The sequence below is a fragment of the Hylobates moloch genome, unplaced genomic scaffold, assembly GCF_009828535.3.
Source record: "Hylobates moloch isolate HMO894 unplaced genomic scaffold, HMol_V3 SCAFFOLD_17, whole genome shotgun sequence".
Classification (NCBI taxonomy): Eukaryota; Metazoa; Chordata; class Mammalia; order Primates; family Hylobatidae; genus Hylobates; species Hylobates moloch.
Window position 1 is genome coordinate 75,828,736 of NW_026652292.1, and position 104,643 is coordinate 75,933,378.

At 44.8% G+C, this 104,643-nt stretch overlaps 3 protein-coding genes and 1 long non-coding RNA gene across 9 annotated transcripts; 2 read left to right on the top strand and 2 right to left on the bottom strand.

Moving 5' to 3' along the window:
* Positions 1–4,183: 4,183 nt before the first annotated feature.
* On the bottom strand, positions 4,184–16,578 carry TMEM128 (transmembrane protein 128). Of its 2 annotated transcripts, none has more exons than XM_032135694.2 (5): positions 16,459–16,578; positions 14,557–14,698; positions 8,958–9,116; positions 6,468–6,576; positions 4,184–4,902 (listed from the first exon to the last, which is right to left on the bottom strand). In XM_032135694.2, exons 1-4 carry the CDS (start codon positions 16,553–16,555, stop codon positions 6,477–6,479), a joined length of 498 nt encoding a protein of 165 aa, XP_031991585.1. In that variant the 5' UTR covers positions 16,556–16,578; the 3' UTR covers positions 4,184–4,902; positions 6,468–6,476. The 2 variants fall into 2 exon arrangements, with proteins under 2 accessions (XP_031991585.1, XP_031991586.1); XM_032135695.2 differs by having other exon boundaries at positions 15,954–16,575.
* Positions 16,579–16,637: 59 nt separating this feature from the next.
* LOC131381684 (uncharacterized) lies at positions 16,638–29,752 on the top strand. The gene is made up of 3 exons (XR_009210567.1): positions 16,638–17,488; positions 18,385–18,461; positions 29,276–29,752. It is a non-coding gene; the product is annotated as an uncharacterized LOC131381684 (long non-coding RNA).
* On the bottom strand, positions 28,811–51,245 carry LYAR (Ly1 antibody reactive). Of its 3 annotated transcripts, none has more exons than XM_032135717.2 (10): positions 51,126–51,245; positions 47,936–47,989; positions 44,773–44,947; positions 42,936–43,050; positions 40,803–40,910; positions 40,608–40,691; positions 35,505–35,907; positions 34,698–34,784; positions 29,721–29,806; positions 28,811–29,201 (listed from the first exon to the last, which is right to left on the bottom strand). In XM_032135717.2, the coding sequence occupies exons 3-10, from the start codon at positions 44,892–44,894 to the stop codon at positions 29,067–29,069; spliced, it is 1,140 nt and encodes a 379-aa protein (XP_031991608.1). In that variant the 5' UTR covers positions 44,895–44,947; positions 47,936–47,989; positions 51,126–51,245; the 3' UTR covers positions 28,811–29,066. The 3 variants fall into 3 exon arrangements, with proteins under 3 accessions (XP_031991608.1, XP_031991609.1, XP_058286181.1); XM_032135718.2 differs by lacking the exon at positions 51,126–51,245 and adding an exon at positions 51,076–51,092; XM_058430198.1 differs by lacking the exon at positions 51,126–51,245 and adding an exon at positions 50,693–50,929.
* Positions 51,246–51,348: 103 nt separating this feature from the next.
* ZBTB49 (zinc finger and BTB domain containing 49) lies at positions 51,349–82,774 on the top strand. Of its 3 annotated transcripts, XM_032135743.2 has the most exons (8): positions 51,349–51,450; positions 61,008–61,178; positions 63,081–64,186; positions 67,196–67,242; positions 74,098–74,171; positions 76,685–76,767; positions 76,858–77,019; positions 81,634–82,774. In XM_032135743.2, exons 2-8 carry the CDS (start codon positions 61,027–61,029, stop codon positions 82,308–82,310), a joined length of 2,301 nt encoding a protein of 766 aa, XP_031991634.1. In that variant the 5' UTR covers positions 51,349–51,450; positions 61,008–61,026; the 3' UTR covers positions 82,311–82,774. The 3 variants fall into 3 exon arrangements, with proteins under 3 accessions (XP_031991634.1, XP_058286196.1, XP_058286197.1); XM_058430213.1 differs by lacking the exon at positions 51,349–51,450 and having other exon boundaries at positions 61,017–61,178; positions 63,062–64,186; positions 81,634–82,733; XM_058430214.1 differs by lacking the exon at positions 51,349–51,450 and having other exon boundaries at positions 61,145–61,178; positions 63,406–64,186; positions 81,634–82,733.
* Positions 82,775–104,643: the final 21,869 nt, after the last annotated feature.

The following is a 104,643-nucleotide window of genomic DNA, read 5'->3' on the forward strand; positions in this document are numbered from 1 at the left end:
TGGGTCAAATGGTATTTCTAGTTCTAGATCCTTGAGGAATTGCCACACTGTCTTCCACAATGGTTGAACTAGTTTACACTCCCACCAACAGTGTAAAAGCGTTCCTATTTCTCCACATCCTCTCCAGCACCTGTTGTTTCCTTTTTAATGATCACATGAGCTCCCTTCCTCCAGTGAAGATGACGGGATTTCACAAGGCCAGAGGCCCACTGGCACACTCAACTATCGGAGATAATAGAAGGTCCCAAGGGGCAATTAGCACATTTTACCCCCAGTCACCTTTGGTGGTAGCTATGTGATCCCAGTATTTTTAAGAACAAAAGAGTTAGTGTATTCATTTCTTTTTTTTTCTTTTTTTTTTTTTTTTTTTGAGACAGAGTCTTACTCTGTCACCCAGGCTGGAGTGCAGTGGCGTGATCTTGGCTCACTGCAACCTGTGCCTCCTGGGTTCCAGTGATTCTCCTGACTCAGTCTCCCGAGTAGCTGGGATTACAGACACACACCACCATGCCTGGCTAATTTTTTGTATTGTTAATAGAGATGGGGTTTCACCATGCTGGCCAGGCTGGTCTCGAACTCCTGACCTCGTGATCCACCCACCTTGGCCTCCCAAAGTGCTGGGATTACAGGCATGAGCCACCACGCACAGCCAAGTGGATGGGTGTAACAAAGTGCCACTAACTGGGTGGCTTCAAAACAATGAAAATTTATTCTCTCACAGTTTGGGAGGCCAGAAGTCCAAAATCTAGATGTCAGAAGAGCCAAGTTCCCTCTGAAGGCTCCAACGGGGGGTTCTCGCCAGCCTCTTCCAGTTTCTGCTGGTTGCTGGCAACCCTTAGCATTCCTTGGCTTGTGGCTGTATCACTCCAATCTTTGCCTCTGTTGTCACTTGACCATCTTTCCTTTGTATCTGTGTCTCTTTTCCTCTTCTTATAAAGATACCAGTCATAATGGGTTAAGGGCCCAACCTACTCCAGTATGACTTCATTGTAATTTACATCTTAATTAAATCTACAAAGACTCCATTTCCAAATAGGGCCACAATCAGAGGTACCAGGGGTTAAGATTTCAACAGATCTTCTGGTGAGCAAAAATTAAATCTATAACACACAAATGATAGTCAAGATATGGAATTAACCTATGCATCCACCAATGGATGAATGGACAAAGAAAATGTGTGTATGTACATGCATTGTATACATACACAACAGAATACTATTCAGCCTTAAAAAGAAGGAAATGGCCAGGCACAATGGCTCATGCTTGTAAACCCAACACTTTGGGAGGCCATGGTGGGTGGACCACTTGGGCCCAGGAGTTCAAGACCAGCTGGGCAACATGGCAAAACCTCAACTCTACAAAAAAAAAAAAAAACGGCCGCGCGGTGGTGTGCACCTGTAGTCCTAGCTACTTGGGAGGCTGAGGTAGGAGGATCATTTGAGCCTGGGAGGTCCAGGTTTCAGTGAGCTGAGATTGTGCCACTGCACTCCAGCCTCAGTGACAGAGCCAGACCCTGTCTCAAAAAAGAAAAAAAAAAGGAAATCCTGACATTTGCAACAATATGAACCTGGAAGATACTATGTTAAGTGACATAAGCCAAGCACAGAAAGACAAATGCCACATGATCTCATTTATACGTAGATCTAAAAAAGCTGAGGTCATATAGGTAGAGAGCAGAATAGTGGCTACCAGGGGCTGGGCAGCAGGCGGAATTGGGGGCTTGGGAGATGTTGGTCAAAGGGTACAAAATTTCAGTTAAGAAGAGTAAGTTCAAGAGATCTATTGTACAGCATAGTAACTATAGTCAATAACAATTTATAGCATTTAAAAAATTGTGGAGAGTAGATTTTAAGAAATCTCACCACAAAAAATAAGTATGCAAAGTAATGCATATATTAATGAACTCAGTCTAGCCATTCCACATGTACCCTTGGACTTCAAAACGTGGAAAAAATGAATTGAAAATATAAACTTTATGTCTCAACATAAGCTCCACCAAGTTCAAGACACTTCTGTAAGTCATGCTACAGCCATTTAGCCCATCCCTACGGAATTGAAGGTCTTGAGAATTTAACCATATTAATGCAGTCTTTTACACATTAACTGAAGATAAAAGGGTACCCTTTACAGATTAAGATTACAAAACAAAAAGAAGTTAGGAGGAGCCAAATCAGGACTGTAATGATTTCCCATCAAAATTCTCCCAAAATTGCCCTTGATGACAGGAATAACCAGAAGCATTGTCATGGTGGAGGAGGACTCTGTTGAAGTTTTCCCAAGAATTTTCTGCTAAAGCTTTGGCTTTCTCAAAACCCTCTCATAATAAGCAGATGTTACCATTCTTTGGTCCTCCTGAAAGTCAACAAGCAAAGTGCCTTGAGCCCCAAAATACTGTTGCTATGACTTGTGCTCTTGACTGGTCTGCTTTTGCTTTGACTGACCCACTTCCACTTCTTGGTAGCCATTGCTTTGATCGTGCTTTGTCTTCAGGATAGTACTACGAAATCCATGTTTCATATCCTGTTGCAACTTTCTGAACAAATGCTTCAGGATCTTGATCCCACTGTTTAAATTTCCACTGAAAGCTGTGTTGTTTGCAACTGATCTGGGCACAACAGTTTTGGCGCCCATCAAGTGGAAAGTTTGCTTTCAGTCAGAATTGTGTAACCTGCACCAATTGAGACGTCTATGACACTGTCTATTGTTAACTGCTGTTAATCATCAGTCCTCTTTGATTAGGGCATAAACAAGATGAATTTTTTCCTCAAAGATTTGTGTGTAGGGTCTCTCACTGAGGGCTTCCTCTTCAACATCATCTCATACCTTCTCAAAACAAGTTATTCATTTGTAAGCTATGGATTTCTTTGGGGCATTGTTCCCATAAACTTTTCATGAAGCATTAGTGATTTCACCATTTTTTCACCCAAGCTTCACAATAAATTGATGTTTGTTCTTGCTTCGATTTTAGCAGAATTCATGTTGCACTGATGTGGTCTCTTTTCAAACTGATGTCTTATCCTTCTTAGTGTCTCAAACTAGATCCTGTTCAGACATGTTATGACAAGTTAAAGACTGTCTCAAAAAGTCTTTAAGTAATAGGACAATCTTCATACCATCCTAATTGACCAGTTATTAGCTCTTGGGAAACTGGATTTTAACTAATTGGTTTAAACACATGCCAGCCTTAGATTTCTATCCATGCTGTAAACATACTCTTCAAGAAAAAAAAAAAAAGATATAAAATGTGTGAAGGCTGACACTGGGGCACTCTCCACCCAAGCTCCCTCCAGGGAGTGTGATCCAAATGCCCAACCTTCCAGGGCTGCAGCCTCAGTTGTGCCGGACCCTCACATCACTGCCTGATTCATCACTGCCTGACTCGGCTGCCTGATTCATCACTGCCTGACTCGGCTGCCTGATTGTGGCCTTTGCCTGGCCTTGCTCCCTATTTTAAATGACACTCTCACCACACCTTCACATACCCATGACCACAAACTGGGTTTGCTTCTGTCTACTCATCATGCCTGACTTTCCCCTATGCAAACATCATGACTGGATGTGATATTCCTGATCCTAGATTCTGCTTTCCCTTTCTTTCCCTCTCCATTACCATTTATTGAGTGGCCACCTACTGTGTGTCAGGCACTGTAATTGGTGTTTTACAAACATTGTTACTATTACCCACAACCCTACAAGACAGATATTGTTCCCACTTTACAGCTGAAAAAAGATTACAGGCTGACTACCCCTTCTCTGAAATGCTTGGGACCAGAAGTGTTTTGGATTTTGGAATATTTGCATTGTATTCCAAAACCCGAAATGCTCCAGTGAGCATTTCCTTTGAGTGTCACGTCAGACTTCGAAATTAGGGATACTAAACCTGTACTACTGAGGGTCTTGCAGCTAGTAAATGGCAGGGTATGATCTGAACCAGACACAAGTGGTGATTAATTCAGATCATTATTAGAAGTCACCTTACAGAGAAAACAATCAACATGAGGTACATTCTGTCACAATGCTTATGCTGTTTAGATTTAATGTAGACATATTTGCATTTGAAAGTGCAAATACTGTCTTTATAAAGTCTTTGAAGAACAGAGTTAGACCTTGTTATTTCTATAGTTAATTCAAAGTACTAATAGCTAAAAACCAGAAGTTATTCCAAAGTTTGCATGAACAAAACTCACAAGTTATAAAAATATTTTATTTAAATGGTACGGAAAAAAATATGTATACTTAAAAATGATTAAAACGTCACATCAGGAAACGCTAAAAACCCAGTAATTTACACAATGATAAAATCTAAAGTGATGGGAAAACATAAAATATTTTCATTTGGTCCTGTCACCTAACAAAACTATCAGAAATATGAGATTATAGTAATTACTAAAGCTGGTTAAAGGCACATGACAACATAATTCCTTTACACACATCCAGTCATTTTATATAAGGAACTGCTATCCCTTAAATGGAAGAGTGAACTATTTGTTTAAAATATTAAGAGTGCATCACGTACCTATAATGAAACCACTTTCTCCAAAGACTCAAACAGATTAACATTGCAAAGTAGTATTTCTGTATCACTGACTTCTGAAAATTTTAATAATTTAAGAATATGCAAGTGAAATATAATTTATTCTGATTTCAACAATAGTTATACAAAGCCACAATTTTCCCCAGGAAACCATTCACTTCATAGTTGCAAAAACACACTGTAGCTTTTCTGTTAGGGTCTGCCATGCTTTCAGCTAGCTGGATGTTTAACCATTCACTTCAACTTGACGTGTCCAGCCAGGCACGGTGGCATGGGCCTGTAGTCCCAACTACTTCGAAGGTTGAGGCAGGAGGATCCCTTGATCCCAGGAGTTCAAAGCCAGCCTGGGTACATAGAAGACCCTATCTCTTAAAAAAAAAAAAAAAGTATATGTCCTTAAATCTGAAAGAAAACCAGCATTTATGTACCAAGTAAAACATTCTATCTTAAGCTATTGCATTTAACACTAAAAAGTATCGTTCACTCTGTGATCTACAACATTGTCTGAGTCTCCATTACAGTTATAAATTCATGTCAGAGTAGGAGCTCCCAAACATCTGTAAAAACTCAAAATTCAAGAGTCAAAGAAGGTCCTGAGCACATGAGAAGGGGAGAGATGGGTGACAGGGTCAGGTGAGGAAGTGTTCTGAGATGTGTAGGATTCCTCTGGGCCCAAAGCCGCTTGTGGCACCACATGTGTACAGGAATGAAGGGTCTCCTGTGAGGGCTCCCAGTGGTTCCAAGACACAGCAAGATGCCTGAAGGAGGCTGGAGACATTGGCGTGGGCATGGAGGTGCTAGCAACTACTTTCAGACTGCTAACAATGAGACTATGTCCATTTCTTCTTTATACAGTTACCATTGACCTTCCTTTAAAATCCCACAGGGAGAACATGCTGTTTTTAGCAGAAATGTCAGTTTTCATTAACTCCTTGAAAATTTAGTGTATTAACTTTTATTTCCATGAGCTTCAGTTTCCACAGCTGTCAACTGCTGTATAAAGCAGGTTTCCTGCAAGTTCTGATGTAAGTGACCTGACAGGAGGCACTATCTTTGTCCTTCTCACCATCCCCCTAAGCATCTGGAGTGAGTATTCTCACTATACACTTATTTAATAACAGAGTTATCCGACACTCAGAATAACAGCCTCCACTGTGTAATGCAGCAGATCTCAGGATGGGGTGATCTCTAGGGAGGCAGAAATTCTATAAATAATACCAAACAAAAGCTGATTGTGTCATCCAACACATTTTTATGAGGAAGTCAGAATAATTAGAAGATGGCAGCATTTTTTTTCCCAATTGGGTAAAATTGTCCATTCTTCCTGTATTCCCATTTCTTAAGAATGATCTAGCCAACAGTCATTGAATATAAGCTGACACAAATTAATATAATTTCAACATAAAATGGTCTAATGTGTGAATTTAACTACATTGGAAGGTACAAATCCTGTCTTTATGAGGTCTTTGAAAGGCAGGGTACCTTCTCTAAAAAGTAGTCACTTAGAACCAACTTTTACAAAAGAAAGAGTCTCAGCCCCCAACCCCCGCCAGCCTGGGCAACATCAGCAGACTGTTTCTACAAAAAATTTTTTAAAAATTAGCCAAGCATGGTAGCACATGTTTGTAATACCAGCTACTTGGGAAGCTAAGGTGGGAGGATCGCTTGAGCCCCCAGGTGGTCAAGGCTGCAGTGAGCTGTGATCATGCCACTGTACTCCAGCTTGGACAACAGAGTGAGACGCTGTCTCAAAATAAAAAGGAGTCTATCTCAGAGTTCAACGAATGGATAATTCTAGTGTGGACAACTCTGGTGTAAACATGACTGAAAATAATTCATAAATAGTCTGTTACAGCTCCACCCACTGAAAATTGTCATAAAAGACATTTTTCAAACGAGTTCATTTTTAGAAAAACCATTCCAGATACCTTACCTTCGGAAATCATCCAAGGAGTGTGATAAACATTACAACCCCCATAAACTGGGTAAACAACAACAATGGAGTGAAAAACGACCACACATGCCATAAGGCAATGTTGAAGCTGAAAAGAACAAGACATAAACAGTTGACAACTCCAATATGCATCAATATATTTTATTCTAGAATCTAGATTTAAAGATTTCAATGTAGAAAAGTTCATCCAGTCAGCAACTTTCTCTATGTATCCTATTTCTCAGCTATGTGACTTAGCCAATGCTGGAAGGAACTCTAGATATACTTACACAAGTATCACAATTTCTTCAAGAAGGCCCTGGAACTGGAACCACTAAAGGTCTCCTAATAGGAGTTGACATGGCTTAATAGAAACTGAAGTCTCTTAGTTTCTGCACTTGAACAAGAATTTAAATGGCTACAGCCCATTTTTATGACATCACACACTAAACTATTATGCTAAAAAAGACCAAAGTATTTTCTCTTAAAAACAAAATGAAAACAATTATCACTTATAAGCTGCTATTATATCTTTCATCGAGAAAAACACTATTCCTGTCATCAAAGTAAAATTAAAACACTTTCTAAGTATAAAGATTTTTAATGACTGAAATTTCTAAGAACAGAATAGGGAAAACTATATTCAAATAAGTTCGGATGGTTATTGGTTTTAATATATAATATTTTGATAAATATGGGTATTAAATAACTATAATCACACTGTCTAAAAAATTAATATTTCTGGAGATGATCTTAGCCTTATGGGAAAAAGTAAAACAACATATCTGCACGCCCCCACATACAGGTTAACAATAACCACATCACACTGTCAAACAACCTTGAACTTCAACTACAGAAAATAAGTCATAGAAAGAATATGTATAAAGGTATACGGTTCTTCCAAAATAAAAATTCAATTAGGCCGGGGGTGGTGGTGCACGCCTGTAATCCAGCACTTTGGGAGGCCAACACAAGCAGATGACTTGAGGCCAAGAGTTTGAGACTGGCCTGAGCAGCATGGCGAAACCCCATCTCTACAAAAAATACAAAAATTAGCCAGATGTGGTGGCACATGCCTGTGGTCCCAACTACTCGGGAGGCTGAGTGAGGTAGGAGGATCACTTAAGCCTGGGAATTCGAGGCTGCAGTGAGCTGTGATCATGCCACTGCACTCCGGCCTGGGTGACACAGTGAGACCCTGTCTCCAAAAAAAAAAAAAAAAAAAATCCAATTGATATAAAGAAAGAAAAAACTAGAGAGCTACATACAACATAGGAAAAGTAGTTTTCTTTCTGGTTGGATCACAGGATATATTTCCTTTGTGTTTTTCTGTAATTTACAGATTTTTTTTTCTCAGTGAGCAAGTATTACTTTCGTAAACCCAAAAAACCCTGTATTTTTCATTGAGTATTTAATTAACTTATGAAGAAGGTTATTCGTTGTGGCATTGTTTGTTATATTTGTATAAATATAATAAAGTCCAACAACAGAAGACAGGTTAAATAAATCATGTTATGTCCATGCTGTGAAAACTGCAACTGTTTAAAAAAATGAGACACATCTATATGTACCATTATGGAAGAATCCCAAACTATAAGGATCCACTGAAAAACAAAAGGAAAAAAAGACGAACAACCACTTTGGAAAGCAGTTTGGCATGATTTGCTGAAGTCAAAGGTATGTACATCCAACAATTTTACCCCTTGGGGTACATATATATATATATATATACATATATACATATATACATACATCTCTACACCCAACAGAAATGTGTTCACTGTGCTACGAGAGCCATGTACAAGAATGCTCTTTATAGCATCCTTCATAGTAACCCCAAACTGAAAAAAATCTAAACACAATCAACAATGGAAAAGAAAACTGGGATTCAATTAAACAATGGAATGCTAAAGAGCAATGAAGATGAGTCAGTGTTCCTGGCGACAACATGAAACAACTGCACACAATGCTGCACACAGCCAGCTCAATGTGAAGGAATACACCCTGTACGAATCCATTTCTATAAAGCTCAAAAGCATAGCTGAGCAAAGCAAGTAGTTACCATGAAGGTCAGGGCAGTATTTACCTGTGGCAGGAAGGAAGGTGTATAACTGGGAGGGAGAATGAAGGGGGTTCCCAGTGTGCTGGCTCAGTTTACACCAATGCTCACTTCATGAGAATTCATTCTTTAATTCATTCATTTCAGTTTTTTCTACTTTTCTACATGTATTGTATGTCATAATAAAATAGATTTAAAAAGCAAAATGCAGAATATGTACAGAATGTCACCATCTGTGCTTTAAATAATTAGATCCATAAATAGAAGGAGAAAGAGACACTAATGAAAAGGGAACCAGAGAGCATGAATGACCAGGAGACTATTTTTCTGTTTTAACTTTTTTTCTTTCGAAGTTTGGACCAAGTTTATCACTATCTGATCAAATAAAAATTTGTTGTTCATTCCTGTTAGTCATTTCAAAGTTAACTTACCAAATTCCTGCTGCAATAAAGGAGGCAGTGGTAATGGGTATCAAGGCTGGATACTTGACATCATATTCTCCAATTCCACAATACCATTCCAGGTAGACTATGCAGTAAAATGCAACTGATAAACTGACAAGCAACAAGGCACTGCCACAGAGAAACCAGCTGTGGAGATAAAAACAGTAAGAGGTCTGACGCCACTTAATGAACCATCAGATTTCTTAAAAGTTTTTACTAATAGCTTAAAAATCTGCTTCTAAGAATATTAAGTGTTGCAGAGGGAGCCATACTTAAACAATCCACGCTTTCAGAAAGTCTCAATCAATGGGAGATGGGGGTGAGAAAAAGAGACACACAACTCAGGAAAGAATGAAAAGTACGACTTGAAATACATGCATTTATATATACACTCTCATCAGCCAACCAAGGGAAAATTCTGGTCATGACAATGCATTTTCTTTAAAAATATAAGGAAGAGGCCAGACGTAGTGGCTCACGCCTGTAATCCCAACACTTTGGGAGGCCGAGGCAGGTAGATCACCTGAGGTCAGGAGTTCAAGACCAGCCTGACCAACACGGAGAAATCCCGTCTCTACTAAAAATACAAAATTAGCCAGGTGTGGTGGCACATGCCTGTAATCCCATCTTCTTGGGAGGATGAGGCAGGAGAATAGCCTGAACCCGGGAGGCAGAGGTTGCAGTGAGCTGAGATGGCGCCATTGCACTCCAGCCTGGAGTGCCTGGGCAACAAGAGTGAAACTCTGTCTCAAAAAATAAAATAAATAAAAATAAAAATACAAGGAAGATAGTGGCTTTCTGGTTGTTTCTGAAGTTTTGAGTGTGACAGGGCTAAAGAAGTTTATCAGTGGGAAACTTCATTCCTCCAAGTTAAGTGGATTTTCTTGGAATACTGAAAGACAATTAGGAAGATCAATAATTCAAATTTTCTCTCATAAAAGATTTCTAAATGAAATCCTCCCATTTTCAAAATATCTTCTACTCAGCACCTCACCCTCAATGCCAATGCCTTTTACTCCCTTCCAATTCCACCTGTGACCTGATTCAGCCAGTGTGAGGCAACCTGGACAACCCCTTCCCTCCACCCCAGCTGTACGCGGGGACTGAAGTCCCTTTCCCATTCTCCCAGCTCAATCCAATACCCCATCATCATCTGCTGCTCTATGGGAAAAGCCTGACAGTCCTTGTGGAAGAGAGAGGGAGAACAGATGGCTACAACAGTTAAGTTACAAAGGCACAAAGTGAACTTCCAATAATGGCAAGGTTCCGGATTCCATCAAGTCTTTTTACGATGATGCAATTCTGAGATTCGGCGTTATGAGAGGCAGTAGAGCGAAGGGGTTAAGTCTGTATGGGTTTGAATCTTAACTTGAACAAGACTAGTTTTGTGACTCTAGGCAAATTACCTAACCTCCGTGTGTTTCAGAAATATTGACAGTACTTAACTCAGAATAGCTGTGAGAATTAAATCAAGTGGTCAGCAAAGTGCATCTCACAGCTCACTCTCAATCATAATCATTATTATTCCACTCATGCTATTTTTATTTTCATTTATTTATTTTTGAGACAGAGTCTCGTTCTGTCGCCCAGGCTGGAGTGCAGTACCGCTATCTCGGCTCACTGCAACCTCCATGCCTCAGGTTCACCAATTCTCCTGCCTCAGCCTCCTGAGTAGCTGGAATTACAGGCACTGGCCACTACGCCCAGCTAATTTTTGTATTTTTAGTAGAGATGGGGTTTCATCATGTCCATGTTGGCCAGGCTGATCTCGAACTCCTGACCTCAAGTGATCCACCTGTCTCAGCCTTCCAAAGTGCTGGTATTACAGGCGTCAGCCACCGTGCCCAGCCATCACTCAAGTTATATCTATCAGGAAAAAATTTCCATGTTCATCTTTAGGAGTCTTCAAAGACCTCTCTTCTGCTAGAGCATGTAGTCTCACTGGGGAGAGTATCACCCCCAAAGTGAAGAAAAAAATCTGGCTCTAATTGTATGTATAAAGCATAGATATGCATGCAGTATATAAGTGAATATATAGTCTATCTAATTCCACATTCCACAGGGATGATTAGGAAAAAAATGTCTAAAAAGACTCCTTAGGGGTAATGATAAAAGGCTGAAAAGCACATGTTGGTAACGGATATAAGAAAAAAAAAAAATTTTTTTTTTTTTTTTTTGAGACAGAGTTTGCTGTTGTCACCCAGACTGGAGTGCAATGGCACGATCTCGGCTCACTGCAACCTCCACCTCCCAACCCATCCTCCGGCCTCAGCCTCCTGAGTAGCTGAGATTACAGGCGCCCACCACCACGCCCAGCTAATTTTTGTATTTTTAGTAGAGATGGGGGTCTCACCATGTTGGCCAGGATGGTCTTGAACTCCTGACCTCAGGTGATTCACCCACCTCGGCCTCCCAAAGTGCTGGGATTATAGGCATGAACCACCGTGCCCAGCCTAAGAAAATTTTTTAAACTGCCTGAACAAAATATAATACTATCAGTCAGTGGTCCTTGGCCCTGGCTTTATATCACAGTCACCTTGTACCTTTCTAAGAGAAACTACATAGTCCCCAGTTTCCAAAATTCTGGGCCTGAGCATCTGAGATTTTAATTTTACCTTCTGCCTTTAACTCCACTGCTGATTTTGATGCACACAAGCAGAGTATTTTAAACTGTGATTTCTAAAGCATCACAGTGTTGTTTTGTTTTTAATACGGACCTGCTCTCCCATCTTTGAACAATATAAAGAACCTTAAGGCCTCAGGCTTCTAAACTTAGGCTAGAGCCAGAGGAAAAAGAAATCACCTCAAGCGTTAGAAGAATGAGCCATTTTAGCCATTTTCCAAAAGCAGAACTCAGCCGGCACTGTCTTTTGTGCAGCCCTCTCATTTCATGGCTGTTCAATACCCCCCAACCCCAGTTAATGAGTCCTTCCCAAGAAAACAATGCGACTCAAAATCCTCAGCCTTTGAGAACGCATTTATGCCTTTTTCTCTCTAAGATGACACCTTGTTGAGGACAGATCTACGACTTCTACTTTCTTTCCAACCCCCACAGCCCTGGTCCCAATGTCTGCGTCCTGGCTTTGCCACACAGCAGCTGTGTGGTCCTGGGCACTCCACTTCACTGCAGTTGCCCCCCAAATATCTTGTGTGTGATCATTTCTTACTCTGCCATTTCTTTAAACTACTAAAAATACCCAATATAAGGACACAAATAGAGAAGTTCTCTCACATCTCCTAAAACCTCAAAAAGGTCTCAGTCCTGAGGCTGACCTGGACTAGGTACCCCTCCTAGATGCTCCCATAATACCCTGTGCCTACACTTACAGAGCACATACCACCAGGCCTGGTAACTTGTCTGCTGCAGCCTAGAATAAGCTGTTGGAGAGCTAGAAATGCACCTTCCATGTGTTTGGCACCGACAGCCGAACACATCTCAGGCTCCATAAAGTATCTGATGAAGGAAAGAGCAGCTGCTATTGGTGGTGGTTAAAGTACCCATCCCCTCCAGCCAGGTGCAGTGGCTCACACCTGTAATCCCAGTACTTTAGGAAGTCAAGGTGGGAGGATCACTTGAGCCCAAAAGTTTGAGACCAGCCTAGGCAACATGAAGAGACCTCGTCTCTACAAAAAATAAACCAAATTAGCCAGGCATGGTGGTGTGCGCCTATAGTCCTAGCTACTTGGGAGGCTCAGGTGGGAGGATCACTTGAGCCTGGGAAGTCAAGGCAGTAAGCCATGATCGCACCACTACACTCCAGCCTGGGTGACAGAGTGCAGCGAGACCCTGTCTCAAAATAAAAATAAAAATAAAGTATTCATCCCTCTTTTCCCAGCCCAAGTTCTAAGAGAGATGACTGAGTCAAGCTGATGAAGATTAAATGTCTGTTATACTGATGCAGCTGTGGGAAGAATATGGCTTTTTTGAGTGGTGACAAAGCACTTCCTAATACTGGGTCTCTGACACCCAGAAACAGACAGGCTTACCCACAGGGTTCCAGGTCAAAATGAAAACCTAGAGACCTTTTCCTATGGGGGCTGCCCTGTGAAATGACACCATGGGAAGGCAGACCAGACTCTGCGCTTCCTACGGGCAGCCGACTTGCAGGAGAAGAAGGTGCTGAGCTACCTTCGTCCAGTTCTTCATCACACGTTCAATCAGTCACGCGACCTCCCACAAAGGAGTGAGTAACATGGAAGGGCAGAAGCTGGGAATGTTTAGGGAAAGTTTCTCCCCTAGAAAGTAGAGGACAGTTTACATAAACTTCCCTCTGCCTACTTTCCCCTGAGGGCTTGTTCCTTGTGGCTCAACAGTCTCCTCTGCCAGAAGTCACTGCTCCTCCTGAAGGCCCTTGAGGAGAAATCATGTGTCCTGCCATGAAACCAGGGGACCACAGTCCTGTCTGCATCTTCCTATCCCCACTGGTACTTCCAAATTATTACTCTTGACCCTAAGCACACCAGCCTTCCCAATGCCAGCTCTGATGCTCACCAACATACCTCTCCCTTGCGTTTATTATCCGAGGGTCTCCACATCACTCGCCAATGTGCAGTAAGGACCCTAGGATATGATTCCAACCCTCTCCTCCATGTCAACTCTGGAGACTATACTGAAAGGATCTCAGTCCCTGTGAATGAGGAACTATTGGACATCTGGCCTGGCCACAAAGCTCTCACTCCTCCCACTGCAGACCTTCACCTCCACTCTAACGCAGTCACACCCTGTAGTTACCTTGTCAGCTGTAACTACCCTCTGAAACCAATCCTGAGACCCAATTCTCACTGGCCACAGTTCTCAACCCTTCCTCCCTGTACTCTTGTACTTGGTCTTCATGAAGACCTTCACTTAGTCTTTCTCCCTCCTTTTTTCCCCAAATGGATTAGGTTCTTCTTAAATTTACTACCTTCCTCATCCTACAACACATTTATTTGCACACAAATAATTTCCAGTTCTCTTCCACTCTACTGTGTATGCCCAGAGCACACACCCTCTCATCGGTTTTATTTTTTCCAGCTTTACTGAAGTATAATTGACAAATTAAAATTTTATATATTCAAGGTATACAATGTGATGACTTGATATATACACACACACATATATACACACGTGTATATATGTGTGTGTATATATTCGTATATATTCACATTCATATATATTCATATTTATGAATATATATACATATATAAATATATATACGTGTATATATACACACACACACTCACACATTGTGAAATGATTACCACAATCAAGTTAATTATCACACTCATCACCTCACATAGTTACCACTGGTGAGGGAATAGGGGGAGGACACAAGATCTACTCTTAGAAAATTTCAAGTATACAATACAGCATTATTAACTATAGTCACCATACTGTATGTACATTAGATCCCCAGACCTTATTCATCTTCTAACTAAAAATATGTACCCTTTGACCCCCATCTCATATTCACCTTCGTATCACCAGCACCTCCAACACAGGGCCTGGCAGAGACTAGGTGCTTACTGTTTGAAGAATTCAACTAACAAAATATAACACGAAAAATCAGACATGGGTTTAATTTACGAAGCAATAAAGTTTTCTTACCTGCTAGTGTGGAAGTTTTCTTTAAGGGTTTTAAAGAAGTCAACATAATAGGTCACAACAATGGATGCCAAAATCCAGAATCCAGAATGGATATTAAGTCTTGGAAGAGGTTGCTCCTTTTTCTCAACAGCTGTGGAGGTTTCTGCAAATAAGGGAGATTTCAACTTACTAAGTTACCACAATTTTGCTAGGAAAAATTACACTTAATTTAAGCCAAATAAAATCATGTCCTAGACCTAAGAACCAGAGTCTCTCCCATGATAATAAATCCTTCTGTAAAACCCTTGAGATAGGTTTATATTTACAAAAAATAAGAGCCCACTATAAAATACGGTCAATACAGTCAATTTATTTCCTCTAAATATATTTTGAAATCAAATTTACACTTTTATCGTCTTTCGGAAATAACAATGTCACCTGGAAATGTAAGAATTTTAATATTATTTTTCACATTTCTTCTAGGAAAATAATTAGTCCTGTTAATTAGGAAAAATGCCAAAGGCAAACGTTAGCGCATGAACTGGACTTGTGGTCTTCCAAGAACACTTTTATAACTAAATTTTTTTTTTTTTTTGAGTTGGAGTCTTCCTCTGTCACCCAGGCTGGAATGGAATGGTTCGATCTCGGCTCACTGCAACCACCGCCTCCTGGGTTCAAGCAGCCTCTTGCCTCACCCTCCCGAGTAGCTGGGATTACAGGTGCCCGCCACCACGCCGGGCTAATTTTTGTATTTTTAGTACAGACGGGGTTTCACCATCTTGGCCAGGCTGGTCTATTTGGCCGGGCTGGTCTCGAACTCCTGACCTCGTGAACAGCCCGCCTCAGCCTCTCAAAGTGCTGGGATTACAGGCGTGAGCCACCGTGCCCAGCCTATAACTAAATATTTTAGTTACTTTAAACACAGCTCAAAAGTGGAAACGGCACACCAGAGCTCTAGCTCCAGCACAGCACTGTCTAGACAGGTGATGGACAAGTCATTTTTCCTGTCTGGAACGCAACCTGAAAGAATGGGTGGATGGGAGATGGGTCAGATGGATGATTTCTAGAAAGTTTTCCGGGGATCCTGACATGCCCTCTCTCTATGTTCACGTGAGAATCAATGGTCCACATCTGAGGTTCTGGGCCTTTAGATGACCATCGGAAACCCTAGGAAGCATGTTCATAATATTCTGGGATACCCTCAAAATGTATACATCGTCATGCCTGGGCATGATGTTATTCGTGTTCATTTTGAAAAGGTAATGGACACGGTTTTAAAACATATGAGATAAAAAATGAAGTATCTGTCTCCCATCCTTAACCTCAGATCTAATCCCCAGAAGCAACCACCACTTACAATTTCTACTGAATTCTTCCATACCCTATGCATCTACAGGTGAACATACATCACAAGTTACCTGTTTTGTACCCAAACGGCGGCATACCACAGTGTTCCGCACTTCCCTTTGAAAATCATCCCCATTGGTACATACAAGTCGATCTGGCGTGTCATGTATACATATATCCAAATTTACTTAACCAGCTTTCTGCTGACGGGCAAGACAGATATTTCTAGTCATTCGCTATTACAAGCAATCCTGAAGTGAAACACTGCGCACATTGTTGTACACTGCGGTACAGGCATGTTTCCGGTAAATTCTTAAGACTTAGAACCGGTGGGTATTTTAAATTTTAATCGCTATTTCCAAACAGGTGTCAAATCAGCTCTCCAGAGAATTCTGAAGCGCAGCTGAGATGACGATGCACAGCACTACGCAATTCTAAAGATCTTCCCTGACATTAAATATTCGACTTGCAAAGCCGAAACTCGGTCCCTCCAGACTGGGCCAGGGCTGCCGGAGGCCGGCCGTTTTCCAGCGCCTCGCCTCTGAGAACCTCGGGGCGGCTTGGTGCGCGCCTCACCCGGCCCGGCGTCACCCTCGCGTTCCAGCTGGGCCTCGGCGTCCGGCAGGAGGAGGAATCGCCGCCGGAGCTGCTGCCGGGCCCGCGAAGAGTCCATCTTGGTACCACCCCGAAATGAGACGGAAGTGACGTCAGACACAGCGCTTCCGGCGTCGGCTCCGGGTCTGGGCCTCCTGGCGTTTGGATTGGAGACTGTGTTCTCTTCGCTGTTTAGTTAGCGAGCAGCTAGGGTGGAGTCGGCCTCGAAGGTTCCGCTCTCCTGTCGGCAAGTGTGATTTGAATTTTAAAACACTGAGCTTTCCCGGTCGAAAGGTTCCCAAGTTTATTCCGACCTACGGAAGCGCAGGAGGACCATGATTACCGCTGCCGCTGGATGCGTCCAGGGCCGGGATGCGCGACCGTGAAACGCTGCGCTTCCGAAGCCCTCGCAGGCTCCCGGGTGCTAGAGCAGGAGACATACCCTCTGTCCAGCCCTCCACTCTCAGCCCCCAGTTTTTTCCTACTTTTGCTTTTCAGGAGTCGCCCAGCAAGACTTGAAAGGAGGAGAAAGGCCTGCTGGACAGGATGCTAGAGCCTGGCAGTGACCACTTGGGGGCCCCTGGGCATTAAATTTCTTGGGGCCCGTTTCCTTATTACACTTGGCTCTAGATATGTTGTGCGTTTCAGTGAGAAGCACCTGTATGTGCTTCATGTGAGCCTCCTCCTCGCCACTGGTGAAAAATCCTCCCAGCCTGAACCGAGGGAACTAAATTACTTTCCCAGCAAACTGCCGTTTTCCACACTACTCACACCCACCAACTCTGTGTTACGAGTTCACAACTTTTTCTACGTCAATAATCCCGCGTATTACTCCCCCAGGCCTTTCCTACCGAGTCATGTGCTGAGAAATGGTGGGCTTAGCCACGCAAACGTTTATTGAGCATCTACTATCTGCTAGGAGCTGTTAGGCACCATGCTAGCAGTGGAGATAAAGATGAGTAAGACATGGCCTTGCACGTGAGGAGCTCCTGGTCCAAAGAAAACTACAAAGGTATATTACAAGATAACTTTGTATTTATAAATGTATGAAAGCATTGCATCAATGCAGCCCACATTTTCTGAGCAGTTGTATGTGATAAAATGGTGAGGACAGAAGAATCTAGTAGAGGAAGCAGCTTCAATACAGTGCCATAATAAAAAACACTGTACATGTAAAGGTCAGTTTATTCTGCTGGAGTGTGGGAGAGCAGGGAGAGTGGTTTCAGGTGAGTTGAATACAGGGGTGGAGAGCCAGTGAGCTACATAAGAAGTAAAATTGGAATTAGTAGGCACTGTTTAATATCTTCGATGTGTTGGGGTGTTTGTAAAAGGAATGTAATAAGAAATATTCCAGAAAAGAGTGCCGGCTGCGCACGGTGGCTCACGCCGGTAATCCCAACACTTTGGGAGGCCGAGGCGGGCGGATCACAAGGTCAGGCGTTCGAGACCAGCCTGGCCAACATGGCGAAACCCCCGTCTCTACTAAAAATACAAAAGTTAGCCGGGAGTGGTGGCCCGCACCTGTAATCCCAGCTACTCTGGAGGCTGAGGCAAGAGAATCATTTGAACCTGGGAGAAGGAGGCTGCAGTGATCCTGCCACTGCACTCCAGCTTGGGCAACAGAGTGAGATTCCATCTCAAAAATAAAAATAAAAAAAAAATTTAAAAAAAAGAGAGACAGAGAAATACCAAATCTCTACTGATTTATCATTTCTTCAGCCTTTCTTCACCCTTCGGAGCACAGGATTTAACAGCTGAGTGGATCATATGGCCTTTCTAAACAATACCTCCTTTTTCCTGTTTTTTTTTTTTCTTTTTTTTTTTTTTCTTTCAAGACTCCTAAAGAACTGGATTCATTTATTCAAAGCCAACTGAAGTCTTTGCCCTCTCTTCTTCTCTCTCGTACAGGGTTAGAAGCCTTGTTAACAGGAAGTGAATTTGTCCCATCAAATACAATCTTCTGTTGATTGTCTCCTCGAAAAAGGGTAAGTGCAGGGCCTCCCTGGTAACTGAATACTCCCAAGAGCATCGCTGCTATCCCAGGTTCCCATACATGGTATGTTCAGGTCAGATCAGGTTTCTCCTTTTGTGGTTTCGGGGCCTTTGAATTTGGATCTGAAATCCTTCCAGAGTTTTTTTCTCTGCAATTTTAAATGGCACTACTTGCACACCATATTGATGATACTTAAAAGCAGGTTGGAAAAATTCCAGTATTTAATGACCACATCTTCATTTCTGAGGTCCATTAAAGAAGCCCTTTGGGCAGGTGCAGTGGCTCATGCCTGTAATCCCAGCACTTTGGGAGGCTGAGGCAGGTGGATCACCTCAGGTCAGGAGTTTGAGACCAGCCTGGCCAACATGGTGAAACCCCGTCTCTACTAAAAATACAAAAAAAAAATAAAAATTAGCTGGGCATGGTAGCAAGCGCCTGTAATCCCAGCTGCCTGGGAGGCTGAGGCAGGAGAATGGCTTGAACCCGGGAGGTGGAGGTTGCAGTGAGCCAGGACCACCCATTGCACTCCAGCCTGGGCAGCAAGAGTGAGACTCTGTCTCAAAAAAAAAAAAAAAAAAAAAAAAAGAAAAGAAAGAAAAGAAAAGAAACCCTTCAATGTGTGTACTGTGGCACCCTAATTATAGATAGATATGTGATACCAGATTTGCTACCAATTAAGAAATTTTCATTTTGAATGTGGATTACTTGTGGGGAACAAATGAATTTCATTGTGACCTTTACTGACCCCCCGCTTAGCAACATAGTTAAATCCAAAGTGTGTATAGACTGTTGAATCCTGCCTCCATCACTGTGGGTCCTTGGGCAAGTTATTTTATTGTTCTAAGTATCAGTTTGCTCATCTGTGAAACATCGGGTGTTGGAGTGAAGATACATGTATACAGGTTGTTTAGCTTAGTGCCTGGCATATATAGTTTGCCTCCAAACGGCAGTAGTTACTATTAGTAATTTGGCTTGCCAGGCCTTCAAGATCCGGCACCTATTCACCCCTTGATCAGTGTTCCCTTGTCCCTGGGTTCCAGTGACTCTTTATTCATGTCTCTCTTCCAAGAATTACCAAGCTTTATTGTTATTTTCCTTTTGCCTGTGTTTCCCCCAGTCAATTGGGAGAAACAACCATGTCTTGGTATCCCCCAGTACCTTGCAAACACCGAGCACACAGCAGGAACTCCATTACCCGTGCTTACTCTGGTCCTTGAGCACAGCTAACTGGTCTTCAATAAGGACATACATGTGTCTGCCCACCTCTGAGAAACCACTGCTGCTTTCTATAGTGGTCCTGCTCAGTTCCCAGAGACTGACCCCATCCTAGGGGAGGGCACAAGACCCAAAACAGACCTCTCATCCTCCAGGTCTTAGGCTGGGAGGTTGTTCACGGTTGGTTTGATATGGTGAGCTGTGAGGTCAGTTTGGGCTTGGGGCTGCTGTTCTGGAAATGGGAGCCCACGTGGGAAGGAAGCACTGAGAGGCAAGCTAAGAGGTCTTGGTAGCATTGTGCCGCCTCCCAGATCTAGCCAAGCTTTAGTTAACCCTGTTAAGGAACTGAGCTCTGGAGCTAGCTACCTGCCTGGCTGTCATTACCAGTCCTGTCCTTACTGACTCTTTGAACCTTGAGAAAGCATCTTATCCACTCTTTGCCTTAGTTTCCTCACTTGCAAAAGGGGGTTAAGAATAATTCCCACCTCACAGGATTGGGTAAAGATTAAAAGTATTAATACATGCAAAGTCCTTAGAGCAGCCCATAGAAAACTCAATAAATCTTAGCTGTTATTATCCATTGCTGAGACTTTACAGATGGTTAAATTTTCCCATTTTTTCAAATTAATTTTAATTTCAGTTCTTTTCTGTTACTTGCAACTCTGAGGCCAGACCAGTACCACCCTGTTCTCTCATTGTGCTGTGTAGCTGCCCCCTTGGTCCCCAGGTATTCTGTGAGTGCCTCCAGGAATGAGAATACATTAGAAAAGCACCTGGCATATGGAAAGTGCTCAGTAAATGTTAATATCTGTCATTTGGGATACTGTTCTTCATTCCAAGAAGAAAGCTAGTTTTAAAAGTTTTAAAAAGATACATGCACACATATGTTCACTGCAGCACTATTCAAAATAGCAAAGACATGGAACCAACCCAAATACACATCAATGATAGACTGGATAAAGAAAATGTGGTACATATACACCATGGAATACTATGCAGCCATCAAAAGGAACAAAGAATGTCCTTTGCAGGAACTTGGATGAAGCTGAAAGCCATTATCCTCAGCAAACTAATGCAGAAACAGAAAACCAAACACCACATGTTCTCACTTATAAGTGGGAGCTGAACCATGAGAACACATGGACACAGAGAGGGGAACAACACACACTGGGGCCTATTGGAGGGTGGCGGCGGGGTGGGGGAGAACATTAGGGAAAGGAGCTAATGCATGCTGGGCTTCATACTTAGGTGATGGGATGATCTGTGCAGCAAACCACATGGCACATGTTTACCTGTGTAACAAACCTGCACATCCTGCAGATGTACCCCAGAACTTATAAAAAAAATTAAAAAAAGAAAATCACAAACGTCAATGTACAAACATATGTTTGAACAGAGCGTATGAGGAAATCCCTCTGCCAACCTTAGAAAAATCAAAGTGTTGCCGGGAGCAGTGGCTCACGCTTGTAATCCCAGCACTTTGGGAGGCCAAGGCAGGTGGATCACCTGAGGTCAGGAGTTCGAGACCAGACTGACCAACATGGAGAACCCCATCTCTACTAAAAAGATAAAATTAGCCGGTCATGGTGGTGCATGCCTGTAATCCCTGCTACTCAGGAGTCTGAGGCAGAAGAACCACTTGTACCTGGGAGGCAGGGGTTGCGGCGAGCCAAGACCGCATCATTGCACTCCAGCCTGGGCAACAAGAGCAAAACTCTTTCTCAAAAAAAAAAAAAAGAAAGAAAAAAAACAAAAGAAAAGACAAAGGAGAGAAACTGTCAGCCTTTCAAGACTGGCAACAGTGAGCAGAGTGCCCAGCTGTGAGGGAAAGGACAACCATATCTAGAATCCCAGCCTGGGTGCTGTGATGCGGCGAGAAGCAGACCTGACATTCAGGAACCGACACAGCACCTGGCACAAAGAGCCCCCAAGATACAGTAGCTAGGCCGGGCACGGTGACTTACGCCTGTAATCCCAGCAATTTGGGAGGCCGAGGCAGGCAGATCACCTGAGGTCAGGAGTTCAAGACCAGCCTGGCCAACATGGCAAAACCCCGTCTCTACAAAACATACAAAAATTAGCTGGGCGTGGTGGTGTGCCCCTGTAGTCCCAGCTACTCGGGAGTCTGAGTCACAAGAATCACTTGAACCTGGGAGGCAGAGGTTGCAGTGAGCTGATATCGTGCCACTGTACTCCAGCCTGGGCGACAGTGAGACTGTCTCAAAAAAAAAAAAAAAAAAAAAAAAAGATACAGTAGCTGCCATCATTACAATTGTCTTGCAGTTACTGCCTCTCCCTGTAGACCCACAACTCTCAAACTCATTCACACAGTAGAGTGCCAGGCACACTTGTAGAACATCATGAAATCTGGATAAATTAAGCAAAAAATAGCCAAGTGCTATAAATGTTTATGCCAGCTCTCCTAGCATCTAAATTAGAATCTCATGGCCACAAATGCCAAAAGGCTTAAGAGGTGTTACGCAGGGACACTAAAACCGAGAAATTCTATGACCTTAACTTTTTTCTGAAACCTGCAAGAGAGACTGCCGTTTCAAGTTCAGCTGTATAATACCTCCCCGCTCAGTATAAAATCAGTCTGAGCGGGGCTATCCTATGACATTACTACTATAGTATCCCGATTCAAACTTGATGCCAAATCCCCAAAGCCATGCTGTTTGCAACTGCTCAGTGGAACCGAATCTTTACCTACCTTTGATCTACAATGGACAGAAGTCGGCCTGAGGTCACCGGGAAGGGAGGAGGGCAGCAAAGGTGGTATTTCAGCAGCTCACAATACCAGCTCTGTGGCCAAAGGCCTGACCTCCTGAGCGATGTCTGACCTTTAAACTCTGACAAACATATGTATTTACTCAGCAATTACTACCCAAGGGGCAGTTTAATCACTTGTATCAATGGGAATAAATTAAAGCTTCCCTAGATCCCATAACAGCAACAACAAGAAACGAAAGTAGCATTTGCACTCAAAAGAAAACAAAGAAACTTCTCTTTTCACCACTACATACCATTTTCCTTTTTCTCAGAAATCGTCTGTGTTGTAACCGAGACAGACAGTGAGAAGCAGGGTCCAACCCCAAATTACAGAAGCTGTTAAATCTAATGGTAAGTGAGCCAAGAGCGAGATCTCGAGTTTCTTAAATGTGAAAAGGACAGAGGAAGGCAGATGCTATTCTTTAAGCTGGAGGAAATTGCTATTGCATTTTATTTTTAACATCATCCAAGACTGAAATCTGCTGGGAAAATGGAGTCACCATTTTCCACAGTTTTATAATCTAGTGGTAACCAGTGACTTTGCTTGACAGCATTCAATAACAGAGCTATTTTGAAAAGATAAACACAAAGATGGAAATTTGAGTAATACTAAATTTCGGTGCATTTTGGGCAAAATAAATGCATATAACCTCAAATACTGAGGGTGGCAGTGTGAACTGCTAAAAAGCCCTCTCAAAACTGGCCACATCTGTTAAAGCTGAAATATACCCTATGACTTAGTCATGCCATCTGTGGGTATATACCCAGCAGCAATGAGAAAGTGTACGCACCAGGGGATGCGGAGAAAATGTCATCAGTTTCATTAGAAACCTAGCCACCCTGAAACAGCTGAACATTTTGTTCGTTTATTTGTTTATTTACTTATTGATTGAGACCGAGTCTTGCTCTGTCGCCCAGGCTGGAGTACAGTGGCGGGATCTCTACTCACTGCAACCTTCGCCTCACAGATTCAAGCAATTCTCTGGCCTCGGCCTCACAGGTAGCTGAGATTACAGGCATGTGCCACCACGCCCAGCTAATTTTTGTAATTTTAGTAGAGATAGGGTTTCTCTATGTTCGCCAGGCTGGTCTTGAATTCCTGACCTCAAGTGATCCACCCACCTCAGCCTCCCAAAGTGCTGGGATTACAGGCGTGAGCCACCGAGTCCGGCCTTTATTTTTATTTTTTGAGACAGGGTCTCACTCTCTTGTTTAGGCTGGAATGCAGTGGCATGATTAATGCTCACTGCAACCTCCAACTCCTGGGCTGAAACAATCCTCCTGCCTCAGCCTCTGGAGTAGCTGGGACTACAGGTGCTTACAGGCATGTGCCACCACACCTGGCTAATTTTTTAATTTTTTATTTTTTATAGAGATGGGTTCTCGCTATGTTGCCCAGGTTGCTTTTGAACTCCTGGGCTCAAGTGATTCTCCCGCCTCTGCCTCCCATAGCACTGGGATTACAGGCATGGGCCACCACACCAGGCTGTACAATCGAACATTTCATCAAGAGATGAATCTCATGGAATGTTGGGTGAAAGAAGCAAGACACAAACAGATACATGCTGTGCGGTTTCATTTACATCAAGTTCAAAACCAGGCAAAACCAACCCATGCAGACAGAAGTAAGGTGGGCCGAATAGTCTGTTTCTTGATTTAGGTGCGGGCACTCTGTGAAACTCACGGAACAGTACATTTACATTTTATATGTTTCAATATGTATGTCATACTTCAATAGAAATCTGCATTAAAATATTAACACACATAGGTTTGGCAGTCGTAGGATTGTGTCTTTGTTCAGAAAAATGTTTACACATTAACTGTAAACTAGAATGTTACTTTAAAAATTGAAGTAGATTTGTTCATTTAAATGCTGTATGGTTTGGCCACACTGATTCTTCTTTGCTGCAGTCCAGTCACTTGGAGAGCTTTGTGCATGAAAAAGCAAGGCGTCAGAGCCTCTCTGTTGGGCCAGTGCCTCACACAACCAATGGTAGACACTGCTGGGTCTGTGTACTTCCTGTACTTTAAGAGGAGATATTTTTCAGACACCTACTATGTGCTACTTTGTGTGCAGTGTATCAATTTCACTCTATCTACCATAGAAAGTTGGTGTAAGAGAAAAACCCCTGAGGTTTAGAGATGCTAAGTAACCTGCCCATGCAGGGACCTTTGGCAAGTAAGACACAAAGCTCAGATTCAACCTCGAGTCTCATTCTGGCACATGGACCCTGTTTAGAGCATGTCACCTCATACAGCCTGGGTGAAAATAAGAGTGGCAGGAATATGGAAAAAGTCTCTTAAAACATCAAGCAGGTAATAGATAACCATTTACCTTCCAAGAATCAATCCAGGGGCCTTTAATAACCTGGTGCCCTCCATCCCCACCCAGGCAAAATTAACCAGTCCTTCTCAGGCCCACTTTCTAACCAGCACACCTCATAACATTCTTTGTGTTGGCCTCAATATTGTCTCTTCCTTCCTGAAGACCTCAGTGCCCGAGTACCCAGCCTAGATCTCAGCCTGGGTGGGCAATCTGGAATGATTTTATTAGTCCTTGTGACTTAGAATGGGTTCAATGACACAAGGGCTTGGTGCAGAATTGCAGGCACCAAGGGTACTAGAGGACTGAGGTCTCGACATGTTTGTGAGGGAAGCAAAACTCAAGACACGTAAGGCAACTTCCCAACACAATTCTTTATTTTCTTTATTTATTTTATTTTATTTTTTGAGACAGAGTCTCACTCTGCTGCCCAGGCTGGAGTGCAGTGGCATGATCTTGGGTCACTGCAGCCTCTGCCTCCCAGGCTCAAGTGACGCTCCCAAGTAGCTGGGAGGACTACAGGCATAAGCCACCACACCAGGCAGATTTTTGTATTTTTTTTTGTAGAGTCGGGGTCTTGCTACATTGCTCAGGCTGGTCTTGAAGTCCTGGGCTCAAGCGATCCACCCGCATCAGCCTTCCAAAATGTTGAGATTATAGTAATAGGTGTGGGCCACTGCCAGCCTACCATGTGAAATCCCACCACGTGCTTATGACCAGTACTTCCTCTTATGAAATTGAAAAGGCCAGCTGGGCGCAGTGGCTCACACCTGTAATCCCAGCACTTTGGGAGGCCGAGGCTGGTGGATCACGAGGTCAGGAGATTGAGACCATCCTGGCTAACACGGTGAAACCCCGTCTCTACTAAAAATACAAAAAAAATTAGTCGGACGTGGTGGCGAGCACCTGTAGTCTCAGCTACTCCGGAGGGTGAGGCAGGAGAACGGCGTGAACCCGGGAGGCGGAGCTTGCAGTGAGCTGAGATCGTGCCACTGCACTCCAGCCTGGATGACAGAGCAAGACTCCATCTCAGAAACAAACAAACAAACAAACAAAAAGAAAGAAATTGAAAAGGATGAGCTTTCTCCTACCTTCCAACTCTTGCTAAAATCCAGTTTACTGGAATGAGAACAAGGATTAACTACGCAAACAACCTCCCGCCTACATGTAATTCAGGAATCACTATAAAGTAACACTTCCTGTACTTAGTAAATGAGAAACATAATATGCTCCCTGAGTGGAAAAGAAATTTAGAAGGCCTATTTTAGCCATTTCTTGAAAGCTTAATTTGGAAAAGGGATAAAATTCTGAGATCAACCACAAAGAACAGGTAAATATATAGGATATGCCTTTCTCTTATCTTGGATGAGGATAATAATTGATCTCCAATTTTCTTCCACAATGGAAGGAGTTACAATCTTGAGTGCTATGGTGTTATGGTTCTATATCCAGGCAAAAGTCAACAACATACAATTATCTGCTTTATGCTGGAGTCCTGGTTCATCATTGAGCCAAAAAAAGAATGACACCAGTTAGGAGGATCAGTTTTCAGTGGTGGAATAAAGAACTGCAATATGCTCTCAGTTGCTTTCACTAATGGAGATGAATTGGATAAAACCACTTGATCTCTTAAAACTTTCTTTATTCGACTGCAAAAGTGCTATCTAAAAGACAGCAATCTATACCAAAGACTGCTTTTTTAAAAAACAATGTTTTATTCCTAGAAATCTCTTTTGGACAAGAGAGGCAATTTGAGGGTAGTGAGATTACCAAAGTATATTGCTTAAGAGAACCTGGTCAGCTCAAGTTTTAACTTTTTCTTTTCTTTTCTTTTCTTTTCTCCTTTCCTTTCCTTTCCCTTCCCTTCCTCTTCCTCTTCCTCTTCCTTCCTTTTCTTTTTTTTTTTTTTGAGACAGAGTTTCGCTCTTGTTGCCCAGACTGGAGTGCAATGGTGCAATCTTGGCTCAGCACAACCTTCGCCTCCCAGGTTCAAGAGATACTTCTGCCTCAGCCTCCCAAGTAGCTGGGATTAGAGGCATGCACCACCAAGCCCAGCTAATTTTGTATTTTTAGTAGAGATGGGGTTTCTGCATGTTGGTCAGGCTGGTCTTGAACTCCCAACCTCGGGTGATCTGCCCACCTCGGCCTCCCAAAGTGTTGGGATTACAGGCGTGAGCCACCACACCCAGCCTGTTTTAACTTTCAAAGAAAATTTAGATGCTTAGAAGGATAATGTGAGAGCTTTTCACAGATATTCACACAAACCTACAGACCTGTAAAAATGCTGTTGATTAATCTTGACTTTTATTTTTTCATTGTTCACCTAACCACCCTGAGGTAGGTTTAAACAGAGAACTAGAAATGGGGTTCTGGAAAAGCCTCAGTTCCTCAGAGCAGAGGGGTCATCTTACTTCACTAAGGGAAAACTTGAGTGATTTTGCAATTTTTAAGCCTTCTGTGTATAAATGCCTCTCTGCCATCAACTTTTTTTTTTTTTTTTTTTTTAGACAGTCTCACTGGGTCACCCAGGCTGAAGTGCAGTGGTGCGAGCTCACTTACTGCAACCTCCACCTCCTAGGCTCAAGTGATTCTCTTGCCTCAGCCTCCCAAGTAGCTGGGATTACAGGCGCGCACCACCATGCATTGTAACCAAACAAAAATTGTTACTGGTAACAGTAACACTGGTGACAGCACCCACTGAGAAGATCTATTGTGTTTAATGTGTTGTGTCCTTTACATAAATTAGTTCATTCACTCATAACCTTTACTATCCCCATTGTCCAGCTGAGAAAAGTGAGGTTCAGAGGTTAGCCAGTAAGGGACAGAGTCAGGACTTGACTCTGGGCCTGATTCTGAAGCCTGCATCCTACTCATTCTGACAGTGCCACTCAATGCCATCACTACACTTATACGTGTCACATCCCCTAATAAGCACTGAACTCAAGATGCTGCTTGGTTTGGCTGGCAAGCCCCAGAGCAAAGCTGCTCCATGGGCTTCTGGGCACTCAGAGGCTCAGACAGGGCCTCTGTCCTCCCTCTCACCCCTCCTCTCCATCCTAACCCTTTAAACCACTTGTTCTATGTCCCAGACTTGCTTTTGTGGGGAATTGATGAGATATTAACGAAATTGGCTAAGGGGTGATCTGTAACAGAGCACCAGCTTTTAAGGGTCTTGTGGGCAAGACCTACTGAACCATCCAAGAGGTGGCAAAAAGGCTGTCCTACAGCACAATCAACCAGGACTTCAAACACTGTTTCTGAAAGCATTCAGTCCAATCAGAGCACTGGAGCAGCCACACAGCTGCACAACTCAGTCTCCGATGAGCTATTTCCCTGTGCCTCTCGCTTCTAGTCACAGCCCACGCCCCTGAATCCAGCCACTGACAAACTCGTCTCTTTGGCTGAAGGTAGATGGGGCCAGTGTGGATGGGTGAACCTGTTACAGAGAAGCCTCCTCTACAGCACCAAACTTCTGGCTACAGAAGGATTAACACATACAAGACTCTTGTCATCACCATTCCCGCAGCTCACATACATATTCTAACAACACAAAAAACAAACGCACAAAACATCTCTAATCAAAAATGTGTAGAAATAGCTGGGCACAGTGGCTCATGCCTGTAATCCCAGAGAACTTTGGGTGGCCAAGGCGGGCAGATCACTTGAGGTCAGTTTGGGAGTAGCCTGGCCAACATGGTGAAACCCTGGCTCTACTAAAAATATAAAAATTAGCCAGGTGTGGTGGTGGGTGCCTGTAATCCCAGCTACTCAGGAGGCTGAGGCAGGAGAATTGCTTGAACCTGGGAGGCAGAGGTTGCAGTGAGCTGAGATTGTGCCTCTGCACTCCAGGCTGGGTGACAGAGACCCTTTCTCAAACAACAACAACAACAAAGTGTAGAAATGATGTGTTTAAAATGACTACTTTTTAGTCTGATCAAAAGAGGAATTACTTTTTTACTTGTTGCTGTACTACATTGAAAAAAATTTTCACACAAAACTATTTTGTAAAGTTCAATAATTTTTGCCACAACAAATTTAGAAGTTTGGACAAGAATATATTTTTTCTCATAAAAGTTATACCAAAAATATATTTTTTAACTTAAAAATACAGCTTCAAAAAGCAAAATTTGAGTTGTTAGAATTCATTACACATTTTACAAACAGCAGTGAAAGAAGTAGTCAGCAGAATGGATTCAATTTTTAAATACAAATGTTCATTTCACAAGCTTGACTTTGTCCTTTAATAACTTAAGTCAGCAGAATGGATTCAATTTTTAAATACAGAAATGTTCATTTCACAAGCTTGACTTTGTCCTTTAATAACTTAAAGGTAGGGTTCTTGCTGATTTTCTTGTTGAAGATGACCAGGAGTTCCTCTTCGGATCTGTGATGCTCATCTGTCACTGTGTAGTACTGAGCTAAAACCTTCACAAAGAAAAACATCAAATGAGTGTATTTGACCTGAAAAATTATCTTAAAATGTTCTGTCTTTAACCCAGAAATAGAACAACAGAAAAAATAAAAGAAACCCAGGAGCAAGTGACACCGGCGTGCTCCGCTTGGAAAACCCAGGCAGCAGCCACGTGCGGGGGCTTGACCATGTGTGAGTCATCCTGAGATACAAAGTGAAATAAAGGAGAAGAAACCACTGCTCTCGGATAGGCAAAAGAGAGCAAATATCTAGAACAATAATTTCCAAACAATAAAAATTAAATAAATGGAGCCTCTCTTCAAAGTCTTATAAACAAGCCCCAAATCTAGGCACCACCCTGGCTGAGGCTGTGTGAGGGGCTTTGGAGCAGCTTGAAAAATCACTGACACACACACACACACACACACACACACACACACATGTTCAGTGTTTTAGGTGAAAAAAGAAAAAAAACAATTTAAAAATCAGTTCTCCCCAGCTGTTAGACACGTGGGTTTGTTCATATGCCATACCTTTTTCCTTAGCTTTTTGATTGTTATTTCATTGTCTGGGGCCTGTTTCAGAATTGCTTTAATAGTTCCCTTCCAGTTGAATTTACCTACAATATAAATAATAATATTTAAGACATTTCGTTTTGTTGTGCTACGAGAAGGGTAAAGAAACAACTTCTGCAACACCTATTTGCTTCCCAGGAAATGAGCTAACCAATGAACAGGACTCCATAGCACTAACCATCTGTTCAATTCCAGTGTCCTAGAAGCACTCACTACCCTTCAAAGGACTGGCTCTTAGAGTGAGCAGGTGCCCACATGCCATCGGCATGATAAACTCCTAGAGTTGTATTTAATGAACTCAACACAGATTTCCTAAGCATCCACTAAGATCATGGGGCACAGTAGCGAGGACAAAGATGAGCAAAAGCAGCTTGACCTGGAATGAGAGAGAGGACAACCACAAACGATTATAGAGGGACTAAAAATACTCATCTGGGGGACCTCTGCTTCTGGGAAGATGGAGTGGACACACTTTCCCCATTCCTCCTGCCCACTACAACTGAGAACCCTGAAACTACATATGCAAGAAACATAAGAAGACTCTGAAAGGTGGAGACCAGCTGAGACCTCGGGGCCTGCAGAGCAACACGGGGTGAGCACCTTGCCGCCTGTACCCCAGATCTGGAGCTGAAGAAGCCAACAACCTGAACACCAACAACACAGACAAAACAGTCCCAACAGAAGCCCGCTCTCTCGGCAAAGGACCAGGAAAGGGCAGCCTAGCAAGAAAGAAAACTTTTGTACAATAACCACCCTACCGCAGCCACACATCACAGAAAAAACGGTGGCTCTACCCCCACCCGCACCAGCAAAAGCCAAGTGGGGAGCCTGAGCTCTCTACCCTCACAAGGCTGTAATGAGGGACGGTGTCGCAGAAGGCCAAGCAGGAATTCAGGGTTCTCATCCACGCAGGCCAGTCATGAGGCTGCCCCTGCTGTGATGTCAGTGGAGCCTGCACCAGGAGCCCCACCCGGCAGGAGCAAGAAGTGGCCATCCTCAGGTGCTGATGGAGGCTGAGTGGAGAGCCTGGACTTCCGCCCCCACCTGACAGCAACAAGGCCGTGCCCCACAACCACCAAAGTCGTTTGAGAGAAAGACAGGTAAAACAGAAAGCGTAAACCGGATCTTACACCTTACAAAAACAACTAACTCAAAATGGATCATGGACTTCAATATAAACTGTAAGACTAGGAGGCATTTAACATAGACCTGAAATTTGCTGAGAGGATATATCTTAAGTGTTCTCAACACACACATACACACATACACAGGTAAACCACACACAGGTAAACTATGTGAGGTGATAAATGTGATAATTAGCTTCATTGTAGTGACTATTTCACAATGTACATGTATAATAAAACATTAAGTTGAGCTGGGCATGGTGGCTCATGCTTGTAATCCAGGCACTTTAGGAGGCTGAGGCAGAAGGATTGCTTGAGCCCAGGAGTTCAAGACCAGCCCGGGCAACATTGCAAGACCTGTGTCCTCACAAAAATTTAAAAATTCGCTGGGTGTGGTGGTGTGTACCTGTAGTCCTAACTACTCAGGCAGATTGCTTGAGCTCAGGAAGTTGAGGCTGCAGTGAGCCATGATCACACCAATACACTCCACCCTGGGCAACAGTGAGACCCTGTCTCAAAAAATAAAAAAATAAAAAAAGTTACCCAATAGGATAATTTAGAAAACAAAAAAATCTTTAGGCTCTAGGGCTAGGTAAAGAGTTGTTAGCACAATCCATAAGATAAATTGATAAATTGAACTTTATCAAAATAAACACCATTTGCCCTAAAAAAGACTCTGTTATGAAAAAATAAGCAACAGACTGAAAAAAATTCACAAACCGTATGTCCCACAAAGGAGTAATATTTAGAATAAAAAAACTCAAATCTCAACAGTTAAAAAAAAAAACAACCCCACAAAAACAACCACAACCAAAAAAACCCCAAATAACTCAAATTAGAAAATAGGGGGAAAAAATTTTAAAAAGAGAGCAGATATTTCAACAAAAAGATATACAGATAGCAAATATGCACAGAAAAAGATGTTCAACAACATTAGCCATTAGGCATACACAAATTCAAACCACAATGAGCTGTTACCACACATCTATCAGAATGGCAAAAATACAAAACAGTGGCAACGCCTAATGTTGACCGTGATATGGAGAAACTGGATCCCTTACACTGCTACTGGGAATATAAAATGTGTACAGCCACTCCTGAAACCGCTGGCAGTTTTTTCCTTTTTAAATTTTTGTGGGTACACAGTAGGTGTATATAGGGTACATGAGATATTTTCATACAGACATGCAATATATATCAGAGTAAATGGGGTATCCATTATCTCAAGCATTTATCCTTTTGTGTTACAAACAATCCAATTATACTCTTTAGTTATTTTAAAATGTACAATTAAATTATTATTGACTAGAGCCACCCTGTTGTGCTATCAAATACTAGGTCTTATTCATTCTTTCTATTTTCTTGATACCTATTAACCATCCCCACCTCTCCCACAGCCTCCCACCACCCTTTCCAGTCTCTGGTAACCATAATTTTACTCTCTATCTCCATGAGTTGGCAACAGTTTTGATTTTTAGATCCCACACATAAGTGAAAACATGCTATGCTTGTCTTCCTGTGCTTGGCTTATTTCACTTAGCATAATGACTTCCAGTTCCATCCACGTTGCTGCAAACGACAGGATCTCATTCTTTTTATGGCTGAATAGTACTCCGTTGTGTACATGCACCACATTTTCTTTACCCACTCATCTGCTGCTGGACACATAGGTTGCTCCCATCTTGGTTATTGTAAATAGTGCTGCAACAAACACGGGAGTGCAGGTATCTCTTCAACACAGGGATTTCCTTTCTTCTGAATATACACCCAAACAGTGAGACTGCTGGATCATACGGGAGCTCTATTTTTAGGTTTCTGAGGAACCTCCAAGCAGTTCTCCATAGTGGTTGTACTAATTTACATTCCCACCAACAGTGCACCAGAGTTGCTTTTTCTCCACATCCTCGCCAGCATTAGTTATTGAGCTGGCGGTTTTTTAAAAAGAATATGCAACTACTGTATGACACAGGATTGAACATTCACTTCAGAAAAACCGACTTAGTTCACACAGAAACCTGCACATCAATGTTTACGGCAGCTTTATTCATTAATAACCAGAGATTAGAAACCACCCAGGTGTCCCTCAACAGGGGAATGATGAAAGAACTGTGATGCATGCATAGCATGGGATACTCCCCACCAATAAAATGAATACTGATCAGTTCAGCAACCTGGGTGAATCTCCAGAGAAAAATGCTGAGTGAAGAGTCAATCTCAAAAGGTTACATACTGTATGATTCCATTCATAGAACAATGTGAGATTACAGAAATGAAGAACAGATTAGTGATTGCCAGAGGCTAAGGAGGGGGTGGGGGTGAGAGGGAAGTGGCTGTGGCTACAAGAGGGCAGCAGGAGGCAGCTTTGCGCGATGGCAATGGAAATGGAAGCGTATCAGTGTCAACATCCCAGCTGAGATGCTGTACTACAGTTGTGTAAAGTGTTATCCTGGGTGGCAACAAGGTAAAGGGTACACGGATACCTAAGGACGCCCGAGTCTTCATTATTTCTTACAACTGCATGTGAGTCTACAAGGATCTCAAAACAAAAAATGTCACAACAACAACAAAAATAACCATTCCAGTTGTCCCCCTTGATCTGCAGGGGACAGTTCCCAGACCCCCAGTGGATGCCTGAAATCATGATGGTACTGAACCCTATATATGCTGTCTTTTCCTAAATATTCATGCATGCCTATGACAATGCTCCACTTATAAATTAGGCACAGTAAAAGATTAACAATAACTAATAATAAAATAGAACAATTTTACAATATACTATAATAAAAGTTATGTGAATGTGGTCTCTCTCTGTCTCTCTAAATACCTTACTATTCCTCACCCTTCTTGTGGTGAAGAAGGCACAGAGCAGGACAGCAAGAGATCTCGCCATGCTGCTCAGAACAGCACGCAATGGAAAACTTAACAATTGTTTATTTCTGGAATTTTCCATTCCACAGATAGGGGGGCACTACTGTTTACAAAGTTGAGAAGGGGGTTTTAAGCTTAGAGATCTAACCCAATGCTGGCAGTCACTGAACTCTGCTAATAAAGCTGCAGGCCCATTTGAGTCATTGGACCTGTTCTGAACTGCAAGATCCTGGGGGTTGGGGGAGGTGGCAGAGAGATGACGACTTGCCACCTCCTGACAGGTGTGAGTGCTTCAGGCCTGAAGAAGCAGGAGAGAAGCTTTGTGTAAGAGGCAGCATTTCAGAGGGCCCGTGAAGGCCAGGGACTGGATTCTGAGGTTGAGGATACAAGCAAGGAGACCCCAGAAACAGGCCCAGAGATGGGCAGGGGCACAGCTCAGGGGACTTCTAAGAGAACAATGAAAGGCAGGGGCAAGAGAGTTGGGGAGGAGCGAAAGGGAATAGGGTCTCAGAAAGCTATATTGGGCTTATTTAAATTTCAAAGATAACACACATTTCCAAACCAGACTGCTTTACTTTTCTCCTTAAAGACAGTGGGTGAGAGGCACTGTAAGACTGACTCACACACCCTAGAGAACTGATTTTACTTTCAAATTCTTATACATGCCTCTGGAGGGTAAGACTCTACCAGAAGTGCCCGGGTTACACCTTCCTTCCCCAGAAGGGGGCATCTCTCGGCCCCTCTCCCAGCCTATAAGGGACCGTGTATTTCTTTCTTTTCTTTTCTCTCTCTCTCTTTTTGAAAGTAGTACACCATAGCTCACTACAGCCTCAAACTCCTGGGCTCAAGTGACCCTCCTGCCCCTGCCTCTCAAGTAGCTGGGACTATCAGCAAGAGCCGCTATGCCCAGCTGTGCTCTTCGAATGACAGCAGTGATATATACCTTTTGCAGGAGCCTCATCGTCTTCTGGTTCTCCGCCCTCAGGATGCTCTGGGAGCTTCATCTTTTTCTTCTTAGAATCTGTTTCAACTAAGTATTTGGAAATATTTTTTTTTTAAAGAAGATTTTGCATTTATGCTAGCAGCTACCATTTAATGAGATCTTATGCAAGCTAGGCACACTCCACGTATCATCTCATTTCTTCTCCAGGCTTCCCAGCCCCAGTTTATAAAACCCCAGGAGGGTTTTATCCTCCTCCATGCTGGAGATGGGACGAAGGGAGTTGAGAAGTGAGGTCATTTGCCTGGGCAGGGCCCAGCTCTGCCTGGCCACAAAGCTTATGCTCATTCCCTTACTTGGTTCAAAACACAAGGTCTAGCTGGGTGTGGTAGCTCATGCCTGTAATCCCAGCACTTTGGGAGGCTGAGGGGGGTGGATCACCAGAGATCAGGAGTTCGAGACCAGCGAGGCTAACGTGGCGAAACCCCAACTCTACTAAAAATACAAAAATTAGCTGGGCCTGGTGACACACGCCTGTAGTCTCAGCTACTCAGGAGGCTGAGACAGAAGAATCGCTTGAACCTGGAAGGTGAGGTTGCAGTGAGCCGAGATCATGCTACTGCACTCCAGTCTGGGTGACACAGCGAGACACCATCTCAAAACAAACAAACAAACAAAAAAAAACAAAAAACAAAAAAAACAAAACCACACACACGCACACAAAACACTAGGTCTAACAGGCTTAAATATCCCACATTCACAGCTTTCCCGGTTTTTAGACGAATCCTAGAGCGTGAGCTAGCCACTTACCTTCCGAGTGCCTCCGCTTCCTCTTCCCTGCACCCACATGTGCCTCTTCCTCGCCGACGCTGTCCTTGCGCTGCTTCTTCTTCTTGCTCCTCTTCCTTGCAGAGCCGTTGGCCTCGGGGACTTCCTCCCCACCAGCCTCAAGGTCAGCCTCCTGTCCCTTTTTGCGCTTCTTAGGCTTCGGATTCCTTGAGTTTTCCTGGTGGTTTTCTAATTTTAGTTCTTTCTTTTCTCTTTTCCTTTTCTTCTGCCGTTCTTCCTTTCTTTCTCTTTTATGCTTCTTCACCTCCCCTTGCTGTTGCACGGCATCTTTCACTTTGGAGGCTGGAACCTTGGTGGAGATTTCTGCATGTGGATTTGCCATTGGGTGGAGTGGCTGTTGATCCTGTTCCTTATTGACTGGTTCCTTATCATTAAGCAAAAGCAAGAAACACATATTCATTTTAAATGTGTAAATAGAGTTGTCACGTTATTGCCTGGGCCTACTACATAAACTGTTCAAGAAAAATGGTTGGTAAAATCCCTTACCGTTTTATAACTGTGACCCCCACCAACAGCTAAAATGGAGCAGTAAATATACAAAATGGGAAACCACTTCCCCCAGTCCACACCCCTCTGTCTGCACGGAACAGACATCATTTTCATTCCACTGGAAAGGTGAAGAATCCTTATGTCGCTGAAGATAAGACCTTTCATTTCGGCTCATTATTCACGTTTTAGATAAGAGAAGAGTACTTAGGGGTGGTAGAAACCACTGGATGTTATGTGTCTGCAGACCTGGGTTCAAGTTCCAGTTCCGTTAATTCCTAGTCAGGTGACTAAGGGCAAGTTATTTATCTGTTTCAAGCCTATTTCCTTATCTGTAAAATGAAAGGTAGTAATACCTACCTTACACACGGACGGATGAGACGAGGAAAGATCCGTCATGTGCCTATTAGCATAGTGATGCCCAATAAACCAGCCCATTGTGTGTGAAGAGTTTTGTAAATTATCAGCCTTAGAAAATGGTACTGTTATTATCATCATTATTCAGACTGGGAAGTTACCATTAGAAGAATGGTCACCATTCTCACCATTCTTTTTTTTTTTTTTTTTTTTTAATGGAGACAGGGGTCTTGCTCTCTTCTGTTGCACAGGCTGAAATGTAGTGACACAATCTCAGCTCACTGCAACCTCTGACGCCCAGACTCAAGCAACACTCCTGCCTCAGACTCCCAAGTAGCTGGGACCACAGGTGCAAGCTACCATAACCGGAAAATTTTTCTATTTTCTATAGAGACAGAGTCACCATTCTTTAAGTATGGAGGTGTCTCTCTTATGGTTACCCCTGTTAAATGCATTACCTTATTTATGTATATTTTTGAGACAAGAGTCTCACTCTGTCGCCCAGGCTGGAGTACAGTGGTGCAATCTCAGCTCACTGCAACCTCCACCTCCCAGATTCAAGTGATTCTCCTGTCTCAGCCTTCTGAGTAGCTGCGATTACAGGCATGCGCCACCACACCTGGCTAATTTTTGTATTTTTAGTAGAGACGGGGTTTCACTATGTTGGCCAGGCTTATCTTGAACTCCCAACCTCAGGTGATCCGCCCGACCTGGCCTCCCAAAGTGGTGGGATTACAGGTGTGTGCCACAGCACCTGGCCTTGCATTACCTTATTAAAATCAGCACATAGAGCCTACTTTAAACAATGACATCAGCAAGTTCAGTCCTATTCCTTCCTCAATTCCCTGAGCTCCTTTCTCAAGAGATGACCTGGAGCAATTTATTGAACTGCTCCATGTTCCCTGATGCCTCTGGAGAGAAAGGGAGTGGCCAGTGGCTGCTTCCAGGTGTGAGAAACCACTGAGCTGATGCACCTGCAGGCAGGGGTTCAAATTCCATCTCTGTTAGTCTAGCCCAAGGACAGGGTAAGTTACCTACAGTCTTCCTCCTTTAGGAGATTGTGGGGTAGCAAGGACTATGTCCTCAAAACTGGACCAAATAAAAAAGAACAAGCTTTCACTACAGTGCAAGGACTCAGGACTCAGGACTCAGACCTTAAGGCTCGATCCTTGGCTATAAGAGCAGCATTAGAAAATGGATACTGGGGAGGCTGAGGCAGGAGAATCACTTGAACCCGGAAGGCGGAGGTTGCAGTGAGCCAAGATCACAACATTGCACTCCAGCCTAGGTGACAATAATGAAACTCTGTCTCAAAAAAAAAAAAAAAAAAGAAAACAGATACTGTAGGCCGGGCATGGTGGCTCATGCTTGTAATCCCAGCACTTTGGGAGGCCGAGGTTGGGAGATCACCTGAGGTCAGGAGTTTGAGACCAGCCTGGGCAACATGGTGAAACCCTGTCTCTACTAAAAATACAACAATTAGCCGGGCGTGGTGGCGAGCGCCTGTAATCCTAGCTACTCGGGGGGGGCTGGGACAGGAGAATCTCTTGAACCCGGGAGGCAGAGGTTGCTGTGAGCCGAGATCATGCCACTGTACTCCAGCTTGGGTGATAAAGTGAGACTCTGTCTCAAAAGAAAAGAAAAAAAGAAAATGGATACTGATCTAACAACTGAAGTTTTCTCAGTAGCAGTGGTTTAGCAGCATCAAGTTGTTAAGGCTCATGGGGTAAAGGGCAGAGGATGATTTCAGAGATAGACTTAGGAAGAAGGGGACAAAGAAATTTCACATCTGTCCTACAATTCCGTTGACATCTTCTAGTAAAATATTATTATTATTATTTTTTTTTGAGACTGAGTCTCGCTCTATCACCCAGGCTGGAATGCAGTGGCACAACATCAGCTCACTGCAACCTCCGCCTCCCAGGTTCAAATGATTCTTGTGCCTCAGCCTCCCGAGTAGCTGGGATTACAGGCGCCTGCCATCACACCCAGCTAATTTTTGTATTTTTTGTAAAGACAGGATTTCACCAAGTTGGTCAGGCTGGTCTTGAACTCCTGACCTCAACTGATCTGCCTGCCTCAGCCTCCCGACGTGCTGGGATTATAGGCATGAGCCACCGTGCCCACCATAAAATATTATTTTAACCACTGACAGTCTGAGACCCTAGCCTCCCTTCTACACAATCCAGACCAGATTTTCAGCTAGTGCCTTGCCTCTTTGTCTAAACCAACTCCTCAGCCACAGGGAGAGAGGGAGGGAGGCACACATTTACCCATCTGGCAGCTGCTCAATAAACAGGTGAACCAATTCTTCTCCATCTTTTTTACCTCATTACACACTCTCCTCAAATGTGGTCTCCTCTGTGATGCCCTGACTCTTTCCTAACCGAGCACCTCCTTCAGTTCTGGCCTCCCAATGCCTCTGGCTTCTTCCCAGTGCTGATCAGGACCTGACATTACACCATGGACCCGTATGTGGTGTCTATCTCCCCCACTAGAACATAGCTCCAAGCAGCCAGGACCTTGGCTTAATTACAGTTGCATCCACAGTGATCAGGTGAACTGTGATGGGGTAGAGGACAGAAAAGCATCTGACCTGACATCTGGCAGAGTTACAGGAGGATAAACAACCAAGGTACGGAGGACAAGGCCTCAGGACCCTCTGCTCTGCACTACAAACACGGGGTATGCTGGGAGGGCCGCGGTGCAAAGGCAGAGGTAAGGGATGACAAGCTGCGTTTTGCAGAGCTCAGGGTTTACCAGGGGCTGTTTACTCCTTACTTTATTTAATATTTAATATGTTCATACTTCAAAAGGGAAACTGGAAAAAACCTTCTAAAACCCTGCAGTTGAAGCAATTTCAAATCTTTGATTCTTAGTTAAAACAGAAATAACCTTAAAAAATAGGTGCCACATAAAGGCCAATCTAATGATCGGTTATACGGTTTCAGAGGGCCAATTTGTATATTCTGAAAGAGACAAACGCTAGGTGTACTACCAAGATAAATTTTCATTTTGATGCCCACTTGCTGCCAAAAGTATTCTCTCTACATAAGTGAATCGACTCCCAATAATTTGACTAGAATGACAGACCAGTGGGGTTCTGACCCCACTGTTTTTTGAAACTGATATTTACACAAAAATAAACAATGTAATCAACAATGTGGCTAAAAGATACCAAACCAAGATTTTCTACAATATAGTCCACATTCAGGGTCTCTATTAAACCATTTTGACTAACAGGTGGCTGACTCAATTACTCGAAGGGAACTCTCCTTCTACCAGAAGGAAGGCGCTTCAAGCAGACTGCTCATCTACCTTAACTGCAACCTTCAGAGGCCGCTGCGATCCCCTCATCCCTTATCCACAGAAATACCTCGTCACTACATCCTCACCCTGTTTTATTTTTCCTCATGCACCACCACCTGGGATACTTTAGATTTTTTTGTTCAGGGCCTGGCACAGATCAGGCACTCAGTTAAGTATTAAATAAATGAATGAATATTACTATCCACATTTTTTTTAGATAAGGAAACAGGCTCAGAGGCTAAATAATGTGCCTAAGATCAAACGTCAGGCAAACTGCACAGCAGGGATTTGAACCAGGTCTGTCAGAAATCCAAAGCTCCTGTTCTTTCCCATGTATCTATCTCCCTGCCTGATTACTAAGCAAATCATTACATGCTGGGCTGGCACCAGTATCAAACACTGGGACAAAACACCTTGCTCTTCACAATAAGGAAGTCTCTGCAGTGCATTCAGTTTCTTCCTTTCCATAAATGAAGGCACTAAGAGGTTCTCTAAAAAAGAAGGCTGGGCCAGGTGCGGTGGCTCATGCCTGTAATTCCAGCACTTTGGGAGGCCAAGGGAGGCAGGTCACCTGACGTCAGGAGTTCGAGACCAGCCTGCTTAAAACGGTGAAACTCTGTCTCTGCTAAAAAAAGAAAAATACAAAAAATTAGCTGGGCATGATGCCTCATGCCTATAGTCCCAGCTACTTGGGAGGCTGAGACACGAGAATTGCTTGAACCCGGAGGCGGAGGTTGCAGTGAGCCACGATCGCGCCACTGCACTGCAGCCTGGGCAACAGAGTGAGACTCTGTCTCAAAAAAATAAAAATAAAAAAGAAGGCTGCCTTGACTTCCAAAAATAAGAAATTCCCATTTCATTATTACCAATTATTTTTGCCACACTGCAAATCTAAAATCAGATCTGACTTACACTGTTGGAAGCTTCAGAAAAGATATTCCACACCTGGTCCAGAATGAATTCATTATGAACTTTTAAACTGTTCTTCATCCAATTCTGTAAGAAACAAAAAGAAAAAGAACTATTGATTCCACTTGGACAGGTACACACAAGCTCAGTCACTGATGGGCCACACAGCCCCCTCCATTCAAGAAAGTCAATTCATACCTGAAATTTCGCCTTTTTCCTGGGAACGTTGTCGAAAGCACTAATTTGCTCTAACAGTTCTCTTACTTTGGGGCTGACATTGGGTCTCTTTATTAATTCACTAATTTTCTACAAAAAAAGGAAGAAAAAAGAAAAACAATAAACAACCAACATGAGTTTCATGAAAGCCAATTGAAAAAGTCCTTGCCATGGCTAAAGGGTTCACGTTTTAAGCCCAGATTCTGTATTTATGTCTATGCTTAAAAATATATAGATTAACTTCTATTAACGTAGTACTGGAGTCCTAGCCAGAGCAGTTAGGCAAGAAAACAAAATAAAAGGCATCCTAATTGCAAAGGATGAAATAAAATTATCTCTGTTCACAGATGATGTGGTCTTATATGTCAAAAGCCCTAAAGAGTCCACACAAAAATTGTTAGAATAAACAAATCCAGCAAAGTTGCAGGATACAAAATCCACGTTGAAAAATCAAGTTGCATTTTACATAATAACAAGAAACAACCAGAAAGAGAAATTAAGAAAACAATTTCACTTGCAACAGCATCAAAAAGAATAATCAGGAATAAACTTAACTGAAGAGGCAAAAGACTTGTTTACTGAAAACCAAAAAATACTGCTGAAAGAAATTAAAGCAGACACAAATAAATGAAAAACATTCCGTACTCAGGGACTGGGAGACTTAAAGTTGTTAAGATGTTAATACTACCCAAGCAATCTACAGATTCAATACAATTCCTATCAAAATCCAATGTGTGTGTATATATACGTTTTTGCAGAAACAGAAAAATCCATCTGAAAACTCACATGGAATCTCAAAAGATACCAAATAGCCAAAACAATCTTGAAAAGAAGAAGAAAAATGCAGATCTCATATTTTCTGATTTCAAAACTTATTACAAGGCTGTAATAAGTTTCTGTAGTTTGCTGACCCCTGCTTCAGAGGATTTCATTGGTGTGACAACAGCACAGACGGAACTCACAGACCCATGCACCTCAACCTTAGGGTCTAGGAATGTCATCTGGTTTTTAGAGAATTGCAGAGAGTGCCCAAAAGTGTGGCTGCTGGTTACCAGCGCAAACAGGATTTCATTAGCTTCTTAATCTGCTCTTGTAAGTCCTTTGTGAACAGAAATACCCTCCCAGTAGTATCCTCATTCAGTAAGCTAGTTAATGTCTGAAAAATTCATTTTTCAACTCTATTATCAAATGGAGCGATTACTTTTTACTGGTTTTTAGAAAAACACAGAATTTTCAATAGATGGCATCTGTCTTTTCATTATCCCACCTTCCTTTCTGAATCCTTCCTCCTGCTACCTATTCCGTAAATGATCAGTAGCATTCTGAGTTATACTTCCCAGTGAATTAGGGAGTCAATGCTTCTACCATTTCTATTGTGCATGTTTTCATGCTATTTTAGTTAAGTAGAAAATTCTCTACATTGATGAAAGATCTTTATTTTGCCTAATTCTAATGACTGGAAGACATGACAGATTAACATGGCTTGAGTTATAAAAGCTGCATTATCACTAGAAGCAAGGAGAGATTAGAAGCTTCCACTTAGTTTTACAGCCAAGGGAAAGCTAATGAGAATTCTAAAATTTTTTTTCAAGAAATTAACAAAACACATGGATTAAAGGTATAATGCACCGCAACTGTTTTAACAGCTAGAAGAATAAAGAACTTTCTTTTCTATTTTTTTTTTTGAGATGGAGTCTCACTCTGTCACCTGGCGCAATCTCGGCTCACTGCAACCTCTGCCTCCTGGGTTCAAGCAATTCTCCTGTCTCAGCCTCCTGAGTAGCTGGGATTACAGTCACCCACCACTATGCCCGGCTAATTTTCTGTATTTTTAGTAGAGATGGGGTTTCACCACGTTGGCTAGGCTGGTCTTGAACTCCTGACCTCATGACTTGCCTGCCTCGGCCTCCCAAAGTGCTGGGACTACAGGTGTGAGCCACCACACCCAGCCAAAGAATTCTTTTTCAAGAGGTTTTAGTTCAACCTGTCTATCCTAGGACATGAGGTTCCCAGGGCTTGTCTGCAGGGATGACATATTTACTCTAAGTCTCTTGGGCTTCCAAAGAAAGCGGAAGCTGTCAGAGGAAGCTACTCAATGAGTTAGAAAGACGTTACCTGAATCCACGCCTGCTGTTTAATGTCGCCTTTGTGGGTTTTACCTTCATAGCCTTTGCCACCATACTTCTGATCTTCACTTATGCATTTCACATGGTTTTTATAGTCATCGCCCCTTTAAAGTGATCAAAAGTTCTGCTATTAGACTGATACCCAAGTTGGAGGCGCTAATACCAGCATGCTGCCACTACCTTCTGTGGTCTATACTGTATATTTTCACATGTGTCTACCACACAAGCACCCCACCTATTTCACTTATTCTGTTTACAGCTTCCTGGTCAGAACCACATCCCCCTTCCTCCAAAGTCTTCAATATGAAACCCATCACCAAACTTTCCCCCATTTTTATAAACACCTTAAGCTAAATTGATAGGCAGTATTTTTTTTAAGTCATAAGTGTATATATACTGAATAAACAAGAAAATAGTTCTATGCAATAGAGTAGTTTTTTTAAATTACAAAAATCTCAATGTCTAATAGACAGTCAATAATTAGTTGTAGAATAAATCAAAAACAGATATAAAATGGCAGCATGAGGTTACCAACAGTTCTGGATCCCTTAGCGTCCCAGGAAAAAAGAAAACTAAATTCTCTCTCATATAATCTTTGTAAAGCTCTATGGGGTTCTTCAGGGAAATGTTGGGGACAAGGCCCAGAACAAAGTCCCCTAATGAAAACTCAATTTTAACCTACTTTATATATCAAGCTTCCTCCTAGGATTACATCTGAATGGAGGTTAGCAGTTTCCAAAAAATCACTGCTCTAGAATGAATTAAAAGAGAGTATTAGCCAGTACCATCTGAATGCCTCAGAGGACACTGGGGCAGATGCAGCCAGAAGCCAGCTTCTTGCCTGGACCTTCTGAGGCTGAAGGGGAATCAACATGAAATTCATGAGGGGAGCCCTCTGCAAATGACCCACCTGAAGAAACGGTGTCTAAGGCAGGATCTGTCCTGTCCCTCCTCGCTAACTCCTCACATTCACAGAGGCCTCCTCAGTGGAAGTGTCTCCTGACACACCGTGGGGCCAGAAAGAGCCTCACTTTTACCAGCACCTCTGATTTTCTAGGGAGGACATAGTTTCCTCTGCTACCAGCCATCTCCCCCACTGTGAGCTCATAAATTCACTTTCTGGTTCATAAGTCCATCTCTCCACTGTGATGGGCACACGATACCCACGGTCTAACGAAACTGGCTCTAAACCCCTGGAGCCATCTTCCATGCAGTTAGTTCCCTGGGTCTGATAACAGTGGCAATGCAGCAGCAACCAGTGTCACCAACTGACTGAACGCTCTAATCATCATAACTCCCCTTTCCCTAGTCTTCTCTTTAACATATCCTCAAAAGCAAATTGTTTAGTAAAGCACATTTTCCGCCCCCCCCCGAGATGGGGTTACTTGCTCTGTCGCCCAGGCTGGAGCGCAGTGGTGAAATCTTGGCTCACCGCAACCTCTGCCTCCCGGGTTCAAGCGATTCTCCTGCCTCAGCCTTCCGAGTAGCTGGGATTACAGGCACCCACCACCACGCCTGGCTAATTTTTGTATTTTTAGTAGAGACAGGGTTTCACCATGTTGGCCAGGCTGGTCTTGAACTCCTGACCTCATGATCTGCCCACCTTGGCCTCCCAAAGTGCTGGGATTACAGGCCTGAGCCACTGTGCCCAGCCTAGTAAAGCACATTTTAAAGAATCACACCAGTTTTAATCAATGGACCATACCAGTTTTTAGTCTTAATTTCGTTCTTCAAATTTGCCACTATTTTTCCAAGCTTTGTGGGGCCAAGGCTTCCAAAACTGATCTGCCTTTACTATGGATCTACATGAATTCTGTGAAGCTTACCAGAAATCTTTACCGCAGTCAATGCAAGAAAGGCATTCACAGTTTCTGCAAACAGAGACGTGCTTTTCCACTTGTATTTTCTTCACTGATTCACCACATGCATTGCATGTAAAAAATACCATTTTTAGGTAAATGGCTAAATATTCTCTATTCAAGACAGGTTTTAAGTCTTGTCCTAAGGAAAAAAAGACAATTATCATTATAAACTGAAACTTCTCATTTCAATAAATGGCTCATGCAGCTAACTTTTCAACCATAATTTCACATGAAAAAACAGAGTCAAAGCTGATTAGCAATCTACATAAAATTCCACCATTCATATAAGTAAAACTAACATTAACAATGAGAATGGCTAACATTTATTGTGTTCTTAACATGTGCCAGGCACTATGCTAGAGGCTTTACATGTATTCACTTATTCAATCCCCACAGTAACCCTATGAGGGAAGGACTATTATTGTTCAGAATTTATATGAGGTAACCGAGACACAGAGATTACATAACTTGCACAAGGATGCACGCTTAACAGAACCAGGATTTAAACCTGGCAGATTGGCTCTCGAGATGAAGAGCTTTGAGGGTGTTAAATCTTACTTTCCGTAATACCTTAAACTCTCTCTGTGTATATGAAACTTATAGAAGGCATTGCAATTTAGGTGTACACTACAAACTATTTCAGGTCCTCAAATATACTAAGAACACAGCAAGAGGAAAACTGAGTGAAGTTTAGAAAGTGAAGAAGAGGCAATTCTATGGGCACAATTTCTATGGCACTAAAAGCATTCATATCAATATTACTATATATCTACAAAGGTTAAAATGAGGACATGCGCCTCAGCTGTAATGGACTGGGGCCTCCTTCATGTGGCAGCTTGTCAGACATGTCAGAAAGAAATGGAACCACGTCCAGGTGTCCCAACTGCTGGGTGCTGAATTACTGGAGTTCACAAACCCAGGTGTCCCGAGCACTGGCCCAACAAGAAGTATGTCTGAGCCGGGCGCGGTGGCTCACGCTTGTAATCCCAGCACTTTGGGAGGCCGAGGTCGGCGGATCACGAGGTCAGGAGATCGAGACCACGGCGAAACCCTGTCTCTACTAAAAATACAAAAAAAATTAGCTGGGCGTGGTGGCGGGCGCCTGTAGTCCCAGCTACTCGGAGAGGCTGAGGCAGGAGAATGGCGTGAACCCGGGAGGCGGAGCTTGCAGTGAGCCGAGATTGCGCCACTGCACTCCAGCCTGGGCGACAGAGCGAGACTCCGTCTCAAAAAAAAAAAAAAAAGAAGTATGTCTGCACACGCACATAAACATCATTGTAAAATTTCACAGAAATGCTACTGTGCTCAGGAAAACACAAATTCATCTAGAAGTGTTAGAGAAGTCACAGTAATTTTCCATACTTACATAATTTTTAATCACTAGATTTTAAAACAGCATTGTTGTTTTACATTGTAAGTTTTACGCAAAAATACTGAGAACTGTTTAACCCAGAGCTTTCTTTCTCATTATGAAAATAAAGGTGAGGGTCAAGTAAACCGATGCAACTTACTTCAGGGTAGGACTTCATCCAACAAGCTTTCAGTACAAATGACCTACCCTTGGTTTGCAGAGAATTCCCATGCATGAAATCACCGTTGCTCCTCCACCAGCATGTTTTGGATCACTGCCGGTGGGGCCACACCCAAACAACGACCAGGGTTATTCATGTCCATTCAGCCTTGAATGGAAATGTACATCCTGGCTGCATCTCCAGGGTTCACAAAGGCCCAGCTGGTCTCTTGTGGAGGCCTCTTGCCCTGTGGGACACTATCAGACACCAGCTCAGCTTCTACGCTACATACAAACCACAGACCCCTGACTCCGCGGTCCCAGGCCCCACTCCTCAGCTCACTATCAGTGTATGTTAGTAAGCGGACAGCATGTGGTCAGCTACAACCTAGCATCAAATCCTCAGGAAGGAAAACATGACTACCCTCGATGTGCTGCAGCAACTGTCATCTTCTCACCTGGTTACTGTAAAGATGTGTGATACTGTCAGGCTCCTGGGAGCTCGAATCACGTTTCCCACCACCCAGCTCCCTCAAAGCTTACCATTCTAAAAAAGGCAGAGGGATATGATCAACCTGTCAGGCAACAAGAGCAGCTATCCTGCCTGACAAGGGAGAACAAAGGCTGGAGCAAGAGCCAACATCACATCCTCAAAGAGCGTGGAGGTGCACTTTGGTGTAAGAGCAGGAATAACTTATTAGTCACCAAGAAATAGATTGTCATCACAGGCACAAGGTGAAAGCAGCCGTGATATGCCAAATTATCTGCTGAAAAACTTTAAAGCACTTTTCTAACAAGATACAACAACAAAAAACAGTCTCTGAAACTTAGATATGGCTTAGAGCTTGCCAACCTCTGTTGCTGAGGACAATTCTATTTCTTGATGGAGTGGGAGATGGGAGGAAGAAAGGTTTTGACAAGGCTTAAGAGTCAATTGAGAGATTCCTGTCCCAGCAGGTCAGAAATTTAAGGCCTAGGAAGGAAGCTGGAAACAAAATATATTGACTGGAAGAAGCAGTGAAAGCAGTGATGCTGACAAAAAGATACTCAAGAGTAACTGTGCAAAACATTCTATCTCTCTGGAGATCGGCTACACACTACAGTGTAATTAAATATCAATTCAGAAGGTGATTAGAATCTGATTACATGTCCAGCTAAAAAATAACTCTCACATCATTTTCATTTGGTCTTTACTTGTTTAAGGCCGAATGGGTGGACTGCACAGAAAGTCAGAACTGTCTCTCCCTGCCTTCCTCCGGATTTTTACACTTGCCTTGAAATGGGAACAGCTCTGTGTCCACTTGCTTGGCTAATGAGCTAATGTCTGTAAGGAGCTTACCTCTCCCTTATTCAGACCCTGGAGGACAGTCCAGCACCCTGATTACACCTCAAACCCACCCTAGCCCCAGGCGAAAATACCTGTAATTTATGCCATAAACACTTGCTTGGGCTTCAAAGAAAAGCTCAAAACCATCAGAAGCTTCAAAGTCAGCCTAACTGCACAGCAGACAGGGTGTCCCAGGTCTTAGTGCAGGCTTAATATTCATAAGTGTAAATGCTACAAACTTACAAAAAGCCGTCCTGTGGAAATTCAGTCTGTAAATGCTACAAACTTACAAAAAGCCGTCCTGTGGAAATTCAGTCACTCCAATGGAAGACAGCAAACATTGCCTAAAACAAAAAAGTAAAACGGTATTGTTCAAATTCCACAAGACTAGATAAGCATGAGGAAAATTTAAACTTTTAAATGATGTTTTGGCAAGTTTGGAACATTTATGCTTCTGAACTTATGAAAACTTAAAACTGCATTAAGATTTTGAGGACACCCAGTCTGCCGGGCTCAGATGTGACAGATTTCAACATTTAGCCCTAAGTGTAAAAAGATGGCAGTTTTTTTATGGGGCTGGATCTAAATAGAGTCCTCTTTTCCTTCCCTGGCTCCCCAACTCCCTCTGCCCAATGTCCAGTCCCAGTGCAGCCAGATGGATTCTACATGCTTTCCCCCTGGCCATATGCGCATGTTAAAAGACAAACGCAGGCACAAGGCAGTGTTCTTGGACTGGTTGAGAGCACACTTGGGTTCTTGCTCAGTCACTTTAACTCAATTCGGCAGACATTTCCTGAATGCTGATGCTATCCTATCCACCCAGATACACCTGGGGCCCTCACGCAGGTCCTCTGCGTGTGCTCCTGGCTGTGTCTTCGTCTGTCTGTATGGTCAGTTTACTGAGCTCTCATCACATGCCATACCCACGAAAAAGATGACGGGGTGTGCACCATAGAACACATGATCATTAGCTCTCTACAAAGCCATGTCCCATTTATGAACACAACTGCACCCAAGACAACTAAGACTGCTATGATCATACTACCTCCATCTGGAGAGAAAACCTAAGGCTCAGGAGGGTAAGTGAACTGCCCGAAGTCACAGTAAGTGGCAGAGGTGGCCTGAAAGACCAGGCAGCAAGCCCAGGCTCCCACCCTGCCTCCATCTTGACCTGCCATGTCCTAGCCGTTTGCTTGGTGGTTACTCAGCACCTGGGACCTTGAGGTCCTCATCCAAAGAGAAAAAAAATTAAAGTACAAGATGACTTTCCATGTATAAATATTAGAACCCTAAGTCTTCATTATAAAACCTCTGTGCAGTGGGCAAGGAGACCACCCATGTCACAGGAGAGGCTGTCGGGCTGGACAGCAAAGCTAGCTGAGGGGCAACAGCCAGTGGTCAGTAAGGGGCTGGCAACTTGTTAGTCTTCTCTTAACAAGATGGTTGCCAGCTTTTGCTGGACAGGGCCCTGACTCAGGGGTAGAGGATCTGAGCTGGAGCCTACATCTGCTAATGTCAAAAAAGTCATTAAAAACTAAATGACCTTAAGGCACCTTAACTTCCCAGAATCTGTTTTATCTGTAAAATGGATCTAATACCTAACTCAAAGCATTGGGTGGAAAGTTAAATAAGACACCAGATATGAAAGCTTCATCCCTGCCCAATTGTAGAAAGATTTCTCTGTGACCTACCAATTTGCACATCAATGCTATTACACCCAGCCCCCTCCTAAACCCATGCTCCTTTAAATATGACCATCAACCCACCCATTTATGTTCATAAATTCACTCCAACCTTCTCTGGCTCCTCACCCCATGGGTGCCTACTCTACCAAGTTCCCTGATAACATGCCCTTAGGTTTGGTTCTGAGATTGGAATGATTTTTTTTAATCTTCTTCCCTCTATATATTTTTGTATTACTTATGAAATTTTTTTTCTTTTTTTCTTTTTTGAGACGGAGTCTCGTTCCGTCACCCAGGCTGGAGTACAATGGCACGATCTCAGCTCACTGCAACCTTTGCCTCCCAGGTTAAAGCAATTCTCCGGCCTCAGCCTCCCCAGTAGCTGGGATTACAGGCACACGCCACCACGCCCGGCTAATTTTTGTATTTTTAGTAGAGATGGAGTTTCACCATGTTGGCCAGGCTGGTTGTGAACTCTTCACCTCAGGTGATCTACCCTCCTCGGTCTCCCAAAGTGCTGGGTGACAGGCATGGGCCACTGCACTTGGCCTTGACTATCCTTAAAATATTCTTGCATGCACATACAAACGCTGACCTACACATCATTACCACCACTACCACTGAATCAGCCCACCTGAGGGGCCTGGCTGGCAACCCCAGGACATCCCCCACTGAACACTGTGACCCTGAGCATGCCACTGCCTCTTTAAACTTCAAGTTCTCTCATCTGTGAAACAGGAAGTCAGGCCAACTTGACAAGACTCAAGCCCCTTCCACGGGTAGCATTCTGAGAAACCATGGCTATGGTGCAAGAGAAGGGCAGACAAACATACTCCGTCCACCATCTTGCCTAAATCTTTGTGTGTGAGGCTGACAAGGGTTACAATGGGTGACATTCAGAAGGAGAGAATCTCTCCCTTGTTCCTTGCAAAAGCCCTGGGAAGTAGGTGCACCTATCTCCACTAAACAGATGAGCAAACTGAGGCACAGAAGCCATGTCTCTGCCTCCTACCCCACCCACGGCATCACCAGCACTGTTTTAAACACCATCCCTTCACTCGAGTAACTACCATGTGTCAGGCACTATGCTAGACCCTGGGAGCCTGGGGCACAGTGTGAATAAGTCCCAAGTGGGCCCTCTCTGCTAGAAATCAGGGTTGCAAATACAGACCCTACCTCATCCCCCTCCCTCTCTCCTCAGAGGTAGGTGCTGCAGAGAATCCTAACATTCATGGAGCACCCAAGCCCTCTCATAGGAGGTTAACACACTTCTACTCATGTAATCCTCATCACAGTCCTCCGAGTTAGGTTCTATATGTCATGACAGATGAGGAAACTGAGGCGCAAAGAGGTTAAAAAACGTACACCAGGTCATCCCACATCCAGGTAGTGGCAACCCAGATTCACACGCAGTAGTTACTCTGGTCCTAAGTATGTGCTCTGGACCGCTACATCCTAAGGCCTCCTCTTTAGGGACTGATCTCCCAAGGCTCAGAGAAGAGCCCTGTCTCCAACATGCAGCAAGCCTGAAGCCCAGTCGGGCGGTGACCAACCGTCCTGGTTTGGCCAGGCCCAAGGGAGTCCCCAGGACGCGGGACTTTAAGTTTTAAAACTAAAACGAGTTGGTCACCCTAAGTCCAGGACTCCTGCCACTTCCCCAGAGCAGGAATGAGATCTGAATGGAACTCCTTCCTCCATGCGTAACCCAGAGGGGCTGACGGTGGAAATCCCGCCCCTCCCCTACTCACTCTCTGAGCCCCAGCCTCCTAGGTCGGACCTGTGGGCCACCGCCCCTCACCTCTCAGCCAGCGCCCGCCAACGGTTTCAACCGGCCGCGGGGAGCACGTGGACTAGCCACCGCCAGCCCAGCGCTGCAGCTACCCGCCTCTCAGGCTTCGCGGTGCAGAATTCACTTCCGAACCACCCAGCGCGCCTGCGCACCGCGGCCACACACACCCCCCCCCCCCAGCGGAAGTGACGCCAACGGAAGCAGGAGGGAGGTTCCAGCAAGCCAAGGGGGCGTTGTCGGGATGGTTCCGCCGCCGGCGGATCGCTGCGAGGGGCCTTGAGGGCGGCTGCTGCAGGTGAAGAGCAGGCGGCGGGGCAGACAGCGGCCTCCGAGGGTAAGGTGGCCGGCCTTGCGACGGCGTGCGGGGCTGGCGCGGGTGGGAATGGCCCGGAAGGGAAGGGAGGCCGGGCGCCCGAAGGTGGCCCAGGAGGGCATGGACCCACCGCTCCTTCCCATCTCTGGGCACTCGAGGATACCCCGGGGATTGGCGGCTCCTGCGAGAGTCAGCGAGCATCTGCTCTGTGCCGGGCATCACAGGGGACGCGGACTGAGACCCAGAAGGCCAGGTTCCGGGCCTGGGAGCTGGGCCTTCTCTCTGGTGCAGCTCCCTCGGCCTGGAAACCCCACCCGCGCCCTCTCATCTCCAGGCTTTGCCCGCTGGAAGCCAGCCTGGCCCGCCCCTGGCCCGCCTCCGCCCCGCGCTACCCATCTCTCGGCTTCTGTTTCCTTCCACGCTGTAGTTGAGAGTAGCGCTTAAGACGACAAAGCCCACAGCCTAGCTCAGTTTCATTACGGTGTGGCCTCTTCGTGCCTCAGCCCCGTATCTGTAAAGCGGGTGTCATAGCGGCACCTGCGTCGCTGGAACCTTGTCGTATTTCATGAGTTGGTGCATGTAACTCGCTTAGACTAGTGGCTGCCACTTAGTAAGTACTCAATAAACGTCAGCTGTTCTCAGCCCTTAAAACAGGGTCTAGCATACAGTGGTGGTCACTAGGTGTTTGTTGCTTAAATGAATGAATGAAAGTTGAATGGAGGATGCACAGAGTATTGTGAGAAACCTTCACTCCCAAGATGTGTGTATGTGGGTGATAAGGTTTCACTCTGAAAGTGAGCAGTGTTGGGCCTGGAATAGAAGGTGTATTAGTTTGCTAGGACTGCAAACAAAATACTGGGTGGCTTAAACAACAGAAATTTATTATTTTCTCACAGTTCTGGAGGTTAGAAGTCCAAGATCAAAGTGTCTTCAGGTTTGGTTTCTTCTGAGACGTTTCTCCTTGACTTGCACGTGGCTGCTTTCTTGCTGTGTCCTCGCATGGTCTTTCCTCTGTGTTTTCACATCTCTGGTGTCTCTCTTTGTATCCAAATTTCCTCTTTATAAGAACATCAGTCAGGTTGTATTAGGGCCCACCTTAATGGCCTCATTTTAACTTAATTACCTTCTTACAAGCCTGATCTCCAAATACAATCACATTCTGGGGTGCTGGGGAAACAGTTTACCCATAACAAAAGGAATTCACAGAAATGGACAAGGAGGGAAATATTTTCCAACAGAAGTGACAGAATGGCCAGGAGGCTTAAAAGCAGGGTGCTCAAGATGTTTTCTGTGTTCAGGGCACATATGTGTACTTCAGTCTTGTTTGTGCTCTCCTACTGTTTTTGGGTTTTGTTGTTGTTTGTTTGTTTGTTTGTTTGTCCTCCTGAAAACTCAAAGAAAGTGAGCCCTCCCATTTTTTTAGTCTGGCAAACTTAACTCACATTTCAGCATAGATGTGTCTTCCAGGAAGTCTTCCCTGACCCTCCCTCCCAAATTAATTTCTGCTTCCTCCATTTAATAACTGGCACAGGGCTGGGTGCCGTGGCTCACGCCTGTAATCCCAGCCCTTTGGGAGGCCGAGGCAGGCAGATCGTGAGGCCAAGAGATCGAGACCAGCCTGGCCAACATGGTGAAACCCCATAAACCCCATCTCTACTAAGAATACAAAAATCAGGTGGGTGTGGTGGCGCATGCCTGTAATCCCAGCACTTTGGGAGGCTGAGGCGGGGGGATCATTTGAGGTCAGGAGTTTGACACCAGCCTGGCCAACATAGTGAGGCCCCCACCCCTCGTCCCTACTAAAAATACAAAAATTAGCTGGGCGTGGTGGTGCATGCCTGTAATCCTAGCTACTTGGGAGGCTGAGGCAGAAGAATCACTTGAACCCAGGAGGTGGAGGTTGCAGTGAGCTGAAAGCACACCACTCCACTCCTGCCTGGTCGACTGAGCAAGACTGCGTCTCGGAAAAAAATAAAAAATAACTCTGGTACAGTGCGACGATACTTGTTTTTCCCACTAGACTGATGCTTCATGAGGACATGGATGACCATATCTGATGTGTTTGCCATCGTACCTTCAGTGCCTAGCGCATAATGGGCACTCTGTAAAGTTAAGTGAATGTTGGAAAACTGAGACACAGAGCCTGTGGAGGGCAGGGAACACATCTGTTCCGTTTGTCAGCATTCCATCCTTGCGACAATCTGTTGCACATGTTAGGCACACAGTATCTGTTTAACTGAATTGGCCTTCCCTGTATGATAAGTGTCAGCATAAAGCTAAGACAAGATTCCAGGAGGTGTTTGCTTCAAGCCAGTGCTTTTATAAGTAGGGTGGAGGTGAGGAGCTACGAGTAAGCCATTTGGAAAGTATGATGATGGGCAGACTCATTAGGAGCCCTCTGTGGTAAGCTTGATATTAAGGTGCGTGAACTGTGGGCCCTTGGAGAAGTAATCTATTAATGGCTCTGCTGAAAAAACATCCACAAATTCTATCCAGTAGTATTTGACCTGTTGGTAGAATTGAGGGGCCTTTGCTCTAGGAGTCCTCTCTGCAGGTTGAAATTCCATTCTGGCTCTAGTTTTCTTTAGAAGCGTTTCTTCATTCACATTGATCTAAACTTTTTTTTGTTTCTTTTCCCCCATATTTTCATTTTTTGGTGCCATTCATACCATCTTTCCACCATCACATTCCTTGTATAGATTTGTAGCTTTTAGAACAAGAAAAAACCTCTAAAAGAGATCACCTAGTCCAATAGCGGACCTCTCCATTTTTATAGATGAAAAACTGAGGCCCAGAGTCTCATCCATCCAGAAATATGTATTGAGTGCCTACTATGTCGAAGGCACTCTGCGAGGTACCAGAGATACATTGTTCAATAAGACAGATGGAGTCCATGTCTTCACCACAGAAAATTTTTTACTGCTTGTCACCAGGTGAGTTAGTCGCAAAGATGGAAGAGAACCTTCTGCTCCTTCTGTCACACTGCAACACCTTGTGTAGCACATCTTAGTCCTGAATTGTGCAGTTCCTTAATGCAAAGCTTGTCTGGGATTACCTGGACAATCAGGCATAGGCAGTAGACTGAAGAGGCAGCTGATTCTGATCAAAGGAAACAGTGGTTATGAATGCAGCTTTGGCGTCAGATTCCCTGGCTCTGAATCCCACCTCTGTCCCTTATTGCTTACCTGTTTTTAGTTGTGTGACCATCTTCTCTGTACATAGTCAGGTTTTCTGTTGCTGTGTAACACACTACCCCCAAATTTAGTGACTTAAAAAGTATTTTATCTCATAATTCTGCTGGTTAGGTCTTCAGGCAGGTGTCAGCTGAGAAATTCTTCAATTCTATATGGTGTCAACTGCGATCACTCAGTGGCTTTCAGCTGGAGGAGGGGCCAGCCTGGAGAGGTCAGGATGGCTTTTCTGGGAGCCAGCTGAACCCTTCTGTGTCTCCATGTGTTCCCTCTTGCTGGGCATCTTACAGGTGGCTCAGGCCTTCCATAGCCACTGTTCTGAAAGATGGGAAGTGGAAGCTGTTAGCTCTTAAGGCCTGGGCCTGGGAAATGAGCACAGCTTTGTAAGCACAGAATCTGATTAAGGCAGAGCCTGCACAGGAGGGAAGGAGACCTAGACTCCACTACCCCGTGGGAGAATCATCAGAGAATTTGTGGCCATCTTAAATCTGCCAAATTCCTCATTGTCCTCACCTGTAAAATGTGGATAATAGTAGCACCTATCTTATAGTAAATGAGTTAATAAGTGTAAAGGGCTTAGAATAGTGCCTGGCATCTAGGAAACATAAGTATTTGTCATAATCATTACTATTATTAGGTATAAGATACATTTTTGTTTATAGTTATAATTTACAGAACACATAAGAAATGTAAGATACAATTTTTTTCCAGACCTTTTTATAACCTCATTGGGAAGGTACAGGATTAACATCATGAAATAATTTAGAGAACTATACAAAATGATATGAAATAATAATAATTATTATTATTATTTTGAGACGGAGTCTCATTGTGTTGCCCAGGCTAGAGTGCAGTGGTGCAATCTCGGCTCACTGGAACCTCGGCCCTCTGGGTTCAAGCGATTCTTCTGCCTCAGCCTCCAGAGTAGCTGGGATTATAGGCATGCGTCACCACGCCTGGCTAATTTTTGTATTTTTAGTGGAGGTGGTTTCGTCGTGTTGGCCAGACTGGTCTCGAACTCCTGGCCGTAAGTGATCCACCTGCCTCAGCTTCCCAAAGTGGTGGGATTACAAGCATGAGCCACCACACCCAGCCTATAATTCTTATAGTAAAAGTAAATTGTGTAACAGTTAATAACTGCGTAGCATCATAACTCTGGGGATCATTCCAAATAACTTTTTCCTTTATCAATTCCATAGAGTTAGAGAATGTCTGATTTTCTAATTAGACATCTACCTAATATATCGAGACATTTACATTTGTATAATTACACAATTTTACCTAATTTTAACAGGTCCGTGGAGGAGGGTTTCGTGTGTGTGTGTATGTGTGTGTGTGTGTGTTTAATGTCTTTTTTTCCCATGGGTGATAGCATAGCATAAAAGCATAGACTCCAGTGTTTACGGGCCAGGATTCAAATCCTGCCTTTGGCACATAATAGTTGTATGATCTTGGATAAGTGACTTAAAGTCTCCATATCTCAATTGTTTCTCTTGTAAATGATGGTAATTGGGTTCTTATAGACTTGTTTCAGTTAATGGATGTTGTATTAATGCATTCTCACACTGCTATAAAGATACTACCTGAGACTGAGTAATTTATAAAGGAAAGAGATTTAAATGACTCACAGTTCCGCATTGCTGAGGAGGCCTCAGGAAACTTAAAATCATGGCAGAAGGCAAAGGGGAAGCAAGGCACATCTTACATGGCAGCAGGGAAGAGAGAACCGAGTGGGGGGAGTAGGGACTGCCAAACATTTTTAAACCATCACATCTACTGAGAACTCACTCACTGTCACAAGAAGAGCATGGGGGAAACTGCTCCCATGATCCAGTCACCTCCCACCAGGTCCCTCCCCTGACATGTGGGGATTATAATTTGTATGAGAACACAGGGCCAAACCATATCAGTTGTGATAATGCTCAGCACAGGTCTGTGGTAAGTAGTCAGTGAATTATAGCTAAAAAGAATGATAAACTTAGAAGCCTTTACAGGCAACCAGCTTGGCAGGGGTGGGTAACTGATTACTCACTTGGCTGTTACTACCCTTGAGGATTCAGCACTGGGAACAGTGTTCACCACCTACCATCATGCCTTTCTTTCTGTACTCTTGTTTCGGGCAGTACCTCAGTGTTACTCTTTGTCCCAGTTTTCTCTGAGTCTCACTTTGATCTCAAACCAGGAGATCATGCCAGTATCCCAAACTCTACCCATTAGAAACAAAGCTTTCCATAAAGAGATGAGGGGAGTCAGAATAAGGTCTAGATTTGATAGGTGAGGGGATGGGGGATGAAATTTAGAGATTCTACATTGAAAGGGCATGCCATTGAAGAAGTTTAGCTGAGAGTTGAAGATTGGAACTGGTAGCTGAAGCTAAAGTTTCAAATTTAGGAGTTGTGTTAGAACATGTGAAAGCCAAGAATGAAAGTGATTGTCAAGGGAAAGAGGAGAGGGCTATGGTGCTGCACCTTAAGGAAGGCTTGAGGGAGACAAGCAAGGCTTGAGGGAGACAAGACCTTAAGCAAGGCTTGAGGGAGACAGGTACAGCATAGGGCTGGGACAGATCAGGGACATGGGAAGAGAACCTGAAGAGTTCTGGGAAAGGAGGGATTTCAGGATGGGAGTTGGCCGACCACATTGCCATGCGTGGCAGGAAAGTTGGAGAGGATGGTTGAGGACTGAGGAAAGGTCATTGTTGGGAAAGTCTGTTTCAGTGGAGTGAGTGGCAGCAAGGTTGCAAGGTGATATGGTTTGGCTGTGTCCCCACCCAAATCTCATTTTGAATTGTAACTCCCACAATCCCTACGTGTCATGCATGGGAGGAACCTGGTGGGAGGTGATTGAATTATGGGCGTGAGTCTTTCCCACACTGTTCTCATGATAGTGAATGAGATCTGATGGTTTTAAAAACAGGAGTTTCCCCACACAAGTGCTCCCTTTGCCTGCTGCCATCCATGTAAGACATGACTTTCTCCTCCTTGCCTTTCACCTTCTGCCAAGATTGTGAGGCCTCTCCAGCCATGTGGAACTGTAAGTCTAATAAACCTCTTTCTTTTGTAAATGCCCAGTCTCGGGTATGTCCTTATCAGCAGCATGAAAATGGACTAATACACAAGGTGAAAAAGGAGTCATGAGAAAGTAAAGTGGGGCGTGTAGATAGCGATTTTGAAAAGCGTGAAAGAGAGGCCTGTGATGACTAGAGGAACCTAGGGGGAGGGCTTTGTCGTTATCCTGTTTCACTTTGTTTTCAACATGGGGCAATGTTGGTGTGTTTGTTTGGAGGAGCCACCAAAGGACAGGGTGAAGCAATGAAAGCTTCACTGATGGAACCAGGTTCTAGGGGAGGCAGGAAGGCTCAAGGGGAGAGGGAAGGTTCATCTTGGGAAGGAGGAGGCACGTTTCATCCCGTGAAGCCTAAGGGAACGAGGGAGGAGTGAGTGGGAAATTTGGAACTGAGAAAAATTTAAGGCACTATGGTTATCAAGTTATACATCGGTTCAACCTTCTTTTATTTTATTTATTTATTTTTATTTTTTGAGACAGTCTCGCTTTGTCGCCTAGGCTAGAGTGCAGTGGCACGATCTCAGCTCACTGCAACCTCCCCCGCCTGGGTTCAAGTGAATCGCCCACCTCAGCCTCCCCAGTAGCTGGGATTATAGGCACTCGCCATCCTGCCTGGCTAATTTTTGTATTTTTGTAGAAACAGGGCTTCACCATGTGGGCCAGGCTTGTCTTGAACTCCTGACCTCAGGTGATCCGCCCACCTCAGCCTTCTAAAATGTTGGGATTACAGGAGTGAGCCACCACGCCTGACTGGGTTCAGCCTTCTTAGTGAAGTTAAAGTCACAGTCATTTTTATGAGTGAGGGAAAGAGACGTGATGGGAATGAAGACTCTGGGAAGATCACAGAGGAGCAACCCCAAACCCAGAGCGGGTTAAGAATCGTGGGGCTGGGCACAGTGGCTCATGCCTTTTATCCCAGCACTTTGGGAGGCTGAGGTAGGCAGATTGCTTAAGCCCAGGAGTTCAAGGCCAGCCTGGGCAACATAGCAAAACCCCATCTCTGCAAAAACTTTTTTAAATTAGCCAGGTATGGTGGCACATGCCTGTAGTCACAGCTGCGGCGGGAGGATTGCCTGAGCCCAGGAGGTTAAGACTGCAGTGGGCTCTAATCACACCACTGCACTGTAGCCTGGGTGGCAGAGCTAGATCCTGTCTCAAAAAAAAAGAATGGTGGGAAAGTAGTAGGCGACAGCTCAGCTGAGCCCTGATCTGGAAGGTGGGAGGGTCAGGTATGAGTAAAGTATTCCCAGGACAGAACCAAAGACTTTCAGAGGAGAGCACAGGCAGAGATCTGCAGTCCACCTGCTCAGAATCACCAGAATACCTGTGATGCAGTCACCAGGCTCCACTGTAGACTGACAGAACAAAACCCTGGGATGTACTCAGGAATCTGCATTTTTAACAAGCTCCCCAGGTGATCCTTACGGATTATTACAGAATCCTTCCATATGCCAGATAATAGTCTAAATGTTCACACAGGTAACCGCAATAACCTGTGAGATAGGGTGAGGACAGTGGGTCACAAAAAAGTCATTTGCCCAAAGTCATATAGCCAGTGAGTGGTGGAACTAGGTCTCCAACCCACCGACCGGCCAAGAACATAGCTGGTTTGGGGAGCTACCAGTAGTTCATTTTGGCTGCCACATACTTGGAGTAATGGGAGATAAGTCTAAGTGAGAAGTAATCTAACTAAGAAGCTTAGATTTGGGCTTAGTGATGTAGTGACTTTTTCAGCAATGCTTAAGTACTGAGAATGAAGGCAAAGAAAGCAGATGATGCCTTTTTAGATTTTTAGTACCATACTGCCTTTTGTTTTTTTTTTTGAGATGGGGTCTGTCTCTGTCACTCAGGCTGGAGGGCAGTGGTGCAATCATGGCTCACTACAGCCTCAACCTCCTGGGCTCAAGCAGCCCTCCTACCTCAGCCTCTCAAGTAGCTGGGACTACAGGCATGTGCCACCATGCCCAGCTAATTTTTGTTTTTATTTTTCATAGAGACAGGGTCTCACTATGTTGTTGCCAGACTGATCTCGAACTCCTGGACTCAAGTGATCCTGCTGCCTCAACCTCCCAAAGTGTTAGGATTACAGGTGTGAACCACCACGCCTACTGCAGACTGCCTAACCTTCATAGTCTTGTCCCAATCTGGTTCCATTTCTTCCAACTATTTCTCTTCCATAAATCATCCCCTACTAGACTGCATCCCTAGACGTCCAAGACCATGGCTTACTGGCCTGTGTATTCTAGCGTCTAGCTCTTACCTGTTTTGTTTAGTCGTGCGTCATGCACTTCGTGTGTGTGTTTCCCTCACTAGAATTTCAGCTGCATGAGAGTGGCGACCTGGCGTGTTTTGTTTATTGTTGTGACCCTACAGCCTGGCACACAGTAGTCAGTTGGTGAACAGAGGCTGAAGGATGAAACTTGCAGTGTCTACACAATGGCTTCCCATCTCATTTGGAATCAGAGTCAGGGTTCGTAACAGGGCCCGCAGGCCTGGGCATGACCTGACCCTCTGTCCCCTCTAGGATGTCATCTCCTGCCACTCACTCAGCCACACCTGAGCCCAGCAAGCTCCTGCCTCAGAGACTTGGTGCTTGCTGTTCTTTCTGGCCCAGGTACCTGCACAGCTCCTTCCCTTCCTTCAGGCATCTGCCCAAGTAGCCTCTTAGACAGGCACAAAGGCACGAGTAAGGGGACCTGCTGCTTTGCGATGTCTCTTATATCATTGTCTGGTGATGTTAGATATTTTGACCTGTACCTTATCTCCCAGAATAGGCCCCTAATTTCCCCAACTTCTAATTCAGTGACCTGTGTACAGGTGTTCGATAAATATGGATTTGATCTTAGCCAGCTGGCTTTTCTTTCACCTTATACGTCTTTATATATGTGTATATTATTTTATTTTTCATTTGACATATTCCTAAGTAGACACAGAGAAGTACATACAGTATTAACATGGTCATATTCTAGATTTGTACTGTTTAAATTCTGTGGCTTTTAAAATATAAATTACAATTTCAATCCCTCAGCCACATTTCAAGTGCTCAGTGACTATGTGTGGCCAGTGTCTACTGTATTGAGCAGTGCAGATAGAGAGCATTTCCATCATGACAGATAGTTCTGTTGAACAGCAGTGGTCTAGATGCCTCAGAAACAGTTGTGTGTGTGTGTGTGTGTGTGTGTGTGTGTGTGTGTGAGAGAGAGAGAGAGAGAGAGAGAAACTGATGGGAGAGTGAAGCACAGATGAATCAGTAAATTTCAATCCCATTTAGTTTCCAGTGAGGTCCTTAAGAATATCTGTCGTATCTGTGATTTTTTGCTGTAGGTCACTTGAATGGTTGAGCATGGACCCTGTTGCTACCCACAGCTGCCATCTCCTCCAGCAACTGCATGAGCAGCGGATCCAAGGCCTGCTTTGTGACTGTATGTTGGTGGTAAAAGGAGTCTGCTTTAAAGCGCATAAGAATGTCCTGGCAGCATTCAGCCAGTATTTTAGGTGGGTATTTTAGACTTAATTCTCCTAGCTGTGAATTGAGGGGAAAGCTCTTTTAGTATGGAAGTATTCATATTTTGTTCTCTTTGGATTTCACTATCTTTATCTTTTTATAGCACATTGGATTTTGTAGGAGTTGTTTTAATTTTTAAGTTTGTTAATCATTTTTATTATTTTTGCTTTTGTGTTTAGGGTAACCTGAAAAGAAAAGAGGCTCTTAAGTAAAATGAATTTGGGATGATTGAAAGTATTTTGGTTCTTTGTCTTTCATTTTAATAATTCCGGCTAATGTCAATCTTCTACATATATTTCTTATCCTTTCAAGATAAAATGATGGAGGAATTAAGTTCCTGGTCAGAATTTTTCTGTGATAAGAAATCAGAGGGGAAAACATATTCTGTGTGTTGGATTTTTCTTTTCTGTTTTTCTTAATTAAAGCAGTTTAGTTTTTGTTTCTCATTTGAATATTCTAAGAAAACTTACAATCATTTTGGCTGAAATGAAATATTTATTTATAAATAATGAATAATACCAGGACGTTGTGTTTCAGCTTATTTAAACATTATTCTGCATTCCCAGTTACTCAGGAGGCTGAGGTGGAAGGATCCCTTGAGCACAGGAGGTGGAGGCTGCAGTGAGCCGTGATCATGCCACTGTACTCCAGCCTGAGCAACAGAGCGAGACTCTGTCTCTCAGAAAAAAAAAAAAAAAAAAAAAATCGTTAGAGTTAAGTGATTCTGCGTAAATTCATTTTGTCGTTAGCAGGTTTATCTCTCTTTAAATACAATACTCTTTCTTTTTAAAGTACTTTTTGTTTCCAAAATGCATACCATTTTACTGCTTTAGTAGACAACGTGGGACATGATTTGCTCTTTCTTTGATAATCCTGAATCATCAAATTGAGTCTCAGTTATTGTATAGGCCACATTACACATTGTAATGAATCAGCTTCTTAAGGTAGGTAGCAGGTGTTGTTCCTGTGAAAAATGGTCGCAAACTCTTGGGTTTGCTATCACCTGCTTTTTTCTGTCTTCCCAGGACAATTAAATTTTGATACTGTGATACACAGGCTGATTTGCACTTAAAAACAGAACTGAAGGCTGTTTGGGGGAAATAGGTGACTGCATTTGACAAAATGTCTTCACCTTACCTACCTGAGCTTATTATTTCATACATAATAGAAATTTGTTCACCTGTGACCTTGGCTTGTACCCAGAATAAAGTGCCTGGGCTTTAGAGTGCCTTTTGGTCTTCACTAACTCTCAGGGTTTTTCTCACTGTTGGTTTTTGAACTGCTGGGTGGCTGAAAAACCTAACAGCCAAATAAATTACTGGTTACAAAGGAATGGTGTGGAGGGTTGGTTTATTCTAGCTATTTTTATTTTAAGTTTTCCAGGCACTTAGATGTGGAAATATTTGTGTATATGGTTATGGCCTAAAATATAATACTTGTGAGACTAAATATGAAATATTGAAAAGTGTATATTCTTTAATTTTGTATACTCTATTAGTATGTATTTAATATATATGGATAATTACCTTTTGAAAAAATATTTAGAGCAATCTTTTATTTCTTAGATCATATTGGGAATTATCTTAGAATCTTCTTGATTTGTGGTTTACCAGTCATATTACTGTATGTAATTTTTTAATGTGTAAATTTGAGTATATTTCAAAAATTTACTTTGAGATATATTTTGAAGTCTGCATACCCAATCCACTACTTTAATTCATCTGAATTATTTAGTTGGATGGTTTGCCAGATTGTTTTAAAGGATTAAAACATACTTATAAGTCTTCACATTCACAGAAGGATAGTATTTTTTAATATTAATATATGAATGTTATAAGAAAAAGACAGTGTGGATTTTTGACACTGTAAACAGATACTCTTTATTTTACCAGGAGCCTCTTTCAGAATTCTTCAAGTCAGAAGAATGATGTTTTTCACTTGGATGTTAAAAATGTCAGTGGCATAGGGCAGATCCTGGACTTCATGTACACTTCTCATCTAGATCTTAACCAGGACAATATACAAGTAATGCTGGACACAGCACAGTGTTTGCAAGTTCAAAATGTTCTGAGTCTGTGTCACACATTTTTAAAATCAGCCACTGCAGTACAGCCACCTGGCATGCCTTGTAATAGTGCATTGTCTCTGCAAAGCACCCTGACCCCAGATGCTACTTGTGTTATCAGTGAAAACAACTACCCCCCTCATTTACTGCAGGAATGTTCAGCAGATGCACAGCAGAATAAAACGATGGATGAATCACATCCACGTGCTTCGCCATCAGTTAATCGGCATCACTCCGCAGGTGAAATCTCAAAACAAGCCCCTGATACTTCAGACGGCAGCTGCACAGAACTGCCTTTCAAACAGCCAAATTACTATTACAAACTCAGAAACTTTTACAGTAAGCAGTACCATAAACACGCAGCTGGTCCCAGTCAGGAGAGAGTCGTTGAGCAGCCTTTTACTTTCAGCACCTCTACAGACCTTACCACGGTAGAGAGCCAGCCTTGTGCTGTCAGTCATTCCGAATGCATCCTGGAGTCTCCCGAGCACTTACCTTCCAACTTCCTGGCCCAGCCTGTGAATGACTCTGCCCCACACCCTGAGTCAGACGCCACATGCCAACAACCTGCCAAGCAGATGAGGCTCAAAAAGGCCATTCATCTGAAGAAACTCAATTTCCTGAAGTCACAGAAATCTGCAGAGCAAATATCTGAACCCAAGTCGGATGATGGTTTGACAAAGAGGATAGAATCTTCTAGTGAAAATACCCTAGAGAAAGCTAGCAGCCAAAGTGCTGAAGAAAAAGAAAGCGAAGAAGTCGTCAGTTGTGAGAATTTTAATTGCATTAGTGAGATGGAGAGGCCTGAAGACCCAGCTGCCCTGGAAGACCAGTCCCAGACACTTCAGTCCCAGAGACAATACGCGTGTGAATTATGTGGGAAACCTTTTAAACACCCAAGCAACTTGGAGCTTCACAAACGGTCTCATACAGGTAACTGATTCGGTACCCACAGGCAGAAGGGAAGGACGTAATGCAGATGCTCAGACACCACTGGCACTTCTTGTTTTTGTAAGAAGTTTTGCTATTGTTTGATGTCATTGATGATTTTAAACAAAATAAGGGGGATTAGCTACTTTTTATTGTATATTTTTGTTGATGCATCTGACTTAAAGTTTTGTAAATGGTTTTATAAAGCCACTTTAAAAAGGTGCATACTTTCAATTTTTATTTCAACTTTATTTTTATATGACAAGCCATCCGTCTCTAAAGAAGTATAGTAATTTTGGTGCACTCAGAATTTCAAATTAATTCTAAAATGGATAAGCTATATTTAGTTGTCTTTTTAGAATTAGATTAAGCTTATTTTTTGAAAGCATCATATAGGTTAATTTAGACTAATAATTTAGTTTGAATAATTCTACAAGTTCTCTTGGAAGGAATTTGAGTATCTAATTTTTAAAATTCTAATTTGGGAATCAGGAAGTAAACTTTTTAATAAGAATCAGCTTTAACCATTTGATATTCTCAAAAGAAAATTCTTTCAATTTAAACATTGAATTTTCAAAGTTTTGTTATCTTAATTTACGCCTCTTTCTCTTTCCCAAAAGATTTTTTAAGGTATTTTCTCTCTCTCTCTCTCTCTCTCTCTATACACACACACACACACACACACACACACACATTGTGTTATACAATACATATATATTACTTTTCTTCCTATAATTAAACATGAGTTTAATAGCGTATTACAGATGAACAACAATTACCTTGTAGGCATGAGAAGTAACATGCAACAGGACACTTCCACAACAGCTGCTTTTAAGGTGTTTGTATAATTGTGTTTGTTGATGTGACCTTCTGTTATCACTATGGATTCCCAGTTTGCATTTTACTACCTTGTATTATTGGGAGATTTCTTTGATAATTGTGAAAGCCCTTTATACATTTTAGTGCATTTGAATATAAAGTACTGTTATTATCACTAGTAGTTCAAAATTATTCCACGTGAAGGCAATATCACAGACTTAATTTTGCCCTGACAAAACTTTAGATCATTCTGTTTGCCTAAATCTCCTACAGCCTAATGATTACTGCAATTTTTTTTTTTTTTTTTGAGACGGAGTTTTGCTCTGTTGCCCAGGTTGGAGTGCAGTGGCATGATCTCGGCTGACTGCAACCTCTGCCTCCTGGGTTCAAGTGATTCTCCTGCCTCAGCCTCCCGAGTAGCTGGGACTACAGGCATGCGCCACCTATTTTTTGTATTTTTAGTAGAGACAGGGTTTTACCATGTTGGTCAGGCTGCTCTCGAACTCCTAACCTCAAGTGATCTGCCCACCTTGACCTCCCAAAGTGCTGGGATTACAGGCGTGAGCCACAACGCTTGGCCTGATGGCTGTAATTTTTTATTTGTGAAACTTACCTGCTTAGCTTTTAAAGGAATCAAAAATTGTTTATTCTGGGAGAACCTCTTTGAATGACAGATACAGTCACGGCAAAGGTGCTTACTGGCACATAAATATTCTACCGAGAAGGGCAGCAATTCTCAAAGTATGGTCTGGGGAACCCTTTTTGGGGGTCTGTGAGGCCAACACTATTTTCAAAATCGTCTAAGATGTTACTTGTTTTATCTTCCTCTCATGAGTGCACAGTTAGTCTGCCCAAAGCTACATGATGCCTGATGAAGTCCTCACCCTGGTGGCCTGTGAAGTGTGTATTTACCTGTTCTAAAGATCACTCTGTTTTCGTTTCTGATATGGTAGATATCAATAGCTATAGCCTATATTAACAAAAGCTCTTTAGGACCTCAATTTTAAGAGTGTGAAGGGGTCCTGAGGCCTACTGGAGTAGGATTGTTAACCTTGGTCATTTATTAGTCTTAGTAACTGGTGACCTCTCTCTCTTTTCAAATTCTTATATTTCTTATGGGGGCTTTAACTTATTATCTGTCACCCCCAATAATTTCAGACATAAATGCAGTTTCATTTATTGCAATAAAGAATTAATGTAATTATTAATTTATTATTAATTAATATAAATATAATTATTCAGGGTCAAGAAAGCCATTAGACATTTTCAGGATAAAATAAAATAAAAATATCCTAGAATGAGCCCAGAAAGCTAGTAAGCTGCTTTCTTCAAGGTAGCAAACCCCAACAATATAGTAGGAAGGGAAAACATTATTGTTACTTTTTAAAGAAGATCTTAATGAAACCGTTTGATTTCAGGGAAATGGAGAAAATGAGAGGTTCTTAGTGTTCAAAGTCTATTCATTAGTGTTATGTAGATTAAAGGCAGTACCATGGAGTGTGCTTTTAAATTCAGATCATGTTCTATAGGCCACATTTCAGAACAGCTGTGGTTTTTTTGTAGTAGAGTACCATCCTTACAATCTGTTCTATCCCCAAGTGCAGTTACTTAGTTATTGAAATTAGAGGTGATAAAGAAGTCCGCAGAGGAGCACATCTCCTGAAATGAAATCTTACTTTCTCCCGTGAGCAACCAAGGCAGGAAGACTGTGCCGAGGGGCTCTTTCCCTTTCACACTCATGCTTCAGGAGGTCCTACTGTGTTTGGGGCTCTCTGTGCTGATACCTTTTGTGGTGTGAACAAGTGACCCTGTTTCTGCTAGGATTGGTGGTTGGGTGGCATCAGGCTGAAGAATAGGTGAGCAGGATCGTACTGTTCAGCAGGAAAACTCAATCACAGGAAAAGACCACTTCCAGAATGTGGGTCTGCTCTGGATGCAAATAAAACATTGATTTTAACATAGATTTTGTTGGAGAACAGTTTAATTTTTTAGAGGAAAATATTAACTTTTATCATCTCTGTGTAGAAATAAAGGCAAGAGAGAAGTATAAGGAAGTAGACACTCCCTATTTTCATACTGTTAGGATGTAGAATGTAATGCCATTTTGAAAGTACATAGGAAGTCATTTAAACAAAAAATCATTGAACAAATACCAGTAATGATTTTACAAGTTGTTGTTTTGTTTTGTTTTAGGTGAGAAACCTTTTGAATGTAACATTTGTGGGAAACATTTCTCTCAGGTGGGAATACTCTTATTTATTGTTAATAATTGGAAACCTGCAACACAGTGTTTTTTTTATTGGAAATAAGACATACTTTTGTACTTGTGAGAGAAGCCTCTAATGATATCTGTAACTTAAAGACTTCAGAATAAATCAGGCGAAATCCTTTTCAAGAAAACAGATTTCTAGTTCTTTGAAAGAAAAATAGCATTTTCATGTGTGAATTCTTAGAATACTTTTTTCCCCTTGCTAAGGATGAATCCAAACTTAGCATATGTCTTCCATTTCGTGAATGAAGTTCACAGTAAACCACCTTGAGCTTGGTGTACCTGGAGGCTGCACATTGTGCTGGGATAGGCTGAAGACAAGTAGTCTCCTTATTCTTGTTGGGACTGTAGATTGTAGGATGCTGGAAAAAAGATGAAACAAGTTTTGTTCCCTGTTTTGACCACTACCTTCAGCTGACCTCCATTAAGGTCATTTGGACACATAGTCATTCAGTCCTTAAGGAAACATTTGTTTTACCCTCCCATGGGCCAGGGGCTGTGCTGGGCGTGGGACACAAAGAAACCTAGAGACCTAATGTTTTCTAGAAAATGGCTCGTGGGAACCTACTCTCTCTGAAACAGAAGGTAACTATTCACCGCCATGTGCAGTGCCCTGGGCTTCCAGAGGTAGATCATACGGAAGCTGCTGCAGGGCGTGAGGGCGCAGCTCTTCAGGGCACAGTCACTGGCACGACTGTCTCACACACAGCATGGTAGATCCCGTGGCAGCAGTGCGTGCCTCTGGAGCTGGGAGGCAGGCCCCGCAGAGCTTGGAAATGGCAAGCACCGTGTTTGCTCGCATTCCCCCTAGAGCAGACTCTTCCAGTTTCTCTTCATCTGTTGAGGGTGTCAGTTCCATTTTCTCACACACCCAAACCCGCCATCTTAATGACTCTTCACCCTCCTACTCTCTGACTCCCTGCCTGCTGGGATTCACCAAGTCCTTGCAGTCTCCCATCGCGTACTCAGTTGGGTCACGTCTTCATGGGCGGTTAGTTTCTCTGGGCCTGGGGCCATGTCTTCTCTCCCATCCAGGAGAACGCCCGGCAGCCAGCAGGTGTTCAGGAAGGATTTGATAAGCTGAGCTGAGTGCTTGTCCCTCCAGCCGCCATTCTTGATGAGCCCCTGCTTGTTCCTGCCAGCCTGGCCTGGGGTTCAGAGCTTGGCCTCTGGGGCTGGACAGTCTAGAACTGAGCTCTGCCTCTGTCAGGGCTTCACTACCCTGTGACTTTGGGCAAGCTCACCTTTTGCCCCTTCAGTTTCCTTATCTGTGAAACACGGATAACAAGATTAGTTAACCCCATAGAGTGTGAGGAGTAAATGACGTAATAATGGAAAGTCCTTAGAGCAGGGCCTGGCACATAGTAAGCGCTCAAGAAACGCCAGCATTCCCTACCTTGTTGCCATCCACTTTCTCCTGTCCTGTCCATCTTCATGACCCCCAGATGCCGGTCTTTCTGAGGCACATCCCCTTCCCCACCATTTTCATCTCAGCAGCTGTGATTTGATGGGAAAAGCATGAGACTCGGACTAATGACCATGAATAATTAGCAATTACGACTTCTCTGGGCCTCCTTTTTCTAATTCTTAAAATATGGATAATACTACTTCATGGAACTAGTGGGAAAATGAAATGAAAAACTAGAGCTGAAAGCCCTTTATACATTTAAATTATGATTAGAGTAGAAGTTCCATCCTTCTCATGCCTTCTCTGACTCTCCATAGCTGACATTATGAATTAAAACCAGACAGTCAGGCTACAGTCCACCTCCACTCCTCTCTCCTGGCACAGATCCCTGGTGCCCACATCAGAGATTCTGATTCTGTGATTTGGAGTGGGGCTCAGGTATTGCTGTTTTTTTTTTTTTTTTTTTTTGTGGAGTCTCGCTCTGTCATCCAAGCTGGAGTACAGTGGCGCAATCTGGGCTCACTGCAACCTCTGCCTCCCAGGTTCAAATGATTGTCTTGCCTCAGCCTCCCAAGTAGCTGGGACTACAGGTGCATGCCACCACGCCTGGCTCATTTTTTATATTTTTAGTAGAGACGGGGTTTCACCATGTTGACCAGGATGGTCTCAAACTCCAGACTTCGTGATCCACCCACCTCAGCCTCCCAAAGTGCTGGGATTAGAGCCTTGAGCCACTGCGCCCAGCCAGGTATCAGTATTTTTAAAAATTCAGCAATTTTGGTGTGCAGTCAAGGTTGAGAACCACCACTGTAGCCCATGACCTGCACTTGCTCTCTTAAATCCTACCAAGGGTAGCCCTGCCCGATCCAGAAACCGTTCCCTTCTGTATTCTTCTGTGTACTTTTGTTAGGTTTCTATGACTGTAGAGTCATACGTAGTGATAGTTTTCAGATGTGGATTGCTGCTTTATTTTCATAGTAAAGTATGAATTTTGGTGAACAAGGAACTGTTTTAATGTTTGTTGCAAGCCTACAGTGTCCATGTGCTGTCCATGAGCTCTGCTGTGTGCTGGGAGTGGGGACAGAAATGGCCATGGCCTCCAGGAGCTTATTGTTTAGAGGAAGCAACAAACGTGTAAATGATCGAGTACAGTGAAATGTTGGAACTGCTGACAGATATCCACGGGAACAGTGTGGGCAAAGAAAAGACAGTAGTCCCTTCTACCTGAAAGGTGTGTTTGGGACAGCACGAGGCCATGAAATGCTTGAGAGATTGCTTAGGTGAGCCCTGCAGACAAGCAGGCACTGGGCCAGCCTGGCATCCCTGGCATGCTGGGGCAAGAAAGCAGTCAGATTGTCTGCATAGGGATGCGTGGTAAAGAATGCCCACTGGCCCATCCTCCACCGTATGCCTAACGTTATTTTCTTGTAATGAACTAGAATAAATGTTTGTGGTTACATGGAATTGGAATGCTGTTGTATAAAAACATTTACAAATAAGAATCTCTCATCCTGCTTACTGAGAATTCAGTATTTAGTAGGTTAGTCTTTTTAAAATAGTTAACCACAGCCTGCATTATGAGTATGGCATGCCAGCATAAGGAAGTTAGCATCATCTTAGAGTGACCACAGAAGCTGCATCTGTGCGTGTGACTGGACACTGTATATGTCCAGATCTCTGCAAGGAAGAGTCGTGTCATACTTTAAAGGAAGAGTCATGTCATACTTTAGAGTATGACTGAGTCACACTCAGAGGGAAGTGTTTCCTCTGTGGCGTAGAACAGGGACTGTTTGGAGGGCACTGGAGAGAACCAAAAGAGTGACAAGTTTTGAGCGCTTGTCATTTGAGAAACGGGAAAGAAAATGTGGCATAATTACCTGTCTTTGGGAGAGGAGTAGGATTGCTTTTGTTCCTCCAAGTAGGCAGAAACAGAAACACTGGGCAGCTGGTACAGAGAGACGGGTTTTGAGAGGCAGTACTCTCCCAGCAGCGCTGTCTGGCCAGCTGTCTGCCCGAATCCGGGGGTGCTAGTGCCTTCTGCAGGATTACCCTGTAGGAGCCATTTCCAGGGTGCTGATGTGGACTCATGCCAGAGGCGACAGTGTCAGCCATCCATGGTGGAAACACAACAATAAGGACACTTAATGAGCTTTGCCCAAGCTATTACATTTTCATCTCTGAGGTTATATTTCCCACACCTTTACCGTTAAATGTCCTTTTATCAAAATAGTGGTCATTGTTTAAGTGATATCTCTATGTTAAACCTTACATTTTTTTCTTTTTAATTTTATTGCTGTGTGAAATCCTAAAGTCTTGAAACTCCTGAGCTAGCTGACTTTTAAGATCTGGGATCTCTTTTATCTCTAAATGATTACGATTCCTGACTTTTTTTGATAGAAACACTCAACTGCCATGAAGAGTGCTTATGATAGGGAATAGATGCTGGGTTTGTTCATGTTTAAATACTGAGGTTCAAGTACCTGTCAGAAGGAGTTTATTATAAAAATTGCTCAAGGCAGATGTTAATTCTTCTCTACAGCATAGTTTTTCTGTTAAAAATTCTAACTCCATCTGAAGTTAAAATGTTATTAGAAAGGATCAAAGTTCTTTTACTGCTAATATCTTTAACATAGGTTTAACAGTCCAAACTTTGGAGTCACTAGGCAAACCTGAATTAGTGAATTCAGTCCCCATTTTATGACCCAAGGCTGGTTACTTACCTCTCAGAGCCTCTGTTGACTTCTCTGTAAAACATGGATAATACTGCTTTACAAGACATTGTGATGACTAAATTAAATACTCTTCGCAACGGTTTAGTAAAGAGCTTCATTCATAGTAAGTTCTTAATAAACGAGAGCTATTATTACCACTTGCTAGAATTTTTTTTTTTTGAGATGGAGTCTTGCTCTGTTGCCCAGGCTGGAGTGCAGTGGCATGATCTCGGCTCACTGCAAGCTCTGCCTCTTGGGTTCATGCCATTCTCCTGCCTCAGCCTCCTGAGTAGCTGGGACTACAGGCGCCCGACACCACGCCTGGCTAATTTTTTTTTTTTTTTTTTTGTATTTTTAGTAGAGACGGGGTTTCACCGTGTTAGTCGGATGGTCTCGATCTCCTGACCTCGTGATCCACCGGCCTCAGCCTCCCAAAGTGCTGGGATTCCGGGCATGAGCCACTGCCCCCGGCCTACTTGCTAGAATTTTTATGGACACAACTATAGGTGATTTCTAAGACACAGTCTGTGCACCTAAGATATCCTTAGTACTAGAATATATCAAAAGTTTACCAAAAATAAAAATATTGACTAAAGCTCTAATAATCTGGGCCTGAGTTTGCTATGTAACCTGGAATAAATTATCTGAATATACTATTGGATTTTTTGCATGGCCCATTCCATTAGTTTTATTTAATCTGCTTTTATATTATTTATCAGAAATATGCATTCCTGTATCAGGGAGAAAGATTATTTTCATTATCTATTTCTAGTACAAAATAGGTAAAGAACACTTTAAAGATTTTTCTACCACTTAAAATATTAAATGGAAGATCATTTGATTATATTTCTTTTGAAAACAATTGTTAAGCCATTTTTAAAAAGGAAAAATGCAACATTGCTAAGAATTAACCCAGAATGCATTTCATTCAGAATACATAGTTTACAAAATAACCGAAGAAAGAGGGCTCTAATTTAACAGTTCAGCAGATGGTGCTATTCCGATTATTATGTAACTGATCAGCTTTTCTGAAATTTGCAAGTGACTAATTTAAAACACTGGTGTATTATTTTTAACTCTCCAGTATGTGTTTCCTGAGTGGCAAAGTTACTGTCATATTGAATATTCAAAACACACTATTTCATTCATAGAAACTCGTGCTTCCTCAAGGTTTCCCCACAAGCAGAGGAGTTTAGATTCCTACCAACCAGTATTAATTTCTGGCCCCACCATGTAACTGAGACAACTACTTTATTTATCTGAATACAGTGGTAATTGTACAGTTTATCTGAATACAGTGTTAGTTGTACTATTATCTCAAGAAAATAGATGGTAATTTGATAATGCATGTGAAGGCCTAATTTGAAGTTCAGCAAATGTATATTGCTGTTGATATTTGTTTTATTATTAGTAGTATTCTATTAAAAGCTGGACATTTTCCAAAGTTTTGTCAAACTCTTTCTCTTTGGTTATTGAAAATAAACCTGAGTTTTTTCGAAGCCACATTTATCATATTCTTAAATGTAATGTCTAACTCTGTTTCCCAGAATTTGATAGACATGATGAATCTTTCACGTTATATAGTCCACAGATGGCATTTTTTAATACTTGTGAATCCTAGTTTTCATTCACAAGTCGATATCAAACTCATCTTCAAATCTTAACCATAAATCTTAATCTTTGCATTTTATTTAAAATACAATTTGCAAATTAAAAAAAGCCCTGTGTGTTAGTTGGCTAGTATTCATTCTTGTTTTTTGCTTATCTTGTGTATGACAGCTGCTCATTTTTACCACTGGGTATATTACCTCATTTCAGTAGGTTTTCCTTTTTTTTCTTTTTCTTTTTTTTGCAACAGAACACTGTACAAAATTAAAATGGGGAAAATAACAGGTTGAGACTATTAACTTAATTACAGCAATGGAAGATTTTCCAAACCTAATCTGAAACATTAGCAATTAGCTTTTTAAATATCTGAGGCATTTGCAGTTTTAATTTTGCTGTACTTTAGGTAATTTAATATTGATTTCCTGTTGATTAGTACATAGAAATCCATCTGATGATCTCCGTTTCAGTGTTATTCTTCGCAAAGCCTTGCTAGTTTCAGAAATTAGGAACACAATGGCCCTGCACCTGAGAGGTTGCTGTGATTCTCCTGATTTGCCCTTTTGCACAAAGGTAAAATTAAGAAACCTGTCAGAAAGAACCAAGTGTACTTGCCAGAGGAAGTACTTTTTGGAAATGTCTTCCCTTCTTTATGAACAGAAGTATGTTTTTTAGAAAGAAACAATACTGAAATAAGGACATATGGTGCTTTTGTTTGTTTTAAATGATGTTTTAAATACATGGCCCAAATAAAATACGTCAAGGCCTGTTTAAAGTCCAGGCTTGGCGACCACCAAAGCAGCCTCCACAGGGTGCTGTTTAAGAGGGAAGCGCTGCATAGTGCGTGCCTGAGCTAGGACACGGCCAAGGGCTCACATGGAGGACGGGGTGGAGACACATCCCGTGTGCAGCAGGTGGCCAGCCACTCTGGCTGCTCTTCATGCTCTTGCCCATGGCTTCTTTTGAGTTGTGTGAAGCTCATCTTCATCTGGAATTTGAATTGGAACCTGGCGAAATGTGTCAGTTTTCCTTTTGAATTTATATAATTTAAAAAACCAAAAACTTTCATTATTGGTGTGTTTTTCTTTTCCTCTTTTTGCAGGCAGGTAACTTGCAGACTCACTTACGACGGCATTCTGGTGAAAAACCATACATCTGCGAGATCTGTGGAAAGAGGTCAGTGCTGGGCGTGTTCTTCCGTGTGGAAGGGAGCATGTCTAGTCTCAGTGTCTTTGGCAGTCAGTGTCCTCTGAAGTGGTGGCTCGCAGATGAGCCACATGTGGGCTCACCCTGCCCCTGCAGAACACAGGTAAATGCAAACCTTCTGGCTTTGCATGTGACACACGAGAGAATAATAAAAAGAAAAGTTAATTCAAAGAAAGAAAATCTGGGACAGGAGTCCCAAAAAGGAAATGGGGTTTTAAATGCGACGAAATTATTTTATACTAATATTTTCATTCATCTAAAACTGTCTCTGAAAATATAATAGATTAATGCCCCCAAGGAGGTGACTGTCTAGTAGGGGAAATGGGACTTGCCAGCCGAGTGACTAGATTTCAGGAGAGAAGGAGGTGGTGGAAGGTGCCACAAGCCGTGGGTCTGTAACAGCCTGTGAGAGCTCTGCCCCAGGGAGGAGGAAACTAAGTCTTGATGGCTAGGTAGGATTTTGACCTGGCAAAAGAGAATCTGACTCTTGAGGTGGAATAAAGTGTGTGGCAGTTCGATTCCTCTGCAGCGTGGTATAAATGAGGAGCTCTTCCCCTGCTGTGTGTGCAGGCTGGCACCCTCAACCCTCCTTCCTGTCCTTGGACTGTACATCCATCAGGCCACGTACTCCATCATCTGGTGGTTGTGCCAGAACAACAGGCATCAGCCAGGACTATACCAGTCACGAAGCTCTGTACGCACCTTGGTTACATAGCTCTTATATTCATTTATTTAATCATTCATTGATTCAACATTTTTTAGACACCTGCTGTATGCCAGGGGCTGTATGGGTCCATAAAAATAAACAGTACAGAGTCTCTCCCTGTCACAGATTCATACCGAAGCTTCTTGAGACAAGAGATAGTCATGGGGTCGGTTAGAAGTCAGTGTCCTCATATTCAGTCTCAGCACATGCTGGGGAAAGCCGAGGAGGAAGCGACTCTCGATTCAGTTTCAGGAAAACCATTTCTCTGCCAATGGTAGAAAACAAACGAAAGCTGCGGCGGGCAGCGCATCTCCCTTTCTGCTGTAGCTACCTGAATGCTGAAAGCCAAGTTCAGGGCCCAGTATCATCTGCTGCTCCTTCCAGATGCCTGGGAGCATAGACCTCTTGCTGCCTCTGATGGCATCACTTCACTGTTGGCCCCTGCATGTCTTGTTTTGCGTGGTGTTTGAAATCTGAACCTTCTGAATTCCATTTCAAAGTGAGGCATGTGTTTATTTTTTATTTATTTTTTTGAGACAGAGTTTTTGCTCTTTTGCCCAGGCTGTAGTGAAGTGGCTCAGTCTTGGCTCACTGCAACCTCCACCCCCTGGCTTCAAGTGATTCTCCTGCCTCTGCCTCTCAAGTAGCTGGGATTGTAGGCACGTGCCACCATACCCGGCTAATTTTTGTATTTTTAGTAGACACGGGGTTTCGCCATGCTGGCCAGGCCCGTCTCGAACTCCTGACCTCAGGTGATCCACCCGCCTCTGCCTCCCAAAGTGCTAAGACTACAGACATGAGCCACTGTGCCCAGCCAAGGCATGTGTTTGAAACCAGATCTATATGCAGCGTCTTCCTCAGAATATAACATACTCTGCTATCAAGCGTAGTGGAAAGGAAAGAACATAGATTTCCACGTCTGAGGGCCTGGGTTGGAATTACTGCCTAAGGCAAGTTAGTAACCACCTCTAAACTTGGTTTTCCCATCTGGAAAGTGGGGGTGAAAATGCCTGCCTGGCAGTGTTGTGGAATGACTAGATGGGATAATGGTTGTTAAACATGTAGCCGATCACCTGCACACAGCATCTGCTCAGTGAATGCTGGTTCCCTTCCTTCCTTTGTTCCCTTATTCTCAATGTTAGGACTGATAGATATAAGTCTCTTGTGCCTCAGAAAGAGGAGAGCTTATTCTCTGGGGATATTCACAGTGGAGGGTGACAGCCATACCTCTTGGTCCCTGAGACTCTGAGCTCCTGTTTGCATTTTACTTTATAGTGAAAAGAGCGGGAGTCGCACCTGGCTAGACCAGGGCAGAACTCACTGTGGGCTCTCTCAAGGTCATCCTCCTTGGGTTGGCACCACCCAGCTAGGGTCTCTCCCATGAGACCCCAGGAACCTTGGCAGGACTGCAAGGGTGGAAGGGGCATTTGGCTGTGAACTGGGGAGACTCCTTTTTCACTCTCTTTATGGCCCCTAAGGTAGTGATGCTGAACCGTACAGTATCTGATCTTGTGCTCTGTAAAACTGAGGAAGAAAGTGTGATGAAATCAGGTAGAAAAAAATGCTTTAAAAACAAGACACTTGCATCATGTTCTGCTTTCCTTAAAAAAATAGAAAAGGATTTTTTCCATGCACGTTTCAGATGAAACCAGTCCAGTTCACGTTCCTTTCTGCAGCAGTGTCAGGAGCAGGTATCTCCTCCCTCAGCGAGTTGCAGTTATAAAGACCCACAGTAATGTGGAAAGGCTCTTAATTGAATTTTCAAATTACATTCTAGGTTTGCAGCCTCTGGCGACGTCCAGCGTCACATTATTATTCACTCAGGAGAAAAACCACACTTGTGTGACATCTGTGGTCGAGGTACAGCTGAGTGTTTTCCTATTCTTCTTGAAGATTTCTGATTAAAATGTTCTCTGTCCTTCAGCTTAACACCTGTTATGGTCTCTCTAGGGTTTAGTAACTTCAGTAATTTGAAGGAGCACAAAAAGACACACACGGCTGATAAAGTCTTCACCTGTGATGAGTGTGGAAAGTCTTTTAATATGCAAAGGAAGTTAGTAAAGCACAGAATTCGGCACACGGGGGAGCGGCCTTACAGCTGCTCTGCCTGCGGTGAGTTTGGGTTTCTGGCTGTCCCCTAGTCATCTGTGTGTGGGAAGGGCTTTGTCCCCCAGCCCTCATTAGCTGATTGCGTGTCTGGGATGAGCCCTTTGTTTTCTCCTGTTTTTTTACTGCCTCACATGATCTCTCGTTCATTCCTGCGTTTGTGTGTCAGGCATTTGCTGCTTGTCTTTGAGGTATTAGGAACTATCCTAAACGCTCCCAATACAAAGATGACTAAGACAGAGTCCCAGGTGCTGAGGGCTCTTGGTCCAGATGGGAAGAGGGAGGGTGGCTGGGAAAGTAGGGGACAGCAGGACGTGTGGCCGCACATGAAGGAGAGCGGAGGTCCCGCCAGAGCATTAGGAGCACATGCTGGGGTCAGAGGGTCGGCTTCTATAGATCACAAACTTACAGAGCAGATGTTATTCTCGTGGGCACTTGATGCTTCGTTTGAGAGTGGAAAGCTGGCAGCCCTCGGTTTCAGGGCACCTGACTGCTCCGATGAGGACACAGAGGCTCAGGGTCAGGTAGCTCATGACCTGTGATCACAGCATTGGAGCCAGTATTCCTATACACATGGCCTCTAAAGAGGGAGCGTGTGTACCCATGACAAGTAATTGAGATGCTTATTGAATCATGGGCAAAACTATGCGTGACAGCAACTTTTATGAACTGTTTAGACCAAATAAGAAATGCGCAGAGTCCAGCTGTAGGGAGCCTGGATTCAGGGCACCATTCAGAGGGGCACATTCTAATTGTAAGTGGAATCCGAAACCGGCAGGACTTCTGCATATAACCAGAGGAAACTTGGTTTTTGTCCCTGCATTTAAACTGTACACAGATCTTCTGGATACAGATTTAGGCAACTCCATGACCATTCTGATCACTCTTAGAAAGTGAAGTTTCATCGCTTTAAATCACTAACGTAGGAGCCTACTGTGGTGGCGTGTGCCTGTAATCTTAGCTACTTGGGAGGTTGAAGCTGGAGGATCTCTTGAGCCCAGGAGGCCGAGGCTGCAGTGAGCTGAGATCGCACCACTGCCTGGGTGACAGCGAGAGCTTCATCTCAAAGCATCAGTAATGTAGTCTCAAATCACTAATTTAAAATGTCAGTTCTAAATAATTATCACAACTGTGAATTTGATTTAAAGGTAAATTTTGTCCTCCTTCCCCAGCTAGGACTTGCTGCTGCTCAGACCCTGCAGTGGAGGAGGTGGGGCCTTCAGTCCCCTCTGCCCCGCTTAGGGTTCTGACCTTTGCCTGCCTCACTAACCCTGGTTTCCCACCCCGATGAGGTCAGCTTCTGGGGGATGGGGGAGAGCTGAAGAGAGGAGGAATGTTATGTGACAGGGTCAATTTTTTAACAGCTTTGATATTCCTATACCATAAAAGTTACCAATTTAAAGTGAACAATTTAGTGGTTTTTGGTAGATCACACAGTTGTATAACTCTTAACACAATCTAATTTTAGAACATTTTCATCACCCCAGAAGGAAGCCTTATACATTAGCAACCCCATTCCCAGCCCTGGCCCCTGGCTGCCACTCATCTAGGTTCTGTCTCTGTGGACTTGCCCATCCTAGACACTTCCTATGCATGGACTCATACAACATGGGGTATTTTGTAGTCGACTTCTTGCACTAAGCAAATCAGCTATGAACATCTGTGTACAAAGGCTTGTGTGAGGGTGTGTTTCCATTTTCTTGGATATATAGACAGTTCTCTTTTAAGAGGGTTTCACATGCTGAGCTTCTCGGTGTTTCAAACTGCTCACAGGCTCGTGCGCTCTCGCTGTCTCGTGCGTGTTGGGCTTCGTAGTTCTCAAGTCTGCCTTCCCTGTCTTCCCCCAGCATTTCACTGCACTTTCCCAGATGCAGGCCTGCACTACACAGCCATGCATTTCCGTCCAGCTGCCGTCTTTCCTGGCTCCCTGGGTTTAGTGGCAGCTTACTATAGGGAGGCTTCGTTGGGGTTTCAGTGCCCTCTGGGCAGCCTCCCTTGCTGATTGAGAGCAGCTCCGGTATGCCTCTTGTCCAGTGGGTGACAGCCCTCAGGCCTGTATTCAGGGGCCTGCAGGCCCACAGCAGTGTGGTGCCCACCCGCCTGTCCCCTACTAGACCTACTGTGCAGGAGGTGGGTGCCGTTCCCCTGTGCCCTCCTCGTGACAGGACACAGGTGGAGCCAAGCTCCTCTCGACTTGAAAGATGAAGGAGAGACACACATACTCCTCTTTCTTGGTGGAAACTCTGTCATGACTAAACATTTTACATATTAAGGATGCTAAAAGTGGTTGTGCCATCTTGTTCAGTAATACAACTATTGAGAATTTATCTTGAAGAAACAATGTAAAGAAAGATGAAAACTTGGCCAGGTGTGGTGGCTCACGCCGAGGCCGAGGCAGGTGGATCACTTGACGTCAGGAGTTTGAGACCAGTCTGGCCAACATGGCGAAACTCCATCTCTACTAAAAATACAAAAATTAGCTGGGGATGGTGGTGTGTTCCAGCTACTCAGGAAGCTGAGGCACAAGAATTAACTTGAACCTGGCAGACGGAGGTTGTAGTGAGCCGAGATCATGCCACTGCCTTCCAGCCTGGGCGACAGAGTGAGACTCCGTCTCAAAAACAAAACAAAACCAAAAAAAGATAAAAACTTTATGCTAGAGGAGCAAACAGTTGGAAGCAGCCAGCATATGCAGCAGTGAAGCTTCTAATTCACAAAATTCCGCATGTCTGACTAAAGTGTGTGTTATAAGGACAATGCAGAAACTAAATATGCTTTCACTCTAGTGTTTTGTGAAGGAGCCTGAGCCTTACATTGTGGGCAAAACACAGACATGAAAGCAGAAAGGCAAAGGTCACTGTGATGTGTTGTTGCAGTGTTTTGGTTTTTGGTTTTTTAAATCTTTTTTTTCTTTTTTTTTGAGATGGGTTCTTTGTTGCTCATGCTGGAGTGCAGTGGTGCGATCACAGCTCACTGCAGCCTTGACCTCCTGGGCACAGGCGATCCTCCCACCTCAGTCTTCCGAATACTGGGACCACAAGCATGCACCACCACACCCAGCTAATTTTTATTTTTATTTTTTGTAGAGACAGGGTCTCACTATGTTGCCTAGGCTGGTCTTGAACTCCTGAGCTCAAGCAATCCTCCCTCCTCAGACTCCCAAAGTGCTGGAACTACAGGTGTGAGCCACCTCACCTGGCCTACAGTATTTTTTATATGGAAAATGTGCCCAAAGTTTAGGCATGTAAGCTCACATCCAGTTTGATTATTCAAAGGCTTTAAAAAAAAAAATAGCCTACCCATTGCCTGACTGGAGCTAGATAGTTGATAATTCAGATGTAATGTGAAAAGTTCTAAATATTTGTCCATGTGAGTTGTGCAGCTCATTCTTGGCTAATCTGTGGCCTTTGTAAGGTTATGTGCTGAGTTCCTTCTCATCTTACCTATTCCAGTGGTGGAGCTAGATCCCTTACCTTTACCATATTCACAGAGAAAGGAAATAGAACCTGGACAAGAATGCATAAAATTTTGTTAAAAGCTGAATACAGGGCCAGGCGCCATGGCTCATGCCTGTAACCCCAGCACTTTGGGAGGCTGAGATGAGCCGATCACTTAAGGCCAGGCGTTCAAGACCAGCCAGGCCAACATGGCAAAACCTCATCTCTACAAAAAATACAAAAATTAGCCTGGTGTGTTGGCACACGCTTGTAATCCCAGCTACTCAGGAGGCTGTGACATGAGAATTGCTTGAACCCAGGAGGTGGAGGTTGCTGTGAGCCAAGACTGCACCTCACTCCAGCCTGGGCGCCTCATTCCCAGCACTTTGGGAGGCTGAGGTGGGCAGATCACTTGAAGTCAGGAGTTCAAGACCAGCCTGGCCAACATGGTGAAATGCCATTTCTACTAAAAATATTAATACAAAATTAGCCAGGCTTGGTGTCAGGCATCTGTAATCCCAGCTACTCAGGAGGCTGAGGCAGGAGAATCGCTTGAACCTTGGAGGCAGAGGTTGCAGTGAGCCAAGACTGTGCCACTTCACTCTAGCCTGGGCGATTTTTTTTTTTTTTTCGAGACAAACACCCGAATACACAAACACCTTTAGAAAAGATGTTTCTAAATTATAGATTGGCTGTGTTGGATTTATGAACATGTAGTGAAACTGACGAGAGCTGTGGTTTCTCAGCATGGGCTTGGCGGGTGCCCATGGCACCCATGTGCAGGGAGACTCAGTGAGAATCGAAGGGCTGACGCTGAGATACTCAAAACCCAAAGGCCATCTGCTGGAGGGGTCCGCAGCTGGAGAAGCACCTCCCACAGGAATGGAAAGCCTTCCAGAGTGAGCAGGAGCTGTGAGGTGACCCCTTCTCCTCAGATCAGGGTTGTTCAGTGTCTTGGGAGGGGAGGGGAGAATCCTTCCAGAATGGCCACTGTAAAAGCATCTTTTTCCAGCCTGGGCATCATAGCAAGACCCTGTCTCTACAAAATGTATATGCACCTGTCGTCCCAGCTACTTGACAGTCTGAGGAAGGAGGATTGTTTGAGGCTAGGAGTTCAAGACCAGCCTGGGCCACATAGTGAGACCCTGTTTAAGTAAATAAATAACTGTTTTTCTTTATCCAGGGAAATGTTTTGGGGGATCAGGTGACCTCCGCAGGCATGTCCGCACTCACACTGGGGAGAAGCCGTACACGTGTGAGATTTGTACCAAGTGCTTTACCCGCTCCGCAGTGCTCCGGCGGCACAAGAAGATGCACTGCAAAGCTGGTGACGAGAGCCCGGACGTGCTGGAGGAGCTCAACCAAGCCATCGACACCTCCGACCTGGAGAAATCTCAGAGCTCAGACTCTTTCTCCCAAGACACGTCCGTGACGCTGATGCCAGTGTCAGTTAAACTCCCAGTCCACCCAGTGGAAAATTCTGTGGCAGAATTTGATAGCCACTCTGGCGGCCCCTATTGTAAGTTACGTTCCATGATCCAACCTCATGGAGTTAGTGACCAGGAGAAGCTGAGTTTGGATCCTGGTAAACTTGCCAAGCCCCAGATGCAGCAGACACAGCCTCAGGCCTATGCTTACTCAGATGTGGACACCCCAGCCGGCGGCGAACCACTGCAGGCCGATGGCATGGCCATGATCCGTTCCTCTCTGGCTGCTTTGGACAACCATGGCAGTGACCCCCTGGGCAGTCGAGCGTCTTCCACCACTTATAGGAACTCAGAGGGCCAGTTTTTCTCCAGCATGACTCTCTGGGGGCTAGCGATGAAGACGCTGCAGAATGAAAATGAGTTAGACCAGTGACGTACCACGCTTCTCCACGGTAGAGGCTTGTTCTCAGTTTGGCAGGCTGGTGTCAAGGCTGTAGGAGGACCCAGTTTCCCTGTGACGGTTCCTTCTAACTAGCCAGAGAATAGGCAGCTTCCCTCCTGATGATGGCTCATAATCTGAAGCATCTTGAGCTGGGGGTTTGAGGGGAAGGGCCTGCTGGCTCACCGTGAGGCAGGGCGGGAGGGAGCGCTGACGTCACAGAAGCAAAGGCTTGATGCTGTCTCCGCAGCTTCAGCTGTGGGGGGGAAGCGCATGTGCATTTTGTCAACTGCTGTACATGTTGGTCATGTTAAAGGAATTATATATGTATAGTATTACAAGTATTTTTGCATTTTTACAAGATTGAAATTTGTAGCATTTTGTATTATTTACACAGAATTTATTTGTATATGAAACCTACCATAATTTAATTTGAATAAATGAAACTTTTCTATATATTGTATGTTTCCTCTAGCATTTTTATTAATCTAAAGATTATAGGGGTATAAAAATAAATAGCAGTGAGGACTCACTCTGCAAGGATAAGAACCTCATCGGTCAGTCTCCCTCCTGGTACAGCGGGTTTCTGAGTGGTCAGAACCGCCTGACTCCTGGCTGCCACTTACTGGCAATGTCATGGGTGAGCTATTCATCCTCTCAGGATCTTCTCTGGGGTTTCTTTTGTGCAGTATGAGAGGAACATCTTCCAGCATTTTTACAAGGCTTGACTGATGTGAGCACCTACTTGAAAATACCTGCCCAGCACCTGGCCCTTGACAGGGCTTTCTAAATATTTACTTCCCCTTCCCAGTGGGCTTGACAGCCTCTGCGGGAAGATGTGCCCGTGGCGCTGTTGCTAGAATATCAAGGTGAGACTGTGGATGTGGCACGTCACAGGTGATCTGCTTATAGCACCCTCGAATACTCATGAGCAGCTCTAACTCAGAATTACAAGATACCCAATGAGAGACTAGTGAGGAAGAGAGGGTTTTCATAGAAAAACAGCACAGTTGCAGAGTAGGGCATCAGCTCTGAAGTCCATTACTGGTGCATTTCCTGGTTTCCCAACCATCAGCTGCACTGTGCTCCTGCCAGGCTGGCTCAGCGAGCATCTGTTGTCCCCATTGCACACACGGAGTGAGCTTGGAACACAATAGCCGCACGTGAATGCAGATCTTCCTCCTTCCTCCCCGTGTCCTCTCCTCTCATGGCCTCCTCTGGCTCCTCCCTCCTCCCAACTCCTGTAGCTCTTCAGCCTCCCAGCACCTACAGCGCATCCATCCCCTTGGCTGTCCCTGTGGACCCTCCTCGGCCATGGTTCACCCACCAACCCCTTTATCCATTCCACCTGGTGAACCTCCAGCACTACACACAGCCCAGCCAGGCTGGTGAGAAACAGCCATTCTCCAGTTGCTACAGCTCTCCTGAGCCCCCGCCCTATCCTACAATCCCCTCTCCTTGATCCAGGCCACGTGCTGCCTTAGGCACTTGTGTGGTATCTTCTCAGACCTCTGCAGCTGTCTGTCCTCTTGCTTATGGCCTTGCTTCCTATTTCTCTCAGAACCTAGGAACGAATAGGGGCCAGGCGTGGTGGCTCATGCCTGTAATCACAACACGTTGGGAGGCCGAGGCAGGCGGGTCACTTGAGCTCAGGAGTTCGAGACCAGCCTGGCAACATGGTGAAACCTCATCTCTACTAAAAACACAAAAATTAGGTATAGTGCCACACGCCTGTAGGAGGCTGAGGCATGAGAATTGCTTGAACCTGGGAAGCGGAGGTTGCAGTGAGATCGCACCCCTGCACTCCAGCCTGGGCAACCAAGCAAGACTGTCTCAAAAAAAAAAGGAAAAGAAAAAAGAAAGAAACAAATAGGAAAGAACATTCCTCAAGTTCCCATAACACCTCCCTACCTCCCCACATCTGTGCCCGTGGACTCTGCACTTTCCCATCTAAAACCAACCTGCCCCCAACCCCTTGATTTCCCCCTTTTCTTTTTCTCACTAAGTCTTATTATCACCATCTGACCTACTATATAATCTTCTCCATTATGATGTAAGCTCTTTTTTTTTTTTTTTAATAGAGACAGAGTGTCACTATGTTGCCCAGGCTGGTCTCAAACACCTGAGCTCAAGTAATCCTCTCACCTAGGCCTCCCAAAGTGCTAGGATTAACGGGCATGAGCCACCAAGCCTGGCCGGGATGTAAACTCTTCATGTCTCTCTTGTTCACTGCTTTATCCTCAGTGCCCAGAACAGTGCCTGACCGTAAATGCTCAGTAACAAATTGTCAAATGAATGTCTTTGGAATACTTTTTAGTCAAAATATTGGACCTCCTAGATTGATTGATTTTTTTTTTCCTGAACCTTGTTCATCAGACTCCACTGAAATAGTTTTTGCCCAGGTGGCCCACGACCTCCCCATTGCTAAACCGAGTGAGAATTCTCAGTCCCCATCCTAATGACTCTGAGGCAGTATATGACACTTCAGCAGCGAGTGCATTCCTTTTTTCTTCTTGAAACAAGAACCAAGAGGACCACCCCTGCTAGGTTTCCCCTTCATGCACCGGTGGCTCTGTCTTGGACTCCTTCCCCTACCCCAACACACATCTTAAAGTTGGGGTGCCCTGAATTTAAGAGCACAGGCCCTGGACCTCCTCACTGGCCTTGACTCTGTCCCTAGGCCATCTCCTCAATGACAAAGCAGGAGCACCGTCATCTTGGACAAATAACTCCAAAATTCCAGCTCCCTTTCTAACCTCATGCATTTCAAGGAAATCACTTCTCTTCTAACAACAAGCAGCCAGGAAGAGCAGACAAGGAAACACAGATAAGATAGCTTGAGCACAGAGGGAGGAGGGAAAGTCTCTTCGTAACCACCAAACTTCACCCTCATACAATGGACCCCAGTAAAACAGTGGTCCCTAATAAGCACATTCCTTTCCCTTTAGGCACACTGAGATAGGGAAGCTAAAAGCAAACTTGGGTGTTATGCCTGCAGCTGCAGGAAGACGTGTGGGAACAGATGCAAAAACTCTCCCTCCCAGATAAGCAAGACAGAGACACAGAAACATTCTGAGCCTGTGATAAGCTCTCCCACCCTGAACCCTTAAATACTCTTAGTTTATAAGAGAGAGGGCCTCTGACCTAACTCGGCCAGAAGCCCCTCTCAGGTTTATTCTCCAAAATAACCTATCTTTGACTGTTGAGTGGCTTTTCGTGTTTCTTTCCTCTTTATTTAACACTTACACTCACATCTCATGACCTTAAGTACTGTCTGCCCGTGACTCCTCCCAAAACTCTGGATTCCTGTCCTGAGCTGCCTACCAGTGTCTTCACAGACACCCCAGACCAAGAGCTTTTAAGACCAAGCTCCTTGTCTTCTCCTCAATTCATGGCCACCTTATTAAATGGCAATCCTGTTCCTCCAGGACTTTATTGAGTAAAAATCCTGAGGGTTTTACTCAGACTAAAAACCTTAAGAGTTATCTTACTTCATCAGTATAAGTATGGAGTTGCCTCCTGTATGCCAGGCGCTGGATTTGCCAAAGGCTCAGACAACAAGACACCTAGGCCAAGTCACATCTTTGAATAAATCTGCTTGATGAGGACAATAATTTGCTCTTGTAGAATAAAACTTTAGGGAATAGCATTAAAACCAAAGCTCTCAGCTGGGCTCAATGGCTCATGCCTGTAATTCCAGCACTTTGGGAGGCTGAGGTAGGTAGATGTCAAGAGTTCAAGACCAGCCTGGCCAACATGGTGAAACCCCATCTCTACTAAAAATACAAAAATCAGCCGGGTGTGGTGGCAGGCACCTGTGATCCCAGCTACTCAGGAGGCTGAGACAGGAGAATCGCTTGAACAAGGAGGCGGAGGTTGCAGTGAGCTAAGATCGTGCCACTGCACCCCAGCCTGGGCAATAGAATGAGACTCTGTCTCCAAAAACAAACAAACCAAAACCCCAAAGCTCTCTTCATTCACTTTCCTGTCTCTTCCTTTTCTGTTCTTGTTACCCTGGCCCCAAAGCCTTATCCTAAAGAAGGAAAATCTCAGAAGAGGTGAAAAGGCTTGGATATGCGTGAATGCAAACTTGGACAGCAAATTATCTGACAGCAGACCAGACCTTGACCTTGTGCTGTACACACGGCATGGGCCATCCACAGCAAGAATAACGGGGTGTGTGTGTGTGTGTTCCCACATGTGTGCACACACCTTTTATCCCAGTCAGGACACCAGGACTGTGATCTTGGCTCCATCGCTAGCTGGCTGTGTGACAAATGCCCTCTTCTCACTGGTCTTCAGTGTCCTGACTGTGCAATGGCTACAGAATTTCCATTTTAGAGCTCTATGATTTTCTAAGAATGGCCCATGGCTAGGTTTTGGTAGAACCTTCCAGTGTCAAGACCTGGCTTCCATTACCAAGTTGGAAGCAGAGGCCAAGAGGCGGGGCAGGTCATCAGAAAACCCCCAGCATCTTAAAATTGTCTGAGCGAAAAGGGATCTTAGCAATTGTATCCTATTCCATGGGCTTCAACCTTTCGTGACTCAGCTGGAAGACTTGTTGACAATGCAGATGTTTGGAAATGATGTATAGGTTGGGGCAAGGCCTAGGAATCTGCATTTAACAGGTTTTCTAGATGATTCTGAGGCAGGGAGTGCAAGGACAGTACTTGAAAGCACGCTGATCTAGTGTAAATCCCACATTGTACAGACACCCTGAAATGTGAAGTGACTTGCTGGATAATAACAGTAGCAAGGACATATTGTGTCTATCATGTGCCAGCACAATGGTAAACGCTCTGCAAGTCAACTCAAGCTTCACAAGAACCCTGTAAGGTGTATCTCATAATTGCCCCGTGGACAGTTGGGGAAAGTGACTCCCTGAGAGGTCAAGGAACTTGCCGAATACCACCGAGCCAGGACAGTTGGGTCCCAAAGTTCCAGGATGACCTGGTGGCAAAGCCCCAAGCCAGGAAAAGATGCAGCCTGGAACGGAGCACAGGCCTCACCTGCTGGGTTGTGATGGATCTGGAGAGACACCTACTACTACTGGATTCACGATACTCATCACCCAGCCTGCTCCAGGAGCGTCTTGCATTCTTCCCCATTATTTTAACTACTTTTTGAGACAGGGTCTCACTTCGTTGCCCAGGCTGGAGTGCAGTGGTGATCATGGCTCATGGCAGCCTCAGCCTCCCATGCTCATGTGATCTTCCCACCTCAGCCTCCCAAGTAGTCTGGGACCACAGGGGAGTACCACCACGCCTGGCTAAATGTTTTTTTTAACTTTTTGTAGAGATAGAGTCTCACTATGTTGCCCAGGCTGGTCTGGAACTCCTGGCTTCAAGCGATCCTCCCACCTCAGTCTCTCGAGTAGCTGGGACCACAGGCATGCACCACCACGCCTGGCTAATTAAAAAAATTTTTTTTATAGAGACGGGGTCTCACTATGTTGCCCAGGCTGATCTCAAACGCCTCAACTCAAGAAATCCTCACACCTTAGACTTCCAAAGTGCTGGGATTACAGGCGTGAGCCACCGTGCCCAGCCACATCTTTTTTCTTAAATTACTCAAGTAATAATACATGGACAACAGGAAAATATATCAGAAAATACAAAGAAGTAAAAAGGAAAAAAGTCCTTCATGCATCGCATGCATTCTCTCGTGAAATCCCTTGACAATCCGATACGGCGGCACACTGTTCACATCTCGGTTTATTTCCTATCAGACATTTCCCTCTGCAATCAGACACAAAGAAATATAGACACTTGAAGTTTTTTTTTTTTTTTTTTGACAGAGTCTCACTCTGTCCCCCAGGCTGGAGTGCAGTGGTGCCATCTTGGCTCACTGCAAGCTCCGCCTCCCAGGTTCACGCCATTCTCCTGCCTCAGCCTCCGGAGTAGCTAGGACTACAGGCGCCTGCCACCACGCCTGGCTATTTTTTCTTTTCTTTTCTTTTCTTTTTTTTTTTTTTTAGTAGAGATAGGGTTTCACCGTGTTAGCCAGGATGGTCTCGATCTCCTGACCTCGTAATCTGCCCACCTCAGCTCCTAAAGTGCTGGGATTACAGGCGTGAGCCACCGCTCCGGGCGAACGCTTTTTAAAGTAGATTATACCGTACATCCTACTTTGTAATCTGCCTTTCATGTAGCAAATTGCCATAAACATCTTCCCTTGTCAGAAAACGTGTGTTTCGACACTGACTCTGAATCCCTGTGAAACTCCTGTCACTTCCCTTCAGCTCAGGACATCTGTGAAGGCCCCGCATGGTTCTGAGCAGGCGGGAGGAGCTCGGTCCAAGCCCCCTCTTGCCTGAATTCCCAGGGCTACAGCGTTTCCTTCCAGCCACCAGATGGCAACATAGCCACTGGCAACAGGCAGAGACGTGGCCCGGCTGTTCCCTGTGTTAAGGCCGCCAGCAGAAGCAGCATTTCTGCAACCCTGGGCAGGTGACCAAGCACATTAGGGACCTTCCCCTTCGACCCCCAGGGGCCCATTGGAGAGTGGCGCTCTCTTTTGCCCCGGTTTGGAGGCGCGTGTCCTGAGAAGGGAAGTCAGTTGGTCAAGTATTTTTCACCCTGTTGAGCTGACTGTGGCCTGGACTTTAATGTTCAGGCTGGAGCTGCCCTAGGAGCAACCCAGCCTGGGTCCCACCTCCCAGCTCCCCACAGGCGCCGCATCTGACAGCAGCGTGAACTTGGCCAAGCTCCCAGGGGGCCTCGGTGACCACGCCCGGCCTATTATCCCGTTTTTATGAAATGTCCAGAGCAGACAAATCCATAGAGACACAAAGTAAGTTAGTGGTGACCAGGCTCTGGGGGAGAGGGAATGGGGAGTGACTGCTCACTGGGTTTCTGTGAGGGCTGATGAAAAAGTTCTGGAACTAGAGAGTGGTTATGATGGACTGGACTGTTTCCCCCTCCCCCTAAAATTCACATGTTGAATCCCCTAATCCCGAAGGTGACTGCATTTGGAGCTGGGGCCGTTAAGGAAGTAATAAGGGTTAAATGAGGTCATAAGTATGGGGCCCTGACTCCATAGGATCGGTGTCCTTATAAGAAAAGGAAGAGACACCAGATTCTCTGCCTCTCTCTGCACATGCGGAAAGACCATGTGGGAATACAGAGAGAAGGCTGGGCTGTCTGCAAGCCAGGAAGAGAGGCCTCATCAGAAATCAATGCTGCTGACACCTTGTTTTCCTTTTTTTAAAAAAAGAATAAATAAAGAGACAAGGTCTTGCTCTGTCATCCAGGCTGGAATACAGTGATGCACTCCTGGCTCACCATAGCCTCCCCCTGGGCTCAAGCAATCCTCCTGCCTCAGCCTCCTTAGTAAACTATAGGTACATGCCATCACGTCTGGCTAATTTTTATTTTTTGTAGAGATGGGGTCTCACTTTGTTGCCCTGGCTGATCTCAAACTCTTGGCCTCAAGCGATTCTCCCTCCTGGGCTTCCTAAAGTACTGGGGTTACTGGTGTGAGCCACTACAGCCAGCCTGCTGGCACCTTAAACCTTGGACTTCCAACCTCCAGAACTGTGAGAAGAAAAATGTAATCCCCCCAGTGTGTGGCATCTTGTTATATCAGCCAGAGCAGACTAATACAGTGGGGTGGTTGCACAACCTTGTACACACACTAAATGCCACTGAATTGTACACTTTAAAATGGTGAAAATAGTAAATTTCATGTTGTGTGTATTCTACCACAATAAATAATAGTAACAACCAAGTAGCCCTATCCCACAGGACTGCTGTGAGGATGACATGAGTTTGGCTGGTGTCCAGGTGGCTGCTTCCAGAGTCCACACCCACGGGCTGAAGCTGAATCCAGCTCCCCTGTGGAGCAGGGTTCAAAATGGAACTCAGTCTCCTTCTTGCTGCTTCTTGCCACAGAAGTGGGAGCAGCAACTACAGAGCCTGGTGTTCTGGTGCTGCTTCAGTTCAGCTTCTTCTTCTTCTTTTTTTTTTTTTTGAGATGGAGTCTCGCTCTGTCCCCCAGGCTGGAGCGCAGCGGTGCGATCTCTGTCCCCCAGGCTGGAGCGCAGTGGTGCGATCTCAGCTCACTGCAACCTCTACCTCCTGGGTTCAAGCAATTCTCTCTCCTCAGCCTCCCGAGTAGCTGGGATTACAGGCGTGTGCTCCCACGCCCAGCTAATGAGTTCAGCTGCTTCCTAAATATACTCATGCTGGGGGGGCCTGATTTTTGTTTGGAAAATTCCACCACCGTAAAGTATCAACTTAAATCGGGGTCCAATATTGTTGACTGGCACCTGGAGGGGTGAGAGAGGCAGCTCAGAGAAACTGGTCCGTGACCTTGGGCCTGCGACTCGGTTTTCCCCTCTGTGAAGTGGGAGAGTAATAACCATGCCCACCTCCTAGGGCTGCTGTGAGGAACAGGAAATAGTCCATTAAGGGCCAGATCACAGCCTGGGGTGGGGGTAAATCCACAATTCATGTGGGCCTTCGTGGTTGTTCTCTCTTGCAGGTGCCAAGGGAACAGGATTCCCGTCCTTCTCATTCACTGCATCTCCTCCAATCCCAGAACAGCGCCAGGCACATCACAGGCATTCAGCAATTATTTAATGAATGGATGGTGGAGGTGGAGTTTTTATTAGACAAAATAATTTCATTATGCTTGTGTCAAAATGACCACTAATAATTTTACCTAAAATCCAAGCAAGTTAGTTCCTTTTATGGGTTGCATTGCACCCCCTCCTAAATTCACATCTTGGAGTCCAAACCTCCAGAACCTCAGAATGTGACCTTATTTAGAAATAGAGTCAGTGCAGATGTAATTAGTTCAGATAAGGTCCTGCTAGAGTGGGGAAGGCCCCTGATGTGACAGGTATCCTTGTGAAAAGGAGAAATTGGGACATAGATATGCACTCAGGGGAGCGCCCTGTGAACACGAAGGCAGAGGTCAGGGAGCACCAAAGATTTCATCAAAGCACCCGAAGCCAGGAGAGGGCCTGGCACAGATTCCCTCTCACAGCCTCAGAAGGAAGCAACCCTGCAGTCACCTTGATCTTGGCCTTCTAGCCTCCAGAACTGTGAGAGCAGAAATGTCCTTTTTTTTTTTTCTTTGAGACGGAGTCTCGCTCTGTCGCCGAGGTTGGAGTGCAGTGGCGCTATCTTGGCTCACTGCAAGCTCCGCCTCCTGGGTTCACACCATTCTCTTGTCTCAGCCTCCTAAGTAGCTGGGACCACAGGCGCCCACCACCACACCTGGCTAATTTTTTGTATTTTTAGTAGAGAGAGGGTTTCACTGTGTTAGCCAGGATGGTCTTGATCTCCTGACCCGGTGATCCACCTGCCTTGGCCTCCCAAAGTGCTGGGATTACAGGCATGAGCCACCACACCCAGCCAGAAATGTCTATTTTTAAGCCACTGAGCTCCTGATACTTTGCTACTGCAGCCCTAGCAAACTAATGAAGTTACTCAGGTTTGAAGGCTTCAAATGCAATATATCAAGATCATACAATTTAATTCACCCTATTCCTGGGTCTGCAGACAGGTGTGGCTGCATCTTGTTCCTCACCACCTCCTGCAGGCCTTAGAGCTGGCCATGCCCTCCACCACCCCCTGGCCTGTTGTAACCCTGCACACATACCCAACCTCTGCCAAGCAGCAGACCCACCTGCCCAGGGGGCTCTCATCTCAGCACCCGTGGGGCAGTGGCACTAGTGACCCCAATGCCTGGCACCAGTAGTGAGTGCTGAGTGGCCCAGTAAATGAAGCTGCCTGTAATTCTCAAATCCTAGAGTCCAGGGCAGTGAGGCCCATGACAGACAAGTCCTATTGCTAATGGAAGCTGGTCATTTTACTTTTCATCTCCCAGATTCTTAAATTACAAGGTAATTTTATCAGGGCCCTTTGCTGTAGACTGCCTGACCACTGACTGTAAGAAAGAAGAGAAAGAAAGAGAGAGAGAGAGAGAGAGAGAGAGAGAGCTCGGCTTTGAGGAGAGACACTTTTTCCTTCTGGCTGAGCTGGTGGTTCTGGCTGGGCTGCAGGCTTTTCAAACACGTATTCATGACATGTTACGTGGAAGCCCAGTCCACAGGATAGGAAAACTCGATGCTCTGGTTGATAGGAGGATGGGAACGCAGAGCCCTGTGTGCCTGGCCCCTCATCCTTTTATCCCCCTCCAGCCTTGAGCTCCAGAAGACCCCCAGAAACCTCGAAGGACAAGAGTGAAACCACTGACCTCGGGGACAGAAGAGACTGCAGGAAATGACCAATCAGTCATGGGGGGTACTGTCCTTCTGGCTTCTATATATCAACTCCGGACAGTTCCACTATTTTGTGTTTATAAACATGTGCCTTACTCCAAGAAGACTATGGCAATACCATGGGAAAAGAGAGGTGCAGGATGAGCTGAAGCCAGGAGATATGGTCCCTACATAGAAATGCATAACATACTGTTAGGAGCTGAATGCAGGATGAGCTGAAGCCAGGAGGTATGGTTCCTACATAGAAATGCATAACATGCTGTTAGGAGCTGAATGCCTGTGTCCCCCAGAATTCATATGGTGAGGCTCTAGCTCCCAGTATGGCTGTATTTGGAGACAGGCCCTCTAAGGAATTAATTAAGGTTAAATGAGGGCATAAGGGTGGGACCCTGATCCGGTAGGATTCATGCCTTTGTAGGAAGAGACACCAGAGACCTCACTCACTCGCCTTCCATGAGCGCATACCAAGGAAAGGCCATGTGAGGACATGGCGAGAAGGTGGCCATGTCCCACAAAAATTCATATGTTGAAGTCACAAACCCCAGGACCTCAGAATGTGACCCTGTTTGGAAACAGAGTCATCTATATATCATGAGTCAAGCTAAGATGAGGTCACACTGGAATAGGATGGACACCTAATCCAATATGGCTGGCATCCTTATTATTTTATTTATTTATTTATTTATTTATTTATTTATTTATTTATTTATTGAGACAGGATCTTGCTCTGTCATCCAGGTTGGAATATAGTGGTGCGATCATAGTTCACTGCAATCTTGGCTCAAGTGATCCTCTCGACTTGGCCTCTTAAGTAGCTACGACTACAGGCACATGCCACCACACCCTGCTAATTTTTAATTTTAGAAGAGATAGAGTCTCACTATGTTTCCCAGGCTGGTCTCAAACTCCTAGGCTCAAGTGATCCTCCTGCCTTGGCCTCCCTATGCTCTGGGATTACAGGCATGAACCACTGCTCCCAGCTTGGTGCCCTTAATAAAAGGGGAAATTTGGGCACAGACGCATACAGAGAGAACACCATGTGAGGATTAGAACAGTGCTGCCACAAGCCGAGAAACTACCAGAAGCTAGAAGAGAGGTCCCTCCCAGCACCTTCAGAGGGAACCCTGTCAATATCTTAATCTCATACTTCTGGCCTCTAGAACTGTAAGAATATCAATTTCTGTTGTTTAAGTCCCCCAGTTTGTGGTACGTTGTCATGGCAACCCCAGAAACTGATATACATACAGTCCTAACAATACCTGTGAGTTCCACCTTCAGTCATGAGATTCCTAGTGGGCAAGGCAAAGAAGGAAATCTGTTATTGGAATCTCAGCATTTCATGCAGGCTAAGCTGGTAACCTCATCAAAATGAACAGATCCAGGGTGATGAATGCAGTGTCTGGCACCCAGGTGGTACTTAAAAATAAATGTTACCTGGCATTTTTCTCATTTTAAAATTTTTATTATTTTTTAACCACTGACATTTTTTCCCCATGAAATCAGGCACGTTAGAAAACAGTAGACTAGAGGCTGGACACAGTGGCTCACGCCTGTAATTCCAGCACTTTGGGAGGCTGAGGCGAGTGGATCACCTGAAGTCAGGAGTTCGAGATCAGCCTGGCCAACATGGTGAAACCCCGTCTCTACTAAAAACACAAAAATTAGCCGGGCATGGTGGTGGACGCCTGTAGTCCCAGCTATTCGGGGGGCTGAGGTGGGAGAACCGCTTGAATCTAGGAGGCAGAGGTTGCACTGGGCCGACATAGTGCCACTGCACTGCAGCCTTGGCAAGACTCCCTCTGGGGGGAAAAATGCAGTAGACTGGAAACTGTCTAAAGTTTCCCTTCAGCCCTGTGGTTTTAAGGTTTTACAATTCTCTTTCAGCAGCTAGTGTTGGCTTTCATTCCAGAGAAGTAGCTGATATGGGAATGCAGAGGCTATGGGCTCTGGCCAAACCACAGGACTGGGGCCAGCCCTGTTTCCCAGACGTGTGCTACAGGGACTGTCCCTCACGTTGGCAGATGTGGCTGGTGAGGGCAGCCACAAAGGAGGAAGAAGACACTTAGTGCTTCGTATTTATCTGCCTGTTTGGCTGACAGAAGAGCCATCGGGCGATTTGTGTTCCGCCCTTCCTGCTGTGCAAGCTTGGGGAAAGCACGTGACCTTTCTGGGTCTTGCTTTTTTTTTTTTTTTCCTTTGTAAAAACATTTCTGGCTTAGTGCAATGGCTCACACCTGTCATCCCAGCACTTTGGGAGGCTGAGGAGGGAGGATCACTTGAGCTCAGCAGTTCAAGACTAGCCTGGGCAACATGGAGAAACCCCGTCTCTACAAAAATACAAAAATTAGCCAGGTGTGGTGTTGTGCACCAGTAGTCCCAGCCACTTGGGAGGCTGAGGTGGGAGGGTTGCATGAGCCCAGGAGGTCGAGGCTGCAGTGAGCGAAGATTGCCCTACTGCACTCCAGCCTAGGTGATGGGTGATAGAGGAGACCCCTTCTAAAAAACTAATAATAAATCAATAATAATGAAGACATTTCCTGCTCACCCACAACCCATGCCCCTGGCCTGCCTCGCTTGCTGATTGCAGCATTTTCTCACTGAGCTCAGGTTGACTCTAGGGTCCTCCTCAACACTGTGCTGCCACAGATGTTTTCAGCCTGACCAACTGCACCAACGAGGAAGGTCTCCAGCATCCCCAGACTCAGTCATCTCAAAAGCCCCTTCAGGAGGGAGTGTTCTGGAATGCCTTTGTGCTGGGTCTTTGAGTTGGTCGCTGTGCCTCTGTGCCTCTCACTAGGTTGTGGTGCATGCGTGACGGAAGTCCGAGCCTCTGACACCCAGCACTCGGTCACCCACGCACCTGTTGCAGGGTTACGCCCACTGGGCCCCGGGGGTCTCAGGGCAGAGGCCCCAAGAACGCAGCACCTTCCCGCCCTCACAGCAAAGCCCTGCATAGCCTTCACCTTCTCATCCTGCCTGCCTGCACATCTGCTGTGGCTTTGCACTTAGTGCTCAGAAATATGTATTGATTTTCTCAAATAAAAAGCAAATAAATATGACTTCACGCCTATTACAATGGCTACTATTAAAAAAACAAGTAAAAATAGAAAATAACAAGTGTTGGTGAAAACGTGGAGAAATTGGGACCACTGTGCACCATTGGTGGGGATGGAAAGTGCTGCAGCCACTGCAGAAAATGGTTCAGAAGTTGCTCAAAAGGTCCGACAAATTTCATAGGGTCCGGCCCTACTGGGTCTGTGGGTTTTTCTCCTCGTGTGTAGAGACGAGAGAGCATAGAAATAAAGACACAAGACAAAGAGGCAGAAGAAAAGACAGCTGGGCCTGGGAGCCACTACCACCTAGACGTGGAGCCCAGTAGTGGCCCCGAATGCCTGGCTGCACTGTTATTTATTGGATACAAGACAAGTGGGCAGGGTAAGGAGTGTGAGCCATCTCCAATGATAGGTAAGGTCACGCGAGTCACGTGTCCACTGGACAGGGGGCCCTTCCCTGTTTGGCAGCCGAGGCAGAGAGAGAGAGGACAGCTTACGCCATTATTTCTTCTATGCATTTCAAAGACTTTCAGTACTTTCACTAATTCTGCTACTGTTATCTAGAAGGCAGAGCCAGGTGTACAGGGTGGAACATGAAAGCAGACCAGGAGCATGACCGCTGAAGCACAGCATCATGGGGAGATGGTTAGGCCTCTGGATGGCTGCGGGAGGGCCTGACTGATGTCAGGCCCTCCACAAGAGGTGGTGGAGCAGAGTCTTCTCTAACTTACCCAGGGAAAGGGAGACTCCCTTTCCCGGTCTGCTAAGTAATGGGTGCCTTCCCCAGGCACTGACGCTACCACTAGACCGAGGTCCACTAGGTAACGGGTGCCTTCCCAGGCGCTGGTGTTACCGCTAGACCAGGGAGCCCTTTATGGCCCTGTGCCGGCGTTAACAGAGGGCTCACACTCTTGTCTTCCGGTCATTTCTCACCATGTCCCTTCGGCTCCTATTTCTGTATGGCCTGGTTTTTCCTAGGTTATAATTGTAGAACAAAGATTATTATAATATTGGAATAAAGAGCAATACAACAAACTAATGATTAATGATATTCATATATAATCATATCTATAATCTATTTCTAGTATAACTATTCTTATTGTATATATTTTCTTTATTATCCTGGAACAGCTTGTGTCCTTTGGTCTCTTGCCTTGGCACCTGGGTGGCTTGCTGCCCCCAAAATTCGAATTAAAAAACCATGTCAGGCCAGGTGCAGTGGCTCATGCCTGTAATCCCAGCACTTTGGGAGGCTGAGGCCGGCAGATCATCTGAGGTCAGGAGTTCCAGACCAGCCTGGCCAACATGGTGAAACCCCATCTCTACTAAAAATACAAAGATTAGCTGGACATGAGGGCGCGTGCCTGTAGTCCCAGCTACTTGGGAGGCTTAGGCAGGAGAATCACTTGAACCCAGGAGGCAGAGGTTGCAGTGAGCTTAGATTGCGCCACTGTACTCTAGCCTGGGCAACAGAGTAAGAATCGGTCTCAAAAAAGAAAGAAAGAAAGAAAGAAAAAAAAACTACATTAAAAAATTGAAATGAAAGCCAGGTGCGGTGGCTCACTCCTGTAATCCCAGCACTTTGGGAGGCCGAGGTGGGAGGATCACTTGAGGTCAGGAGTTCGAGACCAGCCTGGCCAACATGATGAAACACCATCTCTACCAAAAATACAAAAATCAGCCGGGTGGTGGGTGCTTGTAATCTCAGCTACTTGGGAGGTTGAGGCAGGAAATTACTCCATCTCAAAAATAAATAAATAAATACTGAAATTAAAAATTAGAAACAGAACCAGCAACCCAAAAGAATTGACAGCAAGGTCTTTTTTTTGTTTTTTGAGATGGAGTCTTGCTCTGTTGTCCAGGCTGGAGTACAGTGTCTTGGTCTCAGCTCACTGTAACCACCTCCTGGGTTCAAGCAATTCTCCTGCCTCAGCCTCCTGAGTAGCTGGGATTACAGGTGCACACCACCATGCCCATCTAATTTTTATATTTTTAATAGAGACGGGGTTTTACCATGTTGGCCAGGCTGGTCTCGAACTCCTGACCTCGTGATCCACCCACCTTGGCCTCCCAAAGTGCTGGGGTTACAGGCGTGTGTCACCGCACCCGGCCAGACAGCAGGGTCTTGAAGAGAAGCTGCACTCCCGGTTCACAGCAGCCTCATTCACAATAGCCAGGAGGTGGAAGCAACACAAGTGTCAATTTTCAAATGAATGAATCAGTGAACTCTGGTGCATACATGCAGGGGAATTTTATCCAGCTGGAAAAAAGAGGGAAATTTCAACACATGCTACAACACGAAGGAAACTTGAAGACATTAGGTGAAGTGAAATAAGTCAGTAGGAAGGGTCAAATACTGGGATTCCACTAGACAGAAGTAGAATGGTGCGTGCCAGGGGCTGGGGGCTGGGAGCAGGGAGTGAGTGTTTACTGGGGACAGAGGAGAAAGCTCTGGAGATGGATGGTGGTGATGGCCACGCAACAAAGTGAATGTGCTTTATTCAACTATACTTGAAAATGGTTCACATGCCTCATTCGATGTTATGTTTTTTACCACAATTTTAGGAAAAAGAAAAACAAGCACATATATTAAAAACAACAACAAAACAAGCCAGGCGTGGTGGCTCATGCCTGTAATCCCAGCACTTTGGGAGGCCGAGGTGGGTGGATCATGAGGTCAGGAGTTCGAGACCAGCCTGACCAACATGGTGAAACCCCATTTCTACTAAGAATACAAGGCCAGGCGCGGTGGCTCACGCTTGTAATCCCAGCACTTTGGGAGGCCGAGGCGGGCAGATCACGAGGTCAGGAGATCAAGACCATGGTGAAACCCCGTCTCTACTAAAAAAAATACAAAAAAATTAGCCGGGCGTGGTGGCGGGTGCCTGTAGTCCCAGCTACTCGGAGAGGCTGAGGCAGGAGAATGGCGTGAACCGGGAGGCGGAGCTTGCAGTGAGCCGAGATTGCGCCACTGCACTCCAGCCTGGGCGACACAGGGAGACTCCTTCTCAAAAAAAAAAAAAAAAAAAAGGAATACAAAAGTTAGATGGGCATGGTGGTGAGCTCCTGTAATCCCAGCTACTCAGGAGGCTGAGGCAGGAGAATCTCTTGAACCCGAGAGGCAGAGGTTGCAGTGAGCTGAGATCACGCCATTGCACTCTAGGCTGGGCAACAAGAGCAAAACTCCATCTCAAAAAAAAAACAAAAAAGTATGGACTTGGGTAAGCAGAGACTTTATTAGAAAGAATTGTTGCAAGAGGAGGGAAAGGATGATTGAATACGGAGAAGGCTATGCAATGCCACCTGCAAGCATCTTGAAGCCCAGGCACAGCTTTTCTTCTCCAGGGAGGAGCAGACAAGGCTTAGACAGAACCAGGTGTGGGGAGTGGGATGGATGGGATTTGGGGAGTGATTTAATCAGCAGATGAGAGAATGTCTTTCCTGTGGCCAGCCAAGGGTTTTGGGAGGTGCCACTAGGAGGGGGTATCCACTAGCCCAGGCAGAAGGTAGATCAAAGTTTGGGGACCTGGGGAGAGGAGAGAAGCTGAACTAAACTTGAGTCAATCAGAGGGTTGAATGAACAAGTCCAGATTGATGAGTGGGGACACACAGTTTAGCTAATCTTTGATGAGGCAAAGAATTTGGAAGTTCTGTGCCTGGCCTTGTCTCAAACAAAAAAGTCGTGGGTGGGCATCTGTGGGTCTTGCCCAAGTCCACTGGGAAAGGTTGGTTCTTTGCAGTAAGCTGTTTCCTGGAACCCAAAAGGGGTGAAGGGATTTCCTAATCCTTGCTGTTTTCCGGGAGCACAGCCTCAAGTCAAATTCAGCACTGTCCGTTCAAATAGGATGGAACTGAGAGGTGTTATGGAGTATCTGATTTTTTTTTCTGGCACAGAGGGGGCCACTAATAAACATCCATTGAATAATGAATGAATGAATGAACAAGTTGGCAGAAAGGAGCAACCACTAGGAGCTGGAGTGAGCTGAGAAGGCTTCATGGAGGAAGGTGGTGTTTGAGGTGGACCTTGAAGGAAGGGTGCATTCAATGAACAACACATTAAGGATCCCAATAAAACAGTTCTGAGGGTGGGAAGGAAGGAGAACGCTTATGTACTGGGTGCACATTACACGAGAGACCTTGAGTGGGTCCTTCAGGAAAACAGAAACCACTCTAGTTTTTTCAAGCAGAAAAGGGTTAAGACAAGGAGAAATTCATTGCTGACAGAGCTGTTGGAAGGTGGGGAGGAGCGAATGTCAGGCCCCGCGTTGATGTCTATTCTTCCAGGAACCATTTCTCTCCTTTTCCCTCTTTTGTTTCTGCCACCCTTGGTCATGAGCAAGTGAGCCTCTGGGGCTCAACCTCCTCAAAAGCAAAGCCAGAGTCTTAGCCTCTGCCAGCCCAGGGCCAAGATGCCCAGCAGGGGCCTTCTATATTTGAGATGGATTGAAGCTCTCCAATCGCTATCTTGATGCATTCCCTGCCAATACCCCAGGGAGGCAATTATGCAACCTCGCTTTTCAAACAGACCTCCCAGCTGTGCAAGCAAAATCAAGGGGAGCAGGGCTCCGATCCAGCTCATCCTCAGGGTCCCACTCTTCTCATCAGCCTGGCAACTTACAGGGTTCAGGAGGAGGAGGAGGTGACCTAGAGCTGGCCAGAGACACTAGGCCCTTCCTGGAGCCAGTGATGGACCAGTGGGCGGGACAATGCCTCAGATTTCAGAACAATGCTCTGCTCTGAGCAGGTCGAGGTGATGGGTGGGACATCAGAAGCAGCTCAGGATGCCCACAGGTTGTTCCCAGGCTATCCCCAAGGCCCAGGGTCAAGCAGCAGCAATGCGGCTGAACAGGAAGTAGAAGCTGGGTCCCTCAGACCCCACTACCTCTGTGCTGAGCCCTGGACCCGGTTCCCAACACCCCTCCCTCCGGCCAGACAGAATCTCTGCAGATCCCACCATCCATGCACCCCCCATACTCCTACCACCACGCCTCTGCTCGTGTCCCTCCTTCAGGGCATCCCTGCCTTCTTCCCATCCCCTCTACCTTTCTCGGCAGTTACTGTACAATAAGCCTTCCTCACCTCCACCCCGGGGACCGGATCACAACTAGGCAGAACAGCATCATGGTCAACCTAAAAAAAGACACCAGAGAAAATGATCTCTAAATATGTTGAGCTTACTCGGGAGTAAGAAATAAGGATGGTAATCCGGAATGCATGCAAGCCATCAGCGCATTCGGCGAGGGAAGGGAAAGAGGCACTTTTATTGGGAAAAAGAGATTTACATAAGCTGCTTAGAAACAGAGTTCATTGGTTCCCGAGGCTCAAAGGCAGAGTTGTTGTCAGTGCTTTGCTGGAGATGCCAGTGCTGGGCGAACGTTCTTCGGAGAGCGCATTATCTGCGCTCCTGCAGTCCTGCAGAACGGCGAGTGGTAAGCCTCATCAAAGCAGGAGCTGTGTGAAGGACGCACAAGCGTTTCTGACGGGGTTTTAGAAAGTCCTTGGAAACAGTTCTTATCTCAGACATGGGAGTACGAGCCTCTCCTTCATGCCTTCCCAGCCCTATTTTGTCCAAGTCTGACAAAAGTGATTTTATCCTGGTATCTGCAACTTTCACAGTGTTTACGGGTGTGACTGACAGTTGCCCAGGTTCACATAGCCGCCCTCGCCGTTGCCACGTGATGGGAGGCACGTTCCTTTGAGCCTCAGTTTTCTCCTCCATGCACTGGGGGAGTCACACTCCTACCTCATACGGTTAGTCTGGGGATGGGCGTGGGATGATCGTCCCACATTCCCCTGGGGCCTGGCTCAAGTATGTGCGCCGGATTTGCCGGCATTGCCACCCGTCCCTGCGCCCCTCCCTCCAGCAGGGACCTGACCTCCTTGGTTTCCTTGCTTGTCTCACCCACTGGACTGTGAGACCCCTCACTGCAGGGGCTGCATGTTGGCCGCCGTTATCCTCAGCCCCTTTAGCGCCAAGCCTGGCGTTGAGTCCCTGTTCATGCTTACAGAGACAAATGTACCAGGACAAAAGGCAGAAGAACAGCCACTGTGAGGGATACAGCCACAGCCTCACAAATGGACTGCTTTCATGATAAGTGAGAACAGGATGGTGGACGGGCTGGAAAGATGCCCGGCAGAGGCCCCCGGCCCCTGGCCAAGGTTCCGGTTTCAAAATACCTGAGAGAGGTTCCACAAACTGACACATTGCCCACGAGGTCCAGCTGTTGACAAACACGTTCACTCCTTCTTTGTATAAAAGCCTAGTTAGGCTGGACACGGTGGCTCACGCCTGTAATCCCAGCACTTTGGGAGGCTGAGGAGGGAGGATCATCTGAAGTCAGGAGTTCGAGACCAGCCTGGCCAACATGCTGAAAGCCCGTCTCTACTAAAAATACAAAAATTAGCTGGGTGTGGTGGCATGTGTCTGTAAGCCCAGCTACTAGGGAGGCTGAGGCAGAAGAATCGCTTGAACTTGGGAGGCAGAGGTGGCAGTGAGCTGAGATTGCGCCACTGCACACTCCAGCCTGGATGACAGGGTGAAACTCAGTCTCCAAAAAAAAAAAAAAAACCCTGGTTACCATCAGGCTGGTGAGAATCCATGGCCATGTGGCTGCTACTAACTAGGCCAGATTTGCCAGGCACAGCTGGCACGTCATGCGTGCCCAGGGAGAATCCTTTTGTAAAGGAAGGAATTGCTGCTCCCCTATGGGGTGTGTGTAGTGGCGGGGGTGGGTGGTTGGTGTCATTATCAGCTTTTTCTTTTTCTTTCTTTTTTTTTTTTTTTTTGAGACAGAGTCTCACTCTGTCATCCAGGCTGGAGTGCGGTGGCACAATCTCGGCTCACTGCAACCTCTGCCTCCTGGGTTTGAGTGATTCTCCTGCCTCAGCCTCCCGAGTAGCTGGGGTTGCAGGCGCCCACCACCACGCCCAGCTAATTTTTGTATTTTTAGTAGAGACGGGGTTTCACCATGTTGGCCAGGCTGTTCTGGAACTCCTGACCTCAGGTGATCCACCTGCCTCGGCCTCCCAAAGTGCTGGGATTACAGGCGTGGGCCACTGGGCCTGGCCTCAGCTTTTTCTTAAAGTGGGGCCTACTCAAGCCCCGCAGGAGGGAGGATAAGAGCAAAGTCAGTTTATTGAACAATGGCCACAGTGAAGGGTCATGGAAGCAAGTTCTTTCTCATCTCTGTCCCTTTCAACCCATCTCAGGATGAAGTCCTGCAGAGCCCTTAGCCTTTCCAGCCACGCTCCGGAGAGACAGTGTGAAATGTGCCATTATCTGGGGATTCAAAGTCAGGTCCAGGTGGCTCTCAAGCCTGAGAGCTCTCATCTGATTTAAAACTTCTCCCCTGCCCCAGGTCTTGGGCATGGAGGAGTGGGCTGGACTTTTCCTCTCTCCTGCTCACCCTGTGCAGGCCTCTCTCCTGCACTAGGCTCTTCTTGGCTCCCCCAGTGTGTTTGTGATTTAGAAGAGTGCTATGGTTTGAATATCTGTCCCCTCCAAAACTCATGTTGAAACTTAATCCTGTCCAAGTGCGGTGGTTCACACCTGTAATCCCAACACTTTGGGAAGCTGAGGCAGGAGGATGGCTTGAGCAGGAGTTTGAGGCCAGCCTGGGCAATATAGCAAGACCCCATCTCTAAAAAAATAAAAATAAAAAATAAAAGGAAACATAATCCCTAATGTGGCAGTATTGAGAGGTAGGACTTTAAGAAGTGAGGTCATGAGGCTTCCACCCTCATGAATGAATTACTGCATTCATGAGTTAATGGATGAATGGGTTGTCATGAGAGTGAGACTGGTGGTTTTACAAGAGGAAGAGAGACCTGAGCTAGCACGCTCAGCCCCCTTGCCATGGGATGCCCTGTGCCACCTTGAGGCTCTGCAGAGTCCCCACCAGCAAGAAGGACCTCACCAGATGCAGTCCCTTGACTGTGGAATTCTCAGCCTCCAGAACTGTAAGAAATTAATTCTTTTCTTTATAAATTCCCCAGTTTCTGGCATTCTGTTATAAGATCAGAAAATGGACAAAGACAGGGGGTGCTGTAAAGAAGGCAGAACAGTCTTCCATAGCTGGCGGCGCTGAAGTTCACTCCTAGCTGTGCAGTGGCCCTGGCCAGGCAGACACCTGGCCCTCCATCCTTCAGTGGGTTCCTTGCAGCCCGCTGTATCCCCACTGCCTGAGTCACCAGAGGCTCCCTTTTGCAGCTCCTTCGGCAGGCAATAGCTGCGGACAACACCCTTCAGGCCCTGGCTTCCAGCAGGCACCATGAAGGATGTCTCCTGTGAGGTCCTGGGTGGTCATCTGGACATGCCTCTGGAGCTTTCCAGGACCTGATCCCTGGAACCTGTGAAGGGAACCTTGTATGGCAAGAGGGACTTTGTAGATGTGAAGGACTAAGAGTCTTGAAATGGGGAGTTTATCCTGGATTATCTGGGTGGGTCCTAAATACAATCACAGGGGTCCTTATAAGCGGGAGGCAGAGGAAGATTTGACACAAAGAAGAGGGTAGTATGATGATGGAAGCAGAGAGACAGATGAAGATGCCAGAGCTACAGACCTAGCCGTGTCACCAGGACACTGATCTCACAGAGTTTATGTTCTACTAGAGGAGACAAGGAGGCAAACGACGAATACGGTAATTTCAGAGAACAGTCTATGCCACAAAGGCAATAAACAGGGTGGCAGGAAGGTCCCTCTTGTAGATGAGGATTATTTACCTCGGGGAGGGCTGGGGGCGGGGCTTAGGAGCTTGAACGTGATGACAGATGCCATGGTGTGTAGTTCAGAGCCTGGTGTGTGTTAGGTACTCACACGCCTATTAGCTAAATTTGGGCAGGAAATGCAGGCCGAGAGATGAAGCACAGGCTTTGGCTGTGCAGATACTCTTGCCCCAAGGGGCTAGGACACTCTTATAGGAATCCTGAGAGGTTTCCATCCTTTTCTAGGGTTCTGTTGCCATTTGATCATTCATTCATTCATTCATTTTTTTTTTTGAGACCGAGTCTTGCTCTGTCGCCCAGGCTGGGGTGCAGTGGCGC

Excerpts from the sequence above, each read along its gene's own strand:
- TMEM128 (XM_032135694.2), bottom strand. The coding sequence starts at position 16,555 with ATGGACTCTTCGCGGGCCCGGCAGCAGCTCCGGCGGCGATTCCTCCTC. Across the intron at positions 14,699-16,458 it reads CGAGGGTGACGCCGGGCCGG|AAACCTCCACAGCTGTTGAG; the intron begins GTGAGGCGCGCA and ends CCTTATTTGCAG. Across the intron at positions 9,117-14,556 it reads GAAAACTTCCACACTAGCAG|CTGGTTTCTCTGTGGCAGTG; the intron begins GTAAGAAAACTT and ends TTATCTCCACAG.
- LYAR (XM_032135717.2), bottom strand. The coding sequence starts at position 44,894 with ATGGTATTTTTTACATGCAATGCATGTGGTGAATCAGTGAAGAAAATA. Across the intron at positions 43,051-44,772 it reads GACTGCGGTAAAGATTTCTG|GGGCGATGACTATAAAAACC; the intron begins GTAAGCTTCACA and ends ATCACTTTAAAG. Across the intron at positions 29,202-29,720 it reads TCAAAAAGCTAAGGAAAAAG|GTTTTAGCTCAGTACTACAC; the intron begins GTATGGCATATG and ends TTCTTTGTGAAG.
- ZBTB49 (XM_032135743.2), top strand. The coding sequence starts at position 61,027 with ATGGACCCTGTTGCTACCCACAGCTGCCATCTCCTCCAGCAACTGCAT. Across the intron at positions 67,243-74,097 it reads GTGGGAAACATTTCTCTCAG|GCAGGTAACTTGCAGACTCA; the intron begins GTGGGAATACTC and ends CTCTTTTTGCAG. Across the intron at positions 76,768-76,857 it reads GTGTGACATCTGTGGTCGAG|GGTTTAGTAACTTCAGTAAT; the intron begins GTACAGCTGAGT and ends TGGTCTCTCTAG.